At 36.2% G+C, this 105,362-nt stretch overlaps 2 protein-coding genes and 1 non-coding gene across 4 annotated transcripts; all 3 read left to right on the top strand.

The window, feature by feature from the left end:
* The first annotated feature begins 1,166 nt into the window (after positions 1 to 1,166).
* On the top strand, positions 1,167 to 80,476 carry mst (misato mitochondrial distribution and morphology regulator). Of its 2 annotated transcripts, XR_014129423.1 has the most exons (10): positions 1,167 to 1,298; positions 6,937 to 7,017; positions 15,450 to 15,675; positions 23,393 to 23,637; positions 54,002 to 54,289; positions 59,952 to 60,265; positions 63,918 to 64,144; positions 75,107 to 75,323; positions 76,400 to 76,522; positions 78,680 to 80,476. XR_014129423.1 is itself a non-coding variant. In XM_081747523.1 (9 exons), the coding sequence occupies exons 1-8, from the start codon at positions 1,167 to 1,169 to the stop codon at positions 75,313 to 75,315; spliced, it is 1,722 nt and encodes a 573-aa protein (XP_081603649.1). In that variant the 3' UTR covers positions 75,316 to 75,323; positions 78,680 to 80,476. The 2 variants fall into 2 exon arrangements, 1 of the variants encoding a protein (XP_081603649.1); XM_081747523.1 differs by lacking the exon at positions 76,400 to 76,522.
* Positions 16,387 to 16,460, top strand: TRNAR-UCG (transfer RNA arginine (anticodon UCG)). The gene has a single exon. It is a non-coding gene; the product is annotated as a tRNA-Arg (tRNA).
* A 1,315-nt stretch (positions 80,477 to 81,791) lies between the features above and the next one.
* LOC145679224 (histone-lysine N-methyltransferase SETMAR-like) lies at positions 81,792 to 82,733 on the top strand. The gene has a single exon (XM_081749812.1). The coding sequence runs from the start codon at positions 81,792 to 81,794 to the stop codon at positions 82,731 to 82,733; it is 942 nt and encodes a 313-aa protein (XP_081605938.1).
* Positions 82,734 to 105,362: the final 22,629 nt, after the last annotated feature.

The following is a 105,362-nucleotide window of genomic DNA, read 5'->3' as shown; positions in this document are numbered from 1 at the left end:
AGTTTCGGAGTCGCTGAGAGTCCAACTTTAACCCCAACGGCATGGGAGTTGGGGGGCGTCAAAAATTTGTCCAATATGAGCGGTACTAGTGTAAAATTGTTAGGTTTTGGGGTTGCTGAAATGAGTAGTAACACTTTCGACGACGTTCATTATCAACTTTAATTCCAATCATTATAGAGGGGTTGGGGGCGGATATTAATGTCGAATCCACAGTTTTCGGGATCGCTAAGTTGATTGGTTACAACCCAAATTTAGGCAAAACGGCACATGGCAGCTGATCCAGTAATTGACAAGGAACGCCAAATGCGTTCCTATTTGTTATTTATTTGTTAAAGTCATAATGACGGGGGCAATGCTAAAGGCGTTAGGCTAGTTTTAGACGGAAGCATTTATCTTAGCATTTCTCGCAGCAGATGTGCTGCCAAAAATTTCATATAATATTCTATGGCATAAATAGTATATGGTGTTTTTAAATGGTAGTATTTTGATACGCATCTGTCGTGACGCAGCAAACAAATTGCAGAGAGCGCTATTATGGCTCTGAAATTAAGCGTGAGGTAGCTCAAGCTATAGTAATTGTAACAACAGTTCTCGCCGGTCATATTAAAAAACGAAAATCACAAAGAAGTATGTGGACAAAGAGCATCCCTACTCTAACTCATTTTTCTTTACTACAATTCAATTTCCCACACAAAACAAAGAGCATGGATATTTGAAACAAAATCTTTCGCTTCTTTTTAACACACCACGGCGCTGCAATCGAACCAGAAATGCCGGGGAAAATGCTATGAAATAGAGCAGGTTCTATCGACAAGAAATGCCATGGCATGGGAAATGCTATAGCATTTGCTACTTTACACGATAGGATGTCGATGATACGATTTTTGCTACGAGAAATGCCACGATAAATGCTTCCGTCTAAAACTAGCCTTAGTCTACGTTATTTATTTATTTATTTATTTATGTTGTGGGGGCAACGCCAAAGGCGTTGCTCTTCAGCATTTATGAATTTGATTGATATATAAAGGAGCTATACTGATATATGCTGTTTCTCATTTATTTAGTTCAATTGATCTTTAAATATTACATATTGTATAACCTTTCTCCAGTATTATTTGCTATTATTATATTTTTAGTTACACTTTTCTTCCAAAAGTAAATTTTATATGATGCGATACGATCTGGCAACAGTGGTAATCGTAAATGAACAAAATATGGCGTCAACAACGAAGGAGGTTGTAACTCTCCAATTTGGACATTATTCAAATTTTATTGGAACACACTGGTGGAATATACAGGTAGGTACATTTATCCCTCTTCTGGCCGTAATAACTGAATGCATTATTATTCATAGGCATTAACGAATACAAATTGAAAGGTTACAGCATTTCTGAAAATGACAGAAAATCAATTGTTGATAGAAGTGTACATCATAGTGCAAGGTTATTTCGTGCAGATTTTCAATACACCTGCAAAGTAATATTAGGTATTTAATGTATGTCTGCACATAGTATAGTATACATGAGACCCCCTGATCTGCGTTTGTTCTGTGTTCTGTTACCACTTCTGCATGAAATATAAATTTTCTACGTAGTGCAATAATAACAAGTATCCATGTGTACGTGACATGCGATATGCGTTAAATTCCCCCCTCCCCCCACACACAGTCATAGATAAAGTACAAGGGCACTACACATGCAGATTTAAAGTACAGGTACGTTCATTTTTATTTTCGTATCAGTCGATAAGTAAATAAAAGTCGCTTTAAATTGTTACCCCCTTTGTAAGTTCGTACACAATTAATAATCCCTAAAAGTATGAGCGTCCTGTTCCTTCGGGAACTGATGCAGCTTTATGTATACTATGTCCGGGCCGTGATTAGTTGAAGTGATCCAGAAGTATAAAAATAGAAGATGTACAGGAGAAATGTTAATTTGCAGGAGAGATTTACAGGAGTGAATTAACGGAATTTAAATTGATTTCTGTCATTTAAGAATGGAATCGTACTACATGCTGTAGAAATGAGAAATCCGAATTGCTGTAGAGACTAGATGTATTTAGCAGAAGCGCGCGTAAGGGAATATGAGTACAAAAGTGCAAGTAGTTAGCTCTAACGTAACATTATCAAACATGGATGGCATTTAGTATCTCACCCAACTCTTCTCATGGTTCCAGAACCGAGTACCTTGTTTTTGTTTAAATTGTGATAAAGGTAGAAGTACAAGGGCCCTGGGAATTCTAACTCCCTTCGCTAGCTGTCCCTTGCTCAGCTATATTTTGTAAAGTAAGTAACACACTGTAAATCTTATACGTGTAAGATTGGGGAGGGGGATACTAAATATCAGCCACAAAAATAACCGGACAATGTCTAGCAGAAGGGGTCCAGCTATTTTTTTTCTAATAAAATGTTACTATTTCGGGAGTTTCTGTTCACATTGGGTTAGGTTAGGTTAGGTTAGGTTAGTTTATATTAGTGTAGGGATCCACTGTAATTTTCGAAAAAAAATTTTAGAATTTCGCTTATTTCTATAAATATTCAGTTATTTTAGATTAGTTAGATCCCGGTGGCAGAACTTTCTTTGTCTCTGTGCGATGAGCTTTCGTAAGTCAAAACTTTTCTGCAGGAATTCTGCAAAAATTTTCTGCAGAAGAAACACTTGTGATCGTTAAAATTACGCTTTACGCGATGTAAAAACGGTTCAAACTATATTTATGCGTGTCGTCCGTGCATTTAAGACATCTACACATAGCAGGGATGTTTTTATACTTTTCAGTTGGCTATGTTTTTTCCTCTGGCAATTTTTCTGCGATCACATCGCGGATCGCGACATGTTCAGCTATGGATGTTCAGGTTAGTTCAAGTTAGTTCAGTTAAGGATAGGTTAGATTTGGTTAGGTTATGTTAGGTCTAAGTACTTGCATCTTCCATTTCTGCCGTATTTTTTTATTTTTTACGTACTTCTGAACCCCTTCTGCTAAACACTTACCAAATAACCGAAATTTTATCATTTTTTTTCGAAAACAAGGCTAGACATCTTCAACTGAACATAGGCCGTATCTAGTATTGATTAAAATACCGTCATAAAGGTCGTAATTTTGCAGTTAAAACGACTGAGTGAAGTGTATACAAATGAGAATACGGTATTACCTAGTACTACTAGTTTATACAAGTGAGAAGAAGTTCTTGTAAAGTGAATTTACACCCATTATTTCAATTTCTACACTAAAAAGAACCACTAAGACACTGCGAGTGAATTTTGTAATGAAATATTTAGATACAATAGGATAGCATATCAGTTTGCGATTTCACACACGTTATCAACAGTAAGCAGTTATTTGACCATGCGGCAGAATAATAATAAAACGTCTTAGGAAATCTTTTAAAGCAAGAAAGGTTAAAGAAATTTTATTATTTAATTTCACAGACTATTCTAAATCAGCACCGCATTGATACTATTTTCCGTCACCGGATGCACAGTGTACAAAAGCTGCATTTTATGTTTACAAGTGTAGCACTACTAGCGTGAAACCTTCCAAGTGATATTGTTACTCGTGTCACTGCGAAAATCCACGAGTTTTCACTAGCGGCGCTTACACATGTACTCACCGTCGCTGATGCTTTCTCCCTTGCGACGCACCTCTACTATTCTCCAGGGGCCCACTAGCTTTGCGCTCCTCTGACTTGGTTACATAACATTCATGGTGGTGGCCACCTAGTATAGATTGGTTTGTGTATTTTGCATTGCAGTTGTAGACTTTCAAACTATGTTTATGCATAAGTGTTGGAAATCTTATAAAAACGGCTTTGTCCGTCCGTCTGTTTATCGACAGTGTCAGAGCAAAATCGATAAGAGATATCAAGAATGCTATTTTCTGCAATCGATTCAGCGTCCCAACGATAGGTTTCATCCTCTCCATTAACCCTCCGTTAAGCAGAAGTGGTTCAAATTTGATATTTCCAGTTTCAACGTTAATCGCGGAAACAGATCGTGAGAAGGTTTTTTTGCAAACGATTCAGAATCTCGAGGCATCGTACCATGACTATCCCGAACACACTACCAGAACCGGAAGTGGTTGAAATGTATTACTACTGGCTTCAATATTTTGTTTCTTACAGAGCAAAATTGAAAGGAACATCGATATTCTGTTTTCTGCAATTACAGAGGTTGGAACAAATCTCCACAAAAGTTGTGAATTGGGACTTTTAAATTCTATCAAGATAGCGATTCCAAACATAAAGCATATGTTATAGTGGTTGCTTTACAACTCCCGAAAAGTGCGTGAAATCCCACTGCAAAGTCCGAACCTTAATCTCATAGATGGGGGCGCGGTGGCTTAGTGGTAGAGCGTTCACCTCCGGTGCTTGGGTCCCTGGTTCGATCCCAGCTCGCGACGTGTGAGCTTTGTGGTGGACATATACCGTGCTCGTGGGTTTTCTCGGCGTTCTCCCGTTACCCCCACTTTTTCATTCCACCATTTCATTCATTCCTCATAACCACCGTCTCCTTTAGCCTAACCGACATAACCGTGGGACGTAAAGCAAAGATTTCATTTTATTCCTATTGAATCTTATACAAAATCTTTGGAGAAACTGTAAGATCAATGGGTTATGATATAAGAATATTTGAAAGGCTCGTTATGCACGCCGTGGAACAGCATTTCCGCACATTATACCAAGAAATTGGTAACGAACATGTCAAAACTCTGAAAGGAAATTATAAATCGTGGGAGTTTGCTCCCAAATACTAACTTCTATTAATTTGCAAGGAAGAAATAGTTACGTTTTATAGCAGTTTGTTTCATGATGTCCGAATAATGTGTAAGAAAACAAAGTGGCGGAAAGGGGGGGACAAATTTAAATTATAATGTTTTATTTCTATGTTATAGTTTATATCAGGGTTGGCAAAAACCATGGTTTTTATTTAAAAAACAGTTTTTTTTTTTTTTTTTTGTTTAAATAATTTGCTCTATATATTCATATCATATATGGACAGAAATAAGTTTCTTTCGCCTTGATGTTATGCAACAACCGGGTTATGCTGGAAGGGGTCACATAAGCTTAAAGCGGAATAAAAACCGATTCTCGAGTTACATCCGAGAGAAATTGTCCTCCATTTGAACTCGGAACCAGGACTAATTGGCCACAAATGCGATACGTCTGCCGACTCACTCACGAAGGAATCCTGATAAAAATACGTTGTACTGATCTTTACATGCTTTTTAATACAACTGTCAAGAGTCATTTCAGAAGGACAAAAAGATAAACATTTGCACAAGTGAAACCATTATACAAAATTACATATGGACAATTTCAAAGTACTACGGAGTACAGAAGAACTAATTTAGTTTAAGTTAGTTAACAACGACTTTTATTGTTCCAAATTAAAGAAATACAACGACTTAATTTGCATATCAGTAAGAAAAGTGAATAAATATACGAATTATTTGAGTCCACTTTGGCTCAGACTCATTTATACATAAATAGATACCAAAGATTCATTTCTCATTTCACTAAATGCCTTTCGTGGGGTCTGTATACCCCCCCCCCATACACACAAAAAGTACGGCATTTCGATGTATTTTATCAATAGTAAACATTGAAACAAAACAATATTTAGAATTTTTCTTTGATTGCAATTACATAACAAAATAACAGCTACAAAAAAAAAAAAAAAATATTTGAAAAATCACAAAACAAACATTTATAAACTTATAAAAAATAGTTGCTTTTGTAGTATAATCTTTTTGAGAAAAGAATGGGGAATTTAGGTCTGAATATAATACGAATAATATACGGGAGTGAAACGTGATAACCCACAAATGTGTGTTCATCAAGATTTTACAAACACTTACACTTTTACGAACATTTTTCGTTTTTTGGTTTAAACCAGCCAACCCTGGTTTATATTCATCGAATTACTATTTATGTAAGCTTCGTAATCGTAAATAATTATTTCAGTTTTATAACAAATAAAATACTAGTTTTCTTTTAAATATCATATATTTTTAAAGTAATTACTCAAAGTGTCCGAATATTAATGTGAGTCATTACATGTCCGCACGACATACATCGTGTAACGGTTAAACCCTTCTAAATTTAATCTGCACTCATTAATGCAACTCCCCCTTAAAAGGACAATTTTAAACCACTAGTAGCATGAAAGAAATCATAATCATGGTTTAAAGAATGGATACTAAACTGAGATAGTACAAAAGAGTATTCATGGGAAAAACATACCAGCGTATGCTAGGTTTCAACTAGTACAAGCAAGAACTCTTTATCTGTTCCGTGTCAGAGGCATTGTAGTAGTTTCATTTATATGATTACATAATGAGTGTGAATATTTAGTATTTTTAGTGAAAAGTTTCATATTATATTCACCCACCAATATTTTCAAGTAATATCATTAACTGTTCATGTTACCCGTAATATTTCTTTCTAAGCAATGTTATATCAAGCAATATTTATAACAAACGCTTCCAAAAATTTTACAAGTTTTATTTTATTTCCGTTTTAGTGGAACTATTAATTAAATAAGGAGAATGAGAATTGAATTTCTGATATGGAACTCCCGGTGGGGACACTCGGTCGAAAAAGTGTAACAGCTTTTTTAGGCCAGCCATCTTGAGTGAGGTTTATCGTGGGTTTCCTTCATTCACACCAGGCAAATCACGGGATGGTACCTAACATAATGGTCCCAGGCCGCTTCCTTCCTTCCGTTTCATCGAGTAGTGTGCTCGCCGAGGGATGCCATCCCTTGTCGATAGAGGATTATTCTATTTTTAGCAATTACTTGGATTTAATTTAGATAAGGGATTATAAAGACTAATGTAACCTTTACTTTTTGTTCGAAGACGTATTGATGTACTTAATTTTCTCATCCAAATTTAAATCTTGTAAATTTTGGAAGTGACGTTTACATTTTCTTCTTTCAGGAGCTGGGATTCGACTACACTGCGGATGCACCATCTGAAATAAACCATGATGTTTTATTTCGAGAAGGGCAAACATTAAAGGTGAGATACGCAGAAAGCTAACAGCAACAAGTTGTATCCTATATCTCAGTAATTATTCATCAGTTATCTCTTTAAAATAGTGAACATTTCTTTTTAAATGGTGTATTATATGCTTTATATTTAATTATTTAAACTTTATGACTGACCTTGAATTAAATTCGGTCAGAACATCTCAGTTATCAATAAATACTTCCACTTTACTTTTGAAGGATATAAGTTTTATTTGAGGAGAAAGAAAGGAAAATTCTGATTGGCTAATTTGATTTGTTAAGTTTAGGTAGCTTCTTTCCTATATAATGTTTTTTATCTATATATGTATATATAAAAATGAAAGTGATAAATCTTGAACTACCCCACCGATCAAATTTTCAAGATAGATGAGGTTCGAGCCTGGGATGGATTCTATCATTTCACTTTGACGGTGCAACTTAAAAGAGTGGGGTGATATATATATGATAGAAAATGACCGATCTTAGTGTCGAATCCATAGTTTTCGAGGTCATTTAGGCATTTCCGATGCCGTTTAAGTCTAGATTCAGCCTCCATTAGTACTCCTAAAGTTCATGGTGACATGTAAAAATAATTGAAAACGACCGATATTAGTGTTGAATTCATAGTTTTTGGGGTCCCTAAGTTGATTGGGGACAGTTTTGGGGGCCTTTATGTACAAAATGAAACTATTCTCCCCGTGCGAAGAAGGGGCATTGTGCTAGTCCATTATGTAAAAGAAAGTCATCTTGTGTGTGATCAAATCACGGGAAAATGGCTGAACCGCTTCACATTAACTTTTAAATATAGTTATGAGCTACCTCGAACTGAGCTTGTATCGTGTTGCTTCGATGAAAGTCTATCCTAAAGAGGGACTGGAGGGTCATAATTAGAGGCATGACTTTTTCGCAATGCGCGATAAAACGAAATGCCTCAGAATTAAGTATTTTTCAGTTTCTTGATGTTTAGTGATATTCTGTGTGTGTTTTCATTGGTTTCCATTGCGCGATAAAACGTGAATTTGTCAGTTTTGCGCGAAACTTCTAACAATACGTGAAATCTAAAAATAATAATAATAACTTTTCATTAGTTTAAAAACACAAGTTTTCCGCTTACGGAGGGATAGAACTGGCATGAACGGTGCATTTTGGTTGATTTGGACACGGATATAGAGAACATGTTGCGCGTTAGCTATAAGCATTGCAACTAGATGGGGAGGATTTTCTTTCAGTTTGATTTTAAAAATATATATATTTATATAAGTGAAATTTACAATGTCAAGTGAAATATTTAGTGTATTTTGTTTTTTGATAAATTAATCGTTTATTTCTGTTGTGATCTAGGAATAAAAGGAACAATTGTGAAAATGTTAGGGAATATGTTTTCCATAAGAGCTACAAAATGAGAAACTTTATTTGGAAAATATGCAAAAGACGAAAAACGAAACGCGAAATTTTCGAATTCTTAGTGCGAAAACCTCGTGCCCCTAGTCATAATTTATGCGAAAAGTTAAGTATCTCACGAGTCCGTCAAGTTAGGAAGATGAAACTCTCTATATAAACTCCTCATTGAATATAAGGGAAGACCTGTCCAAGAGAGGGAATTTATAATATAAATAAAACCAGAATGTTTAACGGCCAAGTCCTCCTAGATATCTCCACTTAATTAGATGATTTTCGGTACACGAGTGGACTATGGCGGCCCCACATAGAGCAATCGTTCTCGTCTTTTGTGCGAGCAGTTCCGGCTTCGATTCCCGGTGGGGACACTCTATCGCAAAAATGTAACAGATTTTTCAGACCAGCCATCCAGAGTGAGGTTCCCTGATTCGCAAATGCCGGGATGATCGTTTCTTTCTTTCCCATTCCTCGGATAGTGTGATCGCCGAGGGACGTCATCCCTCATACATGACGGGCTAACATGTTCATAGATGCCAAAAAATCCAGAAATCTAATCCCTAAATCCTAAACAAATGGACTATGGCCCAACTTAGGCTTTTATTGCACATTTTCGGCATGGGAGTGAGGGGGGAGTGAGAAGGATTAGCATGAAAATAATAGAAAACCATCGATGTCAGTGTGCAATCCAAAGATTTCAGGGTCGCTGAGATGAATAGTGACATTTCCGATGCCGTTTAAGTTCAAATTCGGTTGAAATGTGTATACTAAGGGAAGAAAGGATGATTCAAATACTTTTCACAAACCTATTCACTCCACGCAAAGAACGGGCGTTGCAGCTGAGAGAGAGAGCGATCTTGCGTGCCATAGAATTACAGGAAAACGGCTGAACCGTTTGAAATAAATTTTTGGATATAGTTATCAACCACCTGGAACTGAGTTTTCGTCATGTAACTTTGATTAGAGTCCATATTGTAAAGGAGAGCTGGGGGAAGTGTCATAATTTATGCAAAATGTCGAGTATCCCATGAACTCATCATGTTATGAAGATGAAACTCGTAATGCAAACTTATAATAAAAATAATGGTTGAAATGTCCCAACGTTTTTGAGAACTTCGCTTTTTTGGGGGAAGAAGGGAGAATTTTTAATATAAATAAAAATAAAATGTAAGAATGTCTGACGGTCTTTCCGTCACCGACTGTAGCACCGAAATTGGTGTTTTTTATTTATTTATTTGCATCGAGATGGGGATGAGAAGGGAGATGTGTTAAAATAATCGAAAACAACCGATATTAGTGTCAAGTCAACTTCTAGAAATTGTTTTTTTTTTTAATTTTATTTTATTTATTTCTTATTTTTTGCATTGGGATGGGGATAAGAAGGGATGATGTGATAAAATAATCGAAAACGACCGACATTAGTGTCTAATCAATAGTTTTTGGTGTCGCTGAGGCAAATAGTTACTCTCTCGTTGCCGTTTAAGTCCAAATCAATCCCTCATTAGCATGGGTGGGAAGTGAGTGATGCGTTAAGATAATAGAAAATGACCAATATTAATGTCCAGTGCATAGTTTTCGGAGTCGCTGAAGTGAATAGGGTCGATGTCGGTGAAGTCCAAGTGCAGTTCAATCTGCATGCGGGGTGGGGTGGGAGATGGTGACGTTTTATAATTACACTTTCATTGAAATTTGTATTCCAGAGGAGGGGGGAGAGCTCAAATACTTACCATAAACCTATTCTCCTCGTGCGCAGAACGAGCATTTAACCTAGTGTGTATATATCTATATCCATATCTATCTCTGTCCGGTGAGGAAAGTCAAAGATTTTAGGAGGTAATAGGGGAGGTCATTCTAAGCAAAAATGCTTATGTGAACATAGGGTCTATTCCCCTTCGTTCCTGAGATAGGGTGGGAGTAACTTTTTTGTCTCTTGCACTTGCCGATTTTCGATTGAAACATTCCAGCACGCCCTGTAGTTGGGAATAAGTTACATATTATACCTCGTTTGAAAGTTAATGAAACAAGCTTGCAGATGGTATGCAAATTGTCCAAGTATTGCAAACGACAGGGACGTAATGGGTGGACTTTTTTCGAATTTCCCTATAAAATTCTCTTTTTTAAACAATTTTGCACTGTTCTTGAGTGGAAACACTGTCGCTATAAGAACAGTATCTGATTAGGCGAAACTGTATATCAAAGATCCAGGTGAGGTGTCAAATTTTTAGTTCATTAGAAGCCGTAAAAAGAAAAAGAAAAAGCATTCTTCCTGACTCCTTACTCTAATAACATGACTATATTCGAACTTTCCATACATGACAATGGCTACGAATATTAATAAACGAATGTTTTAATGCAAAATTGAAGATACAATACTATTCCCTAACTTATGACAACTCTGCATTTCTATGCAGGAACACTAATTACAGTTCTGAACAACAGATGGCAGCGAAACTTGAATTAAAGTTTTCGTACAACATACTACCTCAGAATGTGCATTGCAACAGGGTTGTCGAAATCATAAATAATTAATGCACACAAACATCTTGCTTGTCTCACGTACACCCAGCAGAGACGTTGCCACTGTTATGCCCTATTCCGTTCCAATTCCAATTCTGTTGCCAATGTTATGCCCCATTCTAGAGACATTCAACACCGTCAGAGTGCCGAGAAGACATCTGTCGGGCAACACTGCATGTACTGACTCGCAGTTCAAAGTGCATTGTGGAGAATGGTGATGTGATTGAACATTTGCTGCACGAGCAAAATAATTGCGTTAGGGTTACGTCTCTATCTATATGCATTAGAAGTAACTATTGTTTATGTATTAGAAGTAATTATTACAATGGACATTCTGGTATAGTATGTTGTACGAACTTTAATTCAAGTTTCACTGACATCTGTTGTTCAGAATTATGATTAGTGTTCCCGCATAGAAATGTAGAGCTCTCGTATGTTAGGGAATAGTATTGTATTTCCAATTTTGCATAGAAACATTCGTTTATTAATATTCGTAACCATTGTAACTTATGGAAAGTTCATACATTCTTATGTTGTTAAAGTAAGGAGTTAGGAAGATTTTTTTTTTTTTTTTTGGCTTCTAATGAAGCTAAAAATTTGACACCTCGCCTGGATCTTTGATATACAGTATCATTTTCGTCTAATGAGATACTGTTCCTATAGCGACAGTGTTTCTACTCAAGAACAGTGCAGAATTGTTTTAAAAAAGGGAATTTTATAAGGAAATTCGAAAAAATCCCTCCGTTACTTCCCTTTTTTATGCAATACTGGGACAATTTGTATACCATCTGCAAGCTTGTTTCATTAGCTTTCAAACGAGGTATAATATGTAACATATTCCCTACTACAGGGTGTGCTAGAATGTTTCAAACGAAAATCAGAAAGTGTAAGAGGCTAAAAGTTACCCCACCCCTATCTCCGGAACGAGGGAGAATAGACCCTATCCTTTTCAGCACTGAGGCTATATGAGACATGTACTTACAGTAAGTTGGAATCCTAACCATCGTTGTGTGTTCAATGCCCCCTGCCGAGGATCGAACCTAAACCACGGGTAACAACCTGTGTGGAGTGCATATATATACCACGTGGAGTGATTTCGCATATTAAATAATACATTACAGGCATCGGAGCGAGTCTCTTTTTCATCTAAATGAATTTTTTTGGCCATCTCTATCAGTCTCTATTTTTGAAACGTTAGTCTACTAAGTCTTTTATTTTTTATCCTTACTTTACTCTTTTTTTAAATACATGCAACACTATTGTATGAAGGATCTCAAAAGACATCCTATGAACATACGTCCGGAAATATGTTAATATAAAGTTCAGTACAACGCACGGAAAAATTTTCACTTTCAAGCCACTGTAGCTCGAAAATTAGTGGATGTAATAGAAGAAATTGGACGAATCATAGAAAAACTACTACAACATATATTGAAATATTCATGTTTCAAAATCTGTTGTAGCTACGCAACAAATATTAAAAAGAATGTGTGGGTATCGGGAACAGGGTTTGCCCAAGTGCTCTTAGCTTTTTCATATTAGTATATTATTGGTACAACCAAACTGTATCACATTGAATTGTTCTTTCTTTCTTGGCAACGTGACTTCTAACTTTTATTGGTCAAGGTAGATACTTTCATGTATTATTGAGGTATACAATACATCTAATACATACTAAGACTATTCGAAGAACACCGTGAAGTTCTGAATACTGAATAAATAATAATAATTCACCTTAGTTTAAAATAAATAAAAATTAATTTAATATGTGCAACATGTTTGTATTAGAAATGACATACGCAATTTTATATTAAAATTATTACTAACAAAAGGCAATAATACAGTGTCGAAAATATAGCGACTTAGAATGTAGAAATGTCAGTTTGAATCATTCTTGGTACAAGATTAGGCTTGGGAATGTTTCTTTATTTGTTTTGATGCTGTGAACAATAGAGAATACGTGGTGGATAGAACCCGAAACTTGAACTTAGGATCGCACAAAAACAGTCCAACCAATGTGGGGCACTTGTGTCACAATGTTAATTCTTTAACTTCAGAAAATTTACATATACTATTTTGACGAAGAGGGCTGTGTATGTAGCAATATTAGAATAATATAATACATAACTATTCATTTTTGCGTGGAAAAGTAAGAAGACCTCAACTGAGACGGCCCAAAACTCAATTTCAACAGTAACACGCAAAAACTGTTCGACTGATTTTGAACATTTTTGGTACAAGAGTAGACCTTAGCCTGAAAATGTTCATAAGCGTATACATTTAAAAGCATACCGCAAAAGAAGGGGCTCAAAATTCAAATTATATTATCAAAACGAATCATCTTGAAGGCTTCTTCTTTTTCTAACTAGCATATATATTGATATCCTTATATACTCAAATGCTGAACGCCAGAAAAGCACAGAATTCAAACATTTGATAAGAAAATGGCAAATCTTGAAGAGGCAGTGATCAGAAAATTGTAAATTATGGCAACAATATTATCTTCATATATGAATCACGTTTTAATATTTTCGTCCCGAAAAACTAGAGAGAGTTCGAAAAATTTCAATTGAAAAAAATAAAAAAAACTAACTGAAAGCTCGAAATAATCCACATGGGGTTGTTTTTTCTTTTCTCTCTCTCTCTCTCTCTCTCTTCTTTAAAATCTCTGATTGGGAGGATTATCTACCGTTGTTCTAGAAACTCCAGTTGCTTAAGGAATGTCATCTCTCATTTTCGACTTTCTGCAATGGGTTGGTGTTACCTGTAATCATGTTTGGAGCTCTACTTTCCTAAACCAAATTTTTGAGAAAAAAAATTAAAACTTCTCTAAAACACAAAATAAGCGAGAAAACTAAATAAAATATCTACAAAAGAATCAGTACCACTCCCGCGCAAGTATTCAAAATCAAAAGAAACTAGAAAAATCTACGTTTTGCTTCATTTATTCCCAATCTACTTCATAGTGAAATGCACGTAGTTCCTCCAATTGTCTGTAAAGATTTCAGCCAACCTGCGAACGGTAGGTCTAAAAAACCCACATAGTTTTTGGCCTCTACTGTACGAATTTAGAATATGAGAAGCATTTAACACGAAATTTCACCGACTGAGAAAGCTGAAAATGTTTACTGAAACATATTGAATCTCGATAAATTATTATACTTATTGGCAGGGCTTGAAAAATCCACTCGCCGGCTCGCCAACGTCGAGTACTTTTTTACATGTGGCGAGTAAAGTCCGATCAATCAAAAACGTGTTTTATTCCACACAACGAACAAAAAATGTAGGAGGGTGAACTGGTTAAGAATAGTTCAAGCAAGCACTGTCTTCTGCAGAAGACAGTGCGACACAAAGACAAGTTTCCTTTGCTTTCAGAACTATTAAGTATAATCTGTGTTTTGCCAGTTTCCACCAGTTGTTGAGAAAGTGGTTTCAGCAACATAAATTTAACCAAATCGAAACTACGTTCATCACTAGAAAGTTCTAATTTGGATTTGCTTATGCTTATAAATCTAAATGGACCTCATCTTGAATTACTTGATCCAAAGCAGTCTGTCGATCACTGATATTTCAAAAGCAGTGGCCACCATATACACTGGACATATCCACAGGAAGTTCAAGAATAAATAGCAGGTATCACTCTTTTTCTTATTTGTAAGATACATGCCAATAAACAAAATAGAAATTGTATTGATATGATTACTGTGTCGTAAAATTATTTTTGTTTATGTGTAGAAACACTGTGACTGCAAAATGGTCTTGCTAATACTTGCAAGCAAGATTTTTCAAGCCTTGCTTATTGAAAAACATTCATATGTGTTCATTTTATTATTCTGGTTTGATGAAAAAGGAGTATGTGAATTTCCTTTTTAAGTAACCAATGAAGACTATACTTCATGATCCGAAAGAAGACAATGTGTTATCAATTGAAGAGACAGCATGAAAATATTATATTCGAAATGCTCTGTTGGAATATTTTAATATATATACACAGCATTTCTGAATCCAGACCTTTACGGTTTTTATTCTAGTGAAAATACGTGTTGCAAGGTAGTCGAATTAGTGAGTGTTTTCTTCTCTAATCTGTAAGTTAGGGCTCGGTTGCCAGACAGGCAATCGTGATTTAATTTCTCTAATTCGTGGTCCTGCATTGAGTTGGTAGAGGAATTCTTTCGCCATTTTTTCTTTTACGTACAGATGCAATCTCTTGTAATATAATTATATAGATATAGACTCCTTAGAGTAGCATCCCTTTCTCTTACATAAAAAAAGGTGCCAAATCGGATGGCTATTAATGCTTACAGATGCCAGTCCGAAATTTGAATGCAGACGTTTTTAAAAATATCTTACATTCTTTTTAAAATTCTATACGCGGATATGTTGATAAGTAATTTTAAGTAGGTTTGCAACGAAGACCTGAGTTATTAGTAATGTATGCCTATGAGATGTGCATGACTGTATTTACGGCAATTACCTATTCGAATGATGTGGTTTATTAATATAAATTGTGTGCTCTTTTTACTACTCAAGGGGGAAGTCACATTTACGCCAAGGCTTCTATTGGTTGATCTTAAAGGCAGCTTGAATTTGCTTACCGAAAGGGGCGATCTATATGATCCGCCTCCAACTGTAGATATTAGTCACGCTAATTGGAATGAAAAGGTGGAACTTCACCAAAGTCCAGCAACAGACAAGAATGAATTTCAGTTAGCATTGGAGGAAGAAGAAACTCTTGGTCAAGAGGCATTAGCTTCAGGTATGCGAATCTTTTCAGAGAGTGTTTGAATATAACAATACTAAGGGATATAGTTGCTGTAAGAATGTATGAATATATACCCAGTGTGTGCCACCAAATATGACGGATATGTTGCTCGTCCCGATAAGTTAAATACTAGGTGTCGATCCACCACATTTTACGGTAGAAGCCCGATCTCAAGACACTGAAGCTGAGCACAACCACATGTAATGGCTAAAGCTCAGGCCTACCTGAGCTAACCTATTCTGCTTCACAGTACACCGCCAGGTACGAGGTAATATGTGCAACTACGATTACTCGGAACTAAATCCACAAAAATAGACGCGAAGGAAAGATTATTTATAATGCTAATCATCAAAATACTTACTTTGTATTAGTATTCCACCAGACAGTACGTAAGATGTGCTAGAACACTTGATATTTATAGTATATACATCTATCTGCAATTAACTATACTTCCAACATTTATTTAAGATACTGAATAGTAATACTATATATTTTTTCTTACAATACTATATTGACTGGTTTACCAGAAACAAAAAGCAGTAATCGAAGAAGCGCTACTTTGTTTTTAAGTTACATACTTCGAGTTTACGTGTATTACTCTATCACAAAGATGTGACATATAAAGAAGGAAGTAACATGTCGCACTTACTTCCTTTTAACAAGTGGAACTTTCAGTTCTTTTTTGACACTTTCACCATTACAGTGGCCCCGCGTAGCGTAGTCGCTAACGCTCTCGCCTTCGGTGCGAGCGGTCCCGGGTTCGATTCCCGGTGGGGGCACTCGGTTGAAAAACTGTAAAACGCTTTTTCAGGCCAGCCACCCTGAATGAGTCTTTCCTGGGTTTTTCTCATTCACACCAGGCAAAACCGGGGTGGTGCCTAACTTATAGGTCCCAGGCCGCTTCCTTCCCTTTCCCCGGATTGCGTGCTTGCCGAGGGACGTCATCCCTCAAAACGTAAAGGGCTAAATGACCTTAGATGCCGAAAGCCCAGAAATCTAAATCCTAACCTAACTTTCACCATTACAGTGTTTGGTCTTCGAAGAGTTGAAAACTTGAAAACAGAATGTTGATAGTCCATACAGTTTACATTCTACACAGTATCTATGTGGAAAGTAGACTGTCGATTTTTACGCGTAACGTGCATTATTGGTTCATATGAAGCGTTGATCTACAGTTTTACATGCAATCCGAATTATTTATGAATTCACCTTGACCAAGCTCCAACGAGACTCACGAAAACAGCGCTAGCTATTACTAGGAAAGGAATTTTGCTTTCTTAAGATGCAAGGGTAAATTTATAGATCTTAGAGCAGAAATGGAAAACAAACGTTTAGAATTGATATACGAACAAAAACCGAATAGTAATAATACTAATAATTCTGATGGAAGCAGATTTCTTGAATATAGGGCCATTTAACTAAAAGAATTTCATTTGCTTCCATCATATGTCTGCTTGTAGAGATTTTTTAATCCATAGTATAACAGTTGAAACTTAATAATACTTATTATTGCTTAAAGTTACTAACTTCAGAAGTAGCACTTAACATCAGCTTACCCAAAATTTATCAGGCATTACTTGTGCGAATCCCAAAATTACAAGGTTAATCAAACAGTATATTTCCTTCTTCATTTTATTGGATATGGATGCTTTTCGTATGTTCTGTTGATGATATTATTATTATTATTATTATTAATAATAATAATAATAATAATAATAATAATACCGCTATGACTGTATTATCTTGACATTAGTGCTTTCCGTTCTAGTATTTCAGGTTGGTTTCAGTTAAACTGGCGAAACCATTACTAGTTGCTTCCAATGATCCCATAAAATACAAGGTGCTACTAATGAAATATCCTTGTATTTCAATACAGAGTGATTCAGCTAACACTTGCACCGCGAATAGGTCGGAAATAAAATATACAATCGATGTGCTCTTTTCACAGACATCAGATATATAAAAGATCTGATATTTGTAGTCTTATTACAAAACAAAAACTAAAATCAGATTACACGTCTGGTCCAAATACATCAAGAGATGTCATCGAAAGAAACCAAAGACAACCCCTTCTAATGCCCCATTGAACAATACAAGCACGAGACAGACACCATGGCGAAACGTTGTTGTCCATGTGGTTGGTTCGAAGTCGAATGTGTGTTTCGAAGTACATGGGGACGTTCTCGTCACTAGTTGCAAGAGTTCAGCGATGTAGGACATGTTGGATTTGCTCGAGAAGGTGGTATTTTCGAAGTATAAAAAAGCGGATAAGTTGTTAGTGAATGGCAACTAAAAGAAGAATGCATGTGCTGTCGTGTGCGGTGTACGGCGATCAATACACCAACAGACTCAGACCAAACTGACAATTATTCGAAAACCTCTTCAATCACCTAACACCTCATCGTCGTACGGGAAACAAACTAGTTTTTGGCATGGCGGTTGAGGTTATTGTTCTAGCTACTTTCGCAGAGATCCTCACGTTAGCACACGTTCCATCGCGAGGGGTTCTGACCCGAGTCTGGTACTCACCGTCACAAGTTCCATCCGTATCATGTGTCACTCCACCAAGAGCTACATGGAAATGATTGTTATATTTGTCAACAATTTTTTGAATGGTCATTAGATCAGAATGCATCCTATTTCTTTCGCATCTTGTTCTATCTATAACATTTGCTAATCATGGATAGGTGAAACCTCTGAAACATGTATTATTGATCTGTCAACAATTTCCATTGGCTGTGTCAAGTGGAACGATAACGTTCGTGAAGTGCAAATGTATAATGTGGAATACGTTACAACATAGCGAAGGTCGTTTTCATTGAAGATCGTGGTAGGTTCCCGGAAGTATGTCAACTTACTAAGGAACAACCTTCCGCCGATGTTAGAAGACATTCAGCTGGAGACCGGAAGGAACATGCAATTCCACAGGGTTTCCATCGATCTGGAAAATCTTGAAAACCTGAAAACGTCAAGGAATTCGTGCTCGCCGAATAAGTTGGAACCCTGTTCCAGCACGATGGCTGCACAGATCACACTGCACGACTCATCAGGGTCTGTTTTAACGAATGTTTCCTTATTGTTGGATTGAAAGAAGGGTACCTGTCATTTGGGCAGCCCGTACTTGACAGTTTAGATCTGCGGGGGACTGGTAAAGGACCGTGTAAGGACATGCCTTTCTCTCAAAACGTCGTCTTTTCTGCATATGCTTGCTTTGTCAGTTCGACCACTCTTAACTCACAATTAACTTGTCAGAATGCTTTAAAATTTTAGAGCGTACTTAAAATTAAGAGGGTTTACTTAAAATAATTATTAAAACCGTAATATAAAACATAACTCTCTATTTGTTTTCAAACAGGTTTTCTACTAACTGTTGATAATATTGATGTAGAAGGTAACTCTGCAACAGTAACACGTGTGACCGCAATTCATATTTGTAAGTTACCAAGATTTTCAACTTTATAAAATATTCTTTGACCATTGTAGGGTTTTTTTTTTTTTTTTTTTTTTTTTTTTTTTTTTTTTTTTGTCAGTTTTTCACACAGTATGGGTACAGTCAAGTAATAGTAATATCATATAATCCAGTAGTATCTACCAATCAAAAAAGATAAAAAGGAAAATACTAATGGCAGATTTTGCAACCAAGCTGTTTGTAACTTGACAGACATCAATATGTTACGATTCGTTCCAGACGTGTTGGAGTGTATTGGTATTTACACTGCCAAGAATAGTTGTTATTCCTTGTTTCGTCCTGTGTGCTGAAATTTCTCGCTGTAATCGTACCTAGATTGCCTTGTCTATAGCGCTTTACCACTTTTCTTCTAAAATATTGCCAAACGAGTCAGTTCTATCGCGCAGCATGCTTTTTCAACAAAATTAGTGGCTATTTTTATTTAATTTGCCACGTGATACAGCAACTAATGTTAACGTAAAATTGAATTTCTGTTGTTCATCTTTCATTTTTTCTCTTTATTGCTCTTAATAACGGTGTCTGTCCATTTAACAGTTTCTACTTAATGGCGTTGAGGAAGCATCTACTTCAGTTGTAGTAAACATGTATTTTCGTTTGGAAGGTACCAAGATTTTTACAGAAATAAATTATAAATGGAAGTAAAACAAAAATTAGTGTACTTCGCAATAGTAAATCAACGCAGATGTTCCAGTGACAAGTTGCCGTCATTTTCAGTGCATATTCCTTGAGAAGTCTGCGTTGCTTAAAAACAATTCAGGTTTTATAAATCTCTTCTAAACGATTCTGACTGATGTTTGTATCGATTATTTAGGGTAAAGTGAGGTGGAATTGTTAAGAGTTGTTGAGCACGGATTTATACTATGTCTGTTTAACTGCACTTAATGTTATCTGTTTAGTGAGTAAACAACTGAAGATAAAAATCCTTAAAACTTAAAAGCGTGATTTAATTATCAATGCTGGTTTTTTTATTTTCTTAGATTTTGGGTAAAGGTAATGAGAAGATAGCATACACTATTGGTCATAAGCTTGAATACGGCCTAAAAATTCAAGGTATCCGAGCAACAAAATACATTAGCACGTAAATGAGAGCGGCATATGCATACGAGGGCCATGCCGAAAGTTTTTAGCAGCGCAATAATCTAACATCTTAGCAAGATTTTGTTTATTGCATTCGACACTGATATTGTGTGACTCAGCCATCAATGGCAACAATGAGTCTGTGATAGCATGGTCAGAGATAAGAGAGATAAGGAAACGCGCGTGACCTATTGTCTAGTTAGCCATGGAGCTGTCAAGATGTGACTTTCGCGCTATGATTTTCTACGATTACAAGAAGGGCTTAACCGCGGGGCAGTGCCCTGAAACTTCGGTGAATACTTTTGGGGAATCTGCTCCTTCGCGAGCCAGTGTTGAAAATTGGTTTCGGGAATTTAAAAGGGGACGTACGTCACTTGAAGATGAACTTCGTTCCGGACGGCCAAACACTGCAGTGACTCCCGAAAACATCGAATGTGTGAGGCAAGTGGTGAAAGATGATCCCCATGTATCTTTCCTGGAGATCGAAGCGACTCTCAACATTGGGTCTCAGGAAAAGGTTTTCTCGTTGGGTCGCCCATTTACTCACGGAAAGGAAAAAGAGGGTAGGGTGGAATGGTGTGAATTTATGTTGAATAAATTCAACCAGGGGGCAAGTCGTGATGTTTACAACATCGTCACGGGTGATGAAACGTGGATTTATCATTATGATCTGCTTACCAAGCAGCAGTCGCAAGTGTGGTGCTTCGAGAATGAAGATCCCCCAACCAAAGTGAAGAGACCTTGGAGTGTTGGAAAGAAAATGGTTGCGTCTTTTTTCTCACGGAAGGGACATGTTGTGACTGTTGTACTTGACAATCGGCGTACGGTGAATGCTGAGTGGTACTCAACAATTTGTCTTCCCACTGTGTTCAAAAAATGGAAGGCCCAACATCCAAGATCAAAACTCGGCCATCCTCTGTTGCATCATGACAATGCAAGTGCCCACAGTGCTGCAAGAACTGTAGACTTTTTGAACCAGGAAGGAGTCAGAGTGCTGCCACATCCACCCTATTCGCCGGACTTGATCTTGTGCGATTTTTTTGTTTCCCAAAGTGAAGGAACACTTGAGTGGACGTCGCTTTTCATGGGATGATGATGATGCGATTGGTGCTTACTTGGAGTCTGTGGATAATATAGACGAAAATTGTGGAATGAACAGTTTTCTAAGTGGTTTGAAAGTATGCAAAATTGTATTCGTGTCCGTGGAGATTACTTTGAAAAACTGTAAATGTTTTGTTCCAGTTCGATGCTTCTTGTGGTCAGAGCTAAAAACTTTCGGCATGGCCCCCGTACGTGCGTGTGCAAACGTCTATTTTTATTCAAAAGAATGTGTCTTCAGGGGTTACGATTGTATCAAACTCGTATATTCAATGTGATGGAAGGAAAAGGTGAATTAGTGTAGTAAAAATTGTTATTGTGCCACCCAAGATGCACTGTGTTGCAAAACTTCCAGGTAAAGACATCACTAGCGAAGATAACCGTCCGAATTACATTATGAGGGTCGTAGAGCTAGACAGCATATCGTGTCGAAACAAGCAATAGTAAGTGTTCCGTGTTTTTGTAATCGTGTGTATCGAAAATGTCTTCGATAGAAGTACGTACATGGCTCCCAGAAAAGAATTCAGCAACGAAACACTTGCAGCGATAGTTCCGTTGAGAGATGCAGGCCATTCGATAAGAGAATTCCAAAATTGCGAAAGGTTTCAATTTAGGAAGTTCAGTCGACCGTACGAAGAAATGCAGAAATAGGCATCTCCACGATTTCCTGCGTCTAGGAAAGTCACAAAGTACAACAAAAACAAGAAGAAACATTCATTTCAATTGCGAACAAGAGAAGTTCGTTTAAAACACCTTGTAAAATATGCGTCGACCTACAAAATGCAACAGGAAAAACATACAAGACGACAGCTGTGCGCCTTGGGATTTAATGAATATGTTACCACCAAAATGTCACTACTATGGGCTGTTAACAAGACAAAGATACTTTGTTAGGCAAGATAACATAAAGAATGAAGCAGGAACAGTGGAGAAAGTCTTGTTCACCGGTGAGTCGAAGTTTGGGTTCAAGAAGCATGTGTTTATGCGCCGATTTGTTGGGAAGGATTTGAGTGATCAGTACATATATAAAGCAAGGTGTGGGGTCTCTGATTGTTTGCGGTCATTTTGGACATGTAGGATCCTGATAAAGATAGATAGTAATATACACGCTAAAATGTATCACAAGATTCTGTATCTGCCTGATTGGGGGAGACTTTGTGTTTCAAGCTGATAACAATGCGAAACACTATCTCGACTATGTAGGGCATACTTGGCACATAACACACGCAAAAGCATACTAGAAACTATGACTAACTGATTCATACTAGCTTTGCTATATTGAATAACTTACACTAAAATACAAATTGCTGAGCAAAGCAACGTTTATTATAAAATAATAAATGTGTGACAGTTTCGCGAACTAACTGAACATATTGGTTTCAGATTGGCTTCATTGGCTAGAAACTATGATTTGACCCTTACAAAGTCCTGACTAATCTTATTATATTCCGGTGGGATCATTTAGACAGGGCTGTCCTCCAAGTCACCATAGCACGAATTCTGAAAGATTCTTTGAACAGAATTGAACCGAATTGGAGAGTCACTCTTGGACAGGGTAATACGTAGAATGTCTTGAATCTGAGAAGCAGCAATCAAGGCATAGTGAATACTTTAAAGAGAGTAAAATCTGATTATTTTGAGCATATTGATAACAACTCTGGCTAGTGTTTTATGGCTATGATTATATTATATATTAATAAAACCTAACTAATAATCATAAGGCTGTTTTTCTGTTATCTGCACATTATATCTCTATAATTCGAAAGGTGTATTCAAGTTTATGACCGGTAGTGTAAAGTATCAACAATAAGATTTAACAGCGATGATTCAAGAACCAAACATTATTTTTACAGTGGAGGAGACTGGTCAAAATATGTGTTCTAAAGTAGATTTCCACTGAGGATGACAACTTGTCGTTGAAACGTCTGCGTTAATTTACTATTTGGGTGTTTGGATGAGCATTTAATTTTTGTGTTGATTATTTGATATGCATCCTAACGTCATTAAGTAACTTGTAAACGGAGAGATATATTAAGATTATGGTACTAATTGTTGTTTTCTTTTCAGGGGAGCCACCACCTTCTCAAGCGAAGCTATTTGATCTTAGTAATCAGGTGAAAGTTTGGTCGGATTATTTACGTGTTCGCTTTCATCCACGAACTGTTTCAATTATTAACGAATACAACCACAATAACGATGTAATGCCATTTGATATCTTCAATTATGGGACCAATCTGTGGAAAAAGGATCAGTTCGAGGACGATTTCGTGGACCGGATCCGCAGTTACGTGGAAGAATGCGATTGCTTTCAGGTGAATATAAAGTTAAACTTTGTTTCATTTAGTCGTAATTCATAAAAGGTTCTAACTTAATGGCGAAAATTGCAATTGTATCTTAATTTTGTATTCTTTAAACGTCCTTGTAATATTAAACATGCTCATTAGTTTAGTCCCTACGTTTTCACGTTTGTCAAAATATTGCGAAAGTCAAAAAAGAAGTAATGCATTCTCTGCGTAATTATTTAACACTTTGAAAATACTACATACTTACTTTAGTAGAATGGTTGTTACTGTCGATATGTTTCACATGTTGAAAGAACTCCTCTTCGAATGCATTTTGACGTCATAATCTTAAACGACAAATGAACAAAACTATAGACCATAAACATTAAATACGTTAGTACTAGTACTATTTTTGAGTTTATATACTCTGTATTTCAACCTTCTCAGGGGGTTTTAAAGCACGACCATATTTACTGCTAGCAGAAAAACACTAATTTGGCTTTCTTGTCCTGTAAAAGAAAGAAGGACCCATCTTCAATTTGTACCACTTCTACAAACGGTTCACTTACGAAATTTTGTCTTCCTAGTCCAAATTAGGGGCCTCTCAAAAAATGATTTTCTTATTTTCAAAATAATTTTGAAACTGCTTATATGCAGATAAACAACATTTCGATACGAAACGAATCACTACGTGCGCACAATTTTCTACGTTGACTGGGTGCATCCATTTGTTTTTCCCCACTTTTAAAGAAAATGATTATGTCAGTACAAAAGTGGAAATGTAAAAATCTATGTTAAATGAATCTACAATGCAGGTAGCGTCTAAAGATGAACATGTCGCACTTGTAACATTTCACGTCAAACAAATAAAGACTTCTGAACAGATCTTTACGATGCTTTGCAACCAACTTTAGAAGGTACTGTTTCTGGGACTCATCCTTCGTTAGGTAATTGTTAAAATTAGTAGCAAGAGCGATCGGACTTTCAGCAGTGTCGTTGACAACTGTCATGATCTTGAGAGTATTCTTAAATTTCTGGTATACAGCATCATCCTCCCATGTTGGTGGATCTATCGCGAAAGAGGTAAGAGACTTCTCTTGGCCATTTGGAAGTATCACATGGAAAATTTTTCTCGTTTTCTTGGTGGTGCAGTCGTGGAGGGCTGTCAGAAATAAGTTCTTTCTCTCTAACCCTTTGAGTTCTTTCCCTTCTGGGTGTCCAATTTATCCACCATCTTCCTTTTGTCCTGGTAAGAGACTCGTTCATCAAGAAAGGCAAGTCCCACTAACTCCTCCGAGAGACAACACAAATGTCTCTAAAGAGCATTTAAAGCCACTTTGGTACTGGCCCGATCTGGTAGACGAGCTTCAAGGTCCTTCATGACGTCAAATCATTTTTCGGAGCGTGAGCAAATTATTGATGCCTCATGCCAATATAAACAGAACAAAAGATTGATGTTTGTAAGTTAACTGCATTATGTTCATTCGCAGTTAGTTTCAGCTGCTGCCGAAAGAGGAATATCTTTATCATATAAATAACCTTTGTCATCCACCTGGCATGATGGAAAGCGCCAGGGATTTTAATGCGAACTCTCCTTCAGGCTGGTCACCCCAGAAGGCATAGAAAATAACTAGAAATTCTTCGTAATCGTCACGCGGATGTGCAGAAAATTGAATTGCATTTTTCAGGATACTCAATGCTCGGAATTTCAGGTCTGCTAGGTTCCCTTATTCCGATAATCTTTCCCCCGGATCAGGATCATCGAATGCAGAACTCCAATAATCGTGGTCAAGAGAATGCCATTGCTCCTTTAACCGAGCAAACAGGATATTCGGCCCTGCCGAAGAACAATATTCGTACTTGAAGACTTCGGACAGAATGATTTCCAAAATGTGATACCAGCAAGCCATCCAGAGAGCTCCTTATCCAACATCTGCTGAATCTTTCTTACTTCTTTTCTGTTTTTTCTTCTGTGATGTTGAGAGAGTCTTTCCACCAATGTTTAGACCCGTTGATTTAGCCACAGTTCCAGTAGTTCCCATAGCCTTGCGGTCGGATATATTAAAGCGTCTGGTACTGAAGTTATTTCTGGGGTCAAAAGTATATAAGGAGAATTTCCATGTGTATTTATTCTTTTTGCCTGACTCGGAACCACATATTGAGGATCATCAGTGTATTCTATACCCGACGACGAAGAAGAAAGGTCTACCTCTGTAGAATCTAGAACGCCACATATCTTCTCATTTCCCTCTGGTCATATATTTCATGAAATATGCATAATAATTTCAAAGATCGACTAAAGTAGACGTTTTGGGGGAGTTCTTAATTATGCTTAAGCCAGTTGATATTTCGCACACAAGTTCTCAATATCAAATGGAAGTAAGGCACAGTGTGTCTCGTTATGTAACAAACTTTTTTAAAAACTCATTGCTGATGAACCACCCTAATGGACACCTCCATATTACGGATAGTTTTTTTTTTTTTCCACAAAGATTTACTTTGGGGAACAGCATTACCTTTTACTGACCTTACAATGTTATATATATCCCCTCCAACATTTTAGTAACCTCTTTGTAATGGATATAAATTATCCTCAATTCATATATTTTTGAGACAGAAAATACTATCTGCAATTTGAGAGTAAAACTGTGATAAAGTACAGAACATTTGAAACAGAAATTACTGTACGCAGGGTGCACTGAATCATTAAAGAAAGAAAAAAAAAATGAAATTCGTAAACTATCATTATTGGGGAGCTCTACAATTTCAGTACTTAATAATAATAATAATCATAATGTATTTCCTTCTCTGTTAGTCTTCCTTTTCTTACAAAAAATAAATAAATAAATAATAAATAAAAATAATGATGATGATATGTTTTCTGTATGATGTTCACTTTCCTTAAGGTTGGTGTGCCCACCCCCTTGTCCAAGCACTTCGCCTTTTCGCCACCAGATGCTCACTTTTTCATTTAGGAATCACTGCTGGTGCCTCTACTGGGAAGAACTGAAAGATCGTAGCGCTCAGTTTGAATGTGTCCAGGATATCCACACTTGAAGTGGGCGGGGAGAGGAATCCAACAGTTTGTTTCTTTCATTTTTCTTTCTTTCTTTTTTTTTCGTGCACCTGCAGTCAGTCAGTCTATCTTTACAAGCCGTGTTCAGCTGGAGGGCAAAACCTCAACCATCGACGGGTAACATAAATCTTTTCTTTCTGCAGGCAGAAATAGAGCTTTTGTAAGGAAAGCGGGAATTAGGTTGCAGAGAATGGTCTTTCGCATCGCGGTGACTAATTTTCTTTCGTCTGTTTATTACATGAAGTTCTTCTTTTTTCTTTTTGACCAGAATATGAGGTAAATAACCAAAATGGTTCTTTGTATACAGAAAATAAGCAAACAATACTAATATTTTCTTACAATTATCAGTATTATATGATTTTTTTTAAAGTATGATGCATGAAAAATGGACAGAATGAATTTTGACTTTCCTATTTGGGCACTATCCTTCTTAGTAGAGAGAATGCTGTGGCCCAACTAAAGGAGTGAAGGGCCGCAACACTGGGAGGCCCAGAACAAAAAGCGGCCCATTTCAGTTTCGAAGATAAACTTTATAATGTTAGGATGTTAAAAATTATGTGATGTTGTAACTATATCTCATAAGATAAGAGCTACAAGGCATAACACAACTGCGCGCCAGACGGTAACAGGAATCTCACTCGATTAGTCAGTGTGGTGCTTGTGCCTTGAATGGGGAAGGACGACGATATATCAGGGTGACTAAATGGCTGGGAGCTTCATTTCGAAAACAGCGCGACTTGTCGAGTTTTCGCGATCTGCACTGCTTAGTGTATTTCAAAGGTGGGAAAAGGACAGTGTTGTTTGGTTCGTGAAACCAGCATTGAACCAAACAACAAAAAGTGGGGCGACCACATCTCATTAAAAATGTTGGATGTCGTAGACCTTTGAGGTTGGTACAGCAGAATAGGCGAAAACTATAGCACAACATAATAATAATAATAATAATAATAATAATAATAATAATAATAATAATAATAATAATAATTTTTTGCATATGTGTAAGTAGTGACTCACTAGTTAGGACACAGAAAGTCAAAACTCTGTTCTCTGTAAATTTTACGTCCCTCATGAACGTGGGAAAAGGGGGTCCGTTTAACATTTTTGCGGGGAGGAGCATTCGTCCTTACTTACGATACTGAGAGAATGTAAGGTAAAATAACAACACCAATATGTATATATATAAACTCTTGGCGCAACAGTCCCATGTGATCCGAGTGCATCGGGCTTATATGAGTGGTCAGCAAAACTACACCCAACGTCGCCGCTATCTTTCAGTTCTCCAAATTTTCTCTCAATGTTTGGTCAACACCGCAATGTTTGAGTGTCAAACTGGGAATTAAATCCTGGACGACGCACGCCGTATCACTGTCGCTAATCATTTGGTGAAACTAAGGTTAGGGTGTTACTGAATTACTTTTGGAATATGCCATTCTTATAAGGTAAGTTCAAAAGTATTATTACATAATTAGAAAGCTCATTATCAGCCACGTATTCTTCCCTCTAATATTTCTAAATGTTTTCGAGATGTCATGTGTCAACAATGGTTGATGCACTTGAAGTTAATTTAGTTACTTGAAGAAGATGGTGGATTTATACATACATGATTAAAATTACTCCAATTTTTATTTTTATTCTTCTTTTTCGTAAAAAAAAAAAAAAAAAAAAAATACAAAATCATAATTTCAAACATTTTGGTAAATTTTTCATAATTTCAAGCGCGAACAGCCGGTTTCTTTCCTTATGTTTTGAACTTGGGATTTATATTCTACTTGTCACTTATCAGGAAAGTCATGTAATGACATGGGTCCCATAGCTAGAATCAGGGGCGGATCCAGAACCGACTTCTGGGGAGGGGGCGGTGGGTTGTCATACTGCTAGGGCTCCAAACTTTGAGACGGGTTTTCTTTATCTGGCTAGAATACATTATGCGGATAGAGGCAATGACAATTTTTGTCATTTCATCTCTCAAGATCTGTTAAATTTGACATTTATTGGACGGCATCAGTTTTATAATACGAATAAATTTTTCGCAGCAAGGTGCACATAGTGGTCGTAAGAAATGGCAAAAGCTACCATTGACCTTTATAGTTTGACTGATGCTTTTTCGATCATATATTTTTTTTTTAATGTATAATAATTTAGAAAATGCAAATTTATTCAAAATTCCTTTAAAATTAAAGTCGGCTAAACAGATATTCTTTCGAGATTTCTGTATTTTGAACACAAAAATTCACGATTTCAGTCTTTGTCTTTACTTGTTTCCGTATTTTTTATATCAATACTGTATGATCAGTTCCCAGAATGATTTTAGTTCCCCGGTAAATCCATTTATAAAAAAGGTCCAAATCTGTTACAATTTTAATTTGGCTTCAGGAGAATCTGCATATCTCATCCTTTTGTTACTTTCTATATATTCATCTACTATGTAAACAAAAATCAGTGAAAGAAAGAAGCTGAGATACACATGCTCCGTGAGGAACGTTGTCATTCCTTTTACTTTTATATCTAGAGAATCTAGTGTTGCCACGGGACAAGACAAGAATTCTGGTTGTCTCGTCTCGTCTCGCGTCTCGTCTTGAAAAGATGTGCCCGTCTCGTCTCGAATGGTTCTGCCTCGTCTCGTGGCAACACCAGAAAGGCTGAGGCCCACGAAAAAGCTGTTATGCCAAGTGGTTAAAACTACAACTTTCCGATTTCAAAAATGGCTTAGGTTCGAATAACATCTTAAAATAATGAAAGAAATCTACTAAATTTTATTGTTAAATCAGCATCTTTTCAAAACTCAGTAACGAGAAAGGCTGACACGTTTCTGTCTTTGTTCGGAACGAGAAAGACCATGAAACAATAGTTAGTTACTGATAAAATTGCCACTTCTACTTGTACTTGTACTTCTATAACAGAATTTTTATACGTAGATATCTCCACCAGCCCCGGAATAAAATCTTCTGAAACACTGATCTCAAGCAATGCTTTACATTGAACTTGAATTTGGAGCACTATCACAAAATAATTAAACTTCAATCGATTGAAAAATGGAAATAAAAGCTGTTTGTAAGAGTCATTAAAAAAACTAGGTATTCGCAGTTCTTTGTAGGATTTGAAATATTGAATCATTTGAATCATTTGAAATAATAAAAGATGGTATACATTTCAAAGGCAAATAATTTATTCCGAGTTAATAAATTTTGAAGCAAATTCAAAAACTGTGATTGTATTTTTCGAGATACGAGACGAGACATTTCACGAAACGTTTCGTCTCGTCTCGTGTTTCGCCTCAAAGGGTCCTGTGTCGTCTCGTGGCAACACTAAGAAAGTCTTAGCATTCTCTTTCCAAGAAAATGAGCTAGAAACTTAAAAAGCTTATTCAATCAATTGATATTGAATATACTATGGGCATAGCCACTGACATGTAAAAGGTGACAGAGTCGGAATTTATTCTTGCGGGACCTGGGAAAGTTGGAGCCGTGGGGCTCTATTATTTGGATTGGAAACATTGGCTCAATTTTTTTTAAATTTACATATATACGGTACATACACACACATACCTACATGCATACACACACGCATACATATATACATACATACGTACATGTGTGTTACATATACTTTAATGCGTGGACCTACGAACAAGGCCCGGTTCGCTCATGTGGTTCGGATTCCACGCTAATCAGTAGGTCCTGTCTCATATAGCCTCGCTGCTGAAAGGAACGTTAAACTCAAAATCAACGCAACTCAAGGTCGGGTTCGCCCGTCCCAAAAACCGCCTCTGGGAGGTGGATTGGAAGCGCAGCCCTGAAACCTAGAACTATGCTAATCGTAATCTTCTAAGATAGACTACCTCCGAGGAATAAATAAGTAAATAATTAAATAAAAATAGTTTCGTAATGTTTATCTTCTGCATACGAGTAATTAGAAGATTTTAGTGTCTCAACAATGAGAGCAGTAGGCCTATACATGTGATCCTGCGCTCCTGGCAGAACTTCCCTAGTTGCGGCCCAAAATTTCACACTATTCGGCGGTTTCGGCCCTCTCCGCCACGGTAGTTTTTTTTTTTTTTTTTTTTTATCTATTATCTACTACCCTGGAGTAACTGTTGCTCAGCATTTTCACGGGCTTGCAACCGTCAGAATGAATATCCTGGCTGCTTTCCCAGCTACCCATTCAACATGCAATAGATACATGCAACAACAATCAAACCCCACACAAACTACTCTACCCATCAAATATTTTAACATGGAATTTTCTTTTACGCAACATACTTCGTTTGTTTAAAGGAAATAGACCTACATACAACTACGCTTTTTTTAATGTTCTTCTGGAGATTCGATAGCGAGATCGCTCACATCAAAAAATGAGAGTATTAGTGCTCTGACAATCTGGTAGAAATACAACATGCCATATATACCTTACTGTGACTACATTGCTATTTATTCAATGACTATTTGGTTAGAGCTTTCTTACTCTCTGCTCAAAACGTTATAGACAAGCTATATATAAGAAAATGAGTGAATTAATAAATAAATAAAATAGTAAGTAAAAAATTATTATATACCCCAAAGATTTTAACATGAAAGTATACTGTACATAGCACACTTTGGAACTCAAAATTTATTGTAATTAAATTGCTATTCACTCAACACAATTTGTTTTCTATAGTATTAATATTTAGCAAAGATGTATGAAATAATATTAGCGATAATAAAATAAGAATATAATAATCGAGAAACAATGCACTATGTCCCAGCGGATGCATTCTAATGCTACAAATTGAATATAAGGAAAGACGTTAGAAAGTGGTTAAAGTCGCTGCACTAGGAATGAAATGCAATCTATATGAAATATATTACAATGAAAAACATTTCGAATTTGCAGAAAACATATAGAAAGAAATAGAGAAGTACAAACTACTAGCCAACTACATAAAAGAACAGTGGTAATTAAAAGCCACAGTGGAAAATGTGGAGGAAGGCATTTGAAACAACTGGTGATTCAAAAGGGATCTCTTTTGCTTTGAATGCATCTTCTCATCCTAACAGCCTCTCCGTGATATGGTTCTGGAGAATGTTGGTGGCGCTGTTGTCATACCGAAAGAAGTAATACGATATCCATCCTTCCATGTTTCATCATCTTCTTCTTTTCTTCTTTTTCTTCTTCTGGGAGAAGCGGAGCATACGAAGAACTGTATAGGATGTAATAATGATGGATCTACTCCAGAAATTGATGATAGGGTCTAGGCATTGGAGACAGCCAAGTCAAAACAATACATCTAAACTGATACATGACCACTAGTACTAGAACCTGCACGGACACAGCTGCGATGTCGATGAAGACTTCAACCTGGCCTCTAATTCCCTTGGTGCTGCCGGAGAAATCAACCAGTAGCATCATTAGCTGACAGGAGTCGTATATCTAAATGAATACGATGTGGCTTATCTTCTTCCACGTGGTTTCGGAAATGAGCACTAGAATTTCGTAAAAACACTTTCATCGATGAGCAGTATGGGTTTGTGATAATGACAAATGCAATAGTTTCTCTGCAAAAGATTCAAAAGAACTCTAGAGGCAAGATGTCTGTCCACTTTCTTTCTTCAATATTACGATTTCTGTTGTTTCTGGGGTCTACCAATTCAGGAAGAATGCAGTTCATATAAAAATGTCTTAGTTTTGGAAGCATTTTTGTTTCCCAAAGCTCGTCATCTCTCTCTACTCGAATTACAGCAATGTCTTTGGGCGTCCACACTACAAAATCGCACCATTGCCTGCCAGTTATTTGAAGTTGTCCTTGAACTTGGAAGAAGTAATCGTGGTTTTTCTGTAATCGAAGCTCGCCTGTGATTGCATCTTCATATAAACAAAATCTTTTCAAACTTTGTGCTGCTTCTCTTGGTGACAAATCTTTAGCCCTGCTGGGACACTTGATTTCTAGTAAGCCATCATCGTCTACTAGGCCGTCTGGACTTGCTCCTAACCACCCATGCATTTCGTGTACCCAAAAGCCACTTCTACTCACGTTTCGCAAAGGAAACAATTTATTATAAGAGTCAACTGCATTCTTCTCATTCGTTATCCCATATATAAGATCAGCATTTTGCGGTGTTTTTTTATACAGCATGCGGTGAACAATATTGTGGCATTTGGTGGTTTCTCTCCTTTTGATTATTTCACCGAACTTACTAGCTGTGATGCGTTTTCTTCTTTCTTCGTGCCAAAGTAGATTTTGTGATTGATCAGTTGTTGAATTATGTAGACTTTCAATTTGGTCTTTCTTTAATTTCAGTCCTTCTAGGAATTGTTGACAGTAATTCTTCAAATCCTCTCTTGACATATCAGGTTTCACTGCTTCAGGTCCATAGTTCGGATCATTTGATTTTGATAAACTTGCGAACCCAAAATCTAACTTCCTTCGCTTCATTTGTGTTCTACAGAAGCTGTCTGGATTTTGTCTTTTTTTCATCTCTAAAGATCTTAATCTTCTTTCGGCAAATGTTTTAGATATTGCATCTGGACTCCTTTTCGTAACTGTCCTTTTTACAGCAACTTGCCATCCTGGCCCTAAAGAATAATTCAAAGCTGCTGCCGTGCACCTATTGTTATATGATGACCTAAACGATCTATTTATTTGCTTGCCACCTACCATTTTCGTCACAAGATGCATGTACATTTCTGCATTATTTGTAGTGGCGTCTTCAGTCAATCTCTCCGCTTTACGTAATAAAATGTTTCCACAATTTATTATTCTGTTGCGTATGTTTTGAGATTCCATATCATTCGCGACCATCACGGATTCTTTAGAAGTTTCTCTATCTTTACAGTTGTCACCGCATTTCCTATGATCGCCCAAACAGTGGTGGAAAACAAGTTGTACCTGCTCTCGAAGATCTGAGGCTTTCCCTCCTTTCTTATTATTATCACTGATTACCCATCTCAAACTTTTTGAAATTCGTTCTATGATGTTTTTAGTGAGAAGCTTTCCGAAAATTGTCTCCTTTTTTAACTCAAATAATGCCTTTGTAACATTTTTCACAGCGTGATTTGCGCATTCAAATTTTACGACGTCCCTACCATAGCTATTTACACGTTCGTAAATTGACGCTTCAACATTGGAGTCACCATCTCCCACATATTCTTTATAAATGAGACCATGCATTTCTTGGCTTCTATTGAAGCCTTCCACTATTATGTCTGCCTCCATTGCAGAGGAGCTTCCTGTCCAATTTTTTGCACATATGTGGTTTGTTGGCGTTTTTCCTGCATAGGAAGCCCTGGCACATACGTAGCAGTATTTATTTCTCACCCCGAGATATAAAAGCTTCTTCGTGTAATACCCAACAATGATTCCACAACCGGACATAGCAGTGTATCGATGACCAAAAGAACGTTGGGACCAGCCACCATCAACGATTACTCTCGTATATGGTTGATCGCGAAATACACGACCCTCTTTCAATGCCAGCTCTCTTTCCTCTTGGCCATTTTTCAAAATTTGTTCTGTGAGTACGTCTTCCCAAATTTTGCCTAATTTCTTTTCACGCTTAATGAATGTCCTACCACTCATACATGGAACTTTCATAACAGCAAAAAGTTCCTGCAAGGGATAATGTCCAAGTCCTACAGAAATGGCACCCCATACAGCTTCATCATTAATGTCTATTGGAGACTTTGGTTTTACCTCATCTTCAACATTATTTTCAGTCTCTTCTGTGGTTGACATATCATATGTTGCATCACAGGAAGAACATTTGAAACTTAGAATAGATTTAAAACCTACTGTTCGCTCTTTGAAACACTTCATATTACCTGGTGATTTCGTGTTTCTACAAGAGGACTTGTGCTGAGTTATTTTCCTCACTTCAGTAATCACATGAGCTAAATCAACTATACGGCGGCCTTTAATAATTTTAAATACACCTAAGTCCAGATTATCTTCATGCAAAATTTCTAGATGTTCATCCTCCATTTCGTTGTTCGAAGTTTGAGTGATAGCATTCTTTTCATTAGTTTCACACTGTTGATTAATATCACGTACATTTGATTCGGGTTTTATTTGCTCCCTCTTCAGGTCTTCGATTTTAGTGCTTGATCTTACTTGTCCTCTACGAACAGAATATGTCTTGGCTGGGATTAAGACACGAAAATCTGTATCATTATCATGTATTTGCCTATCACATCTTTCACTACCTTTTTCGCCCTCAATTTGTTGCGGTGGATATTGTCGTGGTGGAATTGGAAATTCTTTACTGCCATTATCCATAGCATTTGTACATGAAAGCTGTAGCGGACTACTAGAATCTTCCTGATTACTAGTTTCATTATTAATGTTCGGGTGTTTCCTTGTTAGAGCTTTATTTCTGAAAATAATAATAATAATAATAATAATAATAATAATAATAATAATAATAATAGAAACAGCATTCTACTTGTCCAATATTATAAATACAAATGTTTGTTAGTTTATGTGAATTTTACAACGTTTTAAAACATAAACTATATCAAATGAATGATTAGCACAGAAAGCGAGAAGAAAGGGTATGAGACTTTCAGTTTATACTTGTGAATTGCTTATTGGAATACCATTACTTTATGTCTTTTTTATGAGCAGAAATAAAAGGGTTGACTGTGAAGGCATATTTCAAGACAAATGAATCTACGATCTCGCATATGAATCCAAAAGAAGAAAAAACTTTACTTCCCACGATTATCAATATTCAATACAAATCTCTATAGCTCGAGTATATTTTCATAACACTCCGTTATCTTTGATCGTTTTCTACTTTCCACAAGAGTCCACTCTTTTGATGTTATTACATCATTTATATTCTTTTTATTCATTAGTTTTTATTGTGACAGATCCTCAGTCATCTATTGTTCACATTCACGACCACGATAATACAGCTGTTCGCAGTGACTAAATTTCGTAACACAAAACTGGGCATCAAACCTACCAATTTGATGGAATGATTGAAGTTTAATATTTGAGGTTCACTTGTCTTTGGCATCATATAAAAGAATGACTGAAATTCATGCTGTTACAACTGTAAGAAATGTATACGTTTTACATTGTTAACTACAGATTTGAAATACGCATAATGTTACATCATGAATTACTATTGTAGAATATCAAAGGATGACTGAAATTCTTGGTGAATTTGTCTTGTCAATAAGTTTATTGTAAGTTTTTTCTACAATATTTAAAATTGAAAATTTCAACTGCGACCCACCATGACCCAACACCAACCGTGACCCGCTGTGACCCACCATTCACCATGAACTACTTAGACCCATTGTGACCTACTCTGACCCACCAAAATCCATCGTCATCAACTCTGATTCATGATCCACGCCCTCCTCTCCACTAACTAAAGAGTTTACACTTGTAATAAAACAAGGTTGTGAAATTATCACTAATCGGAGTTTGAATTTCTACGGTCCATCGCTCATGCACCTCTTTGTTACAATACCGGTGGGTATGGCCTTTACGATATACAATAGTGAAATGCTTGTTATGGGCCAAATAGCAATGAATTTAAATTTGATAGTCACATATAATTATTTCTTTGTTGGCTTACAGATACTTTTCAGTACAAAATAGCCTCAAATCAAGGTAAAGTAGAACAAGGTAAAGGAAAAAAAAAAAAACTAAAATTTTCCATATAAGTAAGCATTTCGTACAAATTTAAAATTCCTATGTAATTAAGCTTCCAGTATAAATTTTATGTCAATTTTCCTCACAACCTTATGGCTTGATTGCCTTATGCTCTAAACGGTCCACACAATGAACACAAGCTTCAGCAATTATTATAATAGAAAGCAGTAGATATAAAATGCGAGGCACTGTAGTTTTTGTTTCTCAATTTCTTTCTCAACTAATACAGATCGTTTTCGATTATTTTTATAAATCAATCCACTACCAATTTCCAATATATAGAAAATGCCCTCCCACTAATAAAAGAGATTTTTTTAAAAAAAAGTGCTAGGACATGTTTTGTTTATTTTTAATAAAGAGTTAATATACTGAATTTCAGTTCTCTAAGTTGAACGGTTTGTGAAATATTCAATTTTTCACAAAAAATGGGACCCCTAATACCTCCTTAGGATATGTATTATAATTAAAGCGATACACGTTTGACAACTTCCCAGTTGGGATTGAGGCCTAACTATACACTAAAAGACATTTCACTTGCAATTTGGCCGTAATGATGACGGACATATAGTAACATTCAATTTTTTATATAATAATTCGGTGGTTAAAAAATTTTTTCCCAGTAGTTAGCTCCTCTAAAAACTCAGGCTCTGTCTCAGAAGTCAATTAGTAAGACCTATTGCTATTATTACAATTGCAAATATCAATATCAAAAGTGCCTGAAGTTTTTTTTTTTTCAATAGAATCAAATGACAAAAAAAAAAAGAGGCCTTAAAAGTAAAACGTAGACAAATTCACCAGGGTTGAGAGGCTGTCTACAATGCACTGAGCACAATGGGTCGGTGAGTCAGAGGGGATCGGTAGGTTAGCATGGGTCAGAATGAGTCGGTGGGTCAGAGTGGTTTACGGGGCATGGTGGGTCAGAGAGGGTCGCAGTGGGTCACATCCTGTTGACCCAAGACCCACTGATCCACTCACAAATCTTGTTCCACTGACCCACTCCATCTCTGATGGAAGTTCTGTTCATGATTAAATTATCGAATACAATGAACACAATTTCAAAATCAAGTAAGGAATATTCCCCCGGCTAGCAGGTGTACCTCTACTACACAAAATTTTGAGTTCTATTCTCAGTGGGAGAGTACTGTATTGAACACATTACAGTGACTCAGATCCATAGGCGTAAATAGCACCCTCGCACGCGTCTAGGGGGCGCAAAATATATAGAAAGTAGGGGCGCATAACTAAGGGTTGCGGGGGCCCTGAAGCTTCAAGTTACGCCACTGCTCGGATCTCACTTTTAACTGCAGGTCTAAATCTTACCTTTAGGATAGCAACCCCGAAACGGATCGTTATAACTACACAATTGCTAACTACCCAACCAATTTCTCAGAAGAGTATGTGACCGGTTAGGGAATTTAATTTTTATTTAGAAATTATCAACGAAATATCTTACTACTGTCAAACATTTATACTGTGTATATATTTACATTAATTATATAGACCGTCACGTGTTTTAATCACATGACTCTCCAGTTTGCCACATGATAATTGCAGATGCCAATAATTTGAGTATTCCGCAGGGAATCGAACCCAAAACCACGTGAAGAGTAGTCGAACGCTCTAACCACTAGACTATGGAACCCCTTGAATGACTACATGCTTAAAATTCAAGTGATCCTATATAAGCAATTAGCAACGAAATATTTTGCTAGATTTCTACACTAATTACAGTTCTTAAATTTATATTACACATTATGAAAAGAAGTAGAATGACTACATGTCTGAAATTAAAATGATCCTACAAAAAGCATTTTTTTTTTTTTTTTCAACGAAATACCTTACTATTGTCAAACAACAATTCCGTGTACACATAGAAAGGAATATAATGATTAAATGCCGATCCAAAAGGCAATTACCAATAAAATATTGTACACTAATTACATGTACAGTACACCTTGTATTTCTGAAAATTGAATTAAGTTAATGTATGCATGAAATATTAAATTCATCCCATGAAACCTATTTTTGCCAAATCCAATACCATCTTTCAAAGACATTACTTTTAGTTTTATTACAAAGTAGAGCATATTTAGAATCTTATATGAGAATAATATAGAAAAAATTCTTGCAGTTTGCAGTTTGTTCGAAGATTATTCTAAAACTCAAGGGTCACGTATTTTCTCTCCTCTATTTCCTTTTCCGGTGGAGTCTTTCGGGAATAAAGGTGAAAAATAGAAAACAATTGGTCTAAGAACATTTCCTTTTGTCCTTCACAAGATTCTTGTTTATAGTCATTTCGTCTTGTGTGACAAGGCGGACTTCCAAACACAAAATTCCAACACTCCAGAGGAGAGGGATTCCCTGTCAGTCTTCGAGTTTCCTCAAAGAATGTCATCTGTTGTGCAGTCTGAGACAGCCGACAAAACTAAGAAAAAAGTTGTCCAATAAAACAGAGACAACATTGGTTTCTAGCCAGTACGGGTCATAAATCACTACCACGTACCGTGAAGATTAGTAGGGGAAAGTTCAGAGGACTCTCAATTCCTGGAAAAAGATCTCTCTACCATGTTCTGTAAATATGTTGCCAAGCCTAAACGGAAGTATATATTGATCTAAATTGATCAATCATTGATTCACCTTATGCAAAAAGAACATATTCCATTTACCAAAGACGTACGACATATTACAGAATAATATATCCTAAAGACCAGTTTCTTGTTTTAGACGTCTGTCAAAAGCAATGACGCAAGATAGAGCTATCTATCTATCTATCTATCTATCTATCTATCTATCTATCTATATATATATATATATATATATATATATATAAATATATATATTTTATATACCGTATATATATATATATACGGTATATAAAATATCTGTTACTACCTAGTTCGGAGATTTTTCCGTTTTGTATCCCTTTATTACCAGTACTACGAGACGAGCTTACGACTCATCCACTGGAACAAATAAATAGGAATTATTACTCACACGCCTAACTAAATGCATATGTATTATTTATATATAAATTATAATACGAGAATGCACAATAGACCTATAATCTAGCGAAATTTTTAGCTCATGCGAAAAATCTAGGTTGTGATACTTTACCTATTAAAAGTTGTCATCCATGCCCTACGTTTCGCTGACAGTTTCCTGTTCCTGTGAACTGATTTCCGCACTAGATTCTTTTTGTTCCCCATTTCCACTATGATGAACAGTTGGATATTTTCAAGAGCATACAATTACCCTTCACTTATGTCGCGAACAAATATTCAGCTTGCAAATTTATTTCGAGAATTTCTCATTGAATAATAAATGTTTATTTTCTCAATTTGTGCAAGCGCAAGCTTGCCTAACAGCCGTCAAACTTACACAGAACCTCAACAGAGTTCAAATGAGCTGCGTCTGCTGTGAAGCACAGGTCAGTTATATGGGAGGGGCTTTTAGAGTGTAATTCTAGGAACGCTGCAGGAGATCATCTCGCCCCGCCTGAGACAAAAGATCTGGCGGCACGCACTAATTCAGAAAGGTTACAAAGCAGGAGCAACAAAGTTCTGAATGAAAGGTTTTTTTTTTTTCACTATTTCATTTTTCGAACAATAACATTTACCGATGACCTGTTAGCCCCTCCCCCACCTCCCCAATGAAAGCAAATTCAATCAGAATTTGGCCAGATCGTTTGATCACGAATAATTATAGTTTGATCCCAACGCATACTGACGTATTATACATGATTTGGCTAGTCCTTGTTAGCCCTTAATAATCTACACGTGCCATTCCATAGATATTTCAATCGTAAATAGGTAAGCAAAGTTTGGTTAGTTTCTGGTAGAAAGTATGGAAAATAAAGTCTACTGTTTACTCAAAATTGGTAGCCACCAACAACGAAACTAACAACAATATGTGAAATCGATGCACACCATTCCACACATATTTCAATCGTCAACAAGTAAGCAAAGTTTGGTTAGTTTCTGGTAGCAAGCTTGGAAAATAAAATTTACTGTTCATTTAAAATTGGTAACCTCCAACAATGAAACTAACAATAATATGTGAAATCGATATGTACCATTCTCTAGATAATTCAAACGTAAATAGTTGTGTCAAGCTTGATCAGTTTATGATAACAAGTATGAAAGATAAAGTTGATTGTTTATTTAAAAATGGAGGCCTCCAACAATGAAACTAGTGAAATCGACATGACCATTCCCTAGGTATCTAAGTGGTAATCCGATGGGTGTGGCAAGTGTAGTTAGTTTCTGGTAGAAAGTGTGGCAGATAAAGTTGATTGTTTATTTAACAATGGTGGTCTTCAGCAGTGAAACTAACAACAATATATGAGATTGACACGTACCATTCCCTAGATATTTCAATTGTAAATAGATGTGCCACGTTGGGTCAGTTTCCCTTTGTAAGTGTGGGAGATACAGTTTTCCTTTTGTAAGTGTGGGAGATACAGTTGATTATCTCTTTCAACAATGATACTCCCCAACAATGAAAGTAGCAATAATACGTGAAATCGACACATACCATTCCCTAGATATTTCAATCATAAATGAGTGTGCCAAGTTTGGTCAGTTTCTGGTAGAAAGTGTAGCAGATAAAGTTGATTGTCTATTTAACAATGGTGGCCTCCAACAATGAAACTAACAGCAATATGTGGAATCGACACGTACCATTCCCTAGATATTTCAATCGTAAATAATTGTGCCAAGTTTGGTCAATTTCTGGTAGAAAGTGTAGCAGATAAAATTGATTGCCCAATTAACAATGGTGGCTTGCAACAATGACACTAACAACAATATGAGAAGTGAACACTCCCATTTCTCGATATTTCAATCGTAAATGGGTGTGCCAAGTTTGATCAGTTTCTGGTAGAAATTGTAGCAGATAAAGTAGATTGTATATTTAACAATGGTGTTCTCCAATGATTGTTTATTTAATGTGACCCCAAACAATGAAACCAGCAACAATATATGGAATCGACACGTATCATTCCCTAGATATTTCTGTGATGAATGAGTGTGCAAAGGTTGGTTAGTTTCTTGTAGAAAGTATGGCAGATAAAGTTGATTGTTTATTTAACAATGGTGGCCTCCAACAATGAAACTAACAACAATATGTGAAATCGACACGTACCATTCCCTAGATATTCCAACGGTAAATGAGTATGCCAAGTTTGGTCACTTTCTAGTACAAGGTGTAGCGGATAAAGTTGATTGTTTATTTAACAATGGTAGCCTCTAACAATGAAACTAACTACAATATATTGAATCGACACATACTATTCTCTAGATATTTCAATCGTAAATGATTGTGCCAAGTTTGGTCAGTTTCGGGTAGAAGTTGCAGCAGATAAAGTTGATTGTATATTTAACAATGGCGGTCTCCAACGATTGTTTATTTAATATGGTGAACCCCAACAATGAAACTAACAACAATATATGGAATCGACGCGTACCATTCCCTAGATATTTCAATCATGAATGGATGTGCAAAGCTTGGTTAGTTTTTTTGTAGAAAGTGTGGCAGATAAAGTTGATTGTTTATTTAACAATGGTGGCCTCCAACAATGAAACTAACTACAAGATGTGAAATCGACACGCACCATTCCCTAGATATTTCAATCATAAATAAGTGTGCCAAGTTTGGTCAGTTTCTGGTAGAAAGTGTAGCAGATAAAGTTGATTGTCTATTTAACAATGGTGGCCTCCAACAATGAAACTAACTACAAGATGTGAAATCGACACGCACCATTCTCTAGATATTTCAATCTTAAATGATTGTGCCAGGTTTGGTCAGTTTCTGGTAGAATGTGTAGCAGATAAAATTGATTGTCTATTTAACAATGGTGGCCTCCAACAATGAAACTAACAGCAATATGTGAAATCGACATGCACGATCGCTTGATATTTCAATCGTAAATGGGTGTGCCAAGTTTGGTCAGTTTCTGGTAGAAATTGTAGAAGATAATTTTAATTGTATATTTAACAATGCTGGCCTCCAACGATTGTTTATTTAATATGGTGACTCCCAACAATGAAACTAACAACAATATGTGTAATCGACGCGTACCGTTCCCTAGATATTTCAATTATAAATGGGTGTGCCAAGTTTGGTCAGTTTATGAGAGAAAGTGTAGCATATAAAGTTGATTATATATTTAACAATGGTGGCCTCCAACAATGAAACTAACAACAATATGTGAAATCGACACGTACCATTCCCTAGATATTCCAACGGTAAATGAGTGTGCTAACTTTGGTCAGTTTCTGGTAGAAAGTGTAGCAGATAAAGTTGATTGTTTATTTAACAATGGCGGCCTCCAACAATGAAACTAACAACAATATGTGAAATCGACACGTACCATTCCCTAGATATTTCAATCGTAAATGATTATGCTAAGTTTGGTCAGTTTCTGGTAGAAAGTATATCAGATAAAATTGATTGATTATTTAACAATAGTGGCCTCTAACAATGAAACTAATAACAATACGTGAAAGTGGCACGCACCATTCCCTAGATTTTGTAACGTCCATTAAGCAGACTGTATTCGTTTTGGGCTAGTTTTTGAATTATTCATTTTATTTTTGATTGTTTTAATTTTATTAGTTGTATATGTTAACATTGGTGACGGTGGCGCCATCTACCGTGTTAGAAACAAACTATTTGGTCGTTCAGAATAACCTTAAGACTATGGTTGCGTGAATGTGTCACCGACTGGTGACAACGAACCCACCGGGCCGAGGTTGGGCAAGCTGTCAACACTCACTGACCCATCCACCAAACCAAATCATCTCCGGAAAATCGAACTCAAATTTGGCCCCTGGGGCCGCGGTGGCTCAGTGGTAGAGCGTTCACCTCTGGTGCTTGGGGTCCCGGGTTCGATCCCAGCCCCCGCCAAGTGAACTTTGTGATGGACAAACACCGTGTGCGTGGGTTTCCTCGGGGTTCTCCCGTTTCCTCCCACTTTCTTCATTCCACCATTTCATTCATTACTCATCATCACCGTCTTCTTTAGCCTAACCGGCATAACCGTGGGACGTAAAACTCAAAGATTTCATTTCATTTTCATTTTCAAATTTGGCCCAAAAAAAAAAAAAAAAAATGTAAAGATTTCCAAGCCTCCTTCATTCTCACTCACAGCCCGGTGTCCAGATCTGCAGCTCACCAGCCACATCCCATCGCGAGATAGGTTGCGTACCATCAAACTACAGATACAAGACATCAACCCACGGGTTCGATTCCCGGCGGGAGTTCATGTGGTTCGGATTCCACGTTAATCAGTAGGTCCACGTCTCATATAGCCTCGCTGCTGAACGGGACGCTAAACTAAAATCAACTCAACTCAATACATCAACCCAAGAGTGAAACTGACAATGAGTGCTTCGGAGATCTTAATGTTGGTATTTACTAACCCAGATAAAAGAAAAGAAAAAAAAAATCTCTCGAACTGGATTTTTGAATAGCGCAACGGAATTGAATTTTTTACACTAAATGCCTAAAATGAATTTAGTTGGTTCTAATGAAATGAATTTCTGTCAGGTCTGCTATTTCAACCCCGGTCACACTAAGTGAAATCAATTCGTATGTTTTCAAGGGATAATCTTGAAGGGATAATAAGGGATAAATAGATTTGCATTGTAATAGCGAGCAGTACGGGAAATTTAGAGGTTTATACATCTAAAAATATATATATTGGGGAAATGTATGTACCTGGAAGGTACACACATTTTATGGTCGGTTATGACAATAGTCAAGACACTGAAACTTAAGGAAAAGAAAGAAGAAAGAAAGAAAGAAAGAAAGAAAAAACATTGAGCGAGCAGTGATAGTCACATCTTAAATCTGTATACGATATAACTCAGGGAAAACGATGCAGAGTTTAGAACATTATGTTAGGCATCACAACACCAATAGAATAACACATCTTCAATCCAAAACGATGAAATTTAGTAGGTTAACTTCGTCCGAGAGAGAATTTTGGATGAATAATTAGTCACTTACTTGGTTGCTTCCATGATATACAACTCTACCTCGAAAATTATTAATGGTCCAGTGGCCGTCTTTACTAAATTCACTTCGTCCCCTTGCCTCCTGGCAAGTTTTAGGGACGTCACAAAACAATCAAAGCTGGAATGCCTCCATACTTTCTTCACAATCTGTGTGACAACGTGCTAATCCGACGCCAGCAGCTTGCTCTCTCGAACCACTGCACAATGAGCAAGTCAAAACTAATTTGTATTGCGCCGCAGTCCTCAGGAGTTCATACTTCTAAAATGGTCCACTAACAGCTAACTAAACTGAAAATAATTTGTAGTTACTTTCTGTAGACAAGACGCACTGCACATCTGATCATGGCGGCTTCACTAACGAAAAGAACAAAGATGACTGGAAGAAGATTCCCAATTGGATTCTTTACAATGACGTAATGATAGGATGATCTAAAATCAAAAGGACGGAAACTCTTCACGACAGCAGAGATTGGAGATGCTCCAATCACAGACAATTTAGATTAAACAAAGAGATGCATCATGAAGCTATTATGGCTGACTTTACAAATGTGAAATTTTAAAGAAGATTTATGAAATAAAATTTTTGATTTCTTTTGATGATCCCCTAAGCCAAAAATATCCATGAATATACACTGAAAAGGATTCAAAACGACCGGATATGACATTATTTTTCTACAATAACACTAGATTTTGGCTAAATATATAAATATTATACAATATAGATATATACAGTTTGTAAAAAAATAACTGCATCACTTAGATTTATGGCAATAAATTTTCTTATTTGGGTCATATAAATTGTATGATACAGCATAACATATTTAAAATTTAACCAGCATGTTACTGGATGTTTATTGTAACTGCTAAATTAGTTCAAACACGTTTTGTCTACAATTATTCACAAAATTACTGTAAAATGAAGTACCCCTAGAACACATAGCTATATTACAAAAATATTTTGCAAGAAACTAATTAAAAAAAAATTATCTTATAAAGGTAACATTTAGCAAGAAAAATATTTTTTCTTGATTTCTAAGAGACTGAATAACACAATAACACCATTTCTAATACTGTCCTTCATTTAGTATTTTGTATGGCCTCCTTTAGCCTTCCTGACAGCCTGAATTCTTCTGGGCATACTGTGAACAAGATTATGGCATGTTAACATGTCTAAATCATGGTACCAAGTATGTGCAATTGCTGCCATTAGCTGGTTCCTATTTTCAAACCACCATTTCCGCAGTTTCTTGTTCATAATACGCCACAGGTTTTCGATAGGATTTAAAACTGGTGAATTAGGAGGCCACCAGATTCTCTCTATATCCATCTCCTTAAACCAATTATTGACTGAACGAGATCGATGGCATGAGGCATTGTCATCCTGAAAGTAGAATTTGTTCAGATTTGCCCCTGTAAAATAAGTCCTAGCTGTTGGAATTAATTTATGATCAAGAATTTGTATGTACTTTTCGCTGTTAACTGAACCATTACAAATTTCAATTTTTCCAACTCCTCTCGATGTGAAGCAACCCCACAACATAACACTTGCTGAGAACTTCTGTGTCTCAGATATACAATTATCATTTAATTCCTCCCCCCCTACGCATCCAAAGCTTCACTCCAGCGTCGTTTCCAACAATATTAAACTTCTTTTCGTCCGAAAAAATCACACGATCCCAGTCTTCCTCTGTCCATTCCCTATACCTTTGCACAAAAATTTTCCTTGCATCCTTATGTTTCTTTGTCAGTTGCGGTTTTCCTCGCTGCTTTTTCTTGTCAAATCCAAAAGATTTCAGTCTAGACACTACTGTTGAATGGCTTACTCTAATACCTAACTCCATTTCCATTTGTGCAGCCAGTTGACGTGAACTCATGCCTCTTTTCTGCAACGCTAGTGACTTCAGTTTTCGATCAACCCTCGCAGATGTTTTCTTCTTCCTTCCACACCTGTTTCTAAGCGAACAGTGTCCAAATTCTAGCTGTTTCTTAATGATTCTTGACACTGTAGACTGATGAACGTTAACTTTTCTACCAATTTCTCTTTGACTTATTCCTTCCTTGTGTAGGGCCAATATTTGTCCTTGTTTGCGCGGTGAAGTGTCTCTCAAGCTCATGATTCGTCAAATTAATAACAATCTATTCGCATTAAATACACTGCTTATATATTTATAAACTTCAGAACACTATAAAAGGAAACACTGCAACACCAATCAGGCAAACAATCACGCGATAAGAACAATGTGCATTACTTTATCAATCTCCACTCGAGCTGCATATGCAGTTTTTCAACGACACTAGCCAACAACAGACCCACCTAGTGACAAAAAGGGGAAACAAATATCAACAAAACAAAAGACTGTGTAAGAGAACCACACGTGATTTGTTTTTATGAAAATATATGAATGCATATCACTACTAAAAGTAACTACTGTTATTCTTTACATGTCCTGCCATACTTTTAGCAAGTGATGCAGTTATTTTTTTACAAACTGTATAACCATATATTTTCGTCAAAATACACTTAAAATCATTATTTCAATAAACTTTACGGAAAATTTGCGATCTACATGAAAATTTAGCAAACAATTAATTATACTTCCAAAAGTTCAATAAATATAAAATTCCTACATATATACTGGTTGCTCAAAACTTCTGGGCCATGTTACATTATACCATGTATAAGGTAACACTTTTAGTACAGGCAATATGAGAATTGAGAGTTTTTTACAGAAAGATTGACAGTGCTTAAGAAGAAAATTATCACACATGCAGTATATTTTACAGTACACACCCACGGAAACACATCCCCCAGTGATACTTTTTCTTTATACTTAGGTAGCAGCCGTTCCAGGTCAAATCAACACAATTTGAAAGCAAAATTTACCGTACCATCTCAGATTGTCATGAAATTTTGCACAAGGGTACTATTCGTATTGACTGAGAAACATACCAAACTTCAACTTTATATATCGACTGGTATTGAGCTAGAGACCTGGTTGAGGTGTCATTTTACAGCATTTTTCATGCCCTTTTCTGTGGTATACATAATCATATAGGCTAATACACATTTTTTTTCAAAATCATAATATGTTTCAAAAAGTACATATTTTAAAATTTTGAAATTAATTCCATCAATAGACACTATTGTTGTAAAGCATCTGGCAGAATATGAATTTAGGATGATAATGGGTTCATTGTTAAAAAGATTTAAAACTAACACTAGAGTTTTCATTAATACCCTGTACATAACTAAAAATACAAGAATACTAACATGAAGAGTACAGTAATGGGTCTAAAACATATCATACTGATTTGTAATCTGCTGGTAATATTCATACTTTAAAAACTAATTTAAAGTTCTAATAATTTTGAACTTGAAAATAATATTAATACAAGTTCCACAATTAAAAATGTTACTGTAAATAAACATGGTTTGTAAAATGTATACATATATCAATGGTACAACAACAGAGTTGGCTGATTTGAACCAATGTGGTTTAATATATAAACAACTGGTGTAATAAAATAATGCAAAAACAGCACATTTTATGTGAATTTCATAATAACGTTTTCACATATGTCGAATCATCTGTGTTAGTTGATTCTAATTTTCGCCTTGTAATTAAGGGGTCCCGATGAGCCCACAAACTTTTCTCCTAGCTGGAAACCAAGTAATGGTTCAGATGCCACTTCAAGTAGTATGTCCAATTCTTTATAACCTCCCTGTTATGAAGGACGTCAAGCCTAAACAAACAAAACGAACTGAAGCAGCGTTAGCGGGTAGGCATGAATTCATTGCCAAGCAACAGGGAACCTTCATTAACTACACAAAAGAAAATCTCAAAGAATCAAAATTTGCTGTGATCTGTGATTTTTTCTGAAAATTATAGCATAGTGCTACAAGATAAAGCACAGAGCTTCTACTGGACAAACCAACAGACCACAATCCATCCTTTTGTTATGTATTTCAAACAGGAAACAAAGTTCAACATGTTAATTATGTAGTTGTTTCTGATTGCCTAGAGCACAATACAATTGCTGTTTACACCTTTCAAAAAAAGACATATCATTTCTGACATCCAAATTTCAAAAACGTCCAAACTAGATTTTTTTTTTTAATTTTCCGACGGGTCTGCCGCGCAATACAAAAATAAGAAAACTTCTTGAACCTCTGCTTTCATGAGACAGATTTTAAAATGAAAGGAGAGTGGCACTTTTCGGCTATAGCACGTGGAAAAGAGCCTTCCAATGGAGGATGCTGTTCAGTAAAGAGACTGGCTAAAGACCATATGACAATCAAATGTAAACCCCAAAACAACTTTTCGAGTGTACAGTAGAAAACATTTGCCTACTCAACTGAAGAGGAATATGCTGAATCTGAAATCTTCCTGGAATGTCGCTTCGATCAAGCATTGACTATCATGCAATCATTCCCAAAACTACATCAACATTATTGGTGAAATACTTTTCAGATTGTTTGCAGGATTAGGAAAAGGAAGTGTCAAAATCTCCAAATAAATTTCAATTAAAAGACGTATCAGGCTATGTCACCGCTGTCTATGAAGGAGATTGGTGGCTCGAATATGATTTACAGAAAAATGAAGAACTTGATGAAGTAAAAATAACTTTTCTTAATCCACCTGAGCCGTCTCCATCATTCTTATATCCAAGAAACGCTAATGTTCTGTGGATATCTATAGTGGACGTTCTGCCAAAACTAAATCCTAAGACTCCCACTGGAAGAAGTTATGTTCTCTTTGAAAATGACGTATGCCGAACGAATGTGGCTTTTTCAAACTTCAAATGATAAACATGTCCTACTACTTATTCAAACTTTTACTATGGACTTATCTATACTCTTTTTTCAAGTAAGTTTTCATTTTCATTTTCACAGAAATGTAAAACTTAGCATTCTTGTGTTATTACCTTACATACAGAGTATTCTTGAAAAATCAAGTGTTAGTTTTGAATTTTTAAAACAATAAGCGTATTTTCATCCCAAATTCATTCTTTGCCAGGTGCTTTACAACAATACTATCTATTCATGGAATTAATTTCAAAATTTTAAAATATGTACTTTTTGAAAAATTTTAAAGTAAAATTTTGATTTTGAGTTTAAAAAATAAATTCTGTATTATCCTATATGATGTTGTGTACCACAGGAAAGGGCATAAAATATGCTGTAAAATGACACCTCAACCAGTTTTCTAGCTGAATTAGAACAACTGCAATTCCAATTTCAAAATTCATAGAACATGCTATTTTGGGCATCTTTTTCAAGCTTTACATAGCCCTATCTTCAACACCGATTGATATATAAAGTTGAAATTCGGTATTTTCTTAGTCTATCTAGAGGGCATCTATGTACCAAATTTCATTAAAATCTAAGATGGTGAAATTAAGTCACTGTGTTGAATTGATATGGAAAGACCCATAGAGAGTGTTTGCCCTTCAGTAATTCGAACATTGAATACAGTACGTATTTTGATATTAGTTTTGTAGCGGATCGTTATGCATCTGTTACAGTTGATTATGTAATAAGTAATTTTTGTGTTCTGTTATTCATAATCTGTATCCTTTTCTTTTGTATTGAGAGTTAGTTGTTCTGATTGTAATTGTTCCGTATAAATTTAGAATAACTGTTTAGGCCGATTATGGTATATCTGCTCCATACGATGTAGGAAAGGGAATAATGCCATTGATTTTATCGATAGTTTTTTTTCTCTTCTATGTGCACATTGATATGTAAAAATATACACATTTGAATTTCTGTTTTGAAGTATGGTATTGAACTGTAATTTTGTTTGAGTTCATTTAAGTAGAATCAAAAACCCTAACTTATAACTACGTAATACAGTATAGTTTTATCTGTAAAAGTCAATTGTCATAATATGTAGTATAATTTAGTTGTTGTATAGTAGAATTGTCAAAATGTGTATGAAATTCTAATTCTGTAAAAAAATCCAAAGTCACTAAATCTAGCTTCTAGTCTTACATCATGTAATAAACGTCTGGAAAATGATACTCATTCTATATATTACATTATAGGCATCAGTCCTGATTCTTTTGCATAAATAAATGAATAGAGTGTATACCTGTAATCTACGACGTGATACTGCTAATAATTATATTAATGATGAGAATTGAAAGCTATTTGATATTAACTTGGATAAATGTTCACAAAAGATACTTCGTCTGTTTCTGTTGTATAGTTTTGTCGAATAACTGAAGCCTAAGTGTAATCAATTCACGCCATAATTAGTTGCATTGCGTTTTATTTATGGTTTGTATGTGCATCGGGACGGATGCATCTCCTGGCTGTTTTTTTCAAGCTGTAACTTCTTTCTTGGATCTCGAGCGTTTCAACTAGTGCTGTTAAAATTATTCGAGTATTCGTTATTCGAACAATTGTTCGTTATCTGAATAATTATTTGAATAGTTATTCGTTATCGGGATAATTGTTCGAATAATCGTTATCTGGATAATTGTTCGAATAATTATTCCTTATCCGGATAATTATTCGTTATCTGGATAATTGTTCGAATAATCGTTATCTGGATAATTGTTGGAATAATTATTCGTTATCTGGACAATTGTTGGAATAATTATTCGTTATCTGGATAATTGTTTGAATAATTATTCATTATCAGAGTTATTCGAGTTTTAACAGCACTAGTTTATTTACTTGCGATTTTCCATTAGGCAACACAATCATGCGTAAATATGCATGAGTATATGCAGTGCAGTTACAGCCTGGATTTTTCAGGAAAAAGTTGGATGTAAATTTATTAACCAAACTTCACAAGCTCTTTTTTTTTTAAAAAAAAAAGTCAAAAAATGTTTACATATAGCCCTGCCTTAAGCAAACAAGTTGTTTTTTTTTAACTTACACGTACTTACAAGCTTTTGACTTGTTAAAAAATAAAGATATGTTGCACATAATCAAAATTGGTTATCTATAGTGCGATCACAAATCTTTAGGATTTTATTTATTTAGTCATTTATTTTGTTACATATTTTGAATATAGTTTTTTTTTTTTTTTTTTTTTTTGTTCCCTTCATAACTGGTAAAATTATGAAATTGTATCGTATAGAATTTAAAATTTGACATATTTATGTCGGTCTTAGTGGTATACAATTTTTTAAAAAACGAATTTCTGTTCAAGTTTGATTTTATACACTTATTAATTTGTTTCCATTTTGTAATCGTTTTTTATTGATATGCTACTATAACAATGGAGCATGGAGCGTTTGTATCCAGAAATATTATTTTATTTATTTGTTTAAATATAATAATCACTATAGTAACTGATAGTTGATTTAGAATGTCCATATTGTATTTTTTGTGCAAAATGAAGGTGGTGAAAATGGCAACATTTCCGTCGTCGTATGAAAACCCATCAAGTAAGTTATTTGTGTTATTATGTGATTGTATTATTTTCTTAGAATTGACGTGTCAGTAGAAACTTTTGATACATGAATGATATACCGATCACCTATGAAATAGCATAATCCTTCACCTTCCGTACAAGAACGATCCGACATGACAAGAATGTAATTAGATGTCGGTTCGGTAGTTGTTTGCTGATATTGTCATGCAAGCTACATGTAATGCAGCCTTTAACACTGAGATGTAGGCGGAAGAGGGGGAGGAGGTTACCAAGAGACTGGTTATGGCATTCTGTGGTGCCCTACAGGTACTGAACAGGGTTACAATACAGGAGTTTTGGGACCATGGGAAACGACCTAAGTCACAACTGTGTTCTACGAATAATTTCTCTACCCAGGACGTTTGTGATGACTAGGTGCGTTATCGTCTTGGAAGATGCTATTGTAATGGGGTACAAAGTGCAACATGATAAAATATATCCAGTCTGCCAGGAGATCGCATACTGGACACCAATCATGCTTTGGTCTGCAACCACCAGGGAATAAATCTATCTGTTAACATTTAAACCTATTCACAACATACACCCGCCATCACCGGCTTGTACTATTGAAACTATGCAAGGGGAATTCAGTGCCTGTGGGGTTTTCACCAAATACGCATACGCTCATCCACGGGGAGAATAAAAATACTTATCAGAACAACACACCTTCCAGTCTTCTATCATCTAATTCGCATGTTCATTGTATTCAGCCAGGTAAAGATAAGAATCGGGAGCTCCAGAAGTAGCTTGCGGTACGAATACATATAAAATAGGTAAATTTCGCTTTCGGAGAGCGGATCGGTCTCCCCTAAATATGCCTGTATTATCTGGGAACAAACAAACAGATGCTCACACACAAGAATTGTCTTAAATGTTGAATGGTGATTTCCCCGGTGGAGCAATGGTTAAGCTAATCGCCTTGTATCAAGAGGGTTCTGAGTTCGAAATCCGGTGCATACGAAAGTTGAAATCTACATTAAACTGTAGGTGCCTAGGCACTATAATTCAAACTTTATAGTCAGGGGGCACTAATAAGGTTAAAGGAGGACTCAAACACCGTTACTTCATACACACACACACATTCCGAGGATCTCTCGGATAAACAAAACTGTTATCGATGAATTCACGTTATTAAAGATAAGACCTCCGCTAAAAGAAACTTACCAAGTTGAAGGCAGTTCAAAATAGTCTAACCTGCTCTTGTTATCACAACGAACACTTAAAAACACAGGGCTGTTTGCACGAATTCCTAAAAGGCCTTTTCCATTGTTCTATTAGTTAGCGCGCGCGCATTTAGTGCACGTGTGGTCCCGGGTTCGGTTCCCGGTAGGAGAACATTGAACGTATTATGATGGCTCGGATCGGATTGCACAACTTAAACTGATCTTGCAAGATGGTTGCGCACCCGCCAACTGCAGCGAATTCAAGCTCCGGTCGTGGTTGAGCCCCATCAATAGTAGGTCCTGACCTTCATAATCTTGATTTTGCATAAGGACGTAAAACTCAAATGAAAAGTAACGGTTTTATTGATAAATTCTACATTGGTAAATACACCTTTTAATTACGTAGAACATATGTCAGATGTACTGCAAGCTACGTGATAAAGTATTGTTTCTTTCAAAGGTGGACATTACAGTGTTCCAGGTGCATCCAAGAGGTCAGTTTACGCTGGGAACAAAACTAGGGAAGAACAGTTTTAAAGAAACAGGTTGGGGCGTATATACATTAAAGGTATCATCCAAATTTACCCCGAGAGTCTGAAGAAAAACGCGTGAAAAACTGTAGTCATAATCGCCGGCTACAAGATTCGAACCTGGAACCTTCCAGTTGCTAGGCAAGAACTCTAATCATTTGTCTACGTCAATTTAGAAAACTGGTTTATCTCCATTATTTTGTGCCCCTGGTTAGTGGTTAGCGTGTAAGCCGTTGGTACATGGGATCCTATGTTCAATTCCCAGCGGGAGAGCCTTAAAATTTAAACAATTATAGTGATTCGGTTCGGTCCACCTCACATATAGCCTTAGTGCTAAAGAAGGAACTCTAAACTCCAAGCAAATTCATTATTGTATGTTTCAAAACCACATTTGGTATACATATTGTTTGCCAATAGTAGAAGTTTTGTGAAGAAACTAGTAAATTGAATATGTTCCAATGTCGAATTGGATGTGTGCTGATATTCCCACCAGTGCAAAAGTACTATTTACTTTTTTATATATTTGTTTTACAGGGATTTCAAGTTATACTTGATTCTACAGATGGATTTGCTGGATTGGGTACTAGTGCAGTTCAGTATCTTGAAGATGAATACCCATCTAAAATACGGATTTGTTTCCCGACTATTTGCTCAAATTTCACCAGTACTACACCCATTATGGACAGTATCAGAACAATAAACATAGCTTTGTGTTTTCAAGGTCTAGCGAATTACAGTACTTTGTTTTCCCCTTTGTGTACAGGATCAACAGGTTGGCGTCAGCCAGGACCACCACGACAGTTTCAGTACCTTAATTACAACGTAAGTTTTAAAATTATAAGAAAATACTTTCTGAAGTTACGCTAATCTTTTTAAGTAGGTAACTACATCATGTGTATGTTTATCATCTGTGTGTGAGAAAGTTTAAATATCTAATCATTCGTTTTATTTAGGTATTAACATAAGTGTCCGTACTTCGCATGAGAAGAATCTCCCCTTTTCCATCTCAGAAACGGAATTTTCGAAAACTCTGAAACACGTGTTCGCTCACTTTATGAAACTGTGTACCGAATTTCACAACTTCAACGTAAGCGAATCCTCACATTCAGCATTTTCTGAATAAATAATCAAAAATTTGAAAATAATAGATCTTGCTCCTTTGGGAGCAGAATTTTCGAAGACTAAAAGACATATTCCCTTATTCGTAATCTAAGCGTTTATATACCGAAATTAACATCTCCAACTTACGCAAATCGTCACATTGGCACTTTCTAAATAAATAAAGGAAGAAGGAAGAACAAATTTGAATATTACAGAAATGTCCAACCTTTCGTCTTTTGGAGCGGAATTTTTGAGAACTTTAAAACACATATTGTATTATTTTTAATTAAGAGTCTATATACCATAACACGGGGACATTTTGCGACTGCAGAGGTAACTTTGGTACATAAACAAACCAACTCTTAGACATTGTAGAAAATAAATTTACTTTCAAAACACTGAGAAGATTGAATTTAAATGGATATCATAATTAAAACGAATGTGCTTTTTAAAGATTCGAAACGGATTTTTAAATTACTTATTACTTGTATAATTAAATCCTGCTTATCTTCTCCCCATTAATCTCTCATTCTTTCTTTCTTATTATTTGTGTAATTAATTCCTATTCATCTACTTCAATTTAACTTCTTTTTTCTTTCTTATCTTGCGATTCCAGAATTGCTGCTTTTACTAACAATGCAGCAAGTAAGCTTTCCTAACGGTTTACACTAACAGTCATTTGAGGAAGTTTGAACTTGGTGTAGTTCTTGATAAATTGGAAAGAAGATCGTGAAAAATATTGAATTGACTTGTGCAACGCTGAGCCTTTTTATACGAACCTCACCAAAAATGCTGTTCAATTTTGGGTTATTTTGACCTTCCAAAAAATGAAAAGTTATTTGTATTTGAAAAACTCTATTTTATTTTATATACATTTGCATGTAGTTATTTCAGAGGAAGCATTTGAACAGCAATTGAACAAATGTCAGGTTTTGGAGGTACTTTGTCTGGGTAATACCTACATGTCAGTAATTCTATCTTCCAAGATCCGCCTGGTTGGGCCAACCCATTATCACTACTGAACGTGCGACACATTTCCCGCTAAAACACAGAACAAAGAGAGCAGTTCATCCGTTAACAGTTTGTACTACTCGTACAAGGACCAACGGATAATTACAGAACAATTTCAATCAGCCACAAATTGACGGCTTAGAGGTTTAGAAATTAAGATAAATATAGAGCCGAATATACACGGTCATAGGGCTGATGTTAAAAGCAGCATGGCCATGTATACACTGTCGTAGCGCTTTAAGTGTTAATGTCATGATTGTGGGCAAGATACAAGCAACTGGAAATACCTTTATATACCGGCGGTGTTGGTCCACAAACCGTAACAACAGCAGACGACCGATACTTCGTATTATCTGTAAACGAATTGTCTTGAGTTATTGCTGGTTAATTAAGTAATCAGTTATTTCTAGTTCTGGTACATGTACGGTATATGAGTCAGACTATAGCAAGACTGTTGAATTAGATGTGGCTATATGCACGTAAATACGTTAGCACAGCTTTCTCACAAGGCTGGCTAGAATATTTATTATAAAAAAATAAACTAGAAAAGTAACGGTTTCGGAAGTATAGCACTTCCTCCACTCCGTTACTTTTCTAGTTTATTTTTTTATAATAAATATTCTAGCCAGCCTTGTGAGAAAGCTTTGTTTTTGTTTTTCTTTATTCAAGATGGACACAAGGCCATATTGTCATAATATCCATGTAAATACGTTAAATATGTATGTACCTATAAAGATGTATTTCAAGCAGGGTGTTTACAGTGGTGCAAAGAGCATGGTATTTCATTCATTAAATGAAGAATGAGTAAGATGAAAGCCGGTCCACTCTTAACATCTGGTCCTGAACGTCAGTACACGTAGCGTGAACCTCTCGTACTCAGTACCGTCAAGCAAAATAGCGGAAAAGGATATAAGCTTCGTTAGGATAATCATAACCTGGACTGGTATAATGGCGAGTGGGCGTTCGAGTTATAGCTGTTGGAACTAGTGTCAGTGACAAGTGAAATATATTGTAATGATTTACACTTTGTTATGTTCGCTTGTTCTGTTGAACTGTGGGTCCAAGTTTAATGACAGTGCTTATTGTACATAGACTGTGACCTTGCTCCTTGTGCAATACGAACACTCTTGTGGCTAAGCGGTTAGCATATTTGCCTTTGGTGTGGGAGACCCGGATTCATTAACGACGGGAGCTAATGTGGTTCGTATTCTACGTTAAGCTGTAGATCTACATCTCATGTTGCCTCGCTACTGAATAGGACGCTTAACTCAACTCAAGTCAATCCTTGTGCAATACATCAAATGAAGTGGTACTCATATTTCTCAAATCTCAGTCCGATAGAGCTTTCGTAAAATGCAGTAGAGAGACTCGTTGTTAAGAAAACTTTTACCAGAAACTGTTCTGATCTCCGGAAGAGTACTCATGGGGGTCTAAAAGATCTCTTGTTATTTAGACGTAAGCCTGGCAGGCGGATAAATTAATTTTCCATCTCCACCGTACACGGTACTCTCGACTGGTTGTGTATGTGAAATATTAAGTTTTGTTCCGTAATAATGAATAATGTATTTGTGTATCTAAATGTTGCTTAAAAATCTCTTGAGTACAGGTTGGTCGCCTTATATAACCATTTTTGACGGGTACTCACCTTAAGAGATACTGCGCCGCCACCACCGATCGTGTTCTATTGGACCCCCAAATTGTGGACTATCACACGGCACCGCAATTTCCATTGCAGCAAGCTTCGGCGCAGGACAGGCATGGAAATTCTGTCCCACTTCCCCCTGCAGGCTCTCCATAAAGCATCCAAAGTGCGTGGGTGGCAAGGTTGAAGACGATATTTCAACACTCCAAATGCGCAAAAATCCATTGGACTGGCATCAGGATTTTTCATAGGAATGTCTTTAAGTGTAATGACACGAATTCCTAGTTCCTCTTCCATTTCCTGACAAAAACGTAGTGATGTTCTGGCGGTATAACTCGAAGCCTTGTCCATATGAATCATCACCTGGTTCGCGTGCATTACATACAGTTGTGGGATATCTCTCTGATATATAGGTGTCAGAATGGATTCTTGGAAGTATCTTGCATTTACCTTTACGTTTGTGTCCACCTTGCGTATCATCAACCTACCCTCATATCCGAATCGCGTAACAACCATAAACTCACGAGGGAAACTTTCCCTGTACTGACGAACAAAGTTGCTGCGCCCATTGCCGTCAATTTCACAATATGTTATCGCCTAAATGTGACCACCAGCAGTAAAATGGACATATAATTCAACCATTGTGACAGTTTTCTTCCATTTGGAACCCGCTAGGTACTTTTCATACAGTTTTCTGCAGTTTGTCTTACGTTCGGCAATGTGACGCGGTAGCAGGTGGTGTACATGCGCCTCTCTCACACACTTTAACCTGATGCCCTTGCGAATTGTTTTGTTCACAGTTGACGATGCGAGGTGGAATCTGTGGCCCATACCACATTGAGTCGGGGGATTTTCTTGGCACGTCAATCCCCCTTAGCACTACGGGTGTCACTTTGCTTGCAGCCTTTGTCTTGGTTGTTTTCGTGGGTGAATGTTTCGCATGGGGAGCTTGTGTGTAACAGGCCACAATAGCTTTCACAGTAGTCACTGCGAGTGTTAACCTCCCAATTCCGGTTGATTTTCGGCGCCGTATGATAACACTCACTACCAATACTCACGCTCCTACAAGGTTAGATACAACACTGCTTTCGCCACTAGTCCCATAGTTTCAGCATGAAGCGCCAGGTGGCAGCACCGAATCGAGAATGATTGGATATACAGCGAACAACTTTCTGTAGAACATGTACGGTTAGATCGTGGTTTAAATTTTGGATTTACTGTATAAAAACATACATTCAATATTATCTTTTCAAAGTATTTTCTTTTAAGTACTATGTATTGTAAATTAATTATCTAAAATACCCAAATGGTAAAGCACATAGACACTATGTTTGAGTCACTCATTGTCATCTTTATGTGTATTTTTAAAAAATCACGCTCCTTGTAGAACTATAATCTCCTCAGTTTCATCCAGTGAGAAACAATTTAAAAGTTCCTTAAATTACCGCTATAACAATTCCTGGTCCAAAACTACTACTACTACTACTACTACTACTACTACTACTGTTAACGTTTTCGAAAAATACGTCAACAACCTATCATAGTGTTAAATAAATATTGGTGTTTTTTTTTTTTTCAGTATTTTTCAAACTGTGTTAATTTAACCAAATCATTCACTGAACCGTGAATGTTTCTCCTGAAAACTTAATTTTAAAATGCTAGCATAATCGAATTGTTATTAATCTAAATTCCTTGTTTTATTTTTAAGGAAATTATGTTCCTTTAGTGGAAATTATTTAACTTTAAAAATCAACTCCACACGATATAATGTGATGAATTCAATACCGGTAAAACTAATTTCAGATTTATCACCTATTTTATAAATCAATATCATCTCAATTGGATTTACAGCGTAAGCAATGAATTGATTTGATGTTCAAATGTCACACCCTACTAGTTCCTAAATAGCAATGGACCATCGAGGATGATTTTGGAAACGCAAACTCTGTTTGCAGATCAAAACAGAACAGGAATGTGTAGAAATAAATCTGAAATAGATTTTACTTGCATTGATTGCGTTACAGTACATCGTGTAGAGATTGTTTCTCAAAGTGAAATACTTCCTACCAAAGGAACACAGTTTCTTTAAAAAATAAAACACGGAATTAAAACTAATTGCAAGTGAGTGTAGATTTTATTATCGTAGTCACAATGTAGCAAACTGATCAAAATTTGTAGTTCTACAAAAAGCGTAGTGTTTTAATATGATGGCATGAAGATGATGACAAGGGTCATTGAAACATATCGTTAATTTGTCGTCACCATTAGGTGTTTCAGTTAGTATAATTTCAGTTTTTAATTGTTAATATACATCCTATTATGTCATTAATACTATTTATACTATGCTAATACTATGTATTGTAATATATTCACGATACACTACATCGATATTTGTGTTGTTAGTAGGATTAATTATGATGTGACGCCTTTTGTATAGCTACTAAAATTGCCTTAAATACAGTTTATATTTCTTTTCAATTGTAACTTTACTCAATAGCAATCCTGTATCAAACATTTCTGTAAATTGTAAAGTCTATCAGTAAATTGTAGAATCTATTAAAGCAAAATAGATAATCATAAACAAGTTATATAAGGTCAAAACTTCCTATTATATATCAAGAATCCCAAACTTTCGTTACTTTAAATTTGTAGTGTATAAAACTTGTTAGATATCATTTCTTAGTTTTTGTCGTTACTGTGTGTATATTAATTAATTTCTTTATTCTACAGCCTGCACTACCCTATCACACAAGTTCGATTCTTGCTTCGGCGTTAGATACATTGACGTTACGCTACCGGTTAAAAAGTACACCAGGCCACATGGCAGATTTAACAGACAATTTGAATCAACTTGGACGAAAAGTAGCAGCCTCTAGTATCGGTCTTCCATTTCCTATGGGAAGAGACAATTATTTGTTGGAGACACTAGAAAGCTGGGAAGGACCTTTGTGGCAAAGCATAAGCCCTAACTGTAATATCGAAGAAGAGAGAATATGGATACAATCCGTTGTTTTGAGAGGCATTTCTGAAACAAGATTGAAAAGGTTGGTATATTGATTACTCAATTTAATTGTTAGATCTATTTAGTAACTTTGAACAATATTTTGTGTGCTTAGTGGGTATTCTGGAAGTGGGTTCCAACCCAGTAGGCTGTTCTGTTTATATTACATAATGCACTACCCTATCATTAGTACAATAGGATCCACGTGGAGTTGAGTTTTGCTTAATTTCTCATGGAAGGTGGCAGAGGCAAGTTCTACATAGACCCAATATGTGATAAGTTTCTTGAAAATGTTAAGTAAAATATGTAGATGTAAGAGTATTGTAGTTTTCATTTATTCCTAATCATAATCACAATATCTTGAGTTCAGTTTCAAGTGCTAGTCATTTGGAATAATTAGAATAGAATTATAGAGTTATATATATATATATATATATATATATATATATATATATATATATATAGAGAGAGAGAGAGAGAGAGAGAAGATTATGTCGAATTCGTTTAGTTTCCTTTTAACTAAACATATGGTAAGCGAAAGTAACAAAAGTTTATAAATCCATGTAAATTAGGAAACAATAGTGCTTCAGTGGTAGAGCGCTCACCTCTGGTGTGTAGGGTCCCCTGATGTGATCTCAACTCGTGCTAAGTGAGCTTTGTGATGGACGAACACCATGTGCAGAGTTTTCTCCCTTCCATTTCCTCCCATTTCCTTCATTCCATAATTTTGTTCATTCTAATATCATCGTCGTCTTTCTTAGTCTCGGAGTATAACCATGTGACATTAATATATATACAGGTATATATATATATATATATATATATATATATATATAAGATGGGCTGTTAGACAGCTTCAGGTTTCAGGATAAAATGTTGCCTCCATTCGAGACAGGCGGCTATAGCCTATAAGCAATATAGAGGTAAAGATTCACTCTTGACTTAAAGCAGCGAGTCCGTTGCAGATTTCCTCCTCTTCCATCGCTGGCGCAACTGTGTGTGTTCCACTATTCCTCTTAAACGATTCGTGAGTCATACGCCTCTATTCCACAACGAGTACAAGTTGTACTGCAGGCTAAAGATGATCCTACGCCGTATTATCAAATGTTCTATTATTTTGATAACTATGTGTGTGTATACACGAGGATTGATCATAAATCATGGCAACTTTTTTTTTTCGGCAACTGGGGACAACACAAAAAATTTAAAATATAAATTTGAAAGGGGGAATGTTGCCAACAGATGGAGTATGGATGCAGGAGGCACTTGTAGGGGAAAAAAATAAAATATAGGACGCTGGACATAAGTATTTCATTGTGACATAAACAATACATAAAAGGCATAAACATATAAACTACATGCAATATTGCCGCATTAGTGCTACAAGACCACAAAGTACAAGTACACCTCAAAGTAGTTATCCAGGCTGTTCAGCTCGTTTTCAGCGATGGGAAAGGCGCTAAACACTATCCGCTGCATATAACTCGGAAATGGTGTCAACTTTCGCTGAAAAGTTGTTAAAATATCGTATTTATTGGCAAAACGTGTCACTTTAGGGATGAGATTATATTCACATTCACTGAGATCAGGAGAATAGGATAGGTAGAGCAAGCCCTCCCCTCTACACCGCAATAAACGACTTTAACAATATCTGTTGTGTGAACTGCCACATTATCATGTAGGATAATTGTGTTATCTAATCGCGGTGTCCTTCACAGCGCGACAAACTGTCAATGCAGGTATTCCTGACTGCTAAGTTAATTCCACCATTGTTCAGTGCGTGTCTTCACTTAGTATTCCATTCCCGTACATCTTTGTCTTCATATACACATCTGTTGTATCGACAGTAGACTTTCTATCCTATTTGAAGGTCTCCATCAATCTTGCCACTATTCGATAGGGAGGACAGGCGCACCCTCTTTTTGTACCTCTACATTGCATTCCCATGCATTTCTGCCGCGAAGAACTGCTATCTTGATGTACGCACATTGCTTGCAATTCGCCCTCTTCATTCCTGAACACCGTTGCTTAACGACTGAACTTGGGTGCGTGCTCACATCGACCGCTTTTCGCACATATTCCATCTAGTGGCAACATTAGGAGTACATGCCACATATATTCAAGTTTACACAGTAGATTTTGGATCTGTACCCAATTGCGAGGAAAAAAATGTAATGGCTTATGAATCAGCCCGCGTTTATTTGGTATACATACTTTCAGTCCAGTTCAAACTCTTCTTATTAATATTGCAATATAATTATGCATGTTTAAAAATCATTTTACAGACAGCGAAATTGCGCAAGGGAAGTATCTTATAAGTATCAAAATAATTTCACAAGACTGAGAAAAAGTAATATAAAAGTTGAAGCTCAAGTGAAGTATTTTGTAACTGCCAAAATAATTTCACAGGATTGAGAAAAAGTGACATTAAAATTGTAGCGCAAGTGAAATATCTTGGGATTGCCAAAATTATTTCACAAGATTGAGAAAAAGTAATATAAATATTAACGTGCAAGTGAAATATCTTGTTATTGTCAAAATAATTTCACAGGATTGAGAAAAAGTGATATTAAAATTGAAGCGCAAGTGAAAATCTTGTGACTGCCAAAATAATTTCAAGATTGAGAAAAAGTGATATTAAAATTGTAGCGTAAGTGAAATATCTTGTGATTGCCAAAATTATTTCACAAGATTGAGAAAAAGTAATATAAATATTGAAGCGCAAGTGAAATATCTTGTTATTGTCAAAATAATTTCACAGGATTGAGAAAAAGTGATATAAAAATAGAAGCGTAAATGAAGTATCTTGTGACTGCCAAAATAATTTCATATGATTGAGAAAAAGTAATATAAAAATTGAAGCGTAAGTGAAATATCTTATGGCTGTCAAAGTGATTTCATAAGATTGAGAAAGAGTAATATAAAAATTGAAATTGAGAATATATTCCAAATAAAACTGAAACGATTGTAAGTTTTCATCTTCCAAAACACGAATTAGAAAACATACTCCAATACACTGAAACATACATCCTCCGTACTCGAATAAAAGAACCAAATACATTCAATGTGGATATTGATTAGTTAAATAAGATCTGCCATTATGTCAGATTTTATAAAGACCAACAACTAGACACAGTTTCTCCACATTCTAATAATTCAGACTTAGTTTTACCTTGACAATATTGATATTTGGTATGTTGATGGTAATAGCTATCATACGTAAACATTTTGTTAAGTTTCGATAGTATATGAATATCATACTTCTCTGAAAATTAACCGCACATGGTCGTTGTTAAAGGCCGAGAAAATAGTTCGTAATGTGATTTGATTTGAAGACAAAAGGAAAAAGTAGCTCGTAATTGGACGCTTTTAGTCAGCATCCTTCATAGGAAGACAAATTGGATATGACACATCTTGCGAATAAATTGTCTTCTTCGTAACTCCAAACGTGATAAAAACATTTCCAGACTTGAAATTAAAAAGAAAGAAAAAGAAAAAATACTCATTAGATCCAAGACCTGCCAGGCAGAATACTTAATAATAATAAAACATTTTATCATATATGTATGTTTATCGGTGAAGTTAACGGGTGTGTTTATGGAAAATATAATCCAGATCTATTTCTATACTGTGTTGACCACTTTTTGTATACAGTATTGGCCAAAATTATTTAAAAAAACAATTTCTTATTGCAGATCAGGTGCATCGCGAAGTCACCAAGGTAGCAATCCAGCTTACACATGTGCTAATGTGGAAGAGATGCTTCGTCTATTTCTGTATTGTTGTTCGTATGCAACATCATCTCAAGTAACATCGTGTGGCTTACCATGTAAAGTAATAACACCATTCCCCAATATTTTTACAGAAAATGTAGGTACCGATGGATTTCTGTCGTCAATAAAGCGAATTCCAAATGCTAAAGGTAATTAATTCATTTAAATATTAGTAATGCATTGTGCCGAATTCTGCGACGCACGAAAATAATTCAGAGTTTTGTGTTTGTGTAGGTTAATTATAACAAGTTTATTTTTTTTACTATTTACATTTGTAAATAAGTGTTAATAACTGTATATCTATTAATACAGTAACAATTCCATCCTCACTGGTCTAGTATCTAGCGCGTATATCTTTGGTACATGGTGTCCCGAGTTCGATTCCCTGTGTGGAGTCGTGAAAAATTTGAATGGTTCCGATTCCGTAATGGTGGTTTATTAAACTGTAGGTTCATGGGGTCCTCGTTACACATAGCCTCTGTAGTGAATAAGGACATTAAACTTTCATAAATAAACAGACAAACAATACGGTAGTAATGATATCACAAAGAACTTCCAGAATACCAATAGAACCTGCATAACTAATCCTCCACCCTCGCCCCCGATCATCAGTTTTGTAAATCATAACTTTGTTTTTTTTTTTTTTACAGTGCTGATATTATCAACACAATCTTAGCACCAACCAATATTTTACAGGAACTATCATGTCGCTCCATAATTAAAATAGTTTGTAATTCATTACACTTAAGTAAGCACCAAGAAGAAGTAAGTTTGTAATGCTTTGCTATAATTGGCATTACAAACATCGTAATTGTTCGTTATTTTGTTTATTGTTCTGTAAACCAATGTTACATATATACTATAATTAACCTGCACCGGTATATAGTATATGCAAGTATACGGTCAACTTGGAAGTTTGGTCTGAATCGCAAGGATTTTGAAGTAAATAAATTTAAAAAAAAAATCGAAGTTCTATTTTTTGTTTGGAAAATGCTTTCTAAAAACGTTATTAATTATCGTTATTCTGATGTATTAGTACACGAATTCTACTAGAAATAATCCAGAAACTATTAGTATAAAGAGTATATTCAAATAATATACGTAAGTTTAATTCTAATTTTAAATTTACACTTTGGGAAGCTATTTCATAATGTGCCAATGGAGTTCTGAATCAACAAACCCAGGGGTTGATCCCCTGTAACAAATTTAGCGCCAAATGTATTGCACTGTATTTTAACTAAAATTTCAAACCAAAACAAAATTCCAGTTATTCAAACTCAAATATATGTATATTTTGGTAACAATTCGTATCTACGCCATGACAGCGTCTGTAAGTCATCATAATAATTGAAAAGTCAGAAGCACCACAAATTAATATCTCTAAAGTTTATATAACAAGCACTGTTTTAAAAGGAAACAGCTAGCTTTCAGTTTCACGTTACATATTTCATGCAGGACGAAATATCTGCATAAACATCTAGTTATTTAGATCAGTCGGTCGTTTTGGGGTTTCGAAATTTGGGTTCTGTATAACAAAATACCTTGGGTTCCACTGCACAGAACTTTATATATATATATATATATATATATATATATATATATATATATATATATATATATATATATATATGTCTGTCTCACTTGTATTCTCCCTACCGAAAATCGCTAAAGTTTTTCGCTCATAAAAAATTGACACGATCCATCTTCCTGGGGTTTCGAAATTTGGATTCCGTGTAACAAAATACATTGAATCCATACCTGGGGTCGGTGCACAGAACTTTTGTTTTTTTCTGTATAGCAGTATCACGTGTATTCTCCCTATCCAAATCACTCAAGGTTTTCACCCATAAAAAATTGACACGATCCATCTTCCTGGGGTTTCGAAATTTGGATTCCGTGTAACAAAATACATTGAATCCATACCTGGGGTCGGTGCACAGAACTTTTGTCTTTTTCTGTATAGCAGTATCACGTGTATTCTCCCTATCCAAATCACTCAAGGTTTTCACCCATAAAAAATTGACACGATCCATCTTCCTGGGGTTTCGAAATTTGGATTCCGTGTAACAAAATACATCGAATCCGTACCCTGGGGTCGGTGCACAGAACTTTTGTTTTTTTCTGTATAGCAGTATCACGTGTATTCTCCCTATCCAAATCACTCAAGGTTTTCACCCATAAAAAATTGACACGATCCATCTTCCTGGGGTTTCGAAATTTGGACTCCGTGTAACAAAATACATCGAATCCGTACCCTGGGGTCGGTGCACAGAACTTATGTTTTTTTCTGTATAGCAGTATCACGTGTATTCTCCCTATCCAAATCACTCAAGGTTTTCGCCCATAAAAAATTGACACGATCCATCTTCCTGGGGTTTCGAAATTTGGATTCCATGTAACAAAATACATCGAATCCGTACCCTGGGGTCGGTGCACAGAACTTTTGTTTTTTTCTGTATAGCAGTATCACGTCTATTCTCCCTATCCAAATCACTCAAGGTTTTCGCCCATAAAAAATTGACACGATCCATCTTCCTGGGGTTTCGAAATTTGGATTCTGTGTAACAAGATACATCGAATCCATACCCTGGAGTCCGGTGCATATGGAACTTCTATTTATGTGTGTGTGTGACTGTTATAAGTAGATTCCGGTTTGCGTCATACCTGCACTTCACTGTGGTTCCAGAAAGGATTGAAATATCGTATAGAATGATATCCTAAACAGGTGTGGTAGTTGAGGGTACAAGGTAAAATTTTGAGTTACCAATGTCCTTCAGGTGCTCTCTACCAGTCTACCCTATCGATGGTTTTATCATAGAATACGTGCTTTTGTTTCATTACTCTACACAGATTTGTTCAATGTAATAAGATCCAAGTATAGGAAGTAATATACCTACGTATCTTTGTGCGGGAATCCTATTTCCGTAGTCAGAACATTGAGATAAAGGAACTGAATAATTGACTAATCGACAAAAAAAAAAAAAAAAAAAAAATCTCGCACACGGGAGAAAATACCTGATTCTAATAGAAATTTTCACGTAGAATTCAAGTGTATAATCAGTTTTTCTCCCATCACTCACCATTTTCCCACGTGACCATTTTCCATGTATCCGACGTGACCTTGCAAATGGGTTATTTTTAGAAATTGCGTAACTTCCACGGTAATTACAACATAAGCACGGTTTATATCTCATTGGATTTGCATAAAACACACTTTACAATGATGTATACACCGTGTCACCATTTTATATAACGGAAATTCTAAAAGGATTTTGTGGGAAATACCCGTCAAAGGTTATAAGAATTTCGTTTCTCTCATGTCACTATTCATATAGTGATACAGAAACGGCAATTGCATCAAAATAGATTTGTGTCTACTCAATAGATCATGTTAATTTCATGTGAATCGCGTTATTCTGTCTAGAGTAATGTTGTGAAGGCCTGGAAAAAACATCGGAAATTTTGGGTTAAAAAACAGTTTTTTATCGTTTTTTCCCGAGCTTGGAAAAAAGGGAAAATTTGGGAAAAATTGAAATTTTCGAATATTTTACTACATTATACTTTTAAAATGAAAAATAGTTTATATTTACTGGTTTACAGTTAAGATCATTGAGTGCTCATGTTTCTTGTATTAGAATAGGAAAAATTTGTGGCAACAAATATATATGCACCACTCATCCAAACACTTCAAAGCTAGCACCGTGATAGAATGGAATTATGACCATAAAAGAAACAAAAATACAGTATAATCCTAGTTGGATTAATTAATATAGACGCATTTAAATTACCTTAAGCAATCTTACGAAGTTCCCGCTTTATGGCACGGAAGTGTTAAAATAACGGCGCCAGAATCATTTAAGTTAACATGTCAAAATCAAATGTATATTTTATGGAGATACATATCTTCCTTGTGCTGTGTAAAATTTTCGGAAGTTTCGAACCCATTAGAAAAAAATCTTTTGTTCGGAAATATTCGCCAAAACCGGAAAACATAATTTAAAAAGTATTTCTTCTCCTGATGCTAATCTTATTCGCTATAACGTGTCTGCAGCATATATGCAATGTATTTCGCTAACAGGAAAATTACTTAAAGCAACAAGTTTTAATTTTACTTTTTAGTTTTCTGATTTCTGGTAAAAATCCATGTTTATTATTTTTATACTTTTAGAGACATGATCTTATTTACGCATACACACATACACCGCATAAGTGCATAAATTTGAGCAGCGAGAAATATATTAAAGAATTTAACATGTGAAACTTCCGTTCGTTATTATTAAAGACTAGCAGAATACATGTTCTTAGCACAGGGAGAATACGTGTCATTTTGAACACAAAGGGCACCAAAATTGTCACCAATGAATTGGGACCCCAAAAACTAAGAAATCTACTCTAGTATCGGTCATTTTCAATTACTTTTACACGTCACCCTCCCCCTTTAAGAGTACTAATTTGAATTTAAATGGCATCGGAAGTGATAGTGTTCATCCAAGCGACCCCAAAAACTATGGATTTGACATAATATTGGTCATTTTGATCATATATATATATATACACACCTTCTTCCCCACCTCCAAGTTTCGGTCTTGAATTTGGATTTAAACGGCATTAAAAATTCACTGTTCATCTCAGCGACCCGAAAACTATGCATTCGACAGTAATATTGGTCATTTTCGATCATTATATATAAATAAATTTGGATTTAGGCGGCATCAGAAGTGTCACTGTTTATCTCAACAACCCCAAAACTTACGGATTCGACACTAATATCGGTCATTGTCAATATGATATATTCCCTCTTCCTTCCTCCAAGTTACACCTTCAAAATGAAATGATAAAAATCATCCCAGGGCCAAACCTTATCTATGTGGAAAATTTTATCGAGATCGGTCAGGTGGTTCAAGAGTTGAAGTTACAGATATAGTCGCTTTCATTTTTATATAATTTGTCGCGCTAGAAAATAGGTATTTGTTTACACGCAAAATTTTGTACATAAAGTTTATATAAACCTCTATATTAGAATATTACATAATAGTAATTATACACCGTGAGCATAAAGTCCTGCCCTGATTATAAAAATTTATTACGGAATAACCGTTGGACAGAATGATGTAAATTCTGGTCCGTTACATAGGTTAGTATTACAAGTTTTTTTTAAAGACCAATAGATGGCACTAGTGCTACCCAGGAGTGACGCAGTACGTTACTTGGCGCGCACTGGTTAGTTGGCGAAATGGCATCGAAGCAGGAGAAAGCGCAATGCGTCCTGTGGTATCATGAAAGTATATCGCCCATCAGTGTTGAGCGTAAGTTTGTGACTTCATATGGCCGCAGCCCTCCGGATGTGAAATCAATAAAGCGATGGTATGTAAGATTTAAAGCAACAGGCAGCGTTGAAGATCTTCCGAGAAGTGGCAGGCCTAGTGTGAGTGAGGCAACTGTTCATCGTGTTCGGCAAGCGTTTCAACTTTTTTTTTTTATGGGGCTATATTAAGGACAGAGTCTATGCCACACCTGTTGCTGACGTCGAGGAACTGAAGGCTAGGATACAAGCAGTTGTGGGTACTGTGACAGAAGACATGTTACAAAACACCTGGCGGGAACTGGAATACCGCTTAGACATTCTCCGAGCTACCAAGAGGCCACACGTTGAAGTGGTGTAGCGTAAGTAGTCTTAAAAACCGGTATTTACATTATTATGTCAAACGGTTCTTCTGTAATAAATTTTTGTATTAAGGGCAAGACTATGCTCACCCTGTATGTTTTAGTGCATGAATTTAGTAAAATTTTCCTACTGCTCTCTCTTTTAAGAAGTAATTTGGTTAAAATTAACAAAATTTTACCAGATCGAAGAGCAATTTCATTTAAGAGCCCTATTTGTTGCAACAGGAACGCTTCATGAAGGTATACTTGTATGTAACCGTTGAAGTTCTATAATTAATGCACAGCCACGAATAAACGACTAAAAAGCATATAAAGGAAATGAGAGCAGAATATTAATTTTCAAGAATAATTACAACAGTTTTATTTTCGAATGCTTCTTTTTTAAATATTCGCAATATTGAAATTTCTGAACTTACATTTTTCACGCGTTCGAAAAAAAAGAAAAAGGGTTCCATTACCAGTAAAATTAATCTAATACAAAAATTTTTGTTATTTCCCAATTTTTCCGGAAAGAACCCGGGAAAAAACTGTTTTCTACCAACAGGTTAAAAATTTCCGGAAATTTTACAACACTAGTCTAAAGATATAAATAGTTGTTTCTATTGCTGAACTAAACTAAACTAAACTTGCCATATATGTACTTTACAAAAGTGAACACTTACCATAACTGAAATGTTGTCGACTTTATTCTGTGTTTGGCTTCTGGAACATCTCTCTTGAGCGTCCAAGAGTCTAGGAAGAGCATCTTGAGCATTCTGCTAGCATTTGTGAACTCCACTGTCCCTGGTACCTCTTTTTCATAGCGGAAATGTCCTGATGAAAACGTTCCCCACTTCCATTACTAACAGCACCGAGATTTTCAGGAGAGAAATCCAGGTGGGGGTCTAGGAAATGGACTTTAAAGGTCATATTGCAACCCAGTTTAAATGATTGGGGGAAAACACTCAAAATTTCACAATAGTTTGAGGTTTTATGGTTCCCTTTTTTTTAAAAAAAAAAAAAAAAAAAAAAAAATCTGTTAAACTTTTGAATGAACACCAAGCTGCTTTTTAAGCCGGAGTTAAGAGATCCTCAAATTCTTTGTCATGAATCAAACATCTTATTTGGGGTCCTAAAAAAATTCCTACCTTGATTTTAACGTCACTAACCCAAGGAAAATTTCCCTTCAGGAAACAAAATCCTGCATTACTTTTGTTCATTTTCTTAACAAAATTTTTGAAAAGCCCCAACTTTATATGAAGAGGAGGTAGAATTAATTTACTACGGCTCACCAGTGTGCCCTAATAAGATAGTTCTACCTCAACAACATTCTTCTGTCCAGGAGTTAATACATGCTTTGGCCATTCCGTCTTGATGTAACGTTCCACTTTGTTCCTGCTGTCCCATTCGCACAGGAAACAATATTATTTCATATAACCAAGCTGCAAACCCATTGACAAAGAAATGACTTTTAAATCACAGCAAACGGTCCACTTGTAATTGTCATACTGAATTCTTTCTAACAATATTTTGATGTTTTCATATGTTTCCTTCATGTTAGTTGCATAAGCCAAAGACACTGAAGAAAATTCATTGCCATTGTGCAAAAGAACTGTCTTCAAATTAGTTTTTGAAGAGTCAATAAGCAATCTCAACTATGTACTTACATGTTCATGTCCGAGTGTATCCATGACAGCACAAACATTGTTGCAATAAACTAAATTATTTTTTTTAGAATAGTAGCTCTGAAACTGCATGACGGTTTCGAAAAAAAACACACTTTAGTGTCACGATGGAGCAGATTCCAGTCTAGAAGCAAGAAATTCTTCCTGTATTTTGAAGAATTTTAAAATCCCGAACGAGGTCATTGAGTTCACCCTGAGTTATCAGATAGGGCTCGAATGTAGATGCGCTTCCTACATATGTAGGATCATCTTCCTCTTCATGTTCTACTTCAGTAGTTGTCTCAAGTACGTAATTATCATCTACAGTAAGATAAGCTGGAGGTTGTGTACTGGTTATTCTGCATTGTATGGAACTGGCCTAATTGCTGATTGCAAATTAGGGTACTCACTGTGTGCTTACATTTACTGGTTATTCCTTTTATCTGTCTCATACAAAAGTAGCAGTATGAAGAATGATCTTTAGTTCTTTTCAGATCATGGGTACGCCGAAGTTCATGTTCTTTTCACCATTTGCCCACCCAGTCAGACGTTTCACGCAAGTACAACAAATGTAGTGAGGAGCCCAATTCTTGGTCTCCTACACTGCAATCAAAATATAAGTCACAAGTGGAGTGAAATATAGATGTTGCGATTTAAATGTCAGCTCTCCACATACATAGCAAAAATTGTCCGGGTGATTTACACACTTCTTCGGCATCTTGTATCTTGTACAGTATCACGCACGCACCCTCACACACACACACACACACACACGAGCCTACACTTCATAAATCACAAAGTAGCACGGAACGCAATCTAACTCAGTGCATCACCACGCAGTGCTAACTGTCTTGTTTTGAAAGTGATAATGGAATTCAGTGAATTATTTATTTATTTATTTTTGCTGTTTTTTCCAGTTCTGTTTATTCATTGTTAATAGGTCAAAATCGTAAAAATCAACTAATTTTCCACAGAAAGCATGCGTGCATTGTGTATGCTTACGTGTATTTGTGCTTTTACCTGCGTGTCAGTGTATGTGCTGACAACATAACGTCAATGTTAGGTTTCTGTCTTTGCTGAACGCCTTGCATTTAAACCTATAAATAGACACACCTACTTACATCTCTAGATAGAATAACTCGATTCACATGAAATTAACATGATTTATTGAGTGGACATAAATCTTATGTTTTGCCAAAGGCATATGAATGATACGAGACAAAAAAATTCTTATCAACTACATTTTGGAGGGAATTTCCCAGAAAATCCCTCTAGAATTTCTCTTATATGGTGTATACATCATTGTAAAGTGTTTTTCACTATGAATCCATTAAGGTATAAACCGTGCTTATATTGTAATTACCGTGGAAGTTACATGTGATTGTCTGCACGTAAATAACAAATTTCTAAAAATAACTAATTTTTCAAGGTCGTGTGGGTGTCACGGGAAACTAGTGAGTGATGGAGAAAAACTGATTACATATTTGAACTCTACGTGAAAAGTTCTATTAGAATCAGGTTTTCTAATTTCTGTTGCAAAATCTTGTTGACTAGTGTTTTGATGGATGCTCTTGACCTTTGTAAGTTCTATAGTTTCCTGGCAAGCCTACAATAATGAATAAAATAAATAGAGAAATGCATGTCTTGCGTAGATGTAGGATATCGTTACACAATTTTATTTAACTTGATTCTTCTGTCTATTAATCCTTGCGAAGAACTGATACAACAATTCTTACAAACATGTGTAGTGATGAAAGTTTTCTCCAAATTCGTATGCTTGTTCATTTCCTACCACAGTGGAGTATCTGGCAGAAAAGCTTCTGACATCTCCTGGATCATCAGGCGCATCTGTGAACATTACCTTTATACCAATATCACCTGAAGTTGTTATCGCGTACCTTAAACCTAGTCCAAGGAGATGACAGCCAAGAAGGGGTGCCGGAAAATCACATATCTATGTAGATGCTCCTTTAAAATGAGACTCCTTTAGCTAAGACAATGTTGGTCTCAAATTATGCAAAAGAAGATAAATAAACCCAAAGAACCTTACGTTTGGGACTTACTAAAGCAAAAGAATCTTTTTTGTTTATAATGATTTCTGTATGAAAATATTATTATTCCTATTCTTTATCTCCTAAATTGATTTTTTTCGTATGTCAATTTTTAATCAATGACTTCATTTCAGTACATTTCGTTACCAAAAATATCATCATTCATCATATTGGTAAAACTGAGAACGTGAAACATTTCTAGAGGAGCGCGTGACTCACTGGTAGAATACTTACCTTTGGTCGTGGGGTTCCTGGTTTGATTTCCGCCAAGTAAGATTGTGGTGGACAACATCGTGTCCGTGAGTTTTCTCGGGGTACTTCCGTTTCCCCCCACTTTCTTATTCCATCAATTCTTCCTCATCATTGGCTTGCTTTAATCATCGTCTCCTTTAGCCTAAAGGGCATAATCATAGGGTATTAAACTGAAATATTTCATTTCATGAAGCATTTCTATTATGAAGTTGTGTCCCTTCGTCGTTCGCGGAAATTCTTATTTTCGAAAATTGAAGATAAAAATAATGTATACATAGGCAGATAATACAATAGCCAAATTTCTATCTTCTCCAGGGACAGGAGGTAGTGCTTGAACAAAATCAAGCATGCCTTTTCAAATTGGTAGTTGGAATAGGAAGGATTTTGAGATTCCATTAGATGTGTATGATTTTGAATTTGTTTTCGTTTCTTCGTTTCTCTATTCTGTTTAGGCAAACGGTAGAAGAAGAAACTATAAATTTTCAGTGACAGACCGAACTGAGTTTCCTGAATAGTTATGAGTCTTCAACTTTGCATAATGTTACTATAAGAATGTTGTTATAATCTAATTAGCTGCTGTAATCTATTATCAAGAAACTACAGCCAAATGAAAATTACGTTCTGCAATACCAGCTTGCTCCAAACCTGTACCAAACTATCCCCTTTAGAGCAACGTTGGTACATAATGTAGACTTTCAGAAATGTTTAATAACTTACAGTGGTCAACTTCTGGATTAATAATAATATATTCTTAATGTAGTCCATAAACTATAATGTAAGAGGACGATGAAATTATATTAATAAATCTAATTTTAAAAAAAACAACAACCTAGGATCCATAATTTTCTTTAAAAATTGTATCAGTATCCTCCCCTCTCCCCTATCTACTATACAAGGTGGTAATTGTAACTCTTCAGTTAATGGAAGAGAAAGTACTAGACAATAGGACTGGATGTGAACTTGACCTTTGATTCAAGGACATTGTTATGAGTAGTTTACCTTGAGAGTACATACTAATGAATGCAGTGCTCAGATAATAAAAATTGTGTACATCTGCTTGATACATACGAATGTAAAGTTGTATGAATTGTTCTTCACGATCCATTAAGAATAGATTAAACCTGACTTGAAATATATATTACAATTCTTTGTTGTATAGTTATATCTTTATTTATTTTCTGTGATAGTCCATTCATGGTTAATTTTGTTTGTAATTATTTTTCCTGAGATTTATTTTTAAGAAGACAGAAATGAATTTACTAATCAAATAATTCCGTTTTGCATAATTACGTTCGATTTTGTGTTCTTGGATTTCGCTTCTACGCAGAGGTTCCTTATGCGTTCTATTTATCTTCAATTTGACCACATATAAATATTTTTTTATAGAATATAACTGTTCACATGTTCAAAATCAAAGCTGTGTATATACATTGTCTTCCATATCCACACGTATGTACTTTTAATTGAATAATAGTTGTTCATTATATATTGTGGTTTTCAGGTGTTACTTCAGTTCCTATTGTATCGGGTCTTCATAGTTGTCAGAGTATAGGTGTGATGTTGGAAAACCTACATACGGAAGTTAGTAGGCTGCCTATAAAAAAATTCCATAGGTTTAGTGATGGTGGTTTGGAACAAGATGATTTTCAAGACTGTCTAAATCAGATCATGGAACTGCAGGACTGTTACCATGAAGAATTTGACGTGTAGAAGAGAAAGTAAGTAAGATGTTAAAATGTTAACTATTTTTTGTTGCCATATTTCCCCAGTATCTGAGTTCATCTCTATAATGAAATTGAAAGTTATGAAAAATATGATATGATGGCATGACGGGATAACGGCTGGACCTTGCAGTGAATTTTTGAACATAATATTGCCCTAATAGAGTATCTCATGAGCTTTTCATGCAGGAAGATGGAACTTGATATGTAAAATCCTTATTAAAAACAAGTAGTGACATGCTGTAGCCTTTTTGAAAATTCATCCTTCAGGCGGAAACGAGGGGAGGGGCAATATCTTTAATACTTTAATATTTTTGATGTTGTATCTCTAAAATTAATTTCGAAACATAGTGTTCTTAGTTTATATATATAATATAGGGTGGCTCAAAAGTAGATATACACCCCTGCATTGATTAAGTATAACATTCTAGTTTATGGATTTATTTGCTTCGACTGTTCTGGGCTTAAGTTATAAGTAAAAAGACGTTAAGAGCAAATAATGAAGAAACTAGATCTACCTGTTTAATAACAATAAGAAATTACATAGAACTGCTGATCAATACGGGACTGTTATATATGTGTTAAATATATATGTTAAACATAATATATATATGTTACCTTTATTAAATGCGATAGAGAGAGGATCTGAAATGTACCTTTCAAAATTTCCCTTAAATCTGTTCCTTCAGCTCGAAAAAAGACATTTCCGCTATTGTAATTAAATCCTTATAAATTTTTGTAGTAATTAATTTTTTTTTCATTGATCATTGAAAAGTATACATTCAAATGCACTAAGAAAATGGAAATCACCTTCATCTTACCATAATTTTGACTTTGAGTTTAACGTCCCTTTTCAACAGCGAGGCTATATGAGACGTGGACCTACTGATTAACGTGGAATCCGAACCACATGAGCTCCCGCCGAGAATCGAACCAGGGTCTTCCACGCCAAAGGCGCGTACGCTAACCGCTTAACCACGGAGGAGCTCTCACTATAATTTTGTCTAAACATACTTTATAATAAGGCTTTTGTTTCTTGATTTTCATACTAACTCCATCTGATTGTATTTCAGATGTAGCGTACTACCAAGGAAATACTTATATAGCAGAGATCTGCTTAGAAGTAACCAGGTTATATTAAACTTTAGTAATGGATTATTGACATTGAATTATGCATTTGAAACGAATATATGGAGGTAAGTATGTTGTCACGCCTTTTAATTATAATCTCGCATTTTTAGCAGTAAATTAATACAGTGACTGGAATCAAGATTAAACCTGCTTGTAAGAGAGAAAAACGAATGTACTCAAATAATTTTATTTGACGTTATGTGAAGAAATGTGATGCTGAACTAAAAGCAATTAGAACAAAGTAATCACAATGCGAACACATGAAAATCAAAATAAATAGCACTTAAACTCTGTTTCAATTTTGGAAAATACGTCATAGCGGTGTAGCGAGTAGCAAATAGTGGGTGTTTCTGTCAGAAAAGATGAAAAGTTACAGTTGTGTTTAAGCATATAATACAACATTTCTTCAAAATATGACTGTTTTATGTATTCGCAAAACAAATAAAAGACGAATAGCATAAGTTTGTATAGTTATTTATAAAAGTGTGTTTACGTATATAACTTTATGATCTGTGTAGTACAGTATATTCATATAAGTACTTGTAATCCTAACTGCAGCCGACAAGAGACGAAGCGTAACGCAAGTACGATTGTCAGATTTACCCTCACTCGAATATAAGTGTTTTTGAAAAATGATAATAATGTAGTTGTTTTTTGCATTAGATAAACGATGCAAGCAAGAATGACTGCTAAAACACAATGGCAAACTCATTCTTTCTCTCGAAACTTTCTTGCGATAAAGTGAGTTCGGCAGCTTTAACGCAAATCAGTTGTTGCCACTGACGTTTGGCAGGATTACAGTTGCTATCAATTGACATGTGATCTATGAGGAAAATTGTAGGAAGAAGAAAAGCAATCCTTAAAATAATGCAATGCCTTGTTCGAAACGGATCAGTTGCATTTGCAGTACTATTATTGAATCTTTTTTTTTTTCTTTCTTGTATCTGGAACCGTTGTTGCACGATGCCACGTTGAATGTCATTTCTGTTCTTTCCTTTCTAAAAGTGAAATGGAGTGTAGTGTCTACATGTAACATTCTCATACTGAAATCATCTACAATAAAACCGTAATCAAAATTCTCAGGAAATTCTGAGAAAAGTCAAAAAATAGGATATAAAGAAAGAAAGAAATTGACAGGTCATGATTAATCATTGTCGTAGATATGTAATTGCTGATATTCTATTAAATTTTCAGTATTTCTATTAATTCCTCGTATGCGTCATGGTCAGTGTATAAATTCAGTTATGCTGAGATGAGTTGTTTGTAACCAGAGTGACTTAAATTATTTCATGCTAAAACTCAGAAATCGGCGAAAATGTAGTTGAGTTACGCGTATTCCATACCGGCCACAACGAACTGAGTGTAGACACATTTCCCAATACCAGCAGTTTGTGTCGATTGTCAGTATTTCCAAAAGTACTAATTTCCCACAAAACATGACAATATAGTTCACTCTGGTGGACAGTATTTTGCAATCATAGAGCCCCCTTTTAAAATAAAAATATTATTTTGAAAGAAAGTTAATCTCGGTATACGGACACAATCTTTTGTGGCCGGAACTTCGCTGATCAAAACTCCGTCATAACAATTTATTCAGTACAGAACGTTCAATATATCATTATATATACATATTCAAAAACCTCTCTCGTACATCGTTCTCGCGATCTCATCCTTACTTCCCTCTCACTTCACACAGTATTTAAGAGTGAGAGTGATATTCGAACTGTTAGAGCCACACTCTTGAGGTTGAGGATAAATACAAGTGAGTGAAGACGAAAATAATTTAAGATATTGAGTGATTAAGTCGAACAAGCGTGTTTGACAAACAATATATGCAAAGAGTTTATTAAAAATTCGTGAAAATGCATAAAAAAGGGTTAATAGTTTGAGAGTTCTTTAACAAATCACATAATGATAACGTTAGAACAGCAAAATTTCACCTCCCTCGGCCTCGTCTGTGGTATTCCATTTATTAGCATAGGGTGATGGCATACGGTGAAATTTATCGCCTCTTATATTTTAATGCTAAATGGGACAAATGACTCTATTGAAGAAATCGTGGTGGTGAAATTTTATTCCGGACGAAATTTTAGCCAGTGAGATTTTGTACCTGAGTCGCTAATCTAGTATATTAAGTATTTATTTTCTTATTGTTATGTTTGTTTATATAAGATTAGTTTTGTTGTAGGTTGAATATACTTAATAATATTTCTGTCTTATAGATGGACCGTTGCAGCAACTGCTGTGTGAGCATGATGGGCATTTGAGAAGAACTACCATATGAATCAATTTAACGTGTATTTGTAAATTTTGTAAAAATAAAAAGATATGCATTTTTAGCTAAGAGGTTCTTTGTGGTCCCTCTTATGGAACTCAATATAAATTTTTTCTTACTACTAATCAATGTAAGTGGTAGATCACTTCTAATCGCTATATATGATTCCAAAGGTTCTCATAATATAATATGCATATGTTAAGTAAAATATTGTTATAAAAAAAATCATCGTTTACAACTTCCTTAGCGCAAAATTTGCGCATTGAAGTATAAATTGTTTAGCACATTATTTCAGTGGTAAGCTTGTCACACGAGCATTTGTATTTGGTGCTCTGCATTATAATGCTCCATTGTTGTTAACACACGTACGAAGGTCATTTAAGACACATTATGGTTTCGTGTGCACATCCTTTGTATTGTATTTATTAAAAAAAAAAAAAAAAAATCAAAATGAGCTAGATAAGCATTATTAAATAAGTGTCCCGTGATGGAGTACCAAAAACAACATTTTTTTTTTTTTTCAGTTGTTTGCTTCTACTATTCTCTGTAGAAGTGTAAAAACTTTAGGCTTAAAGTACGTAAACAGAAAATAGATTTGTATTCCATATGCCTGCTCTCCTATCGATATAACCTAAATTTATTTAAATAGTACAATCATGTTAAATGACTTAAACTGCCATCTCCCTTTCAGAAGCCCTATAATCTGATCACAGAGTTGAAGCGAGCTTAGAAGCATAGTATTTTACCTTGAAAGCTTCTGCCTAAAGGATGCGAGTAGAGAGCGTTTCAAATGTATTTTAGCATCTTTTAAAGAAATGATTTGGAATGTTGTTTTTATTAAAGGGAATTACATTTTTATAATTTGCAGTAAAAAATACTTAGATTTGTCCACCCATTCTTGGTTTCTTGTTAACATGACTGTATATATTTGATGCAGAATCGAGGGTGGTTTTAACAACACAACCTTCTACGTATATCTATATGTAATAAATAAATAAATAAAAAGGTTGGACCAGTTTCAATGTAATTTACTTAATACAGAAAACACTCCAAATGAATTCATTTGTAAGGTATTAACAGTTTGTCACAGAGATATGCACTTTCGATGCCTAACGCTTTGTGTTATCAATTGAGATTTTTCTTTCCAAATTTATTCCATCAGTCTTTAACAGTTTCCTTTAGTCTTAATTTCCAATTCTTGTCCCATAATATTTATTGTTTTTTATAGTAAAAAAAAAAAAAAAAATGTGTACTACAAAATCAAGAGCTGACGATATCGTAAACTGGTGGGTGATTGAAAGTTAGAAAGCTGTGAAAAAACAATATCTTCCATTGGTTAACATCTCAAAGTTCGTAAAACTATTCTACTTCTTTGTATCTCAGGCCAGAGAGAATTTGTCTTATTTGCGGCTGTTTACGCCACCCTAGAACTAAAATATGTACGTTATATCTGTTACACATTGAATGTTATACTCTCGTAGAAATTTGTATTTCTATAGAATGTCACTCTTCATTGAAATACGTTGCGTCATTCATCTGTAACAATGTATATATTTCACGAATGTATATATCTGTAACAATGTTTATTCATCGTTGATAAAGGTTATGCATGTTTATATACCTATTTCATCACTGATGAAACGTAGTTATATGTAATGAGAATTTTATACTTAATATTTAACATTTTGTGCATTGTTTCATACTGATTAACTATTTCTTGTTTATAAATAAAGATTATCCAAAACTTGTGGTACTTTTTTCTGTATATTATATAATATTATGCAAATGTGGTTTATATTTCTGTGTCTTAAATTATTGATTCTAAGTTACTGAAAGGATTATAGGAGCTGTAGATAGGTCTGAAATACCATATTAAGACAGTTATAAGAAATAATGAACTTTGGTAGGAAGATGATCTTAACTGTCACTTGCAAATGGCTGTAACGCTCATTAACCAGTATGTTACGTTACTGGGAGTTAAAGGAACGCCGCATCCTGGATTGGATAATTAAGGTAAAAAAAGGTTTTCTACTTGATGCATGAAATATGTAAATTACGTAAAGTACGCAAAATAAAAATCTAGAAGGGTTAGTATATGAAAAGTGATCGAGAAAAAAGAAAAAATGCACATCTTTATATAAAAATGAAAATGATTAGGTTTGTGATTTCATACCTCTTGAATCATTGGACCGATCTCGGTCAAATTTTCAATATAGATGAGGTTCGGGCCGGGAATGGTTTTTATCATTTCACTTTTGACGGTGCAACTTAGGGGAGGGGGGGAGAGATTTAAAAATGATCAAAAATGACCAGTATTAGTATCAAATCCATAGTTTTCGTGGTCGCTGAGATGAACAGTGACACTTTCGATGCCGTTTAAATCTAAATTCAGCCCATAATGGTAATATTTAATTTTTAAGAGAAAAAACATTGTCTATGAGCGCTTCAGTAATAGTAAAAAGAGACTGACTAAGAACATATTACTAATTTTTCTTATTTCAATCCAGCGAAGCGGATAATTGACGCTAGTAACAAATAAGTATTACGATTTGCGGTGATTAGGTTTAAAAAGATGTCATAATATTTTATGACATACGGACAAAACCTCGGGCCGAAACCTCACGATTCAAAACTTGAGTCAAAATTTCGCGGCCGAAATCACGTACATAAGACTTCGTCATGACAACATAGCCGTATAAATGTTTTTGAGGTCAAAATAATAATAACCAGAAAGTGCTTAATTTAGACACTAGAAACGAAAAAGAATCGAAAATTCAAAATGTATGAATATGTACTCGTAAAATAAACCCCAATTAAGACAAATCTTATCCATCGAATCTATTTTAGTTAAATTATAGGTTTAGGTTTTAACGTATAACCTACGAGGGCGGTTTGATAAGTCCGTGCAAAGTCCGAGAGAGGGCAACACTGGTGCGTACCGAGGTGATTGTCAGTTAGTAACATCTCTTGGAAGAACATACACCAAGTGACAGCCAGATCTGTTTAGTGCTCTGTGTTTGGTTCGGTTAAATTGGGTAAGTCGAGTGAGTTTCACAAACATGGATGAAAGAGAATTTCGTGTGGTGATCAAACATTATTTTATGAAAGGTACTTCGCCTCAGAAGACGAAGGAGAAGCTAGATAAACATTATGGTGAATCTGCACCTTCGATTAGAACAGTGTATAAGTGGTTTCAAAAGTTTCGGAGTGGTCATATGAGCACAAGTGATGGTGAACGTTCTGGACGCCCTATCGAGATCACTACACCAAAAATCATTGAGAAAATCCATGATATGGTCATGGATGATAGACGAGTGAAGGTGCGTGAGATTGCTAGTACTGTGGGCATCTCTAGTGAAAGGGTACATAATATTTTGCATCAACACTTGGGCATGAAAAAGCTATCCGCACGATGGGTGCCGCGATTGCTCACAGTGGATCAAAAACGAAATCGTGTGAGGTGTTCCCAGGACGGTTTGCGGCTGTTTCAACGGAATCCACAGGACTTTAAGTGTCGTTTCGTCACTGTGGACGAAACGTGGATACACCACTACACACCTGAAACCAAGGCACAGTCCAAACAATGGGTTGCCAGCGGGGAATCTGCACCAAAGAAGGCGAAGACCGTTCCTTCAGCCGGGAAAGTGATGGCGACTGTCTTTTGGGATTCTCAAGGTATAATTTTCATCGACTATTTAGCAAAGGGAAAAACTATTACAGGTGAATATTATTCATCGTTATTGGACCGTTTAAAAACTGAGATGGAAGAAAAACGTCCAGGATTGGCCCACAAAAAAGTTTTTTTGCCATCACGACAATTCCCCAGTGCACTCATCTGTCATTGTAGCCGCAAAATTGATGGAATTAAAATTCCAACTCCTTCCGCATCCCCCTTATTCGCCAGATTTGGCATCCTCGGACTACTACTTGTTTCCCGATCTGAAGAAATGGTTGGCGGGACGCAGATTTTCGTCAAACGAGGAGGTGGTTGCAGCAACTAGTGTCTATTTTGCAGAGTTGGACCAATCATATTATTTAGAGGGGATCAACAAACTGGAGCAACGTTGGACGAAGTGTATCAGCCTCAAAGGAGACTACGTTGAAAAATAAAATAATGTTATCCCTGAAAATGCAGTAGTTTTGAATTTTGCACGGACTTATCAAACCGCCCTCGTATTTTAAGTGTACATACATATAACGATGTTTTGGCCGGGAAGTACTCTGAAAGTTTAGATTTCGTTTCAGTTAATGTTAGCAAATTTGAAGATACTGTATTCTGTATTCTATTTTTAATTTTTTTTCTTTAAGAAAAGTAGCTTTTTACATCGGCGTAAAAAAGTTTTCTATATGACGTGAATTAATAACAAATTATGTGTAATTTATGTTAAAAAAAAGTAATGGGTAAATTAATGTGCAAATCCTGACCGCAACTAGAGGATATAAATCAAATACCTGGTCTGTCCCTCCCCCCAAAAAAACTTGAATATGAGGGGTTACTGAAAAATAGAAGTTCGCCCAGCCCAGGAGTGCATGTGGAATGATGAAACCTTACAGTTATTGTACTTAATACTTCCAAATTTCAATACACTTCTTGCACGATTATTCAATTATTGCAAACCAGTTTTTAAAAAATCTGAAGACTTCCGTACCACTAATCACCTTATCAGATCCATTATGGCATAATTTCAAGTGTTGTTTGAGTTAAACGAAGAATTGCGTTCGGATGGTGCTTGTCCCGGATATTCAGAATCACAACTTATCTTGTTCACATTAGCTCGGTCCGTGCATACACCTTATCTTTTCATGTCCGTGCAACCAGTAAGCACAAAATCTAAAATCTGATTGTCTTGCAGACCAAGGTGGGTCTTCTTTAGCCTATCCATTTCTTTGGTTAAGAAATTGCTGAACGTCAAGGATAAAATAGTGCAGTACCCTATCTTGATGCACGCAAACCTCAATTATGATACTCAGCGACGATGTGCGGAGGTGGCCCCACTTCTGTTTTGAAAATTATACCACCAGCGGCAGAGACGCGGCGAAACGCCAATGAACAACAATATTACTCCTCCAAAATATTTAAATAGCCTATATGCGTAATTTGTTTACATTAAGGTAAGTCTAAAAAACACTTTTAAAAAAGTAAAGATAAATAGCCCAGAGGCGGCGCGGACCATCAACCTTTTGATTAATAAGCTCATGTTCTTCCGACTTGGCCACGATATGTCGAAGCCTGTGCGATATGTCGATATCGTTATTAGCATACCTCAACGTGTTTGTCTCTCTTTCCGTGTCATGTGGATTGTCGTGTCCGACTGGTAGGAATTTCGTTTTTATGAGAGAATAATACACTGCTCCTATCACTGGCATTCAAAAGATACGGAATAGTTAGTCACACTCCCAAGTTACAAGAATAGATCAAGCTCACCGTATATCAGAATCTAATTATTTATGACTGAGAATGCTTAACTGTTTGAAGGGCATACCAACAGGGCGTTAGGTCGCCAAAAGGAGGATAGCCAATAACAAAAGAATAGAAGTACCGCCAGGTAAAGGTCACCAATTGTTGTTTGATTAGGGTCGTATTACACTACGAGCCCACAAATGATTAGTGGGGAGGTTGTCATCCACTAACTAGCACCTTATTTATGTTTCGTGTCTACGCTGCTACTGAATAATGCAGCTATCAAAGAGAGATGGTTTGTCACCGATCAGTCACCTAACTAAGTGGTATTTGTAACAGTACCACCTAATGATGTCGCGGGGTTGCACATTAAGCAACAAAGTAAAAAACACAGCAATTAGTCTTGAAAAAGACTTTATATGAGGACTTAACTTAGTCCAGATTGACACTAGTTAATAGTCTTGAAAAATACTGTTTATACAAGGACTTAACTTAGTCCAACAACATCCACGAGCTGTAAGGCTCTGAATAAAAAATAGTTGTTATAATTCAATTGAGGTGACAGTAAATCTAAATTATAGGAGGTGCCAATGTCATCTACAATGTAGGGCTATCTCAAAACTAACACTCGTCAGGGACGGAGTTGAAGTCCCGACAATACAATTAGAATAAGAGGCGGTTAGAGGTACAATCCGCGGCAAAAAACCTGCAACATGAGGATGTAAGTTAATTGTGAAACTACGCCTAACAGCACAGGGAATGAACATAACCTCTAAGTGGAACGAATCACGCCAGATAAACCTCGGCCTCCTCCCGTGCACACTTATTTTGGAGCAAAAGACTTCGTCATTTCACAATAAACTTATATGCTCATGTTGCAGGTTTTTTGCCGCGGATTGTACAAAAGACGAGCGTCGTTGGTATGCAAGTCAAGAGCGATTAATACAATAGTAAATTAGAAAGTTAATTGGGTTTAAAATCTAGTTAGTTAAATTAAGGGCGTCGGCAGTTGGAATACCACTGCTATCGGCCAGTCAAGTTCCACTAGACAATTTACAATAAAAAAAATCACAATGATATCGCTCGGATTCAAAAGAGATACTTAATATTCTAAGAGATTAAACAATTTCAATAACTAGAAAAGGAGAGCTTTCAGAACCGTTAGCATGAAATACGTCTGTAAAATAAAACAAGGCTACATTATAATTTCGGCATCACTTGGGAGGTGATCCCCTTTACAGTTAAGACTTGAGATGTTATACGAATGCGAGTGATGATAACTTAGAAGGTAATTAATTAAATGACAACCCACCTGAGTAACTATGTCCTACCACAAGTCGCTCAAAGAACCAGATGACGACGACGCCACTGGAACCAAATGGGTTGTGTCGACGCCACTGCAGCCGTTTCATACACACACCTGGTAGCAGGATTGAACAACACTAATAGATCACACTAAAACAATAACTTACGCACTTGTGTCTCGAGCGGCTGAAACACGAAGTGGAGCGAGAGAGAGACGAAATTTCCAAGTGGGCGTACGAACAGAGATCTTCAAGGCTTCGTACTGGGTTAGATGTCTTCTTGGTATTCTGACATCGCACACACTGGTCTTCTCTGGATAGATGTCAAAAGTCGTGGTGTGTGACGAAGGGAAGAGTCAGGTCCAGGTTAGAACGGGCTTCGAATGAAGAACGTTTCACCGGGAGTCTTGTCATCCACTAGACAGCAATGTTTCTGCGCCGATGGAGGCTTCCAGTTTAGATTAGATATAAACCAAAAGAGAGAGAAAAACTGGCGAGATTCGGTTGAGGGTTAGTAGTGTTGGAATGACGTGAAACAAAGTTCTAATTGAGAGAAGGTTTATTCATGACTCGTCTGTCTTTTAATTTGGTACAAAACAAGCGCTTCCGGCATGGGATCGTAATTGAACTAAGAGGCAATTTAGTAACACTGTGATACGATCAAGGAAGCCGTTGGTTCCAAACAGATGAGTTAATGGATAATCGAAGGTGTTTAACACGAGTCAGTCTTAGTGATGTACAGCACACAGAACGTGGAGTGAGAGTCTCGGTGAAATAACTGAACACTGTTATGCGGAGAGAGAATAACACACACACTCAGTCGTTCTTTTAGTTGAGAAAGATGGTATCTCAACACAGTCACCACTAGGATGTAAATCCCGACGTTTAGGGTGTAGTTAATCGGTACGGTGACTATACAGGACGAAAAGAACTTCAATGATAGAAGATGCACGAGACATCGAAGAAAGCAAGTTCAAGGGCGGTCTCGATGCGAGGTAAGAGTTTAGTCTCCCGGACGAAGTACGGTTGAAGAGACTCTTACAGTTTTCGTCCTAGCGCTTGGAGATCGGAGAGCACAAGTATTCGTCGCGAACGTCCAAGGCGCTAAATAGAGAATAACCCAAAGGGTAGCAGACGGGTGTCTGCTCCCTGGGGGACTTCTCCGTCTCCTCGACGATCAAAAGGTCGGCAATTAAGAATAACCCGACTATTTCGAATAACTCCTTTGGAGAGGGAAGTAAGCCCGTTTTGTTCCAAGTGTTATCTCTTTCACACGGCACAGGATAGTGACGGGTGAAAATAGAGGGGTCCGTAGGCGGAGATAGTTTCTTTCCTGATTGGCTTTGTATTATCTATCAAACGAATTTGGTTTTCTGCGTTTGCGTAGAGGTGGTACAAAGGCGTAACCAAAGACTTCCTTTTGACATAATATCAAATTTATTATAATACGCTGATGACTCTAAAGGTTATGAACTAGTGAACCCTAGTGAACCCATGCTTACAACAGCGCAGCTGGTAATACAAAACTGGAATTTATAATGACAGTTACAATTTCCTATAAGTTTGTAGACACATTAAGAGTTTAGATAACATTTTAAAAGTTTAAAAGATCAAACTTGCAAGTGTACGCTGGAAGTAGTAACTTCCTCACTATGACAATTTAAATGGCTAAGAATTTGGAAAACATAGACAGTAATGGAATTTATTACACTGCTTGATGGTAGAATCTCTGGACATTCACAGTTAATGTCAATGCTAGAAAATACAACAATGATATGGAGTTAACCTTCGTAAACTGTAAGGCAGAAATACCCATTAAGCGTAGAACGCTGTTATCTACTTTGTTTTTAATACACTTTAATAAATCTACTTGGGTTCTCTGAACTGTCTCTGGGGAAGAGAACTCATATTCGTTTGGTATCTCCGGGCAAAGGTTACTGAGAGTGTTTATCTGCAGAAGGGATGTGGAGTCAGACACAGACCAAAAAAAGAAACTAACAGAAAGAAAAATAAAGATTGACTGGGACACCTTCGTTCCCATATGCTGTTTTCGTCTTTCTTTGTTTTAAGAATTTTATAAAAAATAAAAATATATGCATACAACTTGTTCCAGCAATTGTAATTATGCAAGGATGTATTAGTGGAGCGTTGCAAAAATTGGGATCGGAAATTTGCACGCTACAGGATGTTTGATTTTGTGCTGTTAGGCTTTTATATTAAACCTTTACACTATGTAACATTTTTCTTTTTTTACGAGATTTTTTGAAAAAAGGAGAGAAACTGCTTTTCTCTGATATCTATTTCTTACCATTCATCTTGTTTGAGCAGCTTAAGTAAGATTATTTTGTAACTTTTTATGCCATCCATTGCTCTCGCGAAAATAAAATCGTCATTCTTAACAATTCGTTTTATTTTTTTTTTTGCAGTTTGCCACACTGATATATTTAACAGAATTCAAGTTTGGACCAACGCCTTTATAATTCTCAACGACCCGAACAACCGAGTTTTGGCGTTGCCTACTATTGCAGGAAAGGGAAATTTGTAAGTAGTAATGCACTTTTGGAGTCGTCCATACATATGTTCTCATTCTGCTGCCAGCAAACGGTAGGGATGACCCTTCTGGTAGTGAACTACCACCGATTAGCTCTAAATTTCACTGCAGCACGCCATCCTCCCCATCCGACACATAAGTGTCTTCGTCAAGGTGGTGTTTATCGGCGAGGATTCTCATATTAGTTTTTTTTAAATCAGATCGTGTATATTTTTTAATATGTAGGACCGGACCTTCATTTTCTTGCGTAGATCTCATGTAACATTGACCTTGGCATTCCCAGTTGCACAAATGTTCGTTTAGGTAATTTCATTGGACTCTGTTTCACTCTATCCTGTACTGTCTGAACATCACCGTCCAAAAGTCCTTCCACTTTGTGGCAAATCTGACACATTTCCCAGTAGCGTTTTAACTTTCATGACATCTTTTGATACGCGTCTTTGCTAGGAGTGGGACTTCCCATATATTAGTTGGAAATTTCTCCTCTCCGAAACGAAATATTTTCATTTTTACAGAGGTTGATTCATTTATATTGAGCCGAATTTGAATATGCCAGTTCCCTAGGAAATGCTGTTTCCACCACCAGTTGTGTTCGATCTGGAGGCCACTTCTATTGACTATTGCCAGGCATCGGAGTTAAATTGTAGGAGGCTGTATTGCAGCTAGATCATGAGTATTTCACCCCACTCCTCTTTGCAGGCTTTCCACAGACTAGAAATGATGCGCACTGAATGGGACGTCGCTATTTGAGGAGTCCTAAAGCACAATAGTACATTGAGCTTGCGTCTGGATTCTTGACAGGGATGTCAGAAAGGGGATTGCTGCAATTCCAGTTTCTTGTTCCATACGGTGATAGAATTCCAGCGATGTTTTCGCCTTGTAATTGGATGCCATATCTTGCTACAATTCAATATGGTTTACGTCTTGTCCGTCCAATGCTGGGCTGGGTACATTTCAGCCAGAACATGAGTCTGATAGTACCCAGCATTGATTGTGAAGTTTCTCTCCAATTTTTCGGAAACAGTTTGGCCCTGTACGAGAAACTGGCCACAATCATGAACCCTTTTGCGAAACTCTCCACGCACACCGGCGGAAGAACTTGTATGTATGTAAAGGCACGTACTTTACCACAGTCTGTGAAGTAAATCCACGCCTGGTCAAGGGTAACGACAAACTTCCACTGATCATCAACAGCCCCCCACAGTTTCTTTTTCTTTCAGCCACATGACACGGTTTCACGACGTACACCTGCTCTTGCGAACGATCATGAGGCGTAAATCTTTGTGAATGACGCAGTTGATTTTACTTACGATGTGCGGCATCTACTGGCCGCGTCACGCTGTGTAGAGGGATTTTCGGAGATCGTTTCGTGTCCAACTATACACAATAACGGCGGGATCCTCTTTATGGGAGGCCGGTTTTTAGCTAGCGTCGGTGTGATGAGCCCAGAACTCTGTACCGCATATTTATGTATAACAAGATTTACACTACCATTATCTACGCGAAAATTACACACTTCACACTTTTTACAATGCGCGACGCCGAGGTCTATAATGAACCCCTCCCAAAACCTGTTCAGTTTCAGCGTATCAGACTACGCTCGACTACACTGCTTTACTGCGTGACTAACGAGATACTGTTGCTTGACTCGTGCCAATTTCACGGCGATAGGTTGCGCATTGGCTGTGCAATTGCACGTTGACTTCGGCTCAATATAAATGAATCAACCTTTATAACTCCGCAAACCACAGCACACACTTTGCCCTTACCTGTACAGACAACATTTTGAATCACGAGATTACTTGTACAAGCGTCGTTGAGTAGTGAGTCCAGAACAAAACGTAAAATTTTGTATTCATTAACAATTACAACGATAGAGTTTTGAGTTTCTGCTAGACTTTAATGTACTCCTTGTATATCTACATGAAAGAGGGAACAAAGAGAAAAACTAGAATCTAGAAAACCTTTACGCTACAATATAGCTTTAATAAAGGGAATACTTGTTGTAAAGAAAAAAATAATCTACATTAATAAGTACAGATTTCAAAGTATAGCTACTTCGGACAAGGACTGATAACTTGGCACGACCTCAGCAAAAGAAAATGGACATGAGATTTGGAACATGGAATATTAGGAGTCTTTATAGGGCAGGCGCGTTAAAATCCGTAACGAGGGAGTTAGAGAAATACAGGATGGACGTAGTAGGAGTTTAAGAAGTTAGGTGGGAAGGAAATGGATCTGAGAATTCCGGAAATTTTACGTTCTTTTACGGAGAAGGAAATAAAAATCACCAGTTAGGAACAGGGTTTTTCGTTCATAAACGTATATTACACGCAATTAAACGGGTTGAATTTGTCACTGACAGACTTTCTTTTATTACTTTCAAGGGACGGTGGTGTGATATTATTGTTTTAAATGTACATGCCCCAACTGAAGATAAGGATGACGATATAAAAGACAGTTTTTACGAAGAAGTGGAACGGATATTTGACCAACTCCCGCGATACCATATGAAAATTCTACTAGGGGATTTCAATACGAAGGTAGGACGAGAGGATATTTTCAAACCGATTATAGGGAACGAAAGTCTGCATAAGGAAAGTAACGACAACGGTGTTAGACTCGTGAATTTTGCAACATCCAAAAACCTAATCGTGAAGAGTACAAAATTCCCACATCGCGACATTCATAAATACACTTGGACATCACCAGACGGAAAAACACATAATCAAATTGATCACGTTTTAGTAGATAGAAGAAGGCAATCTAGCATAATTGATGTCCGGTCGTTTAGAGGGGCTGATTGTGACACTGACCACTACCTGGTAGCGATAATACGAGAGAGGTTATCGTTGAATAAAGGTAATATTCATTGTCCGAAAACGGAAAGATTCAATTTAAAGAAATTAGAAGAGAGCCAGGTAAGAGAGAAATACCAGATTGAAGTTTCGAATATATTCTCGGCTTTAGAAGATTCGGAGTGCACTAGTGTTGAGGATACCTGGATTGAAATTAGAGATAGCATTAAAATTTCAGCAAAAGAAAAATTGGGGCATACGGAAATACGTAGGAAGAAACCATGGTTCGACCAGGAATGCATAAAATTAGCAGAGAAGAGAAAACAGGCAAAATTACGTTGGCTACAAAATCCGAATGAAATAACTACACAAAATTTCGCAGATATCAGGCGGGAACTTCCAAAACTTTTAGAACAAAGAAACGCGATTTTCTGAAAGCCAAAATTAAGGAACTTGAAGATAATAGTAAAAATAAAAACATCCGGGACATGTATAAGGGAATCAACGAATTTAAGAAAGGCTATCAACCTCGGACTTATATATTAAAGAAATCTGACGGTACAGTTCTCACTGACACGGATAGCATCTTAAATAGATGGAAAGACTTCTTTGACGATTTGCTTAACACGCAACCGAAAACTAGTGTACGTGGAGAAAAGGAGATACACACCGCAGAACCGTATATTCCAGAACCCAACCGAATAGAAGTAGAAACTGCTATAAAGAAATTAAAGAAACACAAATCTCCGGGTGTAGATTAAATTCCGGCTGAGTTAATTCTAGCTGGAGGCGAAAAATTGTGGAACAAGATACGCAAACTCATTCTCCTTATCTGGAACAAGGAAAAATTGCCACAAGAGTGGAAAGAATCAATCATTGTTCCAATTCACAAGAAAGGCGACAAAACTGACTGTAATAATTATCGAGGCATTTCTCTTCTGTCAACATCCTATAAAATCCTTTCAAATATTCTATTAGGAAGACTGACCCCATACGCAGATGAAATTATTGGAGATTATCAATGCGGATTTAGACGGAATCGTTCAACTATCGACCAAATATTTACAATTCGCCAAATACTCGAAAAAAAGTGGGAATACAATACCCCGGTGCATCAACTATTTATTGATTTTAGAAAGGCGTACGACTCGGTTAGGAGAGACACATTATACAACGTTCTTACAGAACTTGGAATACCGAGAAAGCTAATTAGATTAATTAAGATATGTTTAAATGAGTCCCAAAGTAAAGTCCGGGTAGGAAAATTTTTGTCCACGAGCTTTCACGTCGAAAATGGCCTGAAACAAGGAGATGCGTTGTCGCCATTATTATTTAACTTCGTTCTGGAATACGCGATAAGGAAAATCAAAGATAGCAACCAGGGCCTAGAGTTGAACGGCATTCACCAGGTTATGGCATATGCTGATGATGTAAATTTAATAGGGGATGATAGGAGAACAATAGAAAGAAATGCAGAGATCTTATTAAACGCTTGCAGGGACATGGGTTTAGAAGTAAATGCAGAGAAAACTAAATACATGGAAGTGCGTCGGGACCGGAATACAGCAAATTATGGATGCGTTAAAATATTAAACAGTACTTTTGATAAAGTGGATAGTTTCAAATATCTAGGATCAATATTAACAGAGGAAAATCATATTCACGAAGAAATTAAATGTCGACTTAAAGCAGGGAATTCGTGTTACTATTCGGTTCAAAATCTCTTATCGTCGCGAATTCTGTCGAGGAATTTGAAGCTTAAAATCTATAAAACGATAATCATGCCTATTGTTTTGTATGGCTGCGAAACGTTGGTCACTTACTCTGAGGGAAGAACATAGACTGAAAGTATTTGAGAACAAGATCCTGAGACGAATATTCGGACCCAAGAGGAACGGGAATGGGGAATGGCGGAAACTTCATAACGATGAACTACATAATTTATATGGTTTACCCAAAATTTGTTAGGGTCGTCAAGTCTAGGAGGCTTAGGTGGGCGGGTCATGTAGCTAGAATGGAAGAAAGTAGAAACGCTTTCAAAGTCTTGATTGGAAGACCAATCGGAAAACGACCATTAGGAAGACCTAGGCGCAGATGGGAGGACAATATTAAGATGGATCTCGCAGTGATTGGAATACAAAGTAGAAACTGGATGCAGTTAGCTAAGGATAGAAGTCAGTGGAGAGCTTTTGTGAACGCGGCATTGAACCTCCGGGTTCCATAGGCCATAGAGTTAGTTAGTTAGTATTTACTTGATATCAGCACTAAATAAGCCAAGGGCTACATGTATTTTGGGGCTTGGGTTGGTGTCATTGAAATGGCCTATTTGCGTCTGTTTTAAGACTGTTAGGGATAAGTTAACTAATTAAAGATAGATTGTTTTCTTCTAATTTGAACAATGTACTATGATTTTTATCATTTAGATATTGTATTTCATTTGGTTAAACTTCTCGTAGAATAGAGCCAAGTTGGTGTACTTAATTAGGTGTCTACTTCTCAACTGGGCGGCCCAAACTTGATCCCCAGTGGGGGCGGGAGTCGTTTGCTTTATGCATTAGGCGTTCCGCCAGCCTCAGCAAATGAGTAGCTGGGAAACCTGGGATAAATGTTGCTATTGTATGGTGCGGCAAATACAGGTAGTGTTGCCACGAGACGAGACAAGACTGAATTTTTGTTGTCAAAATACGTGACAAGATGGATTATTCCAATAGAAAAAGACGAGACACCTTTTCACGATACCTTTTTGATACGAGAACTCCCTAAGTCTGGTTTTGTGTTCAATAGTAGTGACAAATTGCCTAGGGCCAGCCCTGATGCAAACTAAAGGAACTTTACTTATTCCTAGGGTGGCCATAAAATTTTCAGTTGAAAACGGAACAGGTTCCATCTTTGTAAAAATCATGAGAAATGGGAGACAGGTCAGTGCGTAAATGAGCTCCTGTTTACCTTAACAAACAAACAACTGTTAAAAACTCTGCTGCCTTTCGAGCAGTTCTGCTAACTATAGACCATGTTTAATGTAGGAAATTTTAGTTCAATTCTTGCCTCTTTGTTATTATTAATACCTTTACAAGGAGTAAAAGTAAACGGTTGTTGTTTACTTGTTTCACTTGCACAAAACGGGACAAATACTACTTTTTCATCTACTGATGGGACAACCGGGACATGCACCTAAAAAGGGACTGTCTCGGTCAAAATGGGACGTATAGTCGCCATACTTATTCCACGAGATGACTTCTCGCATCGGCTTTTTAATGCCAAAATAACACAACTCAAAAATGACTCTTATTAACACGTGACGTAGAAAATGGTCCTAAAGCCACAAGAGGTTTGTGTAAAAACATCGCAAATGAAGGTATCTGTTTCTCTCCTCCCCATCCCAGGAAGCAGTTAAAGTAAAAGTATTCATACACCGACTGCAAGCTATGATTAAATGCTTGTAGCTCCGACTTTGTTTGAGATAGAGCATTGAAACAAAAGACATTGCATTTTACATTTTCTTTATTATGTACAAAACAAACGTTCCGTGAATACGAAAACATAGACATATAATGGCAAAAGAAACCAAAATGAACATGGATTTGATGTGTTAAAAGTATTCATACGCTGAAATTAAAGACAAAAGCGACCAGCTGTTCGAGCTGTTGTTCACGCCCTCTGGCAGTTAGAACGCTCTGGTGGTTTGCAAAACTAAACACAACCACAGGCCAGCGAAACATCATTCAAGATCAAAGACTGATTCAAGACGAAAGACATAATGGGTCTAAAAGGGACAGAGACAACAGAAGCAGAAAGATAAATAATTATAAGGCTTCATAACGACTGAAAATCCTTACGGGATATATCAGATATTATCGGAAGACCATGCTCGACCGTGCAATCAATCATAGATCGAAACTGCGAAACAAATACAGTGAAAAACATTCCACGGAAGTGATCGTCCACGAAAGATCACTGGACGATGTGAGCGTATACTACTGAACGAAATTAAGAAGAACCCAAGAATTAGTGCTCCACAGATAGTGGCAGAAGCAGCCAAATCAGGTATGTCAGTTTCAGAAAGCACTGTGCGTCGTGCTTTCAACAAACAAGGGTATATTGGGGTGCTTCTCGAAAGAAATTTTTTGTTTCCGAAGTGAATAGGAAGAAGCGGCTCCAGTTTGCAAAAGCTTACGTGGACAAAGATGTGGCTTTCTGGGACAAAGTGATATTCTCAGTCGAGAGTAAATGTAATGTTTTTGGTTCCGACGGTAAACAATTGGTGTGGCGGGAGCCAAATAAAGAGATGGACCCGAAAAATCTGCGGCCAACCGTCAAGCATGGAGGTGGGGGAATGCTAGTTTGGAGGTGCATGTGTGCTTCGGGAGTGGGAAAGATGACAATTATCGACGGTACTATGGATCAGCATATGTACATTGACATCTTGTAGAAAAATTTGCGTCCTAGTGCTGATCAAATGGGCCTGCAAGGTAACTTTATATTTCAACAGGATAATGATCCCAAACATACGGCACACAATACAAAGCTCTGGTTACTGTATAATGTGCCAAAGCAACTGCCCACTCTTCCTCAATTGTCTGACCCCAATCCGATTGAGCATTTATCTCACTAACTCGAAAAGAAACTTCGCAAGCGCAGCATTACGAGTAAACGTTCTTTGTAAACTACACTCGAAGAGGAATGGGCTTCTATAACAGTCGAAGATACGCGACGTTTGGTGCACCCGATGCCGAAGCGCCTGTAACTAGGGCTAAAGAGAACCCAACCAAGTATTGAATCATGCGCAATCATTTTCTTTCTGGACGTTTCGTAAGTGTACGAATACTTTTGACACATCAAAATCATGTTCATTTTTGTTTCTTTTGCCATTATTTGTCTATGTTTTCGCATTCACGGAACGTTTGTTTTGTAAATAATAAATAACTTAATGCATAATGTAGTGCCGTTTGTTTCAATGCTCTATCTCCAATAAAGTTGGAGCTACGGGCATTTAATCATAGCTTGCAGTCAGTGTACGAATACTTATGACTTTCGCTGTATGTAATTTCTCCGCCCATATTAATCTGCAGCAGTTCCAATCTTCAACTCGTTCTCCTGGAAAGTTGTTGATTTTGACTTTGTCACTTCGCCATTAAAGGAATGAATGAAAATGAACGAACATACGTGTTAAGGATGTAAAGACCATGAAACGAGTAAATTACTTGAAGTTTCAAATTTAGATTTTTTTTTTTCGTGACGGGGACAAATAGCGTCTCTACTGACCACAATTAAACACCCAGTAACCAATCAATCTTTTTTCTATCAAAAGTCTTATTGTTCCTCGAAAGTTAAAAAAAAAAGAAAGAAAAAAGTTGTGATGAGGGATGGGTCTCGCTTATGAAGTTTCTCTCTTGTGCCGTCCATATCACAAATAGACAATTATTGTTATTTTTTAACATCCAACGATAACGCACCTAGGATGAGGAAGACGGTGATTATGAAATGGATGAAAATGCTGAAATGATTAAGATGAAGGGAAACTGGAGAAAGCCCAGGCACACAAAACCCATTTGGCGGGAACCGGGATCAAAGCACGGTCCCCACGAGCTAGAAAATAGGCAATTATTATTGTTACTATAGTTAAAATCTTGAACATTTTTCGCTTATGTCTAGGTGTTGTAAAAATGAAATGAAATCTTTGAGTTTTACGTCCCACGGTTATGCCAGTTAGGCTAAAGGAGACGGTGATGATGAGAGATGAGTGAAAGGGTGGAATGAAGAAAGTGGGGGGAAACGGGAGAACCCCGAGAAAACCCACGAGCATGGTGTCTAGGTGTTGTGTTATATAGAGTATATATTCAATACATACATCTATATACACTGATTCTTTAGATAAAATTCCAGTTTGATTTTACTTTCGCACGTGTTTCAATACTTTATTTATTTAACCTAGCAACAAACCCCTTTAGCAATCCAGGATTTAAGATTTCAACAGACTCCTGTTCTTTTTCTAACATAAGTGTTCTTAAAATGTTGTGTATCATTTCCTGTTCCATCAGCCTTTCCATATTCATTTGGGGAACTTTTTATCCTGAATTTTCTTTAAGCATAATAATCGTAGGCGATGGGCCACACCCAACAAAGACCAGGTATGACCTTGCACTTACACGCATTATTGGCCTTGGAATTGCTATGCAGAAGTTTAAACTACTTCAGAAAAGACCGAACTGAATCACCATTACATCCTGTTAATAACAGGTATGTATACAACACGGAATATTCTCTTTTCAGAAAGTAAAACTATATTGTATTAAAAAAAAAAAAGGCATAGCTTTTCCTTAATTTCTTCTTTTTAATGATTCTACGGGAATTTACGTGCACTCTTGAACCGTCGGTTTTTTATTTGGATGATCATAATTTTTATGATTTTTTAACGACTTTATGAAACGTTGATTCTATAAGGAAACATTGGCGGAGATAACGACCCCATAATACTGAAAGAGGCTCCTCAACTGATTCCTACTGCGTTCACTAGAGAACCCTTGTTCACCAATAAATTCCTATACACTTTTATATATATATATATATATATATATATATATATATATATATATATATATATATATATATATATATATATATATATATATATATATATATATATATATAGGATATACAGGGTGTCTCAAAAATCCCCTGATAGGATAATTCTGTTATTATCAGAGTTGCAGCAGAATGTTATTGGGAAACCGCATCAAAATATGATGTTTTCATTCTAAGTGAAGGAATTTCTTAAGTCGGACGAGCCGTTTGGGCTGTATACTCTTTATGCTCCCAATGATAAATGAAAATGCAACGTTGCCATTTACCGGGAACCACAACATAAGTGAATGAAGTTACTGTCTTTTACGCTAACTTGTCGATGACCAGCCCCTATTTCAAATAGTAACTTCATTTACTTAGGTTGTAGGTCCAGGTAAATGGCAACGTTGCATTTTCATTTAACATTGGGCGTAGAAGTTCAAACGTATAACGAAATTTTTGTGTTTCCATATTCAGTGCAGAACCCCACCTCCCAACCTTTGGCTCGTCTGCAAGTGCAAATTTCCTACACACTAGCGACATCTCTTGGTGTCACGTAGTAGGCAGCATAGCTAGCGACAGTTATTACACTATGTGTGAAATGAACTATTAGGAGTTACTGACAAATTGCAGCGTCTTGCGTTTACAATAAGGATTGTAAAAAAATCTAAACATTTCCACCTAGATGTTTATGTGAAATCTGAAAAGAAAATTAGGCCTAATAAGATGTTAGAAAACTTGAGGAAGGACTGTGAAGAATATGGGATGCAAATAAATGTTAGGAAGACGAAATCGATGGTGATTTCAACGAAGCGGTCGGAGGGGGAAAGTGGAACAGGTGACTAGTTTTCGATACTTGCATAGTATTTATTATAAGTGATGATATGTAGAGCGAATGTGAAATAAAAGCAAGGATAGGAATGGCGAAAGAAGTCTTAAGGAGGAAGGAAAGACTATTTTGTGGGACCTTGAATAAAAAGTTGAGATAAAGACTAATAAAATTCTTCGTGTAGAGTATTGTACCGTGTGGAACAGAAACATAAATATTACCAGCGGCGTAGCATAGGGGAACGCTGGTCGGCATCCCCTCTTAATAAGAAAAAGTACGTATTTCATTATATATAAATTGTTTGCTTGTAATTATCACAATTATTTGCAGTGCAATCTTCTGCATGTGGTCTCTCGCCTTGTTTTGACAAGCGGAACGTGCACATGCGCGTCACTCAGATGCACATTTTCTCTTTCCTCTTGTCGTATGCTTGCCAACATGTACGATAATTATCGAATCATACGACAATTTTACCCCCTGTACAATGTACGATAGCTACTGCACGTATTAGTAAAGGGTACGATAATTTAACGACTTCTGATAAGAAGCAAAGACAATTCTGGAGGTGTTTGGAATTGAAAAAAAAAAAAAAATCATTCATTGCATGAAAAATATCAATTTTGCAACATACGACTATGTGACAAAATTACTCAAAACATTACAAAGACGACTAACGTCTCGAGAAGGTAAAAAATCCAGGCAAATTAAAGTTAATCGCGTGGTAATTTAAATATTTTTACGTTACTGTTAACCACAGTTTACATTTATCGTACTTTAAAATCATAAGGGCCGCGGTGGCTCAATGGTAGAGCGTTCACCTCTGGTGTTTGGGGTCCTGGGTTTGATCCCAGCAACCTCCAAGTGAACTTTGTGGTGGACAAACACTGTGTGCGTGGGTTTCCTCGAGGTTGTCCCGTTTCCTCCCACTTTCTTCATTCCACCATTTCATTCATTAGTCGTCATCACCGTCTACTTTAGCCTCACCGGCATAACCGTGGGACGTAAAACACAAAAATTTCATTTCATTTCATTTTAAAACCATAAAACCTATTCACCTACTTACATAGTTCATTATTACTAGGTAATTAGTTGACTGGATCATTGCAGTTTAACATACATTTTGAATACAGATACTGTGTGAGATGGAACATGCTGTAAATTTCTACTGCAAATACGTGATTCCACCTATAATCAAACCGGGGACCAAAACCACGCATACAGGAAATCAATCAAAAAGGAATAATTGTTAGCTACTTAATGTAGATAAGTTTTCCCAAGTAAATATGTAACGTGTTGAAGGAAAATTAGATGTTTTTCGATAGATTGGTGAAGAATTAAGCTTCAATCTTGTTTCCTCCAGATTGTTAAATATAGTTTTAGCTGTAAACGTTCATGTTAGTTGCCTCTAATAATAATAATAATAATAATAATAATAATAATAATAATAATAATAATAATAATAATAATAATAATAATAATAATAATAATAATAATAAAAATAATAATAATAATAATAATAATAATAATAATAATAATAATAATAATAATGCTTGATATTGAGACTGAAAAAAGATACGATAATTTTACAACAAAAACAATAATTTTCAGTGCTACGTACGATAATATGTTCTGATCTGATTGGCAACGCTAATGCTGGGCCTTATGCAGAGTCGTTCTGACGAGTGATTAGTGTCATACTAAAGAGTTCGACTAACATATGTTTCCTGCAGTAGTCAGGCCTTTAGTATGACGCTAAACATACGTCAAAGCGACTCTGCACAAGGCGGCCTATGTTTAGTGTGAGGGTACTAGCACTCGAGGTAGAAGTACGGTAATTGGTATAAAGCTGACTTTGGTTTCATTTGAAGCAGAATCCATCCAAGATTGACACACTAAAAGCCCACCGCTATCCAACTTGGGATAATGTATACAGGGTGGTCCGAAGTTCCTAAAATTACCAAGTAAAGTGCATAAAATAACATGGTATAGAATATCTTTATGTAGTAAAAACAAGTCACATGAGGACTTTAATTCCTTCAAAGTGGAAGACTGCACAGTTTTACATAAGTACATAGTCTTTTTGTTTGTTTGAAGCAGTGGCGAATCCAGTGGAGGTGATCGGGGTGATCGCCACCCAAATGAGGAAACGTTTTTATTTTATATATAGATAAAATCCATACCAGAGTTTAGAGCTCTTTAAAAGTAGCTCTAAGTAGTAGTATTACAATCCACCGCCACCCCCAGAAGTCGGTCCTGGATCCGCCCCTGGTTTGAAGTTGAATTCATACAGGGTGACAAAAAATATGACAATGTTCTTTGAATGAAAAGAAGCAACGAGGAGTCAAAATTCTATTGAAACGGACAACGCAAAAACCTTTTATTAACGATGGTGTCTGTTAACAGTTACTAATGCTACGCCTACATTATCATGTCTAATTGAGGAAAGATAATTACATGCTTTCAAAGAGGATTTTGAAATATATATCTTCTTTAAATTTTGAAGCCCAACCTTCACAAAAGTTACAAATATATTTCTGTCTTTTTATGCTATACTGTGAATTAACATGTCATATGAAATAGGTATGATCTGTCAGGAAAGTAAATGTACACCTATTTTTCGAGTCTGGCATTCCTGCGCTCCATCCGTGGAGAGTATGAGAATTAAATCAATCAAATGTTTACTGAGGGGCAAAAAGAAAAGCTTAATCTGAATAAGACATTGCAGAGGGGCGCAAGCTGTGAATACGAATAGTGCATTGTGTAAATAAAGGACGACACCGAAAGAGAAAGCCAGAAACAGCTGTTAAACTTACAAAAAAAAGAGTAAAAACTGTCGAAGTGGGAACATAAAACACAAATACAACAAATACGCCGACAACTAAACGGTCACCATCCCATGATCTTGGTGTAGTGGTTAAGGTGCTGGCTTACAAATGCAAAGGACGCAAGTTCGAATCCTCGGCAAGGACATTTTTAAAAATTTTGTTAATAATACATACAACTCATGAGAGATGGTAAAAGAGGTCGTATTTAGTTTTTCGTAGCAATTATTATTGGTAATGTTTAGTACTGATAATACTTTTTGTCTTTGCGTATTGCTTTTGTTCTTGTCTTCATTTCGAAAGAGAAGAATATCCGAACAAATGCCACCAAAATTCCTCATATTTTGAATGTAAACGCCATTTGCAATTAGTGAAGAATAAAAATTGAACGTTCCGATGTAGCTGCAAAAAGTAAAAAGAAAAGCATGGAAGTGGACCATACTCATGGTTATTAAAAATACAATTTCTACATGCCTTACACCTCCCGACCACGTTTCTACGTTAGCAAGTAAGAGGCTTGTGTTTAGGTTAGGCTCGTCAATACGTTTTGCAAAGGGGCCCGGTTTAGCTCTGACGCACCACAGGTGCGAGAAGGAATAAAGACACTTTTTCTCTCTCCCTCTGTGTGTCTACTTATCTATCTATTTGTATATATATAACGCTATTTGTGAATGCCATAACCACCCTAATTTTCAGCGGATTGAGACGAAACTTGGCACAAACATTAATTCTTGAAATATCTTGATGAGTTCGTTAACCAGAATAATCAGATGAAAATGTTCAAAATGGTGGCCCTTCAAACTCTTAAAAAGTTCCAAGGGAACCAAATTTCGCCCATAGATAGGTATTCAGAAAGTTTGAATAAATTTTCCTCTTTTACTGAAATATTTGTGTGCAGAAACTTATTGAAATATTGGACCCGATTAATCGCCTAAAGAAGGTTCACGCCCTTTCGCTACGGTCAGGTTTTTTTTTTTTTTTTTTTTTTTTTTTGCAGGAGGGGGTTATTTTCCTATCGGAACAAGATGATTGTTAGTGATGATATGAAATTACACATTGAAAGTGAAGTAACTTGTGTAACGTGTTATTTGAAAGAATAATATAATAAATGTGCATTCCTCTAACACAGAGAACTGTAAATCATGTGTTTCGAGTTCGGGAGCCTGAATGGCGAGGAGTGTTATTTGATTTGCTTTTTAGTAACACATTGCATTGCAAATAAAGGTAGGCAACATTAGTGGTAAGTAAAACAACAATAATAATAATAATAATAATAATAATAATAATAATAATAATAATAATAATAATAATAATAATAATAATAGGTGTTGTTTGTGGCAAGGTAATATCTTAATCAATTCTTCTTCAAACGTAATGATTGTAACGCCATATCTCCCTTACAAACAAAATATTAGCAATTTATATCGAGAGAACGAGAAACTGTAGAGCGATGGGACCAACGTTGGACAGTATGCACTCATAGTACTCAGAAAAGTAAGCGATTTCAATGCAAAAGGAACGAAGAGTCATTGTCATGGGTAGTCATGGGGCCACGGCAGAGCCCTCTTTAGGCAAAGTGTCAATAACTTATATCGAGAGGTGATACTGGGATGGGACCAACTTTGGACACCGTGGACCCATAAAGCGCATCGAAAAAAATAGGGGGGGGGGGGCGCCAGCCAGCCTTACTTATTTCCACATAATAATACAAAATTATGTTGTCGAAATACACACACGAGTTAGCTACTAATATTTCATATTATTATTATTATTATTAACGACAGCGTCTTTTCATTACGTGTGCGTGTTTGACATGAAGCCAAAGAGAAGATCCATCATTCGTAGAAAGAATAATAGTCAGTTACTTTAACTGTGAACGACAGCGAAAAATACGAAAAGAGTGGACTACCTGTAGCGTAAAGAAGCAATATTTTCTCTCAAATGGATAAAAAATCAAGCCGAGATTAATTCGAACTCGCATGGACGGCGCGAAAAGCCAGTGCTTTGTCCACTTTTTTTTTAACAGACTCACTGAACGTATTTCACTAACTTACTTATTGCTAATTTTACTTGCTTCACTCGTTTAACTTGCTTTTTCTAATAACTTATAACGACAGAGACACGAACACAGAAACATCGAGAACAGTTAAAAATCATAGATGCTCTCCCGCCGGGAATCGAACCCGGAACTCCATACACCAAAGGCGCACGTGCTAGCGACTAGACCAGCGGGAAGGGCACCACTCTCTCCCTGTGTCGTTAGGGATTACGACCACTGTCTTACCAGCTATCACTTCTGTGGGTTGTATACTATGATCACATGTTTCTTCTCTGCTGCAAGAGTAAAACCTACATTATATGTAATACATGAGGTATTTAGACCTACATGCTCTTCATATAATGTAATAAAAGGGTCTTGCTGGGAATAAGAAAAAGAACATTCCTTGGACAAAACGGAAACTATTGGCATCAGAAATATTTATCTACGAGGCATGCGCAGTAGTATATTTCAGAATAGTTACTGTTTAGTTCAGTAAACGAAGAAAGGGGTATAAAAAAGCAAATATGTCGCGTCAACGAGATCGACCAGATTTGACAGGGGCGGAAGCAGATGTATAGTAATACAACAACTTCGCTCAGTTGATACGAGCCGAGCCGGTTGATATCACTACCCGAGTTGGTCTTCTGCTTGGGCTCAAGAATTCGACCGTGCAGGTCTCAGCCTTAATTTTAAGAACTACAGTATAATTTTAAGTACTACAAGAAAAATACCTTTGACTCGACTCGGATTGAACTCGAGTCGAGTCGAATTTTGGCTCGACTCCTGCTCATCCCTATTCGTATTTGTATTTTGTTTCCACTTCAACAATTTCTACTCTTTTTTTTCTTCGTTTACCTATTGTTTCTGGATTTCTCTGTCGGTGTCGTCCTTTATTAACACCATGCACTATTCTTATTCCCAGCTTGTGACCCGCTTCAGTGTCTTATTCAGTTTAGGCTTTTCTCCTTACATTGACTTGACATGTGATTGATTTAATTCTCACTTTCCGCGCACGACCGATGAAAATGTTTTATTATTATTATTATTATTATTATTATTATTATTATTATTATTATTATTATTATTATTATTATTATTATACTATTGAACTTGCACGGCGAAATTACTGTATAATACGATATCATTTCAGTAATTTTATTCCATTGTATGTTATTTAATTTATTAATGGGCACTAAATTGTCTCCAGATCAACGAATAAATTAACTACGGCATGCACTTTGGTGGAAATATCATTACATGAACATGTTTGGAACGAACCAATAATCTTATTGCAATGATATTTCCACCAAAGTGCATGCCGTAGTTAATTTATTCGTTGATCTGGAGACAATTTAGTGCCCATTAATAAACTAAATAACATACAATGGAGTAAAATTACAGAAATGATATCGTATTATACAGTAATTTCGCCGTGCAAGTTCAATAGTATAATAATAATAATAATAATAATAATAATAATAATAATAATAATAATAATAATAATAATAATAATAATAATAATAAAACATTTTCATCGGTCGTGCGCGGAAAGTGAGAATTAAATCAATCACATGTGAAGTCAATGTAAGAAGAAAAGCCTAAACTGAATAAGACATTGAAGCGGGTCACAAGCTGGGAATAAGAATAGTGCACGGTGTAAATAAAGGACGACACCGAAAGAGAAATCCAGAAACAGCAGGTTAAAGGAGAAAAAAGAGTAGACATTGTTGAAGTGGAAACATAAAATACAAACACGAATAGGGATGAGCACAAGTCGAGCCAAAATTCAATTCAACTCGAGTACAATTTGAGTCGAGTCAAAGGTAATTTTCTTGAATTGAGTTCCGAGCCAAGTCGCTGTTTTCGAGGTCTAGTTTCGAGTTGAGTTGAGTTTGATAATGGCTCTCTCGCTCGTTCAGCTCGTTTTAACTCGTTTTGAAATATTGGCCTGATCAGACTGGAAAGCAAAAGCCATGAGAAATGTAAGCAGTAATGTGGAATACTTTTAGTGTTGCTCACGACAGAGGTGCGTCTCATCTCGTAATTTTAGTGCATCTCGTGGGGCAATTTTAGTGTATCTCGTCTCGTCTAGATAACGAGAAGACAAGAGTTTATTATTATTATTATTACGAGACAGCCTCAAATATCGTAATCACCAATATAAGTATATATTGTAGTTCTTAAAATCAAGGCTGAGATCTGCACGGTCGAATTCTTGAGCCCAAGCAGAAGACCAACTCGGGTAGTGATATCAACCGGCTTGGCTCGTATCAACTGAGCGAACAGCTCGAGTCGGCTCGGTTGGGATGAACCGATGACCCGA

Source organism: Thermobia domestica, chromosome 2 (assembly GCF_964235325.1).
Source record: "Thermobia domestica chromosome 2, izTheDome1.hap1.1, whole genome shotgun sequence".
Taxonomy (NCBI): Eukaryota; Metazoa; Arthropoda; class Insecta; order Zygentoma; family Lepismatidae; genus Thermobia; species Thermobia domestica.
Note: the sequence above shows the minus strand (reverse complement) of the source record. Positions and strands in the feature narration are given on the sequence as shown.

Coding starts and splice junctions, on each gene's coding strand:
- LOC145679224 (XM_081749812.1), top strand. CDS start 81,792: ATGGATGAAAGAGAATTTCGTGTGGTGATCAAACATTATTTTATGAAA.
- mst (XM_081747523.1), top strand. CDS start 1,167: ATGATGCGATACGATCTGGCAACAGTGGTAATCGTAAATGAACAAAAT. Junction 23,638..54,001: donor AAGAATGCGATTGCTTTCAG/GTGAATATAAAG, acceptor TTTGTTTTACAG/GGATTTCAAGTTATACTTGA. Junction 54,290..59,951: donor TTCAGTACCTTAATTACAAC/GTAAGTTTTAAA, acceptor TTTATTCTACAG/CCTGCACTACCCTATCACAC.